The 106243-nt window shown below is 52.5% G+C and overlaps 1 protein-coding gene and 1 long non-coding RNA gene across 5 annotated transcripts; one reads left to right on the top strand and one right to left on the bottom strand.

The window, feature by feature from the left end:
• Positions 1–5469: 5469 nt before the first annotated feature.
• Positions 5470–104736, bottom strand: SCN5A (sodium voltage-gated channel alpha subunit 5). Of its 4 annotated transcripts, none has more exons than XM_023619740.2 (28): positions 104561–104736; positions 88505–88829; positions 85903–86021; positions 78117–78206; positions 76630–76758; positions 69610–69701; positions 66101–66331; positions 64444–64507; positions 62927–63068; positions 62252–62449; positions 61048–61227; positions 60036–60407; positions 54946–55078; positions 53758–53996; positions 41622–41795; positions 40161–40517; positions 35570–36010; positions 33947–34111; positions 31252–31372; positions 30309–30463; positions 23252–23425; positions 19255–19377; positions 17177–17458; positions 14934–14987; positions 14149–14290; positions 13394–13494; positions 12154–12424; positions 5470–9085 (listed from the first exon to the last, which is right to left on the bottom strand). In XM_023619740.2, exons 2-28 carry the CDS (start codon positions 88775–88777, stop codon positions 7845–7847), a joined length of 6063 nt encoding a protein of 2020 aa, XP_023475508.1. In that variant the 5' UTR covers positions 88778–88829; positions 104561–104736; the 3' UTR covers positions 5470–7844.
• On the top strand, positions 31251–33723 carry LOC138918238 (uncharacterized). Its single transcript, XR_011427318.1, has 2 exons — positions 31251–32929; positions 33037–33723. It is a non-coding gene; the product is annotated as an uncharacterized lncRNA (long non-coding RNA).
• Positions 104737–106243: the final 1507 nt, after the last annotated feature.

Genomic DNA, 106243 nt, shown 5'->3' with positions numbered 1-106243 from the left:
GGGGAAGAGTGTGGCAGGCCAAGGGAACAGCTGCAGAAGTCCTAGGGCGAGGTGTGCTCAGCCTGAGCAGGGACCAGCAAGGAGCCAGTGTGGCTGAAGTGGAGTAAGAGACGAGGTTGTGGAGCGGCTCAGACAGGCACTGGGGACTAGGGCAGATCGTGGGGGCCGCATAGGGCTCAGGCTGTTCTCCAAGTGAAAAGGGGCCACTTGGGGGGTGGTTCTGAGCAGGGCAGTGGCATGCTCCAACTTCCCTTTTAATAGACCCCACTGGCTGCTGAGTTGACAGCAGTTAGGAGGACTTTGCAAGAATCCAGGCAAGAGATGATGGTGGCTCAGACCAGCATGGTGGCAGTGGAGGTGTTGAGAAGTGGTTGGACTTGGGATATATTTCGAAGGCAGAACCAACAGGATTTCCTGCCGGATTGGATGTGGGGTGAGAGAGAGAGAGGAGGCAGGGATGATGCCAAGGTTTTTGGACTGAGCAGCTGGAAATCCAGCTGGGCACCGCTGTGGGGCTGTTGACGGTTTTAACGTCTGCAGGGGCCTGTGGCCGAAGTCAAGACAGAGATAGAAGGGAGGGGCTCAGCCCTGCTCCTGGCTCTGGGGCTCAGGAGATAGACTGCACATGCTGGCTGTTCCATTGCTCTTTATTTTTATTGGCCTTATTGGCTTTTGTCATTTCCTCGTTGTCTCCTGTCTGGAGAGAAGGCTATAAATGTGATGGATTGATACAGGATACAGGAGGCCCAATGATCTCTGTTCAGCCGGCCTTGCTTCTTGCAGCTTCTCCCACAGTCTTGCACGCAGAAACAGCCTGGCCTTCCAGGAAGAAGGGGTGCAGTCTGAGAGGGTGAGTGGCAGAGAGATGGTCCCCCAGGAGACAGGGCTCCAAGGACTAATACTGGAGGCAAGCTCAGCCCCCTGGCCAGTCGCACCTTAAATCCCAGCACCCGCTCCCCCAGGGCTGTGTCCACAGAGGCCAGGCACGGAGCAGGGCGGGAGGACAGGACGTACCACCTGCCGGTCAGCCCGCATCCGGGCAGCGGGGCTCTGCTTTGACTTGCATGCCTTTCTGGAGCGCAAGCTGGCCTGTCTCTCCACAAGCTGAGATGATGGGGTTTCTCTCTCCGGCAGCAGGTGCCTGGCAGCTGCCCGGGGATGCCAGCCCCGTGAGCTGGCATGCGAGGAGGTGCTTGTCAGGGTGGTCATTACACGTGCTGAGCTCAGGCTGGACCAGCCTCCACCCCTGCCATTCAGGCTGACTTGGGACACCCGCAAGAGAGTGGTGCCCCTGGCAGGGCACCCAGGGTCCCCCTGGAATCCCCCCAGACAGAGCTTGGCAGCTGCTAGTCTTTGAATGTTATTTCTGAATGAAGTCCCTCAGCCACCCCCTCTGGCCTGTCTGACTGCCCCTGTCCCTAGGAATGTCCTGAGGCCCCTGATCCAAGGGAGGTTGGACAGGAAGCCTAAGGTTCATTCCTGGGATTTCAGGCATCTCCCAGTGGTCATGTCCCACCCCCCTCCCCGACATGGACCCTGGTTACTGTGCCTTGAGCGTGCACTTGTGTGAATCTGTAGTGTCTCTCCACGTAGGTGAGAATCTCAGATGGTCGTGTGTCTGACCTTCTTCCAGGAGAGTGAGGAATGGAAGGTGGGACCGCTGGTGAGAAAAGGGGCAGGGGACCTCAGAGGACAGGAGGATTCAAATGGAGGAGAGGATCCTGGTGAATTCAGCAGACTGAACTGCTTGATTGATTGGTTGCCTCTTCAGCAAAAATTCCCTGGCTCCTAATCTGTGCCAGGCATGGAGGTGGGGGCTGGAGAACGTGGTGTGAATGGACCGGCCTGGCCTGGCCTTGCCCAGCTCTCAGACTCATGGGCCGGCTACACAATACAGTGTGCTCAGAATCCTGGGAGGGGTCTGCAGGCGCTGCACCAGCATAAATGCCCCGAGAAGCAGCCCAGGGGGCAGGAGACACCAGTCCTGAGGCTTCCCTGAGCCCATCAGCGGCTGCCTTCAGTGTCTCCTTGCTCGCGGTTGCTGCCCGTTCAGTCACTGCCTGTGGGAGTGCCTGTGCTGTCTCCCCTGCCCCTCCCAACCTCTGGGCACCGAGTCTCGTGGCTGTCAGGGCTGAGGGTGGAGGAGCTGCTGGCACAGGCGCAGGGGAGCTGCCAATGCCATGGCCTCAGGGTGAGAGCTGACGTCTGTCCTGGAGCATCTCTATCCTTGCCAAGGGTTGAGATCCCTGGGCTGCATGCCTTCCCTCTGACACAGGAGCCGGCATCCGTCCCTCACAGAGCCGGCCGCTGCCTGGACCCCAGCCTCACCCCAGAGTGGCCTGGCGACAGTTGCAGCGTTGTGGCGAGCACAAGGCCCCACTTGTGCCTCCCTCCAGATCCCAGGCCAGGTGAATGCCCACCTCAGGGAAGACCCGATACAAGGGGCCCAAGAACCCCACGCTCCAAGTCTTGGCTTTGAAAACAATGGGGAAGCCACCCCACTGGCCCAGACCTAGTGGTGGTGTCCTGGACCTGGTAAGAGTGGAGGCCTGACTCCATCACAGCTCATGGTGGGTGTCACAGCCTCCTTCCCTCCTCCCCTCATGCACCCCACAAACAGTTATTCAGTTACTGCCATATGCCAGCTTCTGAGCTGGGTCCTGCCTGCAGTGGTGAGTAAAACAGACACAGACCCTGTCCTCATGTTGCTTTCACTCTTTTCACTGGAATTTCCAGTAAGAAATATATTTTCCATCACTACCCAGGGTCTCTATATATCTGAAATAATAGTTTCACAAAACAACACTCATCCTTACCACCTGGGAGACACTGCTATTTTAAATTCTAATATTATTTTTTAAAAAGCTGGTCATGGCACAGTACACTGGGATGTGACCTGCCTTTGAAAGCCCTGGTCTAATTGGGGAAAGATGATTAAGCAAGTGTCACAGAAGTGTCCCTGCTCCAGTTTTGACCAAGGGACCAAATACCAAGGGTTTCAGGATTCCAAACCATGTGTCTCTCACATGCAGATGGTTTACAAGGGAAATGTGGACACTGAAGCCTGCAATCACGTGAAGGATATAAAAAGGGGTACAAGAGAGCGGAGGGCTGAGGGAGCCTGTGAGCGGGTTTCTTTGGAGAGAACTGTGTATGTTGTTTCTAGGACCTGTGGCCTTCCCTTGGGGGAGGGTTGTGTGTGTGGTGTGCCATCTTCTAACCCAGGCCTGCTGAGGGGGCTTCCAGGGCCTTCTTGGAGAGCTTTGAGATGTTGGAGGCTCAAGTGGATGGGTCACAGGACTCCTGACTCCTGCCCTGGGACCTGGAGGGAGGGTGGCGGCTGCTGCTTGAGTGGTGGCTGTGGAGCACGCTCCTGCCAGGGCATGGCTGTACCCAGAGTGGGTGGGGCAAGTGCTCTGAGTGCTTCCCGAGGACCAGAGGTGGCAGGAGGAGAGAGGGCAGGTGTGTGCCACCACGACAGGGCCACCTGGAGAGTCACAGGGCTTGGCAGGAAGTGACTAGGGGTGGAACCATAGGTGCCCATGGGCAAAGGAAGGGATCACAGGGCCACCCGGAAGGAAGTTCATCTCCTGGGCTGAGGAAACTGCAGGGAGAAGGCCCAGCAGGGAGTCTCCAAAAGCCCACAGATAAGCATCTGAGAGTCCCTGCTGGTCGCCTGCCTGGCGCGGGGAGGAGGAGCCACTCAGCCACCCCATCTCCGCGTGTTCTTGGGACTGGACACTCTCAGGACGAGGCCGAGACCGTTTACAGTCTAGAGGGACTGTAGGCTGCTGTTTCACCCAGGACTGAGCTGAAAAGCCACAGGAGGAGCCCGGTTTTCATCCAGGGCCAGGGAAGATGACCTCCACTGAATAAAGCTGTGAGGGCCGGGGAGAGACAAAAATAAAGGTTGGATTCGATGACACTGGGCGTCATGTTTGTTCACATACCAGCTTTGCAGGTATTTGCAATGAGGAGCGTTAAGTGCTGTGACAAGGGAAGTACCAAGAGTGGGGACAAGTGACGGAGAAGGGGGTTGGGCGGTGGTCAGGGAGGGCTCCCAGAAGAGGTGACATGAAGGCCTGAAGGCTGAGTGGAAAGAAGAATAGTGTTCTGGGTGTCGAGAACAGCAGTTGGCAAGGCTGAGAGGAGGAAGAGCCTGGGACCTTTGAGGGGTTAGAGAGATGTGGTTACAGAAGTTGGCATGCTGGAGGCCCTGGGAGGGGTTTGCCTTGATCCTGAGACAACAGGAAGCCATTGAAAGGTTTTATCCAGGAGGCAATGATCATGGGTTAAAATACTCAGGTAGCTGAGTAGTTTGGAATGCATGAGGTTAGAGGAAGGGAAGCCAGTGAGGAGCTGCTCTGGTGCTTTCCATGAGGCAAGATGCTGGCCTCAACCAAGGAAGCAGCAGCAAGATGGAACCAGGTGGTGGGGCTTGAAAGATGCTGAGAAGGTAGCATCAACAGGGCGTGGACTGGGCACACGGGTGAAGGAAAGCCTGCGGTTGAAGATGGCATCTGTGGGGGTACCTTCACCAATAGGTTTGAGAGCATGACAGATCAGCTCAGTGTTGGGCAGGTTGGGCTTGAAAGCTTTCGAGATGTCCCAAGTAGACAGCTCTATGTGCTGGCCTGGGGCCCAGGGGTCTGGGCTCCAGATAAAGACTCAAGACTCTTCTTTAGAGCATGGCAGGGTATGAGAGGGTGTTTCCCACTTTTTTCCTGGGAGAGGGCCCTGGGCCTAAAGAGCTTGATCATTCAGTCCGACACTGGAGGATGTGCCCCCGAGGGTGGTGGTCCCAGAGACTGGAGGAAACCCTGGAGAGGGTGATACCACAGAAGCCTGAGGAAGAGAGGATTTCCAGAAGACGCTGTTGTCCACTGAGTTAAATGCTATAGAGGGGACCTGCAAGACGAGGACAAAGAAGGCTCTGCTGGGTCCAGCCACAAGGAAGCCCCTGCTGGCCAGCAGAGCACTTTTGGTGGGGTGGTGGGGCAGCAGTGAGGTGCACTGGACTGAGGGGTGAGGGAAGGTGAGGGTGAGGGAGCCAGTGTCAGGTCACAGGTCCAAGCCTGGCTTGACACACAGGTGCCACCACCTGGCTGTTTTCCATGGCAGTTGCCCCTTCCTGCTTCCACCTTTCCAAACCCTTCCCATCGTGTGAGCCCCAAATTGCGGTCCTCCCCTCCGCAGTGCCCCAGACTGGGAGTCCTGGAAGGCAGGGCCTGGGTATCCTCTTGTGGAGGACAGAGTGGTCTGCCCACACCCACTTTTCCTGGATCAGCCCACACTCCTGGCTGTCGTTCTGGGAAGACAACTGGAAGTCCCGTGTGGTTCTTGGGATGTCATCCCATGCCCCCGCATTGTCGTTCTCCAGGTTTGCTCAGGGTGAGGCCTCCTCACAGGCTCCTTGGGCCTGCCACCACCCTTGTCAAATCTCGGCACAAGAACAGAGCCCAGGCCAGCTCATGTAAGCCATTTATTGGTTTGTTTTAAAAATATGTATCTTATTTATACACGAAGTTTGGTGAGAAGTGCTCCATTAGTTCAGACAGCAGCTGGCACTTGATGCTTGTCCTTCCTTCCTTTTTCCTACCTTCTGCTGGTCACTGTACAGTTCTGGGGAAAAAAAAAAAAGAGAGAGCGAGCGAGCCACGCTAAAAGCTAAGAAGTCGGCTCTAACTCATCTCTGCCCTTGGCCACATGTTCTGCAGCCCCTGGCCAGCCCTGGGCACCTGTCTCGAGGCTCCTGGGCTCTCCACATACACAAAACCACAGTCTCCTTCCGGCCAGTTGGGCTGGCAGCCCGGCCTACCTCCCAAGCCGCATTCCTGCCCGTGCAGCAGGCGCTGAGTGCCAGGGAGGGGGCACCTCTCCAAGCCTTGAGAGCAAAGCACAGAGACCTACAAAAATAAGATTTCCACTCAGAGAAGTGTTGCTGGGACAGTTAAAACCACGTCCCACACTGGACTCAAAAGGAACAAGGAGAAGAGAAATCACTGGGGGTGGGTGGGTTGGGGGCTGGGGTTGTCACCAAGGGAACTCAGGGTGACAAGAAGAAACGTAATACTTTACTCGCCACCAATGCCCCCTTAGCAGTGCCACGAGCTCGCGAATGTCCAGCCCTCTGACAGCTCGGCGAGGTAGGTTAGGAGCAGCCAGTTTCCAGCTTCCCGGGCTGCCCCGAGAGGTGGCCTGTGAGGTGGACGCTTGATAGAGGGCGGCTTTGCTGGAGAGCTGGAATTGGGCAGCCGAGCCCCTGCCTGCTCAGGCTCCTCCAGCCAGCACTGCCACTTTCAGGGTGACAGTTCTATGCATTAAAAGATTTGCATATGCTAAATAGGATTGTCAGCAGCTGAAGAGGCCCTGGGGGTAACTGGACTAGAAAAAGTATTTTTCCCTGAAAAGGCCTTCTCACAAGACCCATGGGACAGCCTGGACCCTGCCCCAGGAGGTCCTGCATGAAGGTGTCACTAGGACCCTGGGCTGAGCCGGAGGGGCTGGTCCAGGGCCACACTACTCCCTTTCCCAAGGGGGCCTCTCAGGGCACAGGAACCGGGCCAGGTGGTCCCGAGGCCCCTTCCCTGCACAGGGCCCAAGCTGCCCTCCACATGCCCATGACGCTGCATCTGGAGAGGAGCTAGGGATCATATGGGAATCCCCTTCCTGTCACGGTCAGAGGCAGAAATGTCCAGAGAGAGAACCCTGGCAATGACGACAGGGTCCCTTCTTCAGATAGGCTGGGGGCCACCGCGGCTGAGACCTGTCGAGCTTCCTAGCCCTAACCCCACAGGACTTCTCTTCCCGGCCTGTGGCACAGGACCTGCCAGGTTTGGGAGTGAGGACCAGCTGGGTGCCAGGCCGTGAGTGGGGCTGGCTCCCTCATGCCCTTCAGTTTAACGTTAATACTCTGACAGAAGGTCAAGCTCTCCTGGGAGGAAAAGGCAACATCAGTGCCTAGGACCAGCCCTGGGACCCAGGTCACTCTCTTCTGGAAGCTTTTTAATTTTGTAGAACCAACCCAAGTATGGCCTAAAACACAGAGGAAAAACAGGACTTTGGGGACAAGGGAAGGCCAGAGTGAGCCCCTGCTGACAAGAACCCCACCCGTGGGGGCCGGGAAGAAAGGCCTGTCTCCCTTAGGCTGGGCAGAGGTGGCTGCCTGACACTCGCCTGAGAGGAGCCTGGGCCACATGTGGCCTGTGTCTGGCCTGTGTGTGTGTGAGAGTGTGTGCACACGTGTGTGTGTGTGTGAGGGAAGGGGTCCAGCTCTCCTGGCACCTCAGCCCAAGCGGCAGGGGAACCCCACTCTGCCCCTGGGCAGTGAAGGCCTGTGGGAGCCAATGGATTTCACTTTTGCTTTGAGAACAGAGTTCCAGCAGCTCCACAGACACTCTTTTCAGAGTTAAGAAGAGGCAGCATGAATTGCTGCCGACGTCCTGGAAACGTCAGTTCTTTGCTCAAGTAAAAAAATATCAAATATAATAAATTTATGAAAGCCCATTCACAACATATACAGTCTCAGTTTTATATTTTGCCTCAGCAGCTGGGATGGAGTTGCTTTTCAGAGCCCCAGGGCATTGCCTGACCAGACCAGGCCACTGGTGTGTGTGAGGCCTCCAGGGAAAGGCCACCCTGAATGGTTGGCTCAGCCAACTGCTTCTGGCTGTCAACATGGGTGCCACAGAACTCTGCCTTGTCGCTGCATGGGGCTGAGGCTCATCTCACACTCCCGAAGCCCAGAGCAAGGAAGACCCAGCGGAAGCTGGTTTGTGGCAGTGTTCAGGTTTGCCACGATGCAACAGCCTGCCTTTCGGCGTCCTGGCCAGCCCGAGTGAGGCTCACACGATAGACTCACGGTCTCTGTCTGGGGACGGGGGGAAGTCTGCGAGATCTTCACTGCGGCTGTAGTCAGACACCCTCGCCTGGAGGTTATCGCTGGTGGCCCTGGTCACACTGTCATAGGAGGGTGGGAAGGACGTGGAGGAGATGGAGGAGCTGGAGGGTGGGCCGTGGCGTCGGGAGAAGTTCTCATTCATCATGTAGGCAATGAGGCCCTCTTGCTCAGGGGCATCCTCTTCGGAGAGGCCGCTGCTGCCCGCCTGCTGGCGGAAGAGAAAGGAGGCATGCTTCATGGAGCGCTGCAGCAGGTGCCTCCGGAAAGCCCGCTGGATGATTGTGGCCGACACCTCCTCATGCTTGCGCCGCAGTGTGGTGGTGATGGGCTCATAGGAGATCTTGGATGGGTTGGCCGCCATAAACTTCTCCTCCATCTGGATCTTCAGAGCATCCATCTCCCCAGACTCACCCAGAACCCTCTTGGTGAAGGCAAAGAGTATGTCCATGCAATGGATACGGTCCCCGCTCACCATGGGCAGGTCCATATTGATGAGGCTTATCTGGTTGGGCTTGGCGATACGGAGTGGCTCAGACAGGGCATCAGCAAAGTCGGACAGGGCCGAATACTCAATGAACTGGGTGGCCTCTGGGTCAAACTTCTCCCAGATCTCATAGAACATGTCAAAGTCATCCTCACTCAGGGGCTCGGTACTCTCTTCCGTGGCCACGCTGAAGTTCTCCAGGATGATGGCAATGTACATGTTGACCACGATGAGGAAGGAGATGATGATGTAGGTGGTGAAGAAGAGGATGCCCACAGCTGGGCTCCCACAGTTCCCCCGGGAGCCATTGCTGTTGGGCAGATTGGGGTCACAAGAGGGGGGTCCCGTGTTGAGGATGGGGCTGAGGAGACCATCCCAGCCAGCCGATGTGGTGATCTGGAAGAGGCACAGCATGCTGTTGGCAAAGGTCTGGAAGTTGAACATGTCATCGATGCCAGCCTCCCACTTGACATAAGCAAAGTTGGCCATGCCAAAGATGGAGTAGATGAACATGACGAGGAAGAGCAGCAGGCCAATGTTGAAGAGGGCAGGCAGGGACATCATGAGGGCAAAGAGCAGCGTGCGGATCCCCTTGGCCCCTCGGATCAGCCTGAGGATGCGGCCAATTCGTGCCAGGCGGATGACTCGGAAGAGTGTTGGGGAGAAGAAGTACTTCTGGATGATGTCTGAGAGCACAGTGCCTGTGGGAAACAACAGAGACTGTGGCCACCAAAGGCATCTCTGTCCTCCTTCTAGCCCAGCATCACTGGTGGGGTCTCTGTACAGTAAGGAGCCAAAGAGAGGAGGTCCTTCCAGGAGGATTGGGCATGAAAGGTCCCTGCTTCTCCCCTCTCTCTGTTTCCATTTCTGCATCTATGATCCAGAAAATGAGGACCACAGTACCCCCATCCTTTGCAAAGTGCCTTCTCAGCCCCTTTGTTCCTTAGTCTTCTGAGAATACTTGCACAATAGAGCTGTACTAGGCCCATCTTCTAGATCATGGGTCTGACGCCTGAGCGGATTTGCTCAGCATCTTGGTGGCCTAGTTTGGACCAGAACTTGGGCATTTTAGCTCCTCACTACTCAAAACATGGTCCAAGGTCAGAAGCCTTGGGATCTCCTGGGTGCTTATCAGAAATGCAGAATCTCAGTTCCACCCCGAGATCCACTGTATTTTAACATGCCCAGATGATTCATATACACACTGAAGTGCAAGAAGCACTAGCCCAGAAGTCAGCGCTCTCCCCTACGCCATACCACACCTGTCACAACCCAGCCTCTCTGAGATGGTTCCTATCACTCTCCCGACTCTGCTGGCTTCCAGGGCTTCCCCACTCCTTGGTCTCTTTAACTACCCTGGGTTTGGAGTTTTAAAGAGCAGGGATATATGTTATGGTAGAGAGAGTGAAATAAACTTGCCTCGTATTGGCCCAAGTGACCTCTCCAGACTCTTCATATAATAACAATGTCACTGGCTGACAGGAGTCCAGTGTTTACTGTCAACAAGGCACTGGGCTGAGCACTTTATATCCATCCATGAAGCCCTTCCAGTCACCCTAGGAGGTAAGCTGATACCATCATCCTCATTTTCCGGAAGAGGAAGCTGAGAAGTGAGGTAATTTACCCAAGTTGCCACCTAGTCAGTGAGAAGCTGGGATTTGGCTCAGACACTCTGGCTCCAAGTTGACCTGTTAACCACGCCTCCCCGGTACGGCCAAGCACCGGGACCAGGAGGTGTCCCCGAGGTATATGCCGCACCTTCTAAGCCTCTGAGACTGTCCCTCAATGGCTCCATTTCTGCTGCTGACCTCCTACATTCTCTAAGGCCTCTCTCCAGTGCCACTGGGCACACTCTCGCCCTCACCCCTGCCTGGGACTTCCCAGAGCATTTCTTCACCCTACCTCCAGCTGCTAACCATCTCCCATCACTGAAGCCACAGCAGCCCCTGCCTTAGCCCCTGTACTTTCCTCTGAGTTCAATGAAGGCAGGGAATGTACATGTGGAAAGATGACAGTCACCCCAAGGCAGAGTTCCATGGGGACAGGGTCAAGAGTTTGGGCTCCGAGCATCAGTGACAAAAGAAAAAAATACTGATAAACTAGATTTAATCAAAATTAAAAACTTTCTGCTTCAAGAGACAACCAAGAAAGTGAAAATACAACCCACTGAATGGGAGAAAATATTTGCAAATCACATGTCTGAGAAGGGACTGGTATTGTATAAAGAACTCTTACAACTCAAAAATAAAAACATAAATAAGCCAATTAAAAAATGAGCAAAGGACTTGAATAGACATTTCTCCAAGACATTTCTCTTCTTATATATCAAGGAAAATTACCAATGAGCACATGAAAAGATGTTCAGCATCATTAGTCATCAGGAAAATGCAAACCAAAACCTCAGTGAGAGATCACGTCCCACCCACTAGGGTGACTATAATAAAAATACAGACAGTAACAAGTGTTGGCGAAGATGTGGAGTAATTGGAACCCTCATATATTGATGATGGGAATGTAAAATGTTGCAGCCACTTTGGAAAACAGTTGGGCAGTCCTCAAATTTTTAGATTAATAGTTTCCAGGGGCTGGGGAGAGGGAAAATGACTGCTAAATGGGTACAGAGTTTCTTTTGGGGGTGAGGAAAGGTTCTAAAATTAGATAGTGGTGATGGTTGCACAACTCTGTAAATATACAAAAGACTATTGAATTGTATACTTTAAAGGGTGAATTTTATGATATGTGAATTATATCTCAATAAAACTGTTATTAAAAAAAGAATTTGGGCTCTGAGGTAAAACAGGCATGGGTGTGTGCCATGGTCTGAATGTCTGTGTCTCCCCCAAATTCATATGTTGAAATGCCAACCCCAAAAATGATGGTATTAGGAGGTGGGAACTTTGGGAGATACTTAAGTTGTGAGGGTGGAGCCCTCATGAATGGGATAAGTGCCTTATAACAGAGGCTCCAGAGAGCTCCCTAGCCCCTTCTACTTTGTGAGGACACAGCAAGAATGTGCTGGCTATGAATGAGGAAAAGGACCCTCACCAGAAAACATGACCATGCTAGTGCCTTAATCCTGAAATTCCAGCATCCAGAACTCTGAGAAATACATTTCTCTTGTTTATAAGTTACCCAGTCTGGCAATTTGTCCAAACGGACGAGGCGTGAATCCTATCTCTGCTCCTCTCTAGTTGTATCATCTCCCTGTCTCTGTGCTGACTATATAATGTGAATTGCATGAGGTGGGTGATGTCTGAAGGAGCCTGGCACACCCCTCGGTGGCTGGACTTCAAAATTTTCCATATCCAGGGAAAACTTCTACCCTGGAGGGCCACCTGCCTCCCAACCCTGGAGACTCAGCTCACCCTGAGTGAGCCTCTTCCTCCTTCAACCTAAGGTGCAGGCTTTCCCTTGGAGGGCAGCGAAGCCCCCACAGCCCCAACTCCCTTTCCCAGGCTCATCCTTGAAGCTCTCCAAGCAGAGAGCTCTGTTCTAGGATTCCACAGAGGGTAGAGCCAGGAAGGGGTGCTGGGTCTTGGCCAGGTTGGTCCCCTTGGCCTATGTGGACCCTCACAAAGTTCTCTCTGGAGGGGTATGTGTGCATGTATTTGTGTGTGTGTATGCACGTGTGTGACAGAAGGACAAGTGAGGAATGCAGAGAGAGAAGAATGTAGGAGCCTAGTGTACTTGGCATTAAGTATGGACCCAGGGCTGGAGGAGAGGCCTGGCCTGGAGAAGGCTTCTCTGTTCAGCCGACTTGCATACCCACCCACGATGGAGAGGATGACAACCACGAAGTCGAAGATGTTCCAGCTGTTGGTGAAGTAGTAGTGGCGCAGGGCAGTCATCTTGATGATACACTCGCCTGTGAAGATGGCTACAAAGAGCAGGTTGATCTTGGCCAAGATGTTGACCTTCTCAGGGCTCTGGTCATCTGTCTCCACCATCATGGTCACCATGTTCAAGCAGATGAGAAACATGATGGTGACATCGAAGGCCTGCTTGGTTACAATGTCGAATAAGAAGCCCTGGTACTTGTTCTGAAAGGAAGGGTAAAGGATAGACTCAGTAGGGACCTAAGACAGGCTAGCAGACCCCCTGTTGCTGCCTCTCGGCTCAGACCACCAATCCTCCTACTCCACCCTCTGTGGCCAACACACCAGCTAGACTGTCATGGTGAGAGGAAGAAGTCAGGAGGCTGAAGCAGCCTGACTTTCCTGCTTAAACCTCCCTGGGCTTCGAGGCCCAGCCCTGAGGCTCCTTCTTCCCTGAGGCCTTCTCTGATGGATCTTCAGGAAGGGATTTCTCCTACCCTCAGTTTTGTTAGCACATCATACATTGTGCTTCTCTTTTTGTTCCCACTGTCTGAAGGCTCAAGGCCAAATTTAAAGTTTAATCCTAGTAATTGTACCAGCCCTCAGGTTCTCCACCCCTTTTATGGAATTGATTTTATTTATTCCACTAACTACATTTATATTTGTCTTCAATTGTACACCACTCCAGATTATTTTAGGGAAAAGAGAAGATTATAAATAAGTGAAAACACACACACACACACACATTTTTTTTGGAGAACGGCTTGATGGGGCCAAGGGAATCAGCCTAGCAAAGAATCCAGCACCCCTCCTGGTCCCACCCATCAGGTGACTCTACTGCTCAGGGGGTTCAAGGATGAGGTTATGAAGGGGGAAAGGGGCTGTGAAGACTGCCCTGCTCTCCTGGGGAAAGCCTGCACCCTTGCAGGGGAGGAGGGGGCTCACTCAGAGGCAGATGGGTTCCTGATTGAGGGGAATATCCCCCGGTTGCCACAGCTGTCTCCTGCCTTCCTCACTATCTCCATGAGACTGAGACTGTGTGTCAGAAGTCCCTCCTTCCCTGGACTGGCTGAGGGCCCCAGGCTTGGCTTAAGACTGTGAAGAGGCCCCAACAGCTGATTGTGTGGCATGGGGACATCCCAGGGACCCCCAGAAAATCCTCCTCACTCCTGGTGAATAGCAAGCCTGGCTCACCAGGGGCCTTGGGATGGGCTTCTGGGGCTTCTTGGAGCCCAGCTTCTTCATGGCGTTGTAGTACTTCTTCTGCTCCTCTGTCATGAAGATGTCCTGGCCCCCTAAGTGCAGAGAGACAGGCACCAGCCTCATTTTAGGGTTCTCAGGGGCTCCAGCAGGGAGGGCAAGGGATCTTGCCTCCTTGATGAGGGTGCCAGGGTTGGCGGCTTCCTCTCCCCGTGGAGAAAAGTATGTCCCTATTCTGCACCAGAGATTCCTCCTCAAATGTGCTTTACCAGGGTCCCTGTCCCCATTCACCTTGAGATCTTTCTGGCTTTGGGACCTGCAAATCCAGTCCACACGCACCATGCTCTCTCCTGCCCAGTTCAGCCAGGCTGGAGATTCTCTCTTCCCACTTGGTTTGCCTGCAACCCAATCATGGCCCATCTGATGGAGCTCTGGGAAGACCCTAGCCTCTACACAGGACCCCCTCATTGTCCCTGATCATGGACTAGGTCAACAGTCCCAATCCTCACCCCTGCTTCTCAGGAGCCTCATCTCTCAGGTAGACTAGGGCAGGTGTGGGGCCCCTTGTTACACTCTCACAGACCAAGGCATGTGACATCATGGACACACCCCTCTCCACTCTATTCCAGCAGAAGCGAGAAGAGGACCATGCCCAACAGGAAGACAAAATGGGGCCAGGAGCCAGAATGACTCCTCAGTCCCCTGCACCCTGCCACGCCATGCCAGCCCAGGGGGAGGCTGTGATCTACGTATCTTTTTCTTCTGCTGGTTGAAGTTGTCAATGATGACACCGATGAAAAGGTTCAGGGTGAAGAAAGACCCGAAGATGATGAAGATGACGAAGTAGATGTACATGTAGAGGTTGTATTCCCACTGGGGCTGCTCTTCAAACTGCGGGGGAGAAATCAGACAGGGACATCAGACAGGCAGGATTGGGGGGGAGGGGCGGGCTGGGGGGCCCACTCTGTGGGAGAGAGGGTGTGTCCAGAGGAAGGTCACTAATACAGGGGTGTGTGTCTGTGAGCACAGAGCAGGGCCAGGGATGGGTGGGAATGGAGTTGAGAAGAGTGCATGATGACAGTTGAGGAGAGGAGGCATGCTGGGCTCAGGGCTGGCATAGTGTCACTGTACGGCTTCTGCCCCGGGCCATTGGGAGGTTTGAGTATATTGGGCATCTCCCAATCTTCAATGAACTGTCAGTGTGACTGGGTGGCATACAAGGACAAAGAAGAAACTTGACTTGCGTCTCTGTTGCTTCCACCCCATCCTCCTGGTGTAAGACTTTAAGATTCAAGTAAATTATAGTGAATTTAATTTGAAAGATATTAGAGAATTTTGGGATTCCTTGGGAGACCACACAGTCTTGCCCCAGGGCCAGGCCTGGGCATTCCAGAGAGGCTCAACTCCAGGTTGACACAAGGGATCTGGCCCCTATGGGGTGGGCTTTCAGACGTGGACACTGATTCCCTGGCGGCCCAGCAGCCGGGAGCCTCAGGTGCTTGACTTGGTGGGAGAAACCAGTGAGGCAACGTACCCCCCTGGAGTCCACAGCTGCATACATAATGTCCATCCAGCCTTTAAATGTTGCCTGGAAAGAAAAGACAGGAGTAAGAAAATTATTTAACTCGGCACCTATCGAGCTCCTTAGGGTTCCTGTCTGCACAGATGAGGCCAGGAAATAGCCTCCTACAAGAAGCAAGCAGCCCACCCCACCCCTTCAGCCGTGTCCGAATAGCTGGGAGTCAGGGAAAGGCCTTCTTGTTCAGGGCAAGGGGTGGAGGGGAAGCCAGCAGAGCAGATACCCCAAGAAGGCCACACAGTGGGGGAATAAGCTTCTTGATGTTGGCCAAGAGACTGATGAGGTCTGCCCTTCAGATCCACATTCATTTCAGATTCTAAAATGATGAGAATCCTATAAGCAGGTGTCAGAGCCAGAGAGGTGGGGTTTGAGCTCTCTGTTCTGGCTTAAGGTGGATCCCAGGCTGACCTGGTCCCCTCTGTCATGCACCTCAGAGAACCTTGTAGCTTCTGCTCCATGGCCTTTTAAAGGAAATCCCTGAAGAATTCCAACCGTCCCTGTACTTAAGGGGGTCCTTTGGCCAGTGGTGTGTTGGTAAATAGCTAACAAATGGCATTCCAGAAGAGAAAAAGCCCTGATTGTTGTGTCTGCCAACTTCTCTGAGTAAACAGTCCCACCCTGGCTGGTTTTAGGTGGCCAGTTTGTCGTCACTGAACACAGAGTTGGGAAGAGACGCCTCGGAGCATGGCATTGCAGTATTTCCACTGTATGGGTACAATAAATGTAAACAACCTCAAGAGCACAGATAGTAATAAACGGGAATGATGAGTTGTGATTTTGTTGTAATATTATTTAGTTAATTTTAAGTTTATAAAATCTAATTTTTAATAATGGCTTGCAAAATATCTGAAAATGTAAGAATCAGCTCTTGTGAGCCCACACAAGCTGGCTCTAGCACACCACACCAAGGCAGGAGAGAGGGAGGTGGAATGCGATGGTGCTGGCTGCACTGTCTGCCCGTCTGGGCTGCTGTGAAGACTCAGAAAGAGCCTGAGAGTCATGCTTGGTGGTGAGACCGACTGTCCAGTGGGTCCCACTTGTGTCCTTGGCAAAATCCAATCCTGCCCCGAGCCTCCTTTCAGGGCACAAGCTCGTCCACACAAACTTTCCATGTCTGAGAGTTTTAGGAGGCAGGCAGGGCACATGGGGAAACAGAAGCTGCTCCAGAGAGCGCAAGCTACTTCAGCTCCCTGTGCCACGGGGCCCTCACCTGTAAAGAGAGGCCTGGAAGTGCTTTGGAAACTGCTGGGGAGCCCCAATGTCACGAGGTATTCGTGACTGAAATCTTTCCAGCCACTGTGCGGTTCTCAGCCTACGAAGGGGCCTTTCCTTCCAAGTTCTGACATTCAGAGGGACGGTCACAGGGATGGCAGGCTCTCTCGGTTTGGCTCTAATCCTGTTCTCCACGAGGCATTTCAGGGAAGTCTCTGGAGAAAGCTACTACTGGGATTTAAGGGGCAGGTGGAAGTGGAGTGGATCCACATTAAGTTTTCAGGGAAGAGTCCACTGAGTTTTCCTTTGTTTTGGGGACTAGCGACAGACGCCTGGGCTTAAGATTGGGAATGCAAGAAAAGCAAACTGCAGCTTTGTGCGTTATGGTTCTGTTTGCATTTCTGTTGTCAGGGATATTTGTTGGTTAATTTTATGGCATGTGTTATAATCACTGAAGCCACCATGCTAACAAATCAATGGAAACTCTAAAAAGACTAGGTAGGGCTGTGTGAGTTTAAAGATCACGCATCTTGCACATCAGAGTTGGAAGTAAATATATTCTTTTAAACAACGCAGGAGGTATCACAACCTTTTATAAAAGAGGGGTGGCCAGAGTCACAATTTGCTACTAGTTCAGTCTCTGGGTGGCTATGGTCGTTCATTTTTAACCTGTGTCATTACACTGCCAAACTGAGAGCGTGAGGAGGTCAGCCTGACTCCTGGCTGCGGAGCTGGTTCTGCCACAGTGCTGACCCCCATGCCAGACATCCTGGAGAATGTGGCATCAGCTCTAGAACGGAAGATCTGGGGACATCCCAAGCAGCCAAGAAGCGTCTGGAAAATTCTTAGCCTCCTTTGGGCAGTGTGACTCTGTTGTGAGGATTCAGAGTGGCCTCACTGTCCCCCTCCTGCCCACACCACGAGGGAAGGCGCCTGTTGCTGGAGAGCCAATGGGAGGAAGCAAGTCCCTCCTCTCCAGGACTTACCACCTGCAGAAGGGCCAGGTACCCGGCCCCCACGTTGTCAAAGTTGACTTTCACCTTGGTCCAGTACAATTCGCCAGTCACGTTGAAAGACTCACAGTCGCTCTTATTGTTCACGATGGTGTAGTTCAAAGGCAGGTCTCCCTCAGTCTGGTTGATGCACCTCCCAAACTTCCCTGCGAATAGGTTCACGCCCATGATGCTGAAGATGAGCCAGAAGATGAGGCAGACGAGGAGGACGTTCATGATGGACGGGATGGCGCCCACCAGGGCATTGACCACAACCTCAAGTGGACGGAGAAGAGGCTCAGTTCTTGGGGGTGCCCAGAGCATATGCCCTTTGTAAGAACCCCCTCCAGCTGCTGAACTCCCTGGCTGCAGGTCCCTGTGGGGGCAGGGGTATAGAATACTTCCTGTCCCCAGAGAAGGGCAACCCATGGCTGGAAGCCGTGGTGGGGAGTGAGGGGAGTCAGGGAGAACACACAGCTTTTTCTTTGCACCCTAAAGTCTGACGCAACTCCAGAACATCTGCCTTTCCCTTCTTGGGCCTGCCCTGAATGCATGACATTCAAATTTAATTTTCAACTGGGTCTCTGCTGCTTGAGTATGCCAGAAACTGATGGGAATGCCTCTGGAGACACATTCTCTGAGCTAAGTCTCTGGTTTATTTTGGGGCTGCTGCTACCAGGATGGATGAGCTTTTTTCCCCTAAAGTATGCCCAGGGGACCTCATGTGTATGTCTGGAGGGTGCTGACAGTTCTTCAACGCTGTGGTGAGAGCAGAGCTGGGAGAGCATGTGCTGTGGGTGCCCCCCTGTGCCTCTGCCCTCCCAGGGAGTGGCTCTCCGACCCCACAGAGCCACAGCCTCATGCTCTGCATCTAAACTCACAGCACCCAGGAGAAGCTTCCTTGGCAAAGGCATATAGGGCGCTCTACTCCACTGAGGAACCAAATCCCCAGGTGTCCAGGAGCCAGGAACATGTTTGCCATGCAGACTGGAAGTGAAGCTGGTGTAGTCTGCGTGGTAGGCATGGTGCCAGGACGGGTAATGCCGACACAGGCAAACAAGAGGGGTTCCTGGTTCCCTGGCAAGCACGATGAACCCAGAAACGAAGTGGGAAACCCAACTCTCAAGTTTGCCCTTGGCTGGCTCTGTAGCCGAAAGCCATGGCAGAGGCATTCCTGGCAATGAGCATCTCCCCCATGTCCTTCTGGAATCAAATATCCTTGCTCCCAAAGATACATTTAACTTGGGTCAGACTGTTCACTTGTGAATGATTTTCTATGAGGAGTGAGTGATTCGTTTCTCCATGAATTGGGGGTGCGGGCAAAGTTCACAGCCATCAACCAAATGGGGGCTGCTGAAGACACAAGAGAACTGTGGACATTTTGCAAAAACAAAAATAAAAAATGCACGCACACAAACACACACACGTTTGTTTTCTTGCTATAATTATGAGTAATGTTTTTTCTTGGTGGGCTTTTAAATTTGCTTTATATGTGCACATTCTTTGGTAAAATTTGGTGACATGAAAAATACATAGGGCTCTGCACTTAGAAAGTAGTGAAGAAGAGTTTCCTAAGCAAATGCAAACTGGTATCTGACGGTGAGAATATAGCTTGCTCCTTCCTTGCTCCCTTTGCCCTCACTATCACTCCTGCATCGCAGACAACAGGAAAGTGGCCTGGAGGGCACACGGAGCTGGGCACACACAAAGACGAGGCCCTGCAGGAGAGCAAAATCAGAGGGGCCTGGGGCCAGTGGGGCTGGGCTGCAGCTGAGACACCTGCACCCAGCGCCTCACTTCCTCTCTTTGATCCACCACTCTCCTGGCCTCATGGAGCCCCTGGGGCTGGAGATGACAGGCCTTGGGGGAGGGTTCTCATAGCTCTCCAGCCTCTCAGTGCCTCCAAACTCACCTGTGCCTCTCCAGCAGATGCTGTACCATGTTCCTATCAAGTCATGGGGGCCCCAGACCCAGCTCCAGGCTGGGCCGCTTGCTCAGCAAGCTGAGACCGGGGGTCCCCTCAGTGGAGTCACCTCCTGCTGCCCCTGCAGGAAGGCAGCTACTCCTCTTACCCTCATGCCCTCAAAGCGGGACAAGGCTCGCAGGGGTCGGAGCGCACGCAACGTCCGCAGCGACTTGATGGGGCCCATCTCAGCAAAGCCCAGGGTGTTGGCCACCAGGCTGATCAATGAGACCTGTGGGAGGCAAAGTGGGGTGAGGACATCAACATAGCTCCCGAGACAGGTAGTGGGGCTTGCGTGAGAGAGCCAGCAGGCCTTCCCCATGTCCAATCTTTACCATGCCTGGCTGCATCGTCTTCACAGGCCATCATGCACTGGGCAAGCTTCCTGGGGCCCAAGAGGCTGGGGGTGAGCCAGTGCATCCTGGCTGTCAGACATTTACCGAGAGCTTGCTATGTGCACTTCACATGCTTGTCTGCAATAGCCCCACTACCCCCAGGACTAGGAATGCATCAAACCTTTTCCACAGGTGAGCAAACTGAGTTCCGAAGCCACCCACTGGTGGGGAGGGGCAGGGACACAAAGTCTGGGTTTCTGGTCCCCACGTGCTTCCTTTCAAGTCAAATTCTTGTGCCTTTCCCTTCCCTCCCCACAAAAAGCCTCTTTTTGGAAGAAAAGATCATCTTGGTTGAGTATGAGCAGACAATTTCCCCAAAGCTGGACTTCGCCACATTCCAACATGGTCAAAGAAGGGAGACACAGGGGAAGATGCTGTTGGTAACGGGAGCCTCAGCTCTTGTTCCCTCTGTCCCATCCCCACTGGGGCATTTCCACCCCGTGAACTTTATCCTTCTAAAGCTCTGCGGGCATCCAGTCCCCGCTTCCTTCACTGCTGGCCTGTGATCAGAGGCTGGAAATGGCCTCCTGCCTGACCTCCCCTGCAACTGCTGTTAACACTACCCTGGCACTCAGGGCAGCCTGGGGGTGGAGAGGGCGGGCAGGGACCTGACTCCCACAGCCTCCTCCCAGGCTTAAGCTTGGAAGCACTGCGTTGGGAGAGGGCTGGGCAGAGGGGCTCAGAGGAAGACTCCCAGGATCAACTTCTGTGCTGCCCCCACTCACCCCTCGAGGATGCTGGGTTGGTGGTCCCCATTCCTAGAGAGGCAGACGGACATCTCTCAGAGACCTCTTCCTGAGGGCAGGGCCCCAGAGACCAGGTCCGGACAGTCAGCCTGCCTAGTTCCCAGCAGGCCAACCTTGTCATCTCCATTCTTTCCAGAGCTTCCCCCACCTGCTCCACCCACGGTCCCCCCATCTCGGTCGATGGCAACTCCATCCTTCCAGCTGCTCAGGCCACAAGCCTTGGCGTCATCCCTGCCTCCTCTCTGTCTCTCACACCCTACATCCAACCCATCAGGATTTCCTGTTGGCTCTGCCTTCAAAATACATCAGAAGTCCAAAAATTTCTCACCACTTCCACTGCCACCATGCTGGCCAGGCCAGCGTCATCGTTCCCTGGATCACTGCCACAGCCTCCCAACTCTTCTCCCTGCTTCTGCTCGAGTCCCCGCCCCCACCTCCCACCCCCACCAAGGATTAAAAGGTCACCCTTTAATAACAGGAGTCAGTTGATGTCACTCTTCTGTTCAAAGCCCTCCAAGGGCCCCCCATTTCATGCTCAATAAAGGCCCATGTTTTCCAAAGGCTGCACCCTTCTGCCCCAGGCAGGCCGGCCTCATTGCCTGCACTTCCCTTCCTCATTCACTCTGGCCTCCTTGCAGCTCCTCAAGTATGCCAGGCAGGCTCCCACCACTGGGCCTTTGCACTGCTGTTCCAACTTCTGCTTGGAATGTTCTGCAGGCATCTGCCTGGCTAACTCCAACTTCCTTCAAATCTGCTCAAATGTGGCCTCAGCAGGCCCACCCTGGCCAGTCTATTTAAAGTCGTAATGGATACCTTCCCTTCCCCTGAGTCTGGGCCCTCCTAATCCCTTCCCTTCTCCAATTCCTGTTGCTCCACAGTTCACATCACCTTCTGACTTAATAGAAGACTAGCTTATGACGATCTGACCGTTCGCAGTCGCCTTCCTCCGTGCAGGCAGGGGCTTTGTCTATTTTGCTCCCCAACACCCCCGGCACCGACAGCAGCGCTTGCACACAGTAGATGCTCAATAGTATTTATTGAAAAAGTGCCTGAATGGATCCTGGAAACACCCTTCTCCAGTCCGGAGGCCTGGAGTCCACCTTTCCCACCAAGTGTAGGGTGGAGGGGGGGGGAGCGTGGCCAGCATCAGGAAAGCTGGATTCCAGCACCTACTTCCTTCTGCTTGACCCTGGGCAAGACCCTTCCCTACTGTGGGCCTCAGTTTCCCTCTCCACAGCCTCGTTCTCTGAGATTGGGACTGGGTAGGACGCACTGACCATCTCCTTTGCCCAGCCTCAGCTCTGAGTTCCGCAAGGTGGCAGGTGGTGGGGTGTTGGTGGGCTTCCCCCGAAATCTTTGCAAACTCCCTCTGGCCTGCCTGGGGGAGTCCCTCCGCAGGCCCAACTTCCAAAGAAGCTGCAGGAACAGCTGGGTGAGGGGGCATTGGGGCGGAGATGCCAGGATCCCAGGCCTCCCTGCAGTCCCTCAGCAGGGAGGCCTCAGGGGGCCCTCCTTCATCTCAGGGAGACTGGAGGGCTCCAGGCTGTCAGGGCATCTAGAGCTCCCTCCCTCCCTCCCTGCCACCCAGCACCCCTCCCCCCAGCATTAGCATCCTCTCAGCCATTTGGAGTGATAGAAGGAAGCCTGGACTGGAGACCCAATGATCTGGATCTGTGTCTCCATGCCCACTCTAGCCCAAGGAGCCTCTCCTGCCACAGCCACTGATGGTTGACCTCCCACCCAGGCCTAGACCCTGGCCGGGGCTCCTGGGGGCTGAGCTCCTCCCTTTGGCCTCTGAGTGGGGTGTCGGGACTGAGCACAGGCCTGAGCCTGTTATATAACCACAGGAAGGACAGCCCCTGCTGGTGGGCAGAGCCTGATGCCAAGCCTAGAAGCCATGGGCGCCTTCTGGAAAGCTCTTCCCAGTCTGCAGATCCTGACCCACATTCTGTTCTACAGGACCCACCACAACCTGATGGTGAGCCCTCACCTGAGCCTTTGCCCTCGCTGTGCTCCCTCTGCCCTCCGTGAGTGCGCACCTGAGGCTGCTCCCCATCTGGAGTCTCACTTCTTCCCTCTCTGGCTGCTCTCCCACTTGACCGTGTTCAGGAACCCCGCTGGACCCTACACTCACCCTGCTTTGGCACCCAGCAGTGTCCTGGGGTCCAGGAAGCTGTGGGGCAGGGCCCTCCCACTCCATCTGCCAACTGGTAAAGAGAGGACATGCCAGCCTCCTCCCCAGGCCCTCCCCGGACACACCCCGGGCAGGCAAGCCTTGCCAGCTACCTGGTTGTCCAGGGCAGCAATCCAGAACCCCTCAGCCAGTGTTCATGGCTTTCCTCCTTCCCTCCATCCCCTGGCTCATCCTCCCTAAGTGATATCTTCCACCTGAGCCAGGAGGCTCTCCCCTGCCCGCCCAGCATCCCCTCACCAACCCTGTCCCCTCTGGCCTCGGGCTGTACAGACAGCCCCCTCCTGGGTGTGGGCATGGAAGCTCTTAACTGGCCATCTGTCTAGTGGGCCTGGCAGACACTTCACAGCACGCCGTGGTGAGTGCTGCAGCACAGGCTTGTCTGCTCCCCGCTCTTCTGGCCACCCCGAGACGGTGAGCACCCACTCCTGCCCCGGCTCACACGCCTGCCTGGACTGCTCTTCACTGTCCCCCATGGTGGGTCTAGTCTCCCCCAGAAGCCTGGGGGCTCCTGAGGCAGGGCCCAGGTGACCCCTGCTCCTCCATCTCCCCAAATTGGGGTCTTGATGGCAGGGCCCAGGCCTCTCCTCTGTGATCCCAGACTCCAGGCTCCTGTCCTTCTGCCTGCCCCACGACACAGTTGAGCGCCTCCACTCCAGCCTGCTGACTCCTGCCGCCCCGTCATTCTGTCCTTCTGTCCTTCTGCCTCAGCTCCCTCTCGCACTGGCAACGGGTCTCCCCGCTCCTCTCTTCCCTTCAGGGCCCCCCACTCACATCCACGATGAGGAAATCGAGCCAGCACCAGGCGTTGGTGAAGTACTTCTTAAAGCCGTAGGCCACCCACTTGAGCAGCATCTCGAGCACGAAGACGTAAGTGAACATCTTGTCGGCATACTCGAGCAGGACTTTGATGGTCTTCCTCTCCTCCAGGTAGATGTCCTCAAAGGCCTGCAGACCAGGTCGGACAAGGCGGACATGACACCCTGACCACTGCCAACCCCACCCTGCACCAGCTTCATGTCTAACAGTAAGTGCCACCCAGGAGGGTGGGGAGCAGAGGCGAGACGGGTAGTGGAGGGGGTCCCTCCACGGTCAGCACTGGACCACCTCAGCCTGCTCTCCAAGGAGCGTGTGCACATGTGGGCCGTGAACACATCTTACGCGGGATGTGGACAACAAGGCAGAATGCCAGTGAGACTGGATCTTCCTTCACATAAAGAGCAAGTCTCAGCTCTGGGTTAGAGCATCTTTAAGACCTTTCTAAAACTTGCTCATCTCCCGCTTTAACAAGGAGTGAGGTCGCGCAGGCTCGGCTTGTAGCCTGCTGCTAGGAACAATACAAAACATTTTTTTGTTTTCTCTCCACTTCGTTTTTACTCTATTTACTTTATACAGTTACCTACTTTTCATGGGAAACTATATTCGCTTGCCATTATAAGAATCATTAAAAGTTTCCCTTTACGACAAATTTATTTAAACAAACAAAAAACCAATGAGAGCTGATCTAAAGCTAAATTTTAAATAAACGATGGTATAGGCAGTCTGTAGACAGGAAGTTCAGGAAACACAGGACTAAATAAAGTCAAACCTCCTGCATGCTCAGAATCTAGGGGTGGACGTTTCTAAAATGCCAGTTGTCTTTCTCCAGCTCGTTGTTCCTGCCTCAACCCAAATTCCTGAGCCTACAGAGAAACTGATGGCTGCCAGCTGCCCTCTGCCACCCCAGTCTTCTGATCTGTACCTGCTTCTCCTGAGTTACTTCTCCCTGTCAGAGCGTGCTCTGAGGCTCCCAGTCTAGGCAACTGAACACGTCACAGAGGGCCCTGGGGGGCTGCCTCCACCTGTCGCTCTGGGCCTCCCTCTCTGACTGCAGGGCCTCTGTGAGCTGCAGGGGTCCAGGCGGCCCTCGCTGTACGCACTGCTGAGGCAGACATATGCTAATCTGGTCAGTGTAGACGGGACAACAGGATAATTCAGGTCCCCAATGGACTTTGGGAGTTATTCAAGCTAAAAAGTAGGTGTGTTTTTTCTGATTATAAAAATGTGTGTTTCTTATTAAAAAAATTAAATAATATAGAAATTATAAAAAAGAGAATAAGGGGCTCCTCCAATTTCATGACACTAGAGTAGCCACTGCTAACATTTAGATGCATATTCTTTCAACACTCATGTGTGTGTGTGAGCACAAATTTTATAACATATACTAAATATTTTGCTTTGAAATTTCTTTTTCCACTAAACAATCTTTTGTGAACATTTTTTCTACTCAATGATGTGACTACACACAATGTCATTCTTTTTAAAGGCTACATAGTATTTCATTATTTGCATATACTACTGTTTATTTAGCCCAATAATCCGATTAATGAACATTTCTGGTTGTTTCCAATTTATCCCTCGTAGTAACAACATTGCAATGAATAATGTGTCTGATTATCTGTTGAAGACAAATTTCTAGAACTGAGAGGCCAGGTCAAAGGTATGCTTTTGGTACAGATTGGGAACAGGACCTCCAGAAGGGGACACCAACTGACATTCCCCCAACAGTGCACGAAGGTGGCTCTTTCCCCACCACTCTACCCACACCGGTGGGTGTTTCTCCTTTGTCACTTTTCCCAGCCTAATGAACAAAAATTGTTTGTTTACATTTTTATGTATTTTATGACTAGCAATGCTGACTTGGATACTTGTGGCATTCCTTTTGTGACTTGCCTGTTCACCTCCTTTGCCTATATTTTTACTTGAGTGTCTGGTTTATTTGGGGACATTAACTCTTTATTTGATACACTTTATCCTAGCCGCATGCCTTTAAATCCTGTTTACCATACTGAAGTTCTACACTTCATTTTCATTTATTGTTTTTCATATATTCATTATACGAATTCATTGTATTTCATTTATTTATTATATCATTTACTATAATGTCATTATATAGTTTATTATGATTTTCATTTAGTAAAACATTTGGCATCATGTTAAGAAAGTCTTTGCCTATTCCAAAGCTAGAAAAAAATGACCCTTCTTTTCTTTTCACTTTCTGGTTTCATTGTTTTATGTTACAATTTAAAAAATCTAAATATATTTTGGTAAAGAACAAATGTCACCTTGACTTTTTTTTTTTTTGGTGAGGAAGATTGTCCCTGAGCTAACATCTGTGCTCATCTTCCTCTCCTTTGTATGTGGGACACTGCCACAGCATGGCTTGATGAGTGGTGTGTACGTAGGTCCGCACCCAGGATCCGAACCTGCAGACCTCAGGCCTCCGAAGCAGAGCACCCAATCTTAACCACTACACCACCAGGCCAGCCCCTTGACTATTTTTTTCAGAGTAACTTGTTAATTGTCCCAACACTTTATTAAAGAATCCACTTCAAATCCACAATTTGAAGTCAACATTATCATATACCATATTTCCATATTTACTTAAATCTATTTCAGACCTCTCTATGTGGTTCCACTGTTCTCTCTCTCTTTCTGAATTAGTATCATATGAATTTTCCTGGCCATGTTTAATAATATTCAAGATAATCTTTAGCAATGCTTTTCAAGTTCCCTCAAAAACGGAAATTTACTGTTATTGCATGGAATATATTAACTATTTTGGGAACTAATCGTGTTCCTACCTAAGATCAAAGTATCTTTATTGTATGTTTACCTATTTGTCTTCTTTTACATTCCTGAGCAAAGTTTTTAGTCTTCATGTACCTTTCACACATTTCATGTTATATTTATTCTCAGTTATTTTATGTTCACAATGCCTGGCATGTAAGGAATATTCAAGAAATGTTACCTGTGACTAAACGGCTTCTGTTAGTATAAAACAAGAAGAAGAGCAACGATTACCTGTACATTTATTATATAACTGGCCATGTCACATTTTTAATAGGTTTTAAAATTTTTCTAGGCAATCATTATCTACAAGTAATGATATATTTCTATTATTTTTTAACTCTTGTTTTACACTTGGGTATACTGACTTCAATTCTTCTATTTTCCAATTTTCATACTGTATGTTTAATTTTCTTGATTAACTGCACTGGCTAGTACTTCCAAATTATTATTAAATAATGAACAATAGCTAAAAAGTAGTTAAATCATCCTTTTTCTTATTCCTGACTTTAATAAAAATGTTTCAAGTGTTTTACTACTAATGATGAGGATGGAAGTTAATTTGAGAGTAAGTTTTTCACTAAATTAAGGAAATGGATTTATTTCTATTCTTAACAAAGTTTTAAAAATTAAGCATTCATTGAGATAATTGTATGGTTTTTCATCTTTGTCCTATTCATATAAATAGACTTCCTAATATGGCACCATTCCGACTTTTTAGAATATACTCAGCTATGACTTATTTCATGTTTTAAATATATTGCTGGATCCTATTAAGATTTTTGCATCACTGTTCATAAGTATGGAGTATGAAAACTGGTCCATGGTTTTCCTTTTGGTATATTTAAGGTTTCAAAAATCAGCATTATTTAGCTTTCAAAAAAAGAATCTGTACACTTTCCACCTTTTTTCATACACTAGAATATTTTAAATAGGATTGGAATTATCTTCTTCCTTGAGAACATGAAAGAATCCACTCTTGGAGATGTGAGAAATTAGATTAGTTAGTGGCTTATCTATTTGATTGTTTTAATTTTTCAAGGAATCAGCTTTGGAATTTTATCAGTTTCACTATTTATTTCCTAATTTATTAATGTTTTTATTTTATTAATTACTTCCTTTGCTTTCCTGAAGATTTTGTTGTTATATTTCTAATTTCTTGAGTGAATTTCTTAATTACTTTACATTCTTTCTATTTAATAATAAAAGTATTTAAGTCTATGAATTTTACTCTTATCACAGTTTTGGCCGCATCCCACATGCAATCTTCTCAATATTGTTATTTTCTAGTTTTTTCCCCCTAGTCACAGTTTTTTCTCTACTTCTATTTTTCATCTCTTATTTTTCTAGGTTTCAGGTGGATAGAACTGATTGAATCATAATCTTTGACTTATGACACACTGTCATCTTTGGTCCATGAATAGACCATTTTATTTACTTGCTTACTTATTAATATAATAAACACCCATGAACCTACTACAAACTACTTTCTGTTTGATTTAAGGTTTAAGAATGACTTTTATATTTCTAAAGGTTTGTTTTTAATTTTCCTATTTTTGCTAGATCTAGCAGTTTCCTTATCTGTAAAATAGGCTTAATAATAATACCTATCTCATAGGGTAACTGTGAGAATTAAACGAATTAATGTTTGTAAGATATTTAAACATGGTCTGGCACATAGCAAGTGCTATTAAAGTGTTAGCTATTATTTTTATTATTATTAACTTAGATAAAATTTATTAATTCTATGTATGTTTTAGATTTTTCATTGTCTTGTTCTTTCTATTTGATTTGCCAAGAAATAATGTAAGTGTGGTAAAATCTCCCTGTACTATTACACGGTTGCCACTTTTTAATGTTTTTTCCCCCAATGGTTCTTGCTTTATATAAGTGCTATGCAATCCCAAGCCAATATGCTCATAATAGTTATATTTTTATTATAGGTTCGACCCTCTTTGTATTATCTGAAGCATTTTACCTTGAATTTAATGTTGTTTAATATTAACAGACAAAAACACTATGATTTTTGTTGCCATTGTTTGCATTTGTCTGGTATATCTTATTATTTCACCTTTTTTTTGAGGAGGAGGATTAGCCCTGAGCTAACAGCTGCGGCCAATCCTCCTCTTTTTGCTGAGGAAGACTGTACCTGTCTCCCTCTACTTTATATGTGGGATGCCTGCCACAGCATGGTTTGACAAGTGGTGCGCAGATCTGCACCCGGGATCTGAACTGGTGAACCTTGAGCTGCTGAAGCAGAAAGTGAACTTAACCACTGTGCCATTGGGCTGGCCCCTTATTATTTTACTTTTAATATTTCTGAGTCACACTGTTTCAGAGAGCACATGGCTGAGGTGTTTTTTTTTTAATCTATTGAGTCCTTTTCTTTTAAAAGATGAATTTTATCCAATTACATTTATTATTAAGACACCTGTTTGATCTTGCCTCTGCCATATTGTTTTTTGTTTCCTGATTTAATGTTTCCTTGTTGCTTCTTTTTTTCTCCTATCTTTTGCGGTAAGATCTCTGTTTTCTTTAAAAACTTTCCCTTCAGCAATTTGGAAGAGATATATAATCTGCTTTCTGTTAAACAAGTTTATAACTTTAAATAACACACTCAGACTTCTTTTTCTCAATATATCATTGACATGGTTTTTTTTTTTTTTTTTTAACAGTGCTTGGCTGTCTATCCTGATTAGATTCACCACTTGCTTGCCAAAACTCCTCCTCACTTATGCCAGGCTGAGCTTTTCCTCTGCAGCCCAGACTAAATGGCTCTGGCTGCCCTTGTTTGTGGCTGTTTAAAAACAAAACTCGTTAACATATTGTCAAATCATCCTTCTCTGAAGCCTACGGAGATTTGGCTCTAGCTGCCGATGGTAAAACAGCATGCAGCCTGCAAATCATGGCTCCGGGCCCACTCTGGAATAGGGGTGAGGCAGCACAGGGTGGGTGGGAGGCCCAGAGCTTTAGAAGTGACGGCCACAGTGCCTCCCCATGGCCTGCCCCTACAGGAGGCAGCACAGACTGGAGGCACATAGCCTCGGATCAAAATGACCCTCTCCCACTCTGTAGTCCAAAGCATTCCCTATTACTTGCTTATCCATGGCGTTCTCACCTCCCCAGAAATATCAGGTGCTTACTTCTCCTGGGCCAGAAAAGTTTGTTTATTCTGCCTTCTTGATCACCCCTCTCCTGCTCACTAGCACCTTCCAGAACCCTCTCCAGGGTTATTCCATCTCTTCTGAGAAGGGCTCTGAGAGGTCACAGAAGGGTGCTTGGGAGCCAGATAGGGATCCCTAGAGGGGCTCACTGCTCCTCCTGGCCTCAACAAACCTCCCTGTTCTCCACAGTGCAGCTCCATCTGCTTCCTCCAGAGAGTCTTCCTGGTTGCTCCAGTTCCCCCTGATCTCCCAAAATCCTGAGTCATCTCCGTTCTTGCTCAACTCTCTTGAGCTGATCTCTGACTATCTCAAACCTGCTGAACCTGGCGTTCCCAACTAGACTGGGAGCTCAAGGCCAGTCTGGGGTCTCCTCCTCCTATTGCTTCCCTGTGGCTCACAGGACTAGATACAAGAAGAGCTTAGAAACGACCTATTGAACAAAGGGAGGGTCAAGACAAAGGACTCTGGAATTCAACTGTCTGGGTTCAAAGGCCACATCTGCTGCTTGTGAGTGGTGGGGCCTTGGGTAAGTTACTTAATATTTCTACAAAGGGTTGTTGTGGGGATTAAATGTGATAATGCATGAACTACATAGCTTGGCCTCTAGCTCTAGAAGACATGGGATAAGTGGAGCTACCACTGTAGTATCAGCCAGCATTGTCAATTGCATTGAAACGGTCTGATGGAGCGCCTGAGGCTGTGTGCAGGTGGGTGTGTCACCAGAGCTCAGGCATGGGAGGTTGTTGACCTGCAGCCTATGCCAGCTGTGCACTGTGATCTGGGGTAAATCATTTTCCTTTCGTGGAACAAGGGAGCCTGGACAGATGACCTCTGTGAGCCCTTCCCTGCCTCCCTATTTGACCTTATCTGACCTCCCTACCTGCTGTGGGTGTTGAGAGTTTGTGAGCTGATCCCTGATCTGGGGCCCTGGGGAGTGCATTTTCAGCAGAGGCTCTGCCCCAGTCTCTGGCCTGGCTTTCCAGCTGGAGACCTCCTTTCCCCACTCTCCCCGGCTCCTCCATCCCTCCCTGCCCAACCCTGCATCCCCAGGAGGGTACCAGTGCTCCACTGCTGAGCAGGATCATGAAGATGATGAATGTCTCAAACCAGCTGTGCTCCACAATGCGGTAGCAGGTCTTGCGCAGCTGCCACCAGACCTTCCCTGGGCCCTGCGTGGTGTCCACAGTGCAGCAGGGACAGCGTCGGACACAGCCTATGAGGGATGGTGAGGGGTCAGGCCCAGATCAGGGCCTGTGAATGCCCATGTCTGATGGTTGAAGGAATGACTAAGAGGAAGAGGTTACAATGATGGGATAATGAACAGGGCAACATGGTGGGCGGGGCCATGGCAGGGGTGGGGGCGAGGAAGACTGTGGGTGCTGTGCACTTGGGCCCACACTCAGCAGGGACTCTGTGGAGAGGCTGGATGGACTAGGCACCCAGTGAGTGGGTGAGGGGCCTGGCAGGTCTGAGCAGGGGCAAGGCTGGGGTTGTGATGGGCTCCAGTTTGTCCTCTGCTCATCTGGGAAACCCTCCCCACCCCAGAGAAACCTTCCAACTGTCTTCTGAATATACCACCAATTCATAAAAGCTACAGATGCCAATCACCAACATGGCCACATGCTACACCCACGAGTATTTACAGAGGGCCTACTATATGCCAGGCACTATGCCAGGGCCTGGGTGAACAGGGGTGACTAGGATGCAGTCCCTGCTGCTGTGGGGGCACAGAGTTCTGTTACCACCCCACAAATGCAGAATCATGAGTCCTCAGTGCAGCTGATCCATAGCTGTCCAATCCAGCACACTGTGGGCAGACTCGCCATGATTCATGTCACGGGCAGATGGAGGAGCTCCCAGGGTGATGAGGAATTGGGGAGGGAGGGCAGGCATTGTGGTCAGGGTAGGGTGCAATATGGCTGTGTGCCCCATGGACCTGCTGGTCCTCCTGCCCCTCTGGGCAGGGCTGAGGCTGGGGCAAAGGGCCATCCAGGGCAGTACCTTCGGTGAAGCAGTCCTCCGGATCCTTGACGTCCTCACCGAGGTCAGGGATCTGCTCCATAAGGTCAGCAGTGTTGGTCATGTCTGCTGTGCTCCCTTCAGAGTAACTGTCCTCTTGGGTCTGTGTGCAGGGGTGTGGGGACAGGGTGGGCAAGGGTGTGAGTCTGGGCCATGTAGCCTCCAGCCTCGAGCCCAGAGGCTTGGGAGCACACCCTGGGAATCTGAGCTTGGGGTGGGTGGGTGGGAACTGCCGTGGAGCCCACAGAGGGCCAGTCAGGGCCGAATTGAGGCTGGACCTCAGGGCTCCTGGGTCTGTGGTTCTGATCTGCTGGAGTCTACAGCAGGGGTGCAGGGGGTGTGATGGGGTTCTGGGAAAACAATGGGGATGGGGACTACATCCAGGAGGAAATAAAACAGACACAGGGCAGCACCATGGACACACACTGGGACATAGACACATACGGTAGCTTGGCACATGCAGAGGAAACAGGCATGCCACACCCAGAACAGTCTGAACCAGATTCACAGGCACACATAGGTGCAAGGTCAGACATGCAGAGAACAGGCCAGCGACCCAGCCTACACTTCTCGCTCAGTTCATACGGCTGCTGCTGTGATGCGCAGAGCCGGGAGTAAGAGCAAGAAAGTGCCGGAAACTTCCCTGCCTGGCCATGCAGGGTTCTGCTACCCTGATGTCACATAACCTGATTATAAAGAGGCATGCGCGTGTGGCGTGCCCTTGTGAGTGTCTGTGTGTGTCACGTGTGGGGCTAGTATCGAGGGTGCTGTAGTGACCACAGCTGGTGCTCTGCCCAGTTCCCCTGTAATAGGCCAGGGCACCTGTTTCCAGCCACTGTGAACACTGGCTGCTTAGCCAGCCCCTTCTCCAGAAAATCATCTTCAGACAGGCAGCCACCATCCTGGAAATGGCTTGGAGGTTACAATCCAAGCCAGGGATGACTGACACCCAGTGATGCACTGAAACGGGAACATAAAAGGCCAGCCCCTGCCTTGGGTGGGGACAACGCCATGGTCAGTTCATGCTCCAGAGCTCCCCACGGGACCAGGCTGTGGCTAGAACGTGGCTGCCACGTCTGCAGGACCTTCTTCCTCTGCCTCATCCCACTTCTTTCACTCCTTATCGCTTTCCCAGGAGAGCCCTCCCTCAATACAGCAGTGGCACAGGAAGCCTGTCTCCAGCTCTGCCTCTAGAAACCCACCTGAAGACAGGTGTGGCAGGGGGTTCTCCGAAGGAAGGGAAGCCTTTGTGGGATTCAGGTCACACCTAAACCCCTCAGCTCAGCTGGCCCCCTTCCCACCGCGCGGGCTCAGGCTCCATTTAGAGACGGCTGGTTTGAATTCTTAGGCATCCCTCTGCTCCTAAACTCGCCTTCTTTTCTTTTCCTTCCATGATTTGCTCCATCGGTATCTCAAGTCTTCTTTAACTTTGAGGTTTGCGATGGGGAAGGCTGGATCCCAGTGGGAAAGCAGAGAGGGCCCCTCCGGGCCCGGTGGAGCCATGGCCGAGGGGTGAAGCTCTGCCTTTCAGGGTCCCCAGTGGCCTTGAGGGTCCCTCCCTTCTCCTCCTGGCTTTGCCGTGAGGCACTGAGCTGGGAAAGGCACAAGCTGGAGGAGGTCTTCACGCTGCTTTTCTTACCAGACACTGGAGCTGCCTAAGGTATGCGGGGCCATCCTGCGGGAGGACCCGTTCTCAGGATCCCACTGCAGGAGAGATGAAGGCTCCTTCTCCTAGGAAAGGCTCACCCACCTTGCTCTCCCTTCTAGGTCCCGCCGTGAACTGATTTGAATGGAGGAAGGAGTTTCAACATTCCAGCAGGGGAGCCCCTTCTCCCTGTGACTTCCTGCCCCTCCTGTGTCTTCCTGTTCCCATGTGCCTTCACGTGTCAGACCCTCCAGGGGGAGAAAGGTGATCTGCGCAGTCAGGACGATGATTCCACTGGGCCCTGCTCCAAAGCTGGCCGTGATCACAAAGCCTTCCATGAACCCATCCCACGAAAGGGAGAAGGCAAAAGAGAAATGTTCCTTTGGAGCAAGTCACCACGGCTGGACTGAGGGCCGAGGTCAGGCTGCAGGACAATGGCACCCCGGCACCATCTCTGAACACGTGACCTCCACCTTCCACGGTGCCCGGTGTGAGCCGGTGTAGGGGTGTGGGCTGGAGGTGTAGTCAGCAGTGCTCTCATCCGTTAGGTTGGGTGTTGCAAACTCAAACGCTTATGGGGGCCAGGCAGGTAATGAATGGAATGAAGTCAGGCAGGTGGGGTCTGTTGCAACTGGACAGCTCAGCCGGCGTCAAGGGGGCGGTCACCACCTGGCTCCAGTAGGGTGGCTTCTCTAACTTCTTTTCAAGAGAAGCCAGAATGCAGACTTTTTGTATAAAATCTCCTGGGTTTTAAAGGTTGGTAGCTAATTCAAATTAAAAGCCTTTTGTTGCTGGAACAAAACCCTACAGTAGGCCCCCTGTTCACTACTTCTGCTTTAGTCCAGGTAAGAAGCAGCTGGAGGCCAATGTGCCAAGAACTTGTTCTTAGAGCTCCCCCAAGTCCCCCGGGATGGGGTGATCTACAGGACAAACGTGTGCCAAACAGGACTGAAGCACAGGAACCGAGTGAGGAGGCGTGCTCCAGCCCAAGCGGCAGTGCCTACTGGCTTCAGGGATGAAGGTGTGCGTTACCTCACTGCACCCTGGGGCCGGGGGCTCCGCTTGCCGCTGCTGCCGCCTTTCTGCCGGAGCAGCACTGGCCTCATAGGCCTCGGAGGAGGTGGTCTCTGACACCTGGCTCCAGGCCCTGGGCTCTGGGAGGGCCTCTTGGCCGCCAGACACAGGATGGGATTCCTGCTGAAGAGACCCCCCTGCCCATGAGCTACCTGGCCAGAGCGTTTCCAGAGCCTTGGCTCTGCTTTGGGCCCTGCCCATGCACTGCAGCCTTGTCTCCCGCCCTCTTCACGGGGCCTCATCTCACCGAAGACCCCTCCCTCGGGGGCCCTGAGTGGGTGGATGGGAGGCTCCTGGTAGGTCCAGGCAAAGGCCCTGTAGCCAGACAAAGCACCTGACCAGCCTGCCATATATCTCCCCCTCTTCCTACTCCATGGAAAGGTGCAGCTGGGTTGCAATGCCCACCTCCCAGTGCTGGCAACTCCACTTAGGAAGGACATGCTGACTTCCCCCATGAGTTCCCATGGCACCCCCCCAGCTTGCACACACACACACACACACACACACACACGCGCGCACAGGTCCCAGGAAGCCAGAGCCACCAGGCTCAAGGGAAGAAAAGGAGAAGAAAAAGGAGGGGCAGCTGGAATCCCACTCCTGTGCTGGGCATGTCCTGAGATAACTGGAAGCCACGGTCCTGGCAATGCCAACACTCCCCTCCCCCAACACACACTGCCACTGTCCCACAGCCTGACTAAAAGGGCCGAAGCTGGCCTCTAGGACCATAGCGAAGCAGAAGGATGTGGAACCAAGCCTGGAGCCTCAGATCAAATTCCATGCATGGGGAGCAGCTGCTCTTCATAGCCAGACCCACTCGGTGCTGCCCAGAGGAGGTGGCCAGGACGGGCCCAGCTAAACGGAGAGAACCAGTCCTCATTGTTTGACCTAAAGACCTAAGGAGAAGCCATTCGAGCCTGGCTCAGGCCATGGGGAACGGAGGGAGCAGGGATGGGAGTGTGGGGGTGGGGGGCAAAATCTCTTTTGTCCAGACTCTGGTTCTAAGTGTTAAAAATAACAGGTTGGGAGATAAGATAGTGCTGTCTCTGACACCTGCCACCACCTTAGGAGAGCTTATTTTTAAATCTCAGAATCAGCCTGGGCCTGGGAGGAAGGGAAGTCCCCCTGGCAGTCAGGAGGTCAGGGGACTGCACTCCTCCCTCACCAAGACAGCCCACCTTGGTAGTCCTGGAGGGGGACAACGGTCCGAATGGAGACTGGGGACCAGGGGTCCTGGGTCTGTCCTAGATGCACAAGGAACTCCTAGCAAGTCTCTCTTTCTGTGCCTCAGTTTCCCTTTCTGTACAAATAGCTGCCCATGACCAGCCAGGGGATGAATGATGGACAACAGCCCCTCCCAAGATGCCCTCCTGGGCTGGGTTCAGGAGAAACGGTTGAGAGCTCGTCTCAGCACCCTTCTTAGGCTGGCTGTTGGGGGACGGCCTGTCATTGGCCTCCACCCCACCCCTGCTGTGGTAGTTTGTCAGGAGCAGCTGCTCTGAGTGAGGCCAGGTCCCCTGGACAGCAGAGCCCTGGGCCTCGGACAAGGAGATGCTGCATACACGTGAAGGGTAAGGGGCTCACCTGCTTGCTGGACTCTTCCTCTGTGCCCAGGCTATTCTCCTCTTCCTCCTCTTGGTCATCCGTGTCTGATTCAGCCATGGCAATGGGCACACACACAGGCTCCGGATCCCCAGGGGTGCCCTGGCCTGGCCGATTGCCTTCCTCAAACCGTGTCTCCTTGCGGGCTGGAGGTGCCTTCTCTGTCTCTGGAGGCTGTGGCGAGCCGGAGGTGGCAATGCAGCTGGGCAGCTGGTCACGGGTGGCAAGGGCTGCAGGCTTCTGAGGCCGCTGCTGCAGGAGTCCACAGCAGAAGTCCCAGGTGGTCCGCTTGACAAAGCGCAGGCCCCGCTGGATGCGCGCCAAGGCCAGCTGGAGGTTGTTCATCTCCCCGTCCTCGTCAGGGGCTGTGAGGTTGTCTGCACTGAAGGAGCTGAGCAGCAAAGCCAGGAAGAGGTTCAGGACCTGTGGAGGTAACAGATCAGGCTCACCAAGGCAGGCACCATGCCATGGGCACTCAGCCTTGGGTCCATGATGGGGAAACTGAGGCCCAGGGACCTTAAGGACTGCCAAAGGCAAACAACTCTAGGTTGAACTCTGGGCCCTGGCCCCTCATCCTAACTCTCCACTCTGTTGAATATAGAGAGTTTGGCTATAAAAGGAAAGACAGATTCTTATCCCTCCTCCCAAGGGCTCAGACACAGTCTGAGTTGAGGGTGGTCAGACCCAGGTCTCTTGTGTCTTGGCCCATGTTCAATGAGAGAACAGTGGGTTCATCCAGTGAGCAAGCCTACAGATGGGGCCTGCTGCCTTGGGAGTAACGGGGGGCAGTGGGGAAAGGATGAGCACAGGGCCTCTCCCTGGGAAGTGGGGTCCAATCTGCGATCACCAGGCACAAGACAGGATGCCACCTAGAAGCAACCCAGAGCTCTTGGGGCTTTCCTGGAAAGGGCCTTCTGTGTCTGTTGGTGAAGGAGGGGTAGTGATGGGCCTCTGAGCTCCCCACTAAAGCTGGCTCACCACTCGAAAATCTGGGGCTCCTGCTGTGGAGCACACTCGATCTGTGTCCCCATATCTGACTATGCTTTCCAGGTGAGTGACATGGGGGACTGAGCAGAGAAGGGGGCAATGGCAGGAAAAGAGGCCAGGTGGCATTTGAGACTAACTGCAGGGTCAGGCCACGGAGAGGTGGCTGCATCGGGGTTGGGGGGGCAGTGCTTGTATGGGTGCTGTGTACAGGACTAGACAACTGGGATGGGGTGGAGGGACCTGGGCCTGGAACCAGGGCTGGCCCATTAGGCTCCAGGGAGTCAGGAGAGGGGCTGAGGTTTCAGAGGTACCAGAAGGCACAGTACTTTCCATAAGTTATTCATCAGGAGTTAGGGACTTGGGACCTCATAAGTGGGGGTTGCATAATCCTTCTGTCTTTGGATGGTTCTGGGCTACCACTTGTTAAGCCATCGCGTGAGTGTGAAGTTTTAGCTTTTGTTAAAAAAGAGGACTTTAGCTGAGTGGCAAGGGGCTGGGCTTGGGTCCACTTCCCAGGCTCACGGAGCAAAATGAAGATGGCCATGCATTCATGCTCACATGGGTCAGCCAGATGCATGAGCATCACCAGGCCGACAGGACAGAGACACACCTCCCTACCCTCGGTTTGGTGTCTCCTCCCAGCCACCCCGGGAAGGTAGTTTGGTTGAATGGGGGCCCCTATGGCAGGGTGGTGTGTGAAAGTGGGTGCACCGTTCTCACTGGAAACCAACTCTGAGCCCCTGTTCTGTCTTCTCACAAGCCCCCAAGACATGCTTGTCAGAAAGCTGGGAACAAGAATTATGATGAAAGCAGTGGGTAAGGTTAGAGTGCCAGGCCTCAGAAACATGCCTTTGATTTAGAAAGCAATGCACATTCACGCAGGCAGCATGGAAAGGTTAAGAAGTAGGAGCTCCCACACTATCTCTATGGAGAGAGGGTCACTGTGACACCTGGCAGCATTTTTTATGTCGTCACTGGGGGGTGAGGCACGTGATGTGATTCAGAGCTGCTGTCTACATTGACCTCTGGCCTGGCCCCTGGCCTCTGTCTACACTGCCCCAGGCCTGGCATGCCTCTGTTCCTGGTTGCCCAGCCTGGGTCCTCCCAACAGCCCTCAGCACGCCTAACCCCACATCCCCTGACCTCCAGGCGTCTGGGGCCCAGGCTAGGGGCAGGGCAGGGGGGCGCCTGGGCAGCCCTGTCCACCCACACAGGACCTAGGGCCTCCCTTGTCGCTGGCTTCAGAAGATCGGCTTCTTCCAGTGCTTTCCCCGTCAATCATACTGCTGCTCCCCAGCCCCTGCCTGATCATCACTTCCCATTTCAATGGCAATCTTGCTTCCACCCACGCCCGGCAGCGGCCCAATTCCTGAGGCCGCCAGGGAGGGGGCTGCGTGGGCTGCGTTAGCTTCCCTCCTCCAGCAGCCTCTAATCTTCTCATCCCCAGGCAGATCTGCTCGGAAATCACAGGGCTGCGTGTGTGAGCGCAGCTCAGCCTGGCCCTGGGCTGAGAGCTTGGTGTACTCACATCCTCCTTGGAACACAGAGTCTGGCGGCTCCCGGGCTGGGCCAGGGGCTGAGGGAGGCTCCACCCCAAGGGGCAGCCAGTTTGAGGGATGGAAGGGGGGCTGTGGGGGCAGCCAAAGAGCTGGGTTCTATTGGCACTGTGCACTGATCCCTTGCTTCCTCTCTGGGCTCCACCTGTGAGGCCCGAGGGAGACTGACCCCAACCTAGCCTGGTTAAGGCACACGGAAGGAGAAAGCAGGCAGGGTTGAGGAAGGGATCTGGCATCCGCGGCCCACAGTACTGGCGCCACCTAAAATCCCTCTATGAGCTGATGTGAGCCTTGCTGCCTACTCCAGCAGGAGCCAGACCATGCAGGTGCCATATCTGAGCATGTGTGGGCTACCTGTGTACCCAGGAAGACGGCTCCACGGTGGACACTGACTTCTTCCTGGACCACTGACTTGCCTCAGCCTTGCCTCTTTCCAAGGCCCCTTCTCTGGCATTTAGATTTTGATCTCTCTCAATTCCAGAATTCCCTACATTGTAAAGACACAAGGCAAGATGCACCTTCCCTAGGACAGAGAGGTGGCCCTGGGAGCAAAGGCCTGGGCCCCTCATGACAGAACAGCAGGGACTTCCACCACAGCTACCCAGGGTGACATACAAGGCTCTCCCGGGCCCTGCCTCACCTGTACCACCACCTGCCTGCACCTGTGCTCTGCTCACCTTGCTCCTTCCCTCTCTAGCATCACCTGTCAATCAGGTCAGCTCCAAACCCTCCTCCATGAAGCCTTCCTTGATTTCCACAGTTGGAAGGGATCAGCACCCCTGGGCTTGCCCTTAATGGCTCTGATCATTCTGACCAGCTTAAGAGTTGTTCCATGCCTGTTTGAACTGTCCACCTCTCTGCTCTCTCAAGTTGGTGAGCAATGTCAGGGCCACATTCACCTCTGTATCCCCAACAACATCTGGCACAACAATTTGCATACAATAGGGGCTCAGCAAATGTCTGTTAAGCTGAACTGGAAAACCGTGCGATAAATCATTGAAGTGAATGTCTAATAAAATAATGGGTAGATGAGTAAATAAATAAATCATTGAATATAAAAATGAGTAAATAATGAATAAACAGGTAAATAAGTGGGTGAATGAATAAATGAGCAAATGAAGAGTGATGTGAATGAATGGAGGGGTCAATGAGTAAGGGAGTAGATAGGTGGATGGATGAGTAGATGAATGGGACTGGTAAATGAGTGACTGGATGAGTGGGCTGATATATGGATGTGGGGGTGGATGAATGAGTGGAGGGATAGTTGAATGACTGGAAAAATGGGTAATGGATAAATGGATAGATGGATGGGTGGGAAAGTGAATGGATGGGTACACAGATGGATGGGCAAATGGATGAATGAATAGGGGTGTGTGTGTGTGTGTGTGTATGAATGAACGGGGGATGATGGATGGGTGGCTGGCGGACAGATGAATGGATAGGTGATAAAGCGATGGATTGGAAAGTGAACAGGTAGATAGGGGTTGATGAATGGATGAATGGGTGAATGAGTAGATAAATGGATAGGAGGATTGGTAACTGAGTAGAAAGACTGATGGAGATGGACAGATGATGGATGGGTGAGTTGCTGGGTGAGTGATTGATGATGGATAGATGGCTGGATAGGTAGATGTATGGATGAATAGAGGGATGGAAGAATGAATGGGTAAGTGAACAGATGGATTGATGATAAGTGCATAGATGAATGGGTAAGTGGGTGCACAGGTGGGTGAATGGGTTAGTAGATAGATGGAAGGATGGGTAAATGAGTAGACGGATGGATAGATGGGTAAATAGATGGATGGAAGGATGGGTAAATGAGTAGATGGACGGATAGATTGGTAAACAGATGGATAGGTGAGAGACTGATAGGTAGACAGATGGTTTGATAGATAGATGGCTGAGTGAATGAACAGATGGATGGAAGGAAGGGTAAGCTAACAGACAGACAGACGATTGGATGGGTGGGTAGATGGGTGGATGAATGGATGGGTAGGTGAGTGTGTATGTGAGGCCACTGGCCAACTTACCACAAGGTTACCAATGACCATAACAAGTAAGAAGACCAGCAGGCACAGCGACTGCCCAGACACCTCCATGCAGTCCCACATAGTCTCGATCCACTCGCCACAGAGGATGCGGAAGATGATGAGAAAGGCATGGAAGAAGTCCATCATGTGCCAGCGGGGCAGCAGGCCTGAGTCACTGATGCGGTACCTGAGCTCCGAGTAGTTTTTGCCAAAGAGCTGCATGCCCACCACGGCAAAGATGAACACGATGATGGCCAGCACCAGTGTCAGGTTTCCCAGCGCCCCCACTGAGTTCCCGATGATCTTGATGAGTGTGTTCAGGGTGGGCCATGATTTGGCCAGCTTGAAGACACGCAGCTGTGGAGGCAGGAATCCTTGTGAGGGGCTCTGGCTCCTGCTGCCTATGGACACCCTCACCCCGTAGCTCCTGCCTGAAAACCCGGGGGCCCTAGGAGGTCACTGACACCTGTTCCTCCAAGAGGAACTATTTCTCTCCACAGCCTGAGGGCAGCTTCCTTGGGCTCTCCTCTGGGAGTGAGGACAACAGCTCCAGCATCCTCTCCCCAACTCAGCTCTTCTCTTTGTCCCCACACTAGCCTCCTATCCACCTTGGTCTCACTTCTAGGAACTTCCCCATAGAATCCCCCAACATGGAATGTTCTTTCTCTTTCAGATTCATCTTCATCAGACATCCTTCTGGGCTGGCTCAAACCATCTCTGACTTGTCCAGTCACCTCCTTATTTCTCTCCTCTCAGTTATCATAGAGAAAGGGAGCCAGCATTTACTGAACACCTACTCTGCCTTCCTAGATCCCAGTGAAGCCACCAACAGAGCTCGGCCCTTCTCCAGGAAGCCTTCCCTGGCCTACCTCCAGCCCCTTCTCTGGACCTCCCGGGCATTTTGAAATGCCTTAAAGCATGGGCCACGGACCGGAGCTTTGGCATCACCTGAGACCTACTGAATCAGCATCTGCAGTTTAACAAGATCCCCAGGAGATCTGTGTGTGCATTAAAGTTTCCAAAATGCTGATTCCAAAACCAGCAGGCAGAGCCCCAGATGGGCTGTCAGTAGACCTGGCTCCACCTGTTACTTGCCATGTGGCTTTGGGGAATTGTTTCGCCTCTCTGAGTCTTTGTCTCCTCATCTGTGAAATGGTGATGTGATAACACCAGCCCCACTCCAGGGATCCTGAGAGGACTGGAGGAGTCATGGTGAACCATAAAGGGCTTGGCCACCCCAACTGCTCTTCTGGAGGGATTTCTCTTTGTCTTGCCCACCTCTGAGCCTCCACATCACCAGCCGTGGGCCTGGCACCCAGGGGTACCTAGCAAACAGCAGTTGGGTGAAGGCACGACGGATCAAAGTTGGGGTGACTAAGTGGTGATCTCAGAGAGGGTGTGCTCAGTGCCCTGGCCCACCCCCCACACCCTGCCGCCCCTGCGGTGGGCCCAGCCGGGTACCAGGCGGAAGGAACGCAGCACCGACAGGTTGCCCATGCGGGACAGGCCCAGCTCCATGAGGCTGAGGATGACGATGATGCTGTCGAAGATGTTCCAGCCCTGCTGGAAATAGTAGTAGGGGTCGAGAGCAATGATCTTGAAGGTCATCTCTGCTGTGAAGATCCCTGTGAAGACCTGAGGAGGGAGTGGGAATCAGGGGTTCCTGACGTTTGAGCTGGAAAGACCCGCTGGCCAGGAGGGGCACCCTGCCTCCTGACTCTTGCTCTAGCAGGGGCCCCCTCCTGGGCTGACAGCTTTGACTGTACCCAGGCTCCCAGTGGGTGCTTGCTGGGCCATGGCCCAGTCCCTTGGGGATACCTCTGACCTGATGTCCCCAGTCCTCTCTACTGCTCACCAAGCATGACCCGCCGGCCTGGCCCTCAGAAACAACTGGGCCCATCGCAGGCTCTGCAGAGACTCACAGTCTAGGAGCCACCCGGGGTCAGGGGAGGCTGAGGTGGGAGGTGACACAACCCAGCCCCAGACTCCTTCAAGCCCATGTCACCACAGGAAGTGCCCTCGCTCCACATGTGCCAAATACACGCATTTCCACCAACACCCATGGCTCTCACGGCTCAGGGCCTTTGCCCACGCTGTTTGGCTCCCTCCTTGTCCACATGCTGAACTCTTCTCCCATTGTTTCTTGAGGGCCTAACCAGTGCCAAGAGCTGGGCTTGGCATGTGTTGTTTCTTTTAATATGTCCAACAACCTGATGAGGAAAGTGTCATTAATCCCATTTCACAGGTAAGGAAACTGAGGCACTGAGAGGTTAAGTAACCTGCCCTGGGTGAAGTAGCCAGTAAGTGTGAGAACCAGGAGATGAACTCACTGCTGTCCTTCAAGATTTAGAGCAATGACCTCTCCCTTCCGGAAACATTCCTGAGGTAGGCAGAGGCTGGGCTTCACCTGGTTCACTGACTTGAGTCCTAAGCTGCCCAGCCTGGGCCAACAGAGCCGTGGGCCAGAAGCCCGTTGTCTGGCAGGCCAGGAAGCTGTGACCACGGTTGACTGCTCCGGGTTGTGCCACTGCTGTGACGGGAGCATGGTTCTGAGAGGAGGGGATACCCGGGGAAGGGTTGGCTGGGGGAGGCTGGGGGCTATATACAAGGCCTTCTTGGAGCTGGGGGCTTATCCTGAGGGCAGTGAGGAGGCCCTGAGGTCTTCTGCAGGGGAGGGCTGAGGTCAGAGCGCCAGGTTACCCCTGGGGCAGTGCTTGGGCTGCAGTGGCTGTTGGGGAGGTGGAGGTGAGAAACAGCGGCCTGCCTGAGATGCAGCACGGCTGAGATATCTCGCCAGGGTCAGCAGTCAGGAGGGGAGGGCACCCACCCTGAGAGGACCCTGTGAGGAAAGGAGAGGAGGAAAGGCCTCTGCCTCTGTTGGTGGCCACAGCACCAGCCCTTCCCCACTCTGCTCAGATGAGGCCCCGTGGGGGTGGGCTGGGTGCAGGGGATTGCTGTTGGCCCTGGGGGCGGGGTAAGGAGGGGTGGCACGTGGATGGCACCTCTGCAGTGCCATCCCAGGCACCAACCATCAGCCTGGCCCTCAGGACTTCAGTGGTCCCTCTAGTGATTGTGCCCAGAAGGAGCTGTTCCTCTATCATCTGGGGTCTTGGGGAAGGGTGAAGCCCCCGAAATTCTCCAGTCTCAGCTCAAATTCCTGGGCTGCCTTCACATGTGGAGAGGCATCCTCGGGTTCTGCCCTTTTCTCCAGCACCCAAGCCTGTTGCCGGGTTACGTACCCATGACTTTCGCACCCTCTGACCCTATCTCCTACTACTCTTCCAGCCCTGCTTGCCTCCTTGCTGTTCCTGCCTCAGGGCCTTTGCACCTGCTGCTCCCTTTTCCTGGATCATCCCCATTCCCTGATCCACAGGACTCACTCCCTCCAGGTCTCTGCTTAAAAGCCACCTAGTCGATGAAGAAGCTTCTTGACACCTAAACTCCTGGCCCCTCCCACCAAACTCCTTATCCCTCTTCTTTGCTTTACTTTTCTTTCCCTCATATACCACCATCTGACATACTATATACGTAGCTATATGTGAGATACTATATGTACTGTGCCTTGTGTGCCCTGCTAGGAGCGGGTCCACCAATATTTGTTGAATAAACGTACAAATGGTTGGGCCTTTGACCTTCAGTGCCTGGTGTCCTGCAGCACCCAGTTCCACTTCCCCATCCTCTGGGAGGCCTTCCTGATGCAGACAGAGCCCTCATGTGGCTGCACTCCCTGCACCGGGCTTCCCCGAGAGCCCCGAGGGGTGGGGCCTGGGTCGCCCTTTCCTTTGACCCCAGCCTCTGGTCTCCCCTGGCCCCTGCCCGAGCAGGCCAGGGTGGGCGTGTTCTTAAGGCCTGTTTGACAGACCCACGAGTGCCAGCACTCATTTCTGGAGAAAGGAGCTCAGGAAAGATCCCCGGCCTCACTTTGCCCGGGATCGCAGGCGGTGCTGGAAGTCTGGGAGAAAAGACAGCACAGGCTCTTGGGGCCTTTGGGGAAGTGATGAGCAAAAGAACCGACAGCCTCACCTGGAAGCTCTTTAGAAATGCAGACAGAATCTCAAAGACCCCAGACCCGCTGAATTAGAATCTGGTTTTTGACTAGATTCCCCAGGCGATCTTAAGTTTGAGGAGTGCGATTTTTGAGCACTGGTTCTCAAACTTGGTGCACTTTGGAATCACTTAAGGAGCTTTAAAAATACTGATGCCTGGGTCCCACTCCTAGAGATTCGGTTAAATTGGACTGAAGTGCCCAAGCATCGAGATTTTTAAAAACGTTCCCAGGTGATTCTAACATGCAGCTAAGCTTGAGAACCACCGCTGTAGAAGTCTGTGAATTTTGGTGCGACTTCTCCTTGCATCTCTGGCTTTTTACCGCCATCTGATCAAAGCTGGATGGTTTAAGATGTGCAGAGAACGGCAGCCAGACCTGGTTTCCAAAGTAGCGTCTGCCACAGTGTGATCTTGGGCCAGTTTCCTCATCTCTCCGACCTTAAGTGTCTCCATCCATAAAATGGGGATAATAATAACTCCATAGGAGGTTTCTAAGAATCAGAGCTAACGGATGTCAAGTGGACGCTCAGTGTGAGAGGGCGATTATTGCTATCATCAGCAGCATTTATTACGAATGCTGACAGCGGCCGAGAGCTCCAGGCCCGGGCAGGGGCTGCCTTCAGATATAAACAACATTGTACATTTTACACACTCACTTGGATCTAGCACACAGAGGCCATGAACATGCAGAAACACGTCCCAGGAGGTCCACTGAGCCATCAGGGCAATGGTGGCTTCTCGGAAGTGGGGGGACTTTTGGGAAACCCCAAACTCTCCTGACCTTGGCATTTGTCTTTAATGGAATCATACTGTTTATACTGTAAGCTTGCTTTTAAAACATAATACCAGTGAACATCCTTCCATGCCAATCGAACATGATCTACAGCATCATTTTCTTTCTTTTTTTTTAAATAGTCGTGGGATATTCTATTGGACAGATGTGCCATAAGGTTACATTTGCCTATGATGGGAATTCTTTTGTCTCTTAAAAACATTGCCATAGTAAATATCCTTTCACATACATGTTTTAAAATAATCTGCCCCATTCTTTTCTTCGGATAAATATCTGGAAATGGAAATGGATAGTCATTGAGCATTTTTACAGATTCTGATATACACTGCTAAACGATCCTTAGATAGGTTTTAACCAAGTGCACGAGCTCCTGTGAGTAACTGTCTCCCCACAACCATGCTCAGATTGGGTACTCGCGTCCCATTAACCTTTCCAATCCAACAAGACAAAGGCCATAGCTTACTGTTGTTTTATTGGACATTTCTTTGATTTTTGTATTTCTTCTTCTGTGAAATTGCCTGTTCATATCTTTTGCTTATTTTTTTATTAGAGTGTTTGCCTTTTTCTGCATGTTGTTTATAAATACACTTTATACATTAAGGCTATTATCCCTTTATCTACATATTGCAATGATTTTCCTGGTTTGTCATTGTATTTTTAAAAATTATTAAATATTTTAAGCATGTAGAATAGTATAGAATAATATAATGAGTGCCTTTGTACCCACCACCAAACTCTGCCAAATATTAACATTTTGCCATATTTGTTTCAAACCTTGTTTTATTTTTCCTTACAAAATAATGGCAATGACGTAAAGAGCATTTACCATATGCCAGGCACTGTTCTACTATTTTACATACATTAAATCATTTAATCCTCACAAGAATCCTAGGAGATACGTATAGTTGTCATCCTCAGTTACAGACAAACTGAGATACAGGCAGGTTAAGCCACTGGCCCACATGATGGAGCCTGACGTTAAACCTAAGCTGCTGGCTTCCACCACGAAGTCTTAACCACCATGTGTTGTCACAGGTAAAACTGAAGCCGCATGGTACTACATTCACTCCAAGGTATTCACTGTCCTGAATTTGATGCTTATCGTTCCCACGCACATTTTTACAATTTTAATGTATATTAACAATATATAGTATTTTTGCATTGTTTAAGGTTTATATAAATGCACCATGCTGTATGTATTCTTTTTTGCAAGTTCCTTTTATCTTAACTTCAAGTTTTTGAGATTCACCCATTTTGATGTGGTTGTATTTATGCTAATTGTGCACAGCAGTTCATTGTATGAATGCACCACAATTTATTTATGCATTTCTTTAATGTGTGGACGGACAGTTACATTGATTCCAATTTTCCCTATGACTAACAGTGCTGCAAAGAACTTTCTTGTACGTGTCTCCTTGTACAGGCATGTGGGACCTTCTCAAGAATATATATCTCTGAAATTGTTGTTATAGGGTAAACACATCTGTGATTTACCAGATAACTGTACAATTGCTCCCCAAAATGGTCATACCAAATCCACACTTGCTACAAAGTGTGAGTTCCCACTGTTTCACATCCATGCCAACACAGAGAGGTTTATTTTTGATTCTCTTACAGGTGAGAAAGAATATCCCAGTGTTGCTTTAATTTGCATTGCTCTGTTTCTTTTCATTTGTTTATAACCATCTGAATTTCCTCTTCTGTGATTTTCCTGTCATTTCCTTTGTCCGTTGTTGTGGTCATGTTTTTGCCACGGGGTTGTCCTTCTTTCCCTGATTGATGTGTCAGCACTCAATATATATTCTGGATTCCAATACTTCTCATAACATCGATTTCCAGTTTGTTGTAGTGATTTACTTTGCTCATCATATCCTCTGTTATACAGATATTACAAATTTTAACATAGGCAAATTGATCAATCTTTTCTTTCATGGTATAAACTTTTTGTATTGTTGAAGAAAGCCTTCCCAACCCCAAGGTCTTAGATATTTTTTCCTATTTTGATTCTAAAAGATTTAAAATTTTGCTTTATCCAATTTAGGTATTAAACCCAGCTCTCCTGCAATGAATTAGTGAGTATGGTGTGGGGAGGGGTCTAAATTTATTTTCTTCTGTAAACACATAGCCATTCTTTCCAGTATTGTTTATTGAATAGTCTACGCTTTTCTGCTGATTTGTAACGCCATCTCTGCTTTTTAACAAGACTCTGCATGTGCATTTCCTATTTCTGAGTTCTCAATTCTGTAGTACTGGTCCATTTTGCTATCTTTGCACCAATACTATGTTTTAAATTACTACAGCTTTGTAATATATCTTAATACATGGTAGGGTAAGTTCCCCATTTTAGTACTTAATTTATCTTGACAGATTCTGCTTTTCCATATGAAGTTGAGGATTACTGTGTCAAGTCCCAAGGGAAAAAAATGTGTTGAGATTCTGATTAGAATTACATTCAATTTAAGGTAATTAAAGTTAATTTGGGAAGAACTGATATTTCTACAATATTGGGACTTTCATCCATGAACCTGGCATATCTCTTCACTAATTTAGGTCTTCTTTTATGTTTTTCAATAGTTTTATAATTTTTTTCATATAAAATTTACAATCTTCTGGTACCTTTATTACTAGATTCCTCACAGTTTTTTATTGCTCTTTTAAGTGTTTTTAAAAATTACTCTCTCCAAATGATCACTGATGGTGGCTAGGAGCAGAATTAATTTTGGTATATTGGCCCAGTGCCTACCAACATTGTTGAACTCTCTTATTAGTTTTATTAGTCTTTGTGTAGATTTTCTTGGATTATTTATACAGATAACAATATATCTGGAAAATAATGTTAGATCTGCTTTCCTCCTTCTTCTCTTACCATGCTGACAAAGACCTCCAGGATAATTTGGAAGCAGGGAGATGGCACAAAGCTGGTGCCACCCAACTTCAGTGGTGATCCCAGGAGCTCCTTTCAGAGTGTGGTGGGCTCTTTGCCAGGCTTGTCCTAGGATCCCCTGGAGAAGGGCTGACTCTGTGTTTACCTGGATGGAGCCACCAAGGCCTGTCTCTCAGAGTAGGGAGACCGTAGCTACATTCCCAGCTCTGCCACCATTATGTCACATGGCACATAGCTGGAGCTGTAGCATAGCAGTGTAGCGCACGGGGTAGAGCATGGGCTCTAGATACAAACTGCTTGGATTTGAATCTCGACTCTACCATTTCCTGGCTGTGTGACCTTGGCTAAATTATTTGACCACTCTGTGCCTCTGTTCCCTTATCAGTAGAACAGGGATAATAATAATAGCATCTCCATTACTGGTTGTTATCAGAAATTAAGCGATTAAGAAGTACTAGCTATGATTACCACCAGTTTCATCATCACCATCTGTGTTTGTTCCCGACCAACAGGAAGGCCGCTAACATTTCAAAGTTAAGGATGATATTCACTGTCAATTTTTGTAGATATTTTTGTTAGATTATTTTAATTTGCCAAGAGTTCATATCACAAAGCATTTAATTTTATTAAATAATTTTCCCACATGTAAGAAAAGATCATATGTACCTGGCATAAACCCACCTTGATCATGAAGAGCTTTTTCTTTCTTCCTTTCTTTTTTTTTTTTTTTGTGAGGAAGATTGTCCCTGAGCTAACATCTGTGCCAGTCTTCCTCTACTTTGTACGTGGGACACCACCACAGCATGGCTTGGTGAGCAGTGTGTAGGTCCATGCCCAGGATCCGAACCTGTCAACCCCAGGCCACTGAAGTGGAGCACATGAACTCAACCACTACACCACCAAGCCGGCCCTGAGTTTTTTCTTTCTTTATTTGATTTTTCTTAATTATACACTGCTGGATTTGGCTTGGTTAATTTTTTTCTCTTTTCTTTATGGTCTTAAATCTCTTCTTGGTGATCTATATTTTTCTAGGAAAATTTTCACTTAGTCTGTTTAAAATTTGCTGGCATTAAGTTTTTTATAATGTCCTTTTCCCATGTTTTAATCTCTGCTGTTTGTGTAGTTATGCCTCCTTGTCCATTCTTAACAGGATTTACTTGTGCCTTCTTTTTTTCCTCTATTTTAATCTTGCTGAAAGTTTGTCTATTAGTCTTTTCAAAAAATGTTTTGCTAAAAAAACTTCTCCCTGATGAATCTTTATTATTTTATTAATTTCCTGCTCTTCAATTTTCTTTGATGTTTATACTTATTCTAACTATTTGAATCAAATGCCTGGCTCATTCATTTTCAACTTTTCTTTTCTAATATATATACTTTAGGCTATAAATTTCCCTCTAACTACTGCATTTGCTGCAACTCAAAAGTATTTTCATTCTCTTTACATTATAAGCTTTTATGCTTTCCATTATAACATTTTCTTTGACCATGAGTTATCTGGAAGTATACTCTTAAAAATTTAACTTGTCTTCTTAAAAAGTTACTAATTTAATTGTACAATGCGCAGAGAATGAAAGATACATGATACCCTGTCTTTGCTTAGACTTACTTTGAGATATAAAATGCATTCATTTTGTAAGTGTTCCATGTGTATTTTCTTTAATTGTTAGGTGCTTGGCTCGGCACATTCATAAACTCAAGCTTTTCATTTCTGTTATTCAAATCCTGTATATTCTTGCTAAACTTCTGTCAGCCTGACCCATCAATTATTGAAGGTGGTCTCTCACTAAGATTGTGGACTTGTTAAATTTGCCTTACTGTCTGCTTTACATATTTAGAAGCTATGTAACTTGGGACATACAAGTTTAGAGTTCTTATATATTCCTAGTGAATCGTTCCTTTTATCTGTGCATTTTGGACCTCTTATCCCTCAGTAATACTTTCTGCTTTAAACTTTATTTTGTTTGATAGTAATACAGCTCCATCAATTTTCTTTATAGTATTTTCTGGGATATTGTTTTCTGTCTCTTTTTCTTCAACCCCTTTTGGGGATTTGGGTCCTCATATTTTGGGTATTTTTTTGTAAAAAACACATAGCAGAGTTTTATTTCTTTATCAAAGTGACACTCTGTCTTTTAAGTAGTGACTTTAACCCACCTCTATTTATTGTGATTTCTGATATATTTGTATTTACGTCTACATCTTATTTTATGTCTTCTATTTTTTGGTTTCTTTTATTTTCTCCTTTCCTTCCTTCTATTGGATTGAATTTTTAAAATTCTCCACTTTCTTCTCTACTGGTTGGGCAATTAGGACCCTCCACTTCTATCCTCTTAGTGGTTTTAGTGGTTACCTAAAAAATTTTAACACAAGGCTCTAAGTTAATTAATTTTTCATAGCGTATATGAACTTTAGACTTCATTACCTTCAATCCCTGCTCCATGCCTACCTTACATGCTACTGTTGTCCAATATTTTAGTTCCTACTTTTTATACCCTCAAATCAGTCATCATCATTATTATTGTTGTACACAGTCAATGCTTGCTTATCTTTACCCACGTTCATTTCACTGCTTGCTCCATTCGCAGAATCTTACTTCTGCAATCATTTTACTTCTTTTAGAAGTACAAATTTTTGTTGTTGTTTCAGAGAGAACTCTCAGTGTTTGTTTAGTATCCTTTAAGTGGTAAGATGACTGGGTATAGAATTCTAGGTTGTCCAGTATGTTCTCCCAGCACTTTGGAATTATTATTCTACTGTCTTCTGGGTTCTATTGAAGATATTGGGGAGTCTGCCATCCATCTGACTATTGCTCCCTAGTAGGCAATATTTCTTCTTTTGGTTGCTTTATTTTGGTTGCTTTATGATGTCTTTGCTTTGATGTTCAGCAGTTTCATCTCATGACATGTCTAGAAATATTTATTTTTATTTATCCTACACAGGATGTATTATGATTCCTGAATTTAAGGTTCATTTATTTCATCAATTCTCAGTCATTCTTTCTTGGAATATTCTTTTGCTCTCGTTTTCTCCTTCTCCCTATTTCTCCTTCTGGAACTCCTCTCATTTGTATGCTTGGTCTTCTGAATCTGACTACATGTCTTTAAAGCTTTATTTCATATTTTCTGCATCTTTATCTCTCTGTTCTACATTGTGGGCATCTTTCTTAGATCTAAATTTATACTCATTTAATTCTCTCCCAGCTGTATCAATGTGTTATTTTATTTGTACATTGAGATTTTAATCTCAATAACTATGTTTTCCATTTCTAGAGATTTTATTTAGTTCTTTTCCAAAGCTGTCTTATTCCTTTATTATGTTTCTAATTCCTTCTTTTATGTCTTTAGTTATTACAAACATTCTTATTTTATCATCTCTATCCAACAGTTCTATTATGTGGCATTCTTAAGGGGATAAGTGTGCATGCGTGCATGTGTGTGTGTCTGCTGACTCTTGCTCATGGTGGAGTATTTCCTTGTGTGTTTTGTAATTTGGAGAATCAAACTTAGCTTGGGTTAAAGGCGGGTCCTTCCAGAGAAATTTGTGTTTGCTTCTTTCAGGGACCCCAAGATATCATCCCAGGATCACTTTATGTGTCAAGTTTTTAGGCATAGATTCTAGGAACACTCAGGTATAAATCTGAACTCCAAATGTGTATGAAGCCTAATTCATAGTGACAAGTTTCCAGAGGTTACTTTTTTTCTTTTTTCCTTCTGCAGCCCTGGCTGGGACTAACAAGCTTCCTTCTTTATCATTTCCCAGAGTAGATGTGTGGATTTTTTCTGGTTCACCATTTTACTGAAGGTAGGGTCATATTCTTATGGGGCAACTCAGTTCCAACCCCTATTCGCACTGCCCCAAAAACATGTCTTGTCTCTACATGTTCACTGAGATCCAAGCTCCCAGATTACCCAAATCAGCAACTCACCCTTCCCAGGGCAGCTACAGAACCATTTCAGATGTTTATCAATACAGTTTTTAAGTTACTCTTTGTTCTTGACGCTTTGAGATTTTTCTTACTTTCTCAGGAACTATCCCTGCATGTCAAAGGATGTTTGCTAAATTTTTAATTGTTTAATTGTTGAAGACTTTTCAGGTTTTCTCGTCCACAATATTACTAGGAACAGAAGTTTCATTTACTTTTGTTTATATGATGGGCTAAAAGTTAGTTAAATCTATCGATCTTCTCCTTTATGGAATTTGTCTTTAGTGACATGCTTAGAAAGGCTTTTCCCTTACCAAGATTATTTATCCATGCTTATTTTTGTGGTTTTGTTTCTTTACAGTTAATATTTAAACCACCTAGAATATATTAACTGCAAGACAATAAAAACCTTACATACTAGCAATAAAGCCATCCAAACAGAACAGAATATAGCTATAGTCCAACAACGTGACCTATTACTAATAACTGAACCGTAAGTTTAAAACAACTGCAACCCAATCACAACTCAAGGATCCAGTGAAGCCACCAGGGCTCTTCATCACCTTGACTTGCTGCTCAGCCCAACCCAGTGGCCACATTCCAATAAAACTGCATTCAACTGAAACCCTAATAACGACCATCTGAAGACCACCCAACACAAGGCAGGCACAATTTGCCAAAACACTGCTACAGACAGATATACCTTTCCCTTCTGTTTGCATATAGAAAAAAGAAATAAAAATAGAATTACAGCAAAATGGACTTACATTTGTAAAAAAAATTTGAATAGATCCTATAGAGAACTGTCTAGAGTCCTAGATAGGGAATGTAATAAGGGAAGAAAATCTCCACACTCCACAGCGTGGGGGACCCGCCTGCCTCTAGGGGCTAAGACAGGGCTGGGTCTGCAGTAAGACAGAGCTTGGGCCAAATGAGCCCCTCCCCCCACCCAACCTCAGTGGTGATCCCAGGAGCTCCTTTCAGAGGTTGGTGGGCTCTTTGCCAGGCTTGTCCTAGGATCCCTTGGAGAAGGGATGACTCTGTGTTTATCTGGATGGAGCCACTACAGCCTGTCTCTCAGAGTAGGGAGACCGTAGCTACATTCCCAGCTCTGCCACCATTATGCCACCTCTCAGGCCTCAGTTTCCCATCTTTAGAGTGAAGAGGCAGGATTTGAATTTGGTTTCAAGAAAAAAATCAGAATTAGAAACTAGACATTCTGGCTTCCAGAGACAGTCTCTTTAATAACAACAACAATGATAATAACCACCGTGATCATTCATTTTGAGTGCTTATTGTTTATCAAACTCTGAGCCAAGCGCATTACACACATTATCTCATTCAATCTTCATCAGCTCCCTATGAGGTTGATATTGTCATACTAATTTTACGTTTATTAAATTCAACAAATACTTATTGTGCCAATTACTGAGACTAAGTAATTTGCTTGAGGTCACAGACTTAGTAAGAGCTGAATCAGAATTCAGATCTGGCCCTGCCTGATTTACTCACTGCATCCAGCTATCCATCCATCCATCCATCCATTCATCCATCCTTCCCCATCCAACAAACACTGATGCTCACGTACTCCAGCTCTTCCTGTAAGAGAACTGCCTCTTTCTGCATACGCTCCCCTCCTCCATCTACTAACTGCCAAATCTCACATCCCCACGCATTTCAGGCTCACCTTCAATTCACTTTTGTTTTCTAGCCTCTGAGCATCTTCATTAACCTTTGTCTCCAACCTCTCACTTCCAACTACATCTCTCAGTTACTTCAAAGCTGATCCTGAGACTCCCTCCTCCAAGATGTCTTCCATGATGACTCTCACCCTCAGAAGATCTTTTGTGCTCTGAATCCCTCCACCCTTACCCATGAAGGCTGTGACAGCTGGCCGAGAGCCCTTCACACCAGGATGCCCATTTGAGAGTCAGCTACCAGCGGCCCTTACCAGGTTTCCGACCTGCAGCATCTCCTCGAATTCAGTTGTCATGTTGTAGTGCTCCAGCGCCATGAAGAGCGTGTTAATCACGATGCACAGGGTGATGGTGAGATCAGCAAATGGGTCCATGACCATGAACTTCACTCTCTGCTTGATGGACATCCACAGGGGGCAGCACTCCCAGATCAGGTAGCGCTGGGCGAAGCGGGTCCAGCATGGTGGACACTTGCGGTGAGACTCCTCCAGCTCTGGGGGGACAGCCAGTGAGCTGGTTTATTTTTGCTGACTCACTCCTGTATAACTCATGATATTCCAGAGAAGACGTATGACTTACCTGTGGAGACGACACGGCTGCCACAAGGCAGGGGACGGTTAGAGGGGCAGGGAAGGCTAAGGGAAGGGGTGGCCTGTGTCCTGACTCTTTGCCCGGGAAATATGAGAGAAAAGGGCCACAGGGACAGGAGGCCAGGATGGATGTAGGGAAAACCCGGACAGGACAGATCAGGACAGAAGTGGGCTCTCTTGAGACAACAGTCCCACACAGATCTGGGGACACTCAGGGAAGGATAGACTTAAAAGGATGAGACAACATCTCAGATTTGCAAGTTCACGTATAAGGACACCCAGGACAGAACAGGTGGGAATAGATATGGATACGTGGGACATGTTAGGACAGGCGGAGGGTGGCTGGGACAGGCTGGAAGGATGTGAATCCATATGGGACAGGAGGGAACAAGATGGGGGGGTGCCAAATTCAGACTGGAATGGATGCGGGGTTGCCTACCGTGGGACTGGCTGGGACAGATGTGGGAGGCCTGGAATAGCCTGTAGTAGATACAGGAATGGCTGGGAATAGGCTAGAACAGGCACGCTTGGGACAGGATGGTCCCAGGCAGATATGGCGATACTTGGGAGAGGACAGTATGAGGCTGATAAGCACCTGGGACAGGCCAGCACAGCTGTAGGAATGTTTGGAAGAAACACAAACATGGCTCCTGAGGATGCCCAGGAAAGCACAAGCTGAAACAAATGAAAAGACCCCTAGGACAGGCGACACAGACCAAAAAGCGTGGGACAGCTGTGGAGATGTCCAGGGCAGGCCAAGCAGATGGGGTATGCCTGGCTCAGGGCGGTATAATGGTGAGCGTGCCTAGACCAGACGTGGGGAATGTTTGGAGGGCACCGGGTGATGCTGACCTTCCAGGACGCTGGTGAGGACACTGACAGCGCTGAGGGCCCGTTGCCGCTCTCCTGGCTCCTCGAAGCCATCCGCACACGGAGCCTGGGGGCTCAGCATCTGGGGCCTGCCTGGCTCCTCCGACGGTGTGGTCTGGGTGCAACCAGGAGATAGTGTCAGCCTGGGGACGGGGTTCCTACTGGACGTGGGGCAGCTGTTGGACCTGGGACAGCTGGCCCACGCTCAGGTCAGGGGGGTCAAAGGGGGACAGGATGAGAGTCTTGATGGGACACTGGGGGCTGGGCTTCTCTGCTCTCAACTCCCTCTCAGTTAGTGACTCCCCTCACCCTTCCTACCAGTCATGATCTCCTTGTTCTCTTTTCTTCTTCACCGTCTCCCAGCAGTGGTGATTCTTGAGGGTGGACAGGAAACTCCATGTATCAAGTTCTATTACCCAGATTCTTTCATATACATTAGTACATGCAAAAACGATCTGGGAGTCTAAATTGACCACAAGCTCCCTAGAGTCAAGAGCATAAAGAAGCTAAAAAACATCTCCCATGCTCTAAGGTGACATTAATAGAAGAAGAAAGCACGATGCTTAGACATAGCTGGTGGGAGCTTTTGTGGGGCAGTTTGGCTATATCTACCAAGAAAATTTTAAATTGGCCCTGCAAGTCCTCATCTAGTAATGTAACTTCATAAATAATTATACACGTGCACCAAAAATAGACACACAATAATGTTCATTGCAGCATTGTTCCTAATACCATAAAAAAGAAACAGCTAATCAATAGGAAGAATATTAAAATCAATTATGGACACAATCCAACTCTGGACTCTGATGCAGACAATAAAGAGAACGAGACAGTTCCACGTGTGTTCTCAGGAGTGCACTTCCAAGACAAACTGTTTGATGAAAACATAAGGAAAAGACCCGGAAGCTCTACCCTGAACTGTTCACGTGGATGTATCTGGGGAGTGGGCTTGTGAGGGAGGGGAAGGAGAGGGAGAAGCTCCTTTTGCCTGGTTGGATTTGTTTCCAATGTGCTTGCATCATTTTTGTAAGTAAGAGACCCAGGCCTGCGAATGGAGACGTGGCGTGCCCTGATGGAGGGAGGTGGCACAGGTATTCTCTAGGCTTACTGAGAGGCCCCGCGGAACCAAGGAGGGCCCACAAAGGCTTCAGGTCAGCACGGCCCTGAATGACCCCAGTCCGTGAACCGGAGCCGGAGCTGCTGAAGACAGCACGCACGCTCGGTGTGCAAGAGCAAGGCTCTATAATCTCTGTAGGTCAGAGGGGAGACGGACCCAGGCTACCCCGGGTGGCAGAGCCAAGGCCTGTGGTGAGCACCAAATCAATCTGGGCTCAAGTTAAGCTCAACCTTTGCAATTGGTGAGAATGCCCCCAAAATGCTGCGTGGGGATGCAGTGAGCTCCCAGTCATGGAAGTATTCAAGCAGAGGCGCCTGAGGTGGCTGGTCTAACAGCAGTACGCTAGATCCAATGCAACCACAAATCTGGCCAGCTTAACTCACAAGCATGTCTTAAATTCTCCCACCTTCTCTCCTTCACCATCTGTGATCGTTCAGGTTATCATTTAGCCAATATTTACTCTTTCCTCTCCCACTGTGAGTGAAGAAAACCTCCCTGTGCTATCGATGACCCACTTGCTTTGGCCAATGGAACGTTAGTGGACGTGATGTGAACAGAAGCCTTAAATGTGCTTGTGCTATTTGTCCTGCTCTTGTACTTCAGTGATTGGCCATGAAAAGAGCTTCCCCAGCTAGCTGCCATCCTTTCAGACTGGGCCTCAGAACAAAGACAAGTGAGGCAGCCCTGAGCCTAACCCACAGGGTGGAGCCAAGCCAATGTGCAGTCTGAAGCACAGCTGCCCAGCCCACCCAACCGAGACCAGCCAAACCATGGTCAACCTGCAGAGAAGTGGATGTGAGAATAAAGGCTTGCTGTTAGCCATTGGCTTTGGGGGTAGTTTTTTACACAGCCTTATTGTGGCACTAGCTGACTGATACACCATCCCAGTGCAAGCCATCGTCATCTCTTTCCTAAAACTACTGCCACAGCCCCCTCACTGGCCTCTTCTTCTTTTCCCTCTATTCTCTACACAGCCGAAAGGGATTCCCTTAAAAAGTAAATCAGGTCACGATACACCTCTGATCAACAACTCCCCTACCCCACAGCTCCCCATCTTACTCAAAGTAAATCCAAACTTTTCTATCGCCTACAAGGCCCTGCAGAGTCCAAATCCTAACTCATCAACCTCATTTCATATATCTTTCTACTGTTTCCACCATATCAGGCCTGCCCTGCCCCTTCATCCCTTGAAAGTCTCGTGCCTGTTCCTCTTCGGGGCCTCTGCACTTGATGTTCCCTCTGCCTAAAACACTATTCTTTCAGATCTTCGTGGATGGCTCCCTAAAATCATTTGTCTGTCAATTTTAACGTTACTTCTGCAGGAAGGACTTCCCCGACGATTCTAACAGCCCCCATTCCCAACCCCACCCCTAGCAATTTTCTACCATGTGACCCTATTGCTACCTGGAATATTGACCCGTTTACTATCCATCTTCCTGACTACACTGTAGGCTGCATGAGGGCAGAGCTCCTGTCCATTCTCTTCACGGCTATAACCCTGGAGCCTCAAACACTGCCCGGCACTCGATGCAGCTGGCTGGTGCTGGGTAAATATCCGCTGGATGGAGAAATACTCAGGAGTCAGGAGGCTTGGGTGATGAGTTCCAGCTCTGCCCCCTAACTTGCTGGATGACCAGGGGAAGGAGGACAAAAGTCGAACACGTGGAGGGAGAAGGGCAGTTTAGTGGGCCTCCCTGCCCCCATCCGGCCCTCGGGGTCGGCGCTCACACAGACAGCCGGCAAAGAAAGTCTTCACCCTCCACGCTCAAACTTGATAAAGGAGATGTGAGCTGTCAGTCGGGTTGGCCCTTCCTGCCCCCACCACCACGGTGTTAAGCCCCAGCTTTGCGCCAACACTGAGCTTTGTTTTCAGAGGAGAACTGGGCAGAAATGTCTCACTGGGGACCCAGTGGAGGCAGAAAAGGCATTCCCGGGGCGACAGTCTGCTCATCTCTTCAACTTTTCAAATGTCTCCATCTTGGTTGCTAATTCCTTTAACTTTGCAAATGACCCCCTCGACCTGCTAATCCCTTTAAGGTTACAAATGGGCCCCACAGAAGTGCGAATGAGTGAAGTCAGAGTTCCCAGTAATGAAGTGTTTGGACTTGGATTCCTCCTGACATGTGCAGCACAATGAGATGATTTTCACCCTAATGAGATTAGGAAATTCTATTAGTGCTCTGTGGCTGACCTGATTCCACCAGACTGGGGCTCCAGGGCTGGATCTGTAGGGGGTTCTGCAGGCACCGGCATTCGGGGTTCCTGGCAAGCCAGACACCCACCCTCCCAGTGATGGCCAGGGGCCCTCCCCAGACCCCCGGGAAGCTGCGCTCTGCCCCAGATGGATTCCCAGGACCCTTCCCTTGACTCCCTGCTCCAGAGGGGCGTGAGGGCCCCAGGAGCTCTGCCCCAGGAGTCTTTACTCCTTCCTGCTCCATAATAACAATAATAAATAATAATAGCAATTACTTGAACATGAGGCCAGTACTGGTCTAAGCACCAGACAGGTCAGAACTCTTTTAGTCCTCACCACAACCAGCTGATGTGGATGTTAATTTTATTTCCACCTGACAGATGAGGAAATTGAGGCACAGAGAGATTAATTAACCTCTGCAGTCCCAAAGCTAGAGCAAGTGTCTGAGCTGGAGCAAAGGAGGCCTTTCGGCTGTGAGCCCCCCTCCACCTTCCTGCCCAAGTCTCCCTGGCCTGGCCCAGCTCCCTCAGGAAGTCTGCCCCCCTCCATCTTCCTGCAGGCCTTGGGGTCTGAGCCCCACGTTGGCACTTTCTGGGCACTGTGTTGGGAGGCAGGGGTCAGCAAGGACACCTGATGGCTAATTGGGCAGTCACCAGTCTGTCATCATGGGATCAGCAGACTGAGTGATCAAAACTGTGACTGGCCTTTCACTATCTGGCCGTTCCCTGCCACCTTTCTGAGAATAACTCCAACTCCTCTCCCCTTTGCTCCCTGGTTTCCAGCCATAGTGACCTGATAGCATTTCCTCCCATAGGCTAGGCATGCTTCTGCCTCAGGGCCTTTGCACTTGCTCTTCTCTAAGCCTGGAACATGCTTCCCCCAGATCACATAATGACGGTATATTGTCATGACATCATCACAACATCAACATAGTCATGCAATTCCTGATTGCTTTACCCATATCAGCCCATTAATCCCCGCAACAATCCTGAGGTGGGTAGTTTAAATCCACTTTACAGATGAGAGACCAAGGCACAGAGAAATAAAGTAACTTGCCTACAGCCATCCAGTTGGTAAGCTATGAGGCAGGATTCGAACCTAGTTTGTCTCCATAATCTGGGTGCTAAGCTGTGCCATACCACCCTCACAGTTTCAGAAGGCAGCCTGGCTCCCACCCTCGCCTCCTCCAGGTCTTTGTTTAAATGCCCCCTAACGAGTGGGGTTCCCTCTCCCCCTCCCTGTTTTGTCCTCCCACAGCACCTGTTACTTAGGCTCATATTGAGTTACCAGTCTATAAAGTACTGAAATATTTCCAACTGGATGAATAATTGATGCCCAAAACCCCATAAACATCCCCTTGTCACTCTGGCCCTTCTCCTGGGACCCCCTGGATTGTCCAGATCCAGTGACTCTACAGGGCTAACACCTGACACACACAGGACCTCTAGGACAGGTCCTGAGCCACCACAGCATCTCTGTGCCCATGCCTTACCAGTTGCTAAGTATTTAGCTATCATTCTCATTCCTCACCATTACACACCATGCATACATATTCTCCCTTCTTTCCCTGATTTGGTCTGTCTGCCCCCACTAGCATGGAAGCTCTTTGAAGGCAGAGATTTTCTGGTAGGTTTATTCACCCCCTGAGCCCAGCCCACAATTGGTGCTCAGTAAACACTTGGTGAGTATTTTTGGACCTGGCGCTGGGGACCAGTTTTGGAGTCCAGATCTGCCTAGTGCTACATCGCAGGGCTGGCTCACCGTGTCTGGGGGGCGCTCCAGCATTATAGGGCGGAGGAGGCGGCTTCCTGGGGAGGTGGCCTCAGGGTCGCCTGCCCCCAGCAAGGAGACCACCCCGTTGCAGTCCACGGTGCTGTTCCTTTTGCCATTGAGGGCGTGGCTGGGAGCTGAGGTCCCGGGACTGGGTTGTCCCAGGGCACTAGGCCGGCGCAGGGGCCAGGGCACCAGCAGCGATGTGCGGTGGCTCTCGCTGTCCCCTGCTGTGCTGTTTTCATCATCTGCAAAATCAGTTTCGGAGCCCAGGTCTCGCCGGCGAAAGGTGAAAATGCTCCCGCGGCTGGAGCGTTGCTTCATGGAGGTCCTGCTGAGCCCGTGGGAGATGCTGAGACGATTCTGAGGGCGTGCAGAGAGGGGATATGACCAAGACAGCTCTTCACATACCCCCTGCCTACCTCTTGTGGCATCGGCCCCCGTTCAACTTCTTGGAGCACTGAGGGCTTATTGCCTGCCACACGGGAACTGGATGGGTGCACCAGGGGGTGTTCAGGGAAGAGGTGTGGTGTTAGAGGAAGTCTTGCATCTTCTGGGATCTCTGCTCACCTGAAGCCTGTGCCTCTGAGGCTTTGAGATTGAAGCTTACCTGGGCCTGAAGGTGGGGCTAAGGCTGGGCACGGGGGCAAGGAGGCCGGAAGGCTCCTGGTGGTGCAGGCAGGCCTGGCCCAAGCAGGACCTGGGGCAGTCAGCCATGCCCCTCACTCCTTAGGCTCCTGCCAATCCACACCACGGGGTGTCCCCCAGCCCCAGTGCTGGGGACTTAGCTGAGCTTGGGGATATTATAACACTCAAACCTACTGTGTCCCTCTGCCCAGGGCTCTGCCACTCCAAGAATGGCCATGGGAAACAGGAAGGGCTAGGAAGGGGCTTGGAAGGGGCTCAAGGATGCTGTCGTTGGGGAGCACCCAAGGGGCTGTGACTGCCCCAGGGGCCTAGCATGGTGGCTGTGGTGGATGCCAGAGCCAAGGCCAGGGATTACCATTGCTCTGGGACCATCCTCCGAGTCGGACTTGGGGAACCTGTCATCCCCACACTCCTCCGTCCCTGAAGACATTCGTTTTCTCCTCTTGCTCCTTCTCTCACAGGTGGTTACTGGGGCCAAAGGGGACATCTCCAAGGAGCTGCGAGACACAGTGTCCACACCCCTTATGGTGAGAGCCTGGAAAAGGGTGGAAGAAGGGATGTCTTGGTTATGGAGACTGTGCAACCTCAGGCTAGGGCAGGCCAGGCAACTCTCAGCGTCTTGGTTTTCCCCATCAGTATGCGGACTTGCACACCTACCCCCAAATGGGCATCACAGAGAGATGAGCTCAGACAGACCCAGAATGTTCTGAGAAAGATCAAGATCCAGGGAGGAAGAGAGGAGTGGCTGAAGTGAAGAGGAACTTGTGGGAGAGAGGAGGGAGGGGGGTGCTGATGAGTAGAGGAAGTGACAGAACTAGAGGGCAGGGAATCTTCTAGAAGGTTCAGTTGGCCAAAACAGGTGCTGGGGGAGGTGGCACAGGACAGTGAGAAGAAAGTGGATGTGCACAGCCTGGCTTCTAACAGGCTTACTCTTAGTTAGCCTCCAGCACCTGCTGTGTGTGGAACTGCTAGTAGCCAGGGCAGCATCGTCAGTGTTTATTCTCTGAGTTAGGTCAGGCCTCCGACCCTGGACCTTTCTCACTACCCCACCAGAAGGCATCCCTGGAGTAGGGAAACTATGTCCATGAACACAAAGATCTCTTTGATCCAGCATGCACTATGTTCACAGGGCCACCTTTACCCAGCAGGCACCACCTGCACCTGGCGGACACCACGATCCTAGGGAACAGCTTTCCCCCGCAGGTACCACATTCACAGGGCCCACCTTTACCCAGCAGGCACCACTTCTCCCCAGCAGGCATCTCACAAACAGGCACTGTCTTCACCTAGCAAGTACCGAATTTTTACCCAGCAGACACCACATTCAGGTGAAATGTCTGTACCCAGCTGACACCAGCTTTACCCAGCAGGCACTGCCTTTTACCCAGCAGGTGCCACATTTACAGGTACCAGCTTTACTCAGTAGGCACTAGCTTTACCCAGCATGCATCATCATGTCTCCAGGCACCCGCTTTACCCAGCATGCACCATTCTCCAGGCACCCACAGTCAGGTGAAGGCTGGGTCTGGAGGCTCCTTGGCTGCGTCCTGCTCACCCACCTCATGCTCTTTCTTGAGCATCTCCATGGCTTCCTGGAAGCGCTTTTCCTTCTCCTCAGTCTCAGCGATGGTGGCTTGGTTTTGCTCCTCGTAGGCCATGGCAACCACAGCCAGGATCAAGTTCACCAGGTAGAAGGAGCCCAGGAAGATGACAAGCATGAAGAAGATCATGTAGATCTTCCCTGCGGACCTCAGGGTCTGGGGGAGCAAGGGGGCAGAGGTCATTCTCACTGGGGCCCCTTCTGGGTCACGGTCATGGCGTTTCTAAGCTGTCCAGTCTGGCTGTGCCAGGGTTTCAGAGGACCACAGCCGGGGGAGGGGGTAGAGCAAGTCCCACCGACAGAGGGAGGTAGGAGGTCTCAGCCAGCTGGGGGAAGTGTTGCACCCACAGAGGGACTATTCCCTCACAGAGGGTGGAGGAGTGTCTCCTCACAGAGCATGGGGTGTCCTATATAAAGGGAGAGGTAGTAGGTCACCAGCAAAAAGAAAGGTTCTTTGCTTGCTGAGCCCCTATCCCTCAGATACAAGGATCCCTGACCCCTGCCCCTCCTGAGCTCTCACCAGTGGAGAAGCTCCTGGGGCCACCTCTAGCTTAGTCACTCGTGCAGCCTTGGCCCTTGAGGGGCCCTGAGTCCCATCCTGGTGTCCCTCTGCTGGCCTCACGCACCCACCTACCTGCTGGTAGAGACGCTCCCAGCAGTCCTGCGTCATCAGACGGAAGAGTGCAAGGAAGGCCCAGGCGAAGGAGTCGAAGCTGGTGTAGCCGTGGTCAGGGTTCTCGCCTGCCTTGAGGCACCGGTAGCCCTCGGGACACGTCCTGTGGCCAGACACGCAGACTCTGGCTCACGCTGTAAGGGATCCTCTGCCCCTGAGACCCTGGCTGAGACTGACTCATCTCTGGGCAGCCCAGCATAGTCCCCACTGCTTCATGAGGCTGTGCGTCAGGAACCTAGTGCCGCACTGCTGGGTCCCGCCTCCATGACTTTTCATGCTGTGTCTCCCACCTGGGACATCATCTTCTCCTTTTCTTTACCCTTCTGATTCTGCTAGGCCTAAATGCAGCTCCCTTCTGCCCACATGACACACCATTCCAGCTGCTGACTGAGTTGCCTCTCCCCTCATGGAGGAAGCACCGAGGGCCTGGCTTGCATCTCTTCCTCTGCCTGCCTACCCCACGGGGAGTTGAGCAGAGTGCAGGCATGCAAGGGGAGCAGTGAGGCTTGGCTGAGCTGAACAGGATGCAGCCCAGGGCAAAGGGTGGGCCAAAGGGTTGATGGATGATTCCGGGGTAAACGGGCTGGGGCTTGGCCATTGCTGGAGAATGTGCCCATTTGCAGGACTGCACACACAGGCACAGGGAGGCAGACCCACAGCTCACTGAGTTTGAGGGGATAGCCTTGTTCTCAAAAAGGAAGCAGTGGGCTTGATTCATGCATGCGTGTGTGTGTGTGTGTGTGTTTGTGTGACAGAGGTTGAGGGAAGGGGGACTTAGTCAGTGGGAGGATGCAGCCAAAGGCCTCTGTGCATTGCTAACGTCCTAAGACCTTCTAGACAATCTCTTTAGCGACAGGAAGGGCTCTGGAACTTCATACTCAGAGATGTGGGCCTCAGAGCACCTCCCCTACCAGGTGAGCTTGTGGGCTCCCTGCCCCTAACAACCTATGGCACAGTAACACTGACCCAGACACTGCTGTGCACAGAGCCCTAGAAGCTGCACATGGTTACTGGGCATCTCTGGGCACCACACTCAGGCTGCAGGTACAGGCCCTGCTTGTCCCGGAGGAAATCTCAGAGGCTGTTGGGGGAACCACGTTCACTCTGGACCCGACGCACAAATTGGCAGGGAGGAAGGAAAGACTGGAGTAGGACAAAACCACCTGGGGGGCTTCTGGAAGGAAATGCAGCCAGGGTTGGGCTGTGGGGAGCCCTGCAGGGCCTCCTGAGCTGCCCCCAGTCCCTCCCTCCAGATCTGTGTCCCCATCCCTTTCTTACCCCCTCTGCAGCTGTCACCCCTGTGGTGGGGGGGAGGGGGGGAAGCTGCCAGGGGCCTGGAAGGGCCTGGAAATGAGGCAGGGGGAGGCCTCAGTGTCCCTGGGGTCAAGGGCATAAACTAAAAGCACAGTCAGTTGAGAAAGCACTGGGAGACTCCTCTGGCTGAGTGAGGTGGCTCTGGGTGGGGGGGCGCCACATACCCAGCATCAGAGCTGTTCCCACACAGTAACACGTCAGAAGTGCCATTCTTGAGCAGGTAATTTTCTGGAAAAGAAACACCCAACGGTGAGGGGCACGTGTGGCCGACTCCTGGGGTTCCCTCTTTGTACCCAGGGCTTTGGGGCGGTAGAGACATCTCTGGCGGTCTTCCCTCCTCTTCTCTGTCCCTGTCTGACCCCTACCCTCTGCCTGGTCAGGCCTGAGAAAACTCCAGCTGCTTCTCTGGCCTTCCTCCTGCTCCTCTTCAGATGTTCAGCTGCCACTGTCCCCTATACTCTCAGAAGAAACAGGAAGCCCTGTGGAGGCCCTCAGCTGTCCCCACAGGGAGCTTGTGCACCTTGCCCTAAACCACTCAGGGGGCCAACCAGGGCCAAGAGAGGAGGCAGGGGTCTGAGCAGAGTTCCAGCTTGGCTGCTGATTCACGTGTGGCCTTGGCAGCTACTGCCCAGTTCTGGAACCACTTCCTTGTGTATAAGGTGGTGGGCGAGGCCTGCCACACTGATGGTGCCGATGCTGGGGCCTGTCCAGATGGGGCTGGGGCTGGACCAGATGAGAAAAGAGACACCCAGTCCTGTCCTCTCCTCTCTGTGGCCATCCATCAGCCCCCAGCACTCACCACCACCTGCCTTGGTCTTAGGCAGCAGTTCTCGAAGTGCGGACAGCAGTATCAAGCAACAACTGGGACTGGTTAGAAATGTAACTTCCTGAGTGCCACCCCAGGTCTCCCAACTCAGAATCTCTGAGGGTGGGGCCCAGCACCTGCATTTTTTGGAGGCTTCCAGGTGACTCTGGTGCACATTGAAGTTTTAGAACCACTGCTATATGGTCACAGCTGAACCGTAAGCAAATTTACTCACTGAATTTCTGTTTCTTTTTCCAAAGTGGATTGCTGGTGTATGTAAGTGGCCCTAACTTCCAAATGGCCCTCGGGATTCTTGTGGCCCAGAACATGGCCTTGCACCAGTGTCTACCTTTGGTCCAGGCCGACGGCACTAGTTAAGAGAGCTGCTGGCCCTCAGCCTGGAGACTGGAAGTGTACACCATGGGGCAGGGAAACAACAAGAGGGGCTCACGTGACCTTGTACACTCACCAAGCTTGTTCTGACCCTCTGGCAGGGTTCTGGGGTGCAGGTGTATGGAACGAACATCTTGGCAAAGAACGATGAAGTCAACTGAAAAATCTCATGCCAAGCAGATGGGACCTGTGAGCCTCACAAACTACTCCAACTCCATGGCTCACCCTTTCCCAAGCTAACACTTCTCTCTCTGCAGACAGGCCCGCCTCCTCACCATTCCTGACACTCTAGGGTCAGTCCTACCTCCAAACGTCGCAGCTGCTCTTCCCTTGTCTGCCTCTCCATCTAACTCCATCATCCCTGTTCTTCAAATGTCGTCTCCCCATCTAGCCTGAGAATTCACGAGGGCAGGCCCTAAGTCTGTCCCCTTCTGTCCTCTCTTGTGGAACCCCCCAAAGGGCAGGGGCAGGGATACGTGAGCACACAGCAGGGTCTCTAGGGGATCGGGTAGGGCTTAAACGGCCCTCGAGCGAGGCTTGTCCTCTGGCGAGGCCTGTGTGGGAGGTGCCCCAGTCCTGGTAGCCTCACAAAGCCCTGCTAGGGCCACAGAAACAGTCCGCACCTGGGTCGTTGAGGTAGAGGTCCAGCGATTCCCAGACCAGGCCATCAGCCTCCACAGAGCCGTTGGTATCGTTGAGCGCCGTGAAGTTGCGCACACACTTGTGCCTCAGGTTACCCATGAAGAGCTGCAGGCCAATGAGGGCAAAGACGCTGAGGCAGAAGACTGTGAGGACCATCACGTCGGCCAGCTTCTTCACAGACTGGATCAGGGCCCCCACAATGGTCTTGAGGCCTGGGGAAGGCGAGACGGAGCACAGGTCACCCACGGGCACCACGCTCCCTGTTCCAGTGGGCGGGGGCCGGGCCTGAGCGGGTGCTGGGCCAGGTGGGCAATCACGAGGTGGGGCAGAGCGAAGGAGGCCTCTCTTGGGCTTTTTAGACCAAAGCCCCCCTTTCTTCCGCTGCCGAGATTCCGTCCTCACTCCCTTGGGGCAGGAGTCCAGTCCGGCCATGTATTTTCAGAGGGGCCAAGTCCTCTGCTCGCCACTAGCCAAATACATGAAATGGGTGCGGGAACTGCTGTTTTCTTGAGGACGCAAATGCTCAAAGCCTGTCCCTGCTGGCTGGTCCCGAGGTATGCCAGGCCGACCCCTTTAGATGTAGCCCATGGAGAAGAGCCTGGGGTTAGGCCCATTCCAGGGCGATGGAGGGGCCTCAGCCTTGATCCTGAGATGGGGAGAGACACAGCCATTCCTGGTGGGGGAATGTGGTGCGTGCACTGGGGGGCCGCAGGGGAGGTCTGGGAAGGCCATGGCAGGTAATGTCCCAAGGGGCCTGTTCTGGCTTGGGCCTCACTTTTAGGAAAGGTTCAGGGGTAGGGGAGGGGTTGACTTATTTTGCATTTTCCTCCTCTGCCCTGTCCCTCTGGGACCCATGCCCATCCACTCCATTCCCCAAAGCTGAGAGGCCGTGATCTGTTAGTGGCACAGCCCAGCTCCCTGCAGAAGCCAGCACCACACAGCGAAGTAACAGAAAAGCACGTGTAGATGCATTCAGTCTGACACTAGCTACTGTCCTACAAGTTCGAGCAGAGCAGGGCAGCGAGGGGCTTCTCTGCCAACAGCAGGGCCCTGCCCCCACCCACACCGCGCTCCCATCGAAGCGGCCAGATCTCAGATTAAGCTCCATCCATCCACTGTCCAGCCGGTTAATGTGTTAGGAGCACCTGTGGCTACTGTGCCCAAGGCTGCTGTGCCCGTGACCCAGAGACAGGGAGGCAGCGATGGGCAAGCGCGTGGGGAAGTCATCCCCACAGACCTGCTAATGCTGCTGCCCGCCCAAGGCTCAGAGGCACTCCGTGGTCTATGTGGAAATCATCCTGGCAGATGTTGGCAACTGCCTGGGCAGTGAGGGGACCTTGCAGGGGTCTGGGCCCGGAGTGGTAGTGGCGGGATTCATGAGCCCCTCCTAGTCTAGAACTCCTCATCTCCAGCGGAGGTTCTAGGACCCCTCAGTGGGCACACTCTGGTTCTGCACACCAGGCCTGGAGACCCTGCCCAGACTGTGGGGGATGGAGGGATAAAGCGAAGGGTGGTGGGCAGCAACCCGCATACCCAAACTAGACTCTGCCTCAACCGTTAGGCTAAAGTATCTTTGGCCTAAGCATCCAGCTCAAGGCCCAGCAAAGCACTTCCTGGTCTGTGGAGACAGCGTCTGTGGGGACAATCAGTTGGTGAGCACAGACCCATTCCTTTAGAAGTTTTTCATATTGATGACAGAGTTCTCTTCTGGCAAGAATGATCCCGGGAAAGTAACAAGATTCTTTCTGAAAAGACCCAGGAAGCAATGAGTCCTGTGGGGTCAACTGGGAAATTCTCCAGCTGCTAAGTTCTAACAGGCTAGGTGAGGAGCCCTTGGAAACCAACCATTCTGATTTCATTCCCATTTTACGGGAAAGGAGACTGAGGTATAGAGAGGGCCAAGGCTATTAAGACTCAGCTCGGGACACCTCCTCCAGGGAGCCTTCCATAATGCTGACCATAATAGCATTTTTCTCATGTCCAATTTCAGGGTCTGCTGTCTGCTGCTTCACTGGGTTGCTGGCAGCTTGAAGAGACCGAGTAGGGCTGGGTTGAGGTTGGTGAGCTTCCTCCTTTTCCCCAGGACTGAGAAATATTTTCCTTTGTCAACCTTTCTTATAAAACAGACTGGAAGGTGCCTTTTCTTAACTGCTGTGGTCAGTGTGCTTATCTGCTCCCGTGAGGTGTATGCTGAGAGGTTGTCCCTGGGCCCCTGGAGGACAGACCCTGAGGCTTCGAAGCACGTATGTGTTGGCCAAGGCCAACGACGTCTGTCTCAAGGGGGGTGGCTCCATGGGAGCGGCTGGGGGTGTACTGTCCCACCAGCTACTGGCTCTCAGCAGGGGTTTGGGCCACTTGTGGGGGCAATGGCCCTGTGCACATCCTATGGGGGGTTCAGATGCCTGGGGAATATTCTGGCTCAGTGTGAACACAGCATAAGTGGGGGCTCTTCTATAAGATAATTTAACCCCACCGGGGGGAGTCTGAACTCCTCCAGGGAGCTCAGACAAGGCCCCTACCTCCTTGGGGGCAGCAACAGCTAAAAGCAGGCCAAAGGCCCAGGACCCACCAGCTTTCCAACTCAGCAGTGGATACAACCATCTGGTTCACCTAATTCTTCCCTCAGCCTTGACACCTCCCCAGATGGGTGGCACACAACCTGGCTCCAGCTGCCTTTTTGAAAACAGTGCCTTCTCCAGCTCTGAGTGTGGCTGCATTCAGAAAAGGCTCTCGAGGGAGCCTCTGGGCACTGCCGTCTGGGCCCTGAAATCATCACAAGCCTTTGGAGAGCTTTCCTGGATGGACGGGGTAGACCGGCTTTCTAGAGAGGCTGTCTGGGCTTAGAAGATTTCCCGGGCACAGTTGCCAACATCTGTGAAGGAGGATTTCTTCCTGAGGCTACCATGCATGGTTTGCTAAACCTCTACAGCACCATGCAGCAAGGACTGTTAGACGCCAAGGCCCGATGCCACCTGTCCACAGAGTACGCGCCGTTTCACAAAATGGGGTGTGGCTCCGGCTGTGCAGACGTCACGAGAGCGGGCACAAGGCCGGGGCTGGGCACTCAGTCTCGAAAGACCGAGCCACAGTTGTCCTTTTTCGTTTTGGGTGTGTGTGTGGATGATGCTTCAGGCTGAAGCAATTCACACACAAGCTTTTAGTTAGTCAAATAGCTGAGCTCAGTTTAAGAAAGAAATCACTCTCTTGGGAAGATGTTGGGTTCAATCCAGGGCCTGCCATGGGGTGCTCTGAGCCCCCCTGGTGTCTGTGAGAGGGGGCTTTGCTGGGGTGGGCAGCCGGAAGCCCATTCTGAGGCTTCCAGGGGACAGCCGTGTCCTCTGCCTGACAGACCCCACACCCGGAGCTCTGGGAAAGGTATTCTGGTGACAGGCACATTCGAAGGGGCCTTCCCGAGGCTCGCCTCGGCTCCCCGGTGGCTGGAAAGGCCGGAGCATATCCTGGCAGCCTTGGCGTTTAACCTGATTTTCACCTGAAATGACTGATATAGTTTTCAGGGCCCGGAGGACTCGGAAGGTGCGTAAAGCTGAGACATTGCCCAGGTCCACAAATTCAGTGGTGTATCTGTAATAAGGGAAATTCACACACGAGACAGTGACAACACGCCAGGAGGAGACACACGGTTGGGGGTGGGGAGGGGGAGACAGAGAGAGAGTCACTTGTAGCTGAGATCTGAGAGGCAAGCTGGCATCTTACCTGGGATAACTGAAATAGTTTTTAGAGCTCTCAGGACTCTGAAAGTTCGAAGAGCCGACAAATTGCCTAGTTTTATATTTTCTGATACATACCTGCAGAATCAAACCACAGTTATTGGGAATTACAAAGCGGCACCTCAGCCTGCCCTCCCCGACCAGCCCTCTCCCTTCTCCCCCTCCCACAGGGAGGCTCTGGATGGCCTGGGATCTCTGCCAGGTCTCCTTCCTGATCTCAACCCTCCTGACACAGGGACCTCAGTGTGGGTGCCTTAAGGATGTCCACACTGGTTCTCCCAGTGATGGCCCCGTGAACAACCTGTGCCAGGATGTGCCGCGTTCTCCATGCCACTGGGACGGTGGCACAAAACCATGTGGCAGGGTCTGAGGCTGGGGACACAGCAGGGTGATAGTTTTCCAGGAGGCTCAGGCCGGGTGATAGAGGAAGCAAGTGGGTTTCTGGTCCTAGTTTTGCTCTTTCTTCTGCAGACTGTGGTCGACTCGTGTCTGGCTGCTCTGATCTGGGGGACCCTCAGCCTTGGCTGCTATCACCACGGAGGCGTGGCTGGGTCTGCGAGGGCTGCCCTCTTGCTCCTTCCAACCAGAAATCTCTGTGCAAAGAGTGGTTCAGGAGTCCCTGAAGTCATGAGGTGGAGGCGACCTGAATCCTCCACGGGAGAAGCAGAGTTCGCTAGACGATGCTTTGGGAGATGGGAAGGGAGGCTGCCTGAATACTCAGCTCTTCGACTACTCACGGGCAGCGGCCAAAAGAAGAAGAGAAAAGAGCAGGATGAGGGGGTCCTAGAGAGATGCTGGCCCCTACCCCATGAGTCTACTGCAGTACCCTCTGTGTCCCCCAAGGATGGCCCTGGGTCTCCACAGGAGGAGTGACCTCTGGACGTGAGCAGCCCTCCTTGGGGTCTGTCCTGCTTGGGTCTGAATGGTGCTCAGCAGGGTTGAATGGCCGTGGGGCTCCAACCTAGAACTTGGACAGTCATCCATCTGTGGCCTTCACAGCCATAAGAGGAAGGAGTCGGTCTCTGGTGGGTAGAGACCTGCCCAAGCAAAGCGTGAGGACATGCATGGTTGGGCCACATGACCAGGATGTCTGAGAGGAGGATCAACAGTGTGTGACCAGGACCACTGGGACAGTGGCAATGACCTGTGATATTTAACCAAAGGCTCCGCATCCAGGGTGTCTGACATTTAACTGAAGGTGTCTGATGTTTAATAAAGGACAGCGGACTCAGGATGTCTGATGTTTAACCAAGTGTGTGTGACCTGGTGTCTGAGTGACATCAGACCTAGCACATCAGCCCAGTGACACCGGCTGAGTGCCAAGGGTATGCTTAGAGTCCACTGGACTCATTCTGTGGTCAGTCTGGACCTCCAGGCCCCTCCACTCTGCTCAGAGCTTCTGAATCTGCCTTCAAGCTGGGGGTGTCTACAGGGAAGGACTTGGCGGGCTGTGTCAAGGGACTCAACGTCCTGGGATCAGCTGGGCCCAGCCTGGTCCAGCTCTAACTGACGCTTGACTGACACCAGCTTCCTCTACGTCCACTCATGGGGCCCTTCCATCTTCATAGGGCCCTGTGGACCATGCCTGCTCCCTCCTTACTCACCACATCCCTTCAGAGGTGGGAAGTCAGCAAACACATTCTCAGAGCTTTCCTTCTGGCTATACCAAATCCTTTCTGTGGTGTAGTTTCCATTCCATCCCCCAGATTCACTTCAGCTAGCAGATTTTTCTCTGGTACAGCAATCAGATGCAGCCCCATCTTCCAGTGGGGAGCAGAAGTCACCTCCCTTGTTCTGGCTCATATACACCTATTAATTTGGTCCAAGCTCCCTCTCAACTTTTGATGACTACTCCATTCTCTGTTATGGCTCAGACCCTCAGGCCTCTGTCTCACATTCTTCTCTCCGGCTTGGACTCTCCATCCAGACATGGTGCTGCCACGGGCCTCTCAGGTGGAGCCTGGCCCATTGCCAATGTTGCCATCACACGAAAGCCATGATTCCAGCCTGCTGGTGGCTCTGGGTCCCATTTCCTGCTGCTGGTCTAGCAGATGTGGCCTGGGACAACAGCTTTTCTTGTTCAGGACACTGATTTCAAGACTGCCTCTTCTGGTAACAGAGTGTGAGTGGAGCACTGTACAGATCAGAGAGGGAACCAACTGTCCTTGCTTTTCTCCTCCTGTCCCTTACAGACCCTGTGTGTCTCCTGGCATCTCCAGTGAAGACCTGCCTGTCTCTAGCTCGAATTCAGCTTGTGTCTGCCCGTCCCAGTGTAGAACCTGCCACACCTCGCCCTTGCACAGACAGTACCCACCCTCCATTCCTCGTCCGCCTCCTCAGCTGCTGGTGCCGGGCACAGAGAAGTCAAAACCCCAAGGCGCGTGCTCCCGACAGGCTTGCAAAGTCAGCTGAGTGGCTGAGAACAGGATTGGGGCTGGTGGTTGCGTGTCTGTGAAGTCAGGACACGCGTGGGAGCGCAATCCTTAGGGGAAGGAAGTCTCAAAGGTGGGGTGCAGGGCTGCGTGAGGGCACGGTGTGTCTGTGACCATGTCTGTGACATGCGAGCTGTTGCCTCTTACTCGGTCCAGAGCCTGGTGCCTGCCTGCTTCCCGTGCTGGGGCCCGAGACCCCATCAAGCCCTCTCTTGGGGCCCTGGAGTGTGGCAAGCAGGCAAAGGGCCAGCTTCCGCGGTAGCAGGGGTACAGGTAAGGCTCCGCCCCTGTAAGGTTGGCACAACTCTCCTCCAAGCCATTCTTCTCCTTCTGCTGTGGCCAAGCTGCTGGGCAAGGGCAGACAGCTGTGGCGGGTGGTGCCACGGGCCCCCCCACAGGAAGAGCAGAGGGTGGTGGGTGAGAATCCCTTCCCTATCACACCAGCAGCAGCACAGCAAGGAGCCTTTTGGGAGGCTGAGGAACCAAGAGGAAGGGCAGACCCTGGCGTTCTTCCTGCTCCAGCCCTACGCTGCTGTGCAGCCCTCCCCTTCGATGTAGACGGCCCCTCATGGGGCTGCTGGCAGAAGGTATAGCCAGCACCACAGCCACCGCACTGAATGCCACCCTCTCCTCTCTGCCCTCCCTCCCTTCCCCTCCAGGTTTGGTTTCCATAACAACCCCAGAAGGTGGGAGGGAGGCTGTGCTAACTAGCAGGTAATGCCCAGCTGGGAGGGGGCCCCACGAAGAGCTCCGGCTGGAGGGTTGCCTGGCAGGCTTCCTGGCACACCCCCCTGACCCTCCCACAGCCCCTAAATTGGGGGTGGGGAATCAGAAGCATCAGACTGCGGGTGCCTCTCCTGGTTACAAGTTAGGAGACTTGGTTTTAGTCCCAGTGTTGCTGCTAACTCATTCTATAACTTTGGGCAAGTGGTAGGCTCTCTCTGAGCCTCAGTTTCTCCATCTGTAAAACCAAGGGTGGGATGGGGAATTTCATCGAATAGAACTTTTCTGCCACTCAAGGCTCCTCTGATTATCCTAGGCGTCCCATGTTATTGAACTGTTTTGGCTGTAGGATGATGTGTTTCACTGCATTACCATAGCACTAATTCATTGTGTTCATAACGCGGAATCTCTGTCAATCGGAGCTGCCGGGCGAGTCCAGTCCAGAGCACAAACCTACATTTCAATGGGTCCATGCGGCCCCCGGGGAACTGAGTGTGACATTTCTGTGAGATGCTCAGAGACGTGGAAACAGTCTGGTGGCCTCTGAGGCCCTGTTCTGCTTTGTCACCCCTGGTTCTGGTTCAGAGCGAAGGTAGGCAGGCCAGCCGTGGTGAGGATTACACACCTGCTCTGTGATGCTGAGCAGAAGGAGCGGGTCCCCAAGGGATCTCATGGGGACTGAGACTGGGATTCTCTCCCCAAGCAGGACAGGAGGACGTGCTAAGGGCCTGAGGTCATGCAGAGCATCTCCCAGAGACATGGGCTGAAGACGGGCCGAAGCCTGGCCCCTGCTGTCAGACAAGGGGCCCCGTGCGACCCCTTTCCTGGGGTCTGGGAGTGTCACTGCCGTGACACAGTCCTGCTGAGGCTCCAGGATGGGAAGGTAGGGATGGATCAGGCAGACGCTGTGTCCTTTCCTGTGGAAGCTCCCTTCCTGTGACACTAGGCCCTCAGGGGTCCAGGGATCACTGACCCCCTCCTCGAGGGCCCGGCCAGCAATCCTACTCCATTTCCAAGTCAGTGCAATAGCTCATGGCTCCGACATGAGAGTGCTCCCTCTCTCCTCAAACCTCAGACATGCCTCCCTACTCTGTGTTCTCGGCTGATGACCCTGCTTCTTATCACTGAGAAAATAGAAGCAATCAGAAGAGAAATTCCTTCTCTCATCATCTACTCTATCCAACACCACCTGAAATTCTGCCTGCCCTGCTCTTAAGGTCAAGGTTCCCCCCAGGCCCTGGATTCCCACCCCTCGGGACAGCTCAAGGGCTTTGCTCTGCAATTTGCCCCTCCTCCATCATCAGACTTCCCTTCTCTACTGGATCCTTTCCATCAGCCCGCAAAGATAACTCCAGATGTCTACACTTGCTCCACCTCGCCTCCTTCCACTCTCTCCAGCCCTGTCTAATCAGACGTATGTCCCTCAACCCACTGGAACCTGTCTTGTCAAGGTCATCAATGATCTTCACGTTGTCCACTCCAATGGCTGGTCCATTCTTGGTTCTCTCCTTCCTCGGTCTCCTTGTCGTACCTTTCCAGTTGAATCACTCTGCTCTCTCCTGGTTTCCCTCCACCCTCCCTGGCAGTTCCCTCCAGTTTTCTTCACTCAATCCTCCTTCTTTCCTGACCTCGAGACCCTAGAGCATCCTTCAGTATAGTCCCCAGGCAGCTTCCCTTCTCTGGCTACACTCACTCCTAGGTGATGTCTTTCCAGTCTCCTGGCTTTAAATGCCATCTACATCCTGAGGGCTTCTAAATTTCTATTTCCACCTCGGACCACTTTCCTGAACTCCAGACTAGAATATCCAGACACCTACTCAATCTCTCACACCAGGTGCTTTCAAATTTAATACATTCCAAACTGGACTTTTGATTCTCTTCCTCCCTCAGCCAGCTCCTCCCACCTTTCTCCGTTTCAATGGGTGGTAACACCATTCACCCAGCTACTCAAGCCAAGAACCACCTGGGGGTCTCCTGCCTGACCCACCTTCAAAATACATCCAGAATCTGACCATGTCGTTCACCTTCTCCACTTGGACGCTGGTCCCAGCCACTGTCACCTCCCTCCTGGCTACTAAAACAGGCTCCTAACTGCTCTGCTTCCACCGTCACCTTCTACAGTCTCTTGTCCACACAGTAGCCAGGGCGAACTTCAGAGAATGTAAATCAGAGCACGTCACTCCCTGCTCTTAACCCCCACCTGGCTTTTACCTCCACCTCTAAGGCCGCACAACCTACCCCACCACTTTGCATCCTCATCTCCCACTGCTCTCTCCCTTGTTCACTTGGCTTTGCTTGGGCCTAAATCTACACTGGATTGGGGGCAAGTGGCAGCCTCTCTCTGAGCCTCAGTTTCCCCAGCTGTAAAGTGGTGGGCTGGAGTCAGCTCACAGGGTACCTAGAAACAGGTTCTGATGCATTTTCTAGCCACCAGGTTCACTAGCTAGTTTGAAAGCATCCCATGAGCAGGGCCCAGTTTCCCCCTCTGCTCTCTCCCTCACAGCAAGGCTGAGCTCACAGCAGGGCTGCTCATGTCTGGGTTAAATAAAGTCTTTGTCATGAATGGGTGGATTCAGTGAATCTGAGAGTCCTAGAAAGGAAGAGCTGAACTGAACCTCTTATACCACCTGGCCCAGCACCATCCTTTCACAAGCGGGGAAACTGAGGCTCTGCAAGGGCAGGGAATATAACCCTCACCATCTCTGCCTCTTGCCAAGGTGTGGAGCCCAGTCCTGCACACACTGGGTTCTCCACACACATCAGGCTTCCAGAAAGAGTTTGATGGCTCAGCCCTGACCACGAGTCCTGCACAGGAGACCCTCCCTGAGCAGCTGTCCCCACTAGAACACAGCAGCCACTGCCCGAGACAGCCAGAGTGCAACGCCTCAACCCAACCCCCCTGCAAGGGACTCCTAGGCAAGGGAGTGAGGTCTCAACCTGCACAGACCAGGCTGCGATGATGTTCACCTTCTGGAGGACTCAGTGTGTGTCCTTGGCCTCAGTTTGCTCATTTGGAAAATAGGGATCAAGAATCCCTATCCAGCCTACCTCCTCTGCTGGTGTGAGGACCCAATGGATCATGTCAGTGATCAGGTGCCATAAAATGTGCCAAACATGGAGTCTATGAGCAGAGAGAGCAGACATGCTGGTGTGCCCGGCATGAGTTCCCAGGGAGGCCTGGTCACTTCTCCAGGCCCCTTCTCTTCCCTGCAGTTTCATCCTTAATCACCTTGGAGTCTGGTTACTGTTTCACAGTGGTCCAGAGATTTCAGGCCATAATACTGATTTCCCTTGTCAGAAAGGGCAGAGGATGCTAAACCAGAATCTTAATGATGTCCCTTGAGCACAGGGCTGCTGGAAAGCCATAGATGAGCCAGTGGACCTGACCACCGTGACCCACCTGAGCCACTTTGGACCCATCTTTCCCACTAGGATGAGCTGAGGGCCTCCATCCTGTCTCCTCCTGCTACAGCAGTCAGGAGGGCTGCCCTACAGCCCCGAGCAGAGCTGCACGTGGACTGCCCCAGGGAGCTGAGAGGGCTTGGCAGCCCGGGGCCGAGAGTGGCACACACGCCCCTCAGGGTGGCCTGGGGTGGCACAGCATGGTGCAGCGAGCAAGGTACTTACGCCATGACAATCACGCTGAAGTCCAGCCAGTTCCACGGGTCCCGAAGAAAGGTGAATGCATGCAGGCAGAAGCCTCGAGCCAGAATCTTGACCAGAGACTCAAAGGTGTAAATGGCAGTGAAGGTGTACCTGGGGAGGAGAGACCGGCGGGGTTTCTCAGGAGGCCGAAGCCTACAGGCCAGGTTCGCCAGGTTCCCCACACGGCATGAGCCCCATGCAGCTCCTCTCTCAAGAGGCCCTCAGACCCCCGGAGGCTCTCTGCAACATCGCCATTGGCAGAGCTGGAGTTGGGGGCTGGAGCTTTATTCCAAACATCCGGCTAACTAATGCATCTTCCCCCTTGGTGATTTAGCATTGTTGAGTGCCTGCCATGAGCCCATCTGAACCCTCCACCTTCTCTCTCCTGGCTGTGTTGGTGTAAGAAGACGTTCCATCTACCCCCTCACCCCAGCCCTGGGGGTCCATGTACATAGGCATCTGGTGGCCACCGTGGAACAGTAAGGACACTCAGAGTCACGGCCCCTCACCCTTGTTTGTGGGTCCTCAGGCAGCTAGTGATGGGAGCATGGTCTGTCCTCAACCACCTATAGGTAGGTGTGGGCACAGCTGTCTGCCTTGGGCTTGGAAAGGGGGTTAATGTTCTAACACTGACGGCTGGCTGGGGGCCTTTTCTCTCTGCCCGGGATGGGCTGAAGAATCCCAAATGCCTGGATGCCGGGACTGTGGCCCAGAGGGCTGGAATGGGAGAGGGCCACACCCACACTGCTTCCCAGGTCTCAGCTGCTGGCTGTGGGCCCTGGTTTTGGTAAGAGAGGCTGTCCCTAACATTCTGTCGGTCCTCTCAAGACAGGAGCCAACTGCACCAAGGGCCTCTCAGCTCTGCTTAGAACCTGGGGGTGAGGTACTTTCATTTGGGAAGAGAGGACCAGAAATAGTTCTCTAAAACTGCACAAATGGTTTGAGGCGGGACTTGGGGACAAAAAGGCAGCAGAGTGTGGTAAAAGTGGGGAGATCTCTGGGCCTTTCTCAGTGGCCACACCTCCTGGCTGCATGGTTTTGGGCAAGTAACTTCTCCAGTTCTCAGTCTCTTCATCTGTCACATGGGGAGAGTGGCTGTGCCTTCCCGGTGGAGCTGCCCTGAGGGTTAAAGGAGATGCTGCCTATTGTTCTATGATCGCGCTGGCATGCACTAAGGGCTCAATAAATTACTATTATTTCAGAGCCTTCTCCAAGGTCATCAACACTCTTTAGAGTGCGACAGGGAGACATCCCCACTTTGCCAACCTGGAGAGCTTCCTCCCCCGAGGGCACAGCTCAAAGCCAGAAGTTGGCAGGCCTGGGAGTAGAGAAGGAGGGTAGGGGCTTGGCCAAGGGACCCCAGGTGGGTGACTCCCTGGGCCTCTTTTGGGGTGACTTTAGGGGCTACAGTATGGAATGGAAAAGGGAGGACAGAAGGGGCCAGCTGGAGAGGCCCTAAAGATACTCACTCGACATACTTGGTCCAGGGTGGAGGGTCGTGCTGGGCCATGAACACGCAGTTGGTCAGGATGGTGCACATGATGAGCATGCTGAAGAGCGTGGCGAGGGTCAAGGAAAGCTGCGTGCAGGGGGCCAGCTGGCCACTGCTGCCAGAGGGGCCTGGCCCTGGGGTTGTCACTGCCAGGCCAGTGCTGCCAGATCAATGCAACAGGGGCTCCAAGGAGACACACTTGGGCTGTGCCAACCTCTCCCCACCGAGGCTGGCCTCTGTCCCCTCCCTGGCACTTGCAGCTGGACAGCTGCTCTGCTCCACAGCCCCTGGCAGGGACCAGATACCTGAATTCGCCCCTTTGGCAGGGTCCCCTGGAGGGTCCATCCTGGAGGGAAGGGAGGAAGGGCCGACCCCCAGACCTCAGAGATTTAATCCTGGAGCCACACAGGAGTGCTGTCCTCAGCCACAATGGAGGGAGAGGCATTTATAAACTGTTCCTCAGGGGCCAGTGTGGGAGAGGAAGGCCATGGGGCAGGGCTCCGAGTCCCCTCCCCACTTCTTTAGGAGCCACTCAGGCTGAACTCTGGCTTAGGACTTCTCTGAAAAGCTGTTCTGCTGCCAAAACTTAGACATCTTGTGAGAACACACTGCCCCTGGGGGAGGCAGGTGCTGCTTCCTGACTTTGCGCATGTTCCTCACGCCTGTCCTCTGCTCCACCTGATGTACTCCTTGTCTTCCTCCAAGAAACCCCTCAGCAGAAGCACCCCTCAGCAGGAGCACCCGTCAGCAGGAGCACCCCTCAGCAGAAGCTCCCCCTCAGCAGGAGCACCCCAGCAGGAAGATCCCCTCCCCGAGCAACCTGCCCTGACCTCGGTTGCTGCAGCCCCTGCACCCCCAGGGCACGGGGCATCCCCTTCTCATTGCAAGGTTGCTCACTGAATGGCAATGTCCACCTGTCCCTCACCAGCAGGGGAGCTCTTCAAATGCTGGGACTGTCTTGGGCATCCTTCTGGGCCTTTGACCTTGAATTGAACTACCCGAGGCCTTGTCTGACCCCTGACTCTTTGGCTACAAGTCCTAGCTGCTGCTTTTGGCTGGACGAAGCTCTGATCTTCACAGCCTCCTTCACCTCTGCAAGGCCTGCTGAGAAGCAAGGGACAGACGCTCAGTCTCTTGTGGGCTGGGATCCCCCAAGGGCTTGGCTGAGAACAGGGACACTCTGTTGCCCTCACAAATCCCCTCCCCAGCCAGAGAGGAGAGGCTGGGCCTCCCACGCCCTGCCTGCGGCTGCCCCCAGGCTCACCACACCACCCCAGCCTCAACCCCAAGCGCAGCAGCAGCCGCCAGCTCTGCGATCCCTCAGGCTGCCCGGGAGCTGCAATAATTGAGCTCCAGGGGCCTGCCTCTTTCCTCTCTACCAGAGCTCCACCCTCTTCCATCGCCTGGCTCAAACTCAGGCCCGAGGGGAGGCCAAGGCAGTCAGCCTGGAGACTGGGCTGAACTCAAGTACTGACTTCTAAGTAGGGGGTGCCCCAGCTGGGGAGAGACGTGAGGCCTCTCAAGGAATCCAGGTGGATGCCCTCCATACCTCCAGGCCTACTTCTAGGCAACCAGGCAATAGCAGACCAAACCCAGCCCCCAGTTTATAATAAATTCTCATCTGACATTGGGCTTTGGGAACCCCTCTTAGTCAAACCAGAGTTGCTCAGCTCAGAAACCATGGCCCCAGGAAGCCTTGATTTCTCCCTGGCCAGAGAGACCTCTCCTGGCATCGCGGTCCCTCCCTCAGCTTGGCATCTGCCCATCCCTCTGGGGGTCTCCAAGGCAGGTCTCTCTCCTTCTCCAGCTTTCAAGGGCAGGATCAGATACACATCTCAGTATCCCTTCTCCCTTACACACACACACGTTCCCCACACCCGGGCTCTGTGCCAAGGCTTTCCTTGCTGGGCAGACAGTTAACGAACCCCTCAACCAGCCTTTATTCATCCCCACAGATCCATTGCTAAACCATCTACTGAGGATGCCAGATGATTCCTGAAATATGAAAGTAATGATGCTAAGAGCAAATATTTACTGAGCCCTTCCCAGGTGCAAGGCTCTGCTCTCCATATCCACTAACTAATTCAATTCTCCCAACAACCCATGAGGGGGGACTTCGTCTCCATTTCACAGACAAGGAGATGGAGGCACCGTGAGGTTAAGTTAAAGGATACTATATTAAGAAGAATAACAGCCCCCCAAAGACGACCACATCCTAACCCCTGGAAACTGTGAGTGTTACTTTACACGGCAAAAGGCACTCTGCAGATGTGATTAAATTAAGGATCTTGAGATGTGGAGATTATCCGGGATTATCTGGGGGGGCCCAATGTCATCACAGGGTCCTCAGAAGTGAAAGAGGGTGGCAGGAGAGTCAGCGTCAGAGGGACGCACGTGAGAAAGACTCCGCCAGCTGTTGCTGGCTTTGCAGACAGAAGGGGACCATAAGCCATGTAGATTCCAGAAACTGGAAAAGCCTAGAAAACAGTTTCTTCCCTGGAGCCTCCAGGAAGGAAGGCCTGCAGACACCTTAACTTTAGCCCAGGGAGACCTTTTTGGATTCTGACCTCCGGAACCGTGAGATGCTAAATTTGTGTTGTTTAGAGCCACTAAATTTGTGGTCATTTGTGACAGCTGCCACAGAAAACCACTCCAGGTACAAAGCTGGCCCATGGCAGAGCCCGCTCTGAGCCCTGGATGACCCAGCGCAAGCCTCCACTCTGAGCCCTGCTGTGGCACTGTCTGCACGATGACACCCAAGGTCGTTGGTCCATTCCCCTGCCTCCAGACTGAAGGGCCTGCGTGAGTCGCACTGCGCAGGCTCCCATCTGCCAAGTGGGAATGCGATCTCACACCTGGACTCTGCCACCCACGGGACAGTATGAAAACCAAATGAGTGAAGGGCTCCGTAAAGTGTGAGCAGACTGCCACCCAGGAGGAGGAATGGAACTGTCATTTTGCAGAACAAACCTCACCTGAGCATGTGTGCCTGGCCCTGTGTGAGAGACAGGGAGGCATCTGAGCCACTGAACTGCTCCCAGATGGGATGTTATGAGAATCCAGACCCGCCTCTGGCTGGACTGGGCAGGAAGGCTTCCCAGAGGAGGCATTTAGACAGGCACTGAAGGCCAGCTAGGGTTCCTCCAGCAATCAGTCAGCCCAGCTGGTCATGGCGAAGCAGGCTGGGCTGAGGACTGGGGAGACCCCCTCCCTGTGGAGCCAAGCCTCTCTGGGCTGTAGGCAGAGTGCTCACAGCTCTCATTAGAGTGGAGAAAAGGCCCCTCGGCAGAAAGCAGTGGTGTGGGCAGGCTGCCTGGGACCAGAGGACTTGGCTGGACACAGACAAGGTGAGCTGAACTCTAACACAGAGACTTAGGGAAGAGACATAGCAGACAGCCCTTCTGAGTCCTGAAAGACAGGGCCTGGGTTGAATGGTGGGAAATAACAGGAGCCACTTGTCTGGGTTTTGGCTTTCCAGACATAGCAATGGCTTAGGGTGAGATGCGGCAGACTCTAGTCTCTGCCACTTGGTGTCCAAAGCCCTGCCTGGCTCTCCTGGCCTTGAGGACAGCCCTTCACTATTCCCAGTCACTCCTGTGTATGTGTGTGTGCCCGTGTATATGCATGTGTGTCATCTCTTCCTCCCTAGACTGAACCTCTAGTCCTTGTGACTCTCCCCAAAGCGTCCCCAGGTGCCCCATGGAGCCAAGCACACAGCCAATACCAGAGAGATGAGCCAAGTGCACTCCTGGCCAGGGCACACCTGTTTGCCCTGCCTGGTAGTTTCAGACTGATGACTGAGCGGGTCCCATGTGTAGGCAGAGGCAAAGGCCAGCTCTCCAGGCCTGAGCTCAGCTGAACATCTTCGATCTTGTCGTGTCATTGTCCCCAACACCCACTCCCAGCCTCATAATTAAAATGCCAGCAAGGACTGCCTGCATGGTTTGTGGGGAATGACTGAAACTTGGCCTGCCTGTCTTCACTCCCCAAGAAGTGAAAAAACTCCCAAAGAGAAGGGAATTAACTGTGGGGGGTACTTTCAGATATTTGTGCTATTAAATGAACATGCACACATACACACACACACACACACACAAACATGTGGTTTGATTGCCCATTTGAATCTGCTAGAGGAACGTGGGAGGATTTTGTGAACAGATCCTGCGCACCCAGGAAGGCACAATGCTTCTCGGCGTGAGCGTGAGGCCTCTGGATGTGACTACAGCGGAATGGGGAGTTCAGTTGGTTCCTTCTATTTAATCCTGGCAGGAACACGTTCTGCAGGATTCTAACAAAAATATACAGGAAAAAATAATTCTGCATGCCCATATTTACTTTTTAGGCAACTTCCCAGGGATGCATTGCAAGCGTGGAGCACAGAGCAAAGCCAACTGAATTATCCTGCACTTGCTGGCATGTCACTGTGAACGTGTGGATGGTGGCAAGTGAGCAGGTTCTCTTTCTGCCTGGTGGCAGATTTCTTGAGAGCAGGGACTGCATTCCTGCCCCTTTTAAGGTTGTCTTCGCCCCTCCGGCCCTTTTGAAAGGGCCTGGCACAGAACTGTGCATGTGTGGGAACTCAGATGTTTGAGTGGATATAAAAATGTAAGCCAACAATGAGTATAGACTTTTGGATTTGGAAGATGAAAAAGTTCTAGAGATCTATTGCACAACGAGCATGTGGTTAACACGACTGTACTACACACATAAAAATGGTTAAGATGGCTGGGGGCTGGCTCCATGGCTGAGTAGTTAAAGTTCTGCACGTTCCACTTCGGCGGCCTGGGTTTGCAGGTTCGGATCCTGGGCGCGGACCTGCTCCACTCATCAGCCATGCTGTGGTGGTGTCCCACATACAACATAGAGGAAGACTGGCACAGGTGTTAGTTCAGGGCTAATCTTCCTCAAGCAAACAAAGAGGAAGGTTGGCAATGGATGTTAGCTCAGAGTGAATCTTCCTCACCAAAAAAAGAAAAAAAATTGGTGAAGATGGCAAATTTTATGTTACGTGCTTTTTATTACAGTAAGAAAAACATGTAAGCAGAGTGAAAGTTCACAATTCACGACTCAAAAAAGTTCATAATGCAACATGAAATCTGTGTGTGTTAGCAAGGCATAGTGACTACTTATGGGCATGGAATTTCTTTTTGGGGTAACGAAAATGTTCTGGAATTAGATAGCAGTGATGTTCGTGCAACTATATAAATACACTCAACTCCACTGAATTGTAACTTTAAAATGGTAAATTTTATGATATGTGAATTATATCTCCATTACAAAAGAGAGAAATGCATGGAGAGCGTGTAGATTCCTACACTGATGATTCTGGTCTGGACAGGGCTAAGAGTCTGCATTTTTAACAAACTTCCCAGGTGAGTCTAAGGTGGCCTTCACAGATGACACTTGGAAACAACTGCCCTAGGGCAGTGTGCGCACAAATCATGGGGACCTTGCTGAAACCACGTCCTGGGGTGGGGTCGGAGATTCGGCAGTTCCTACAAGATCCTTGTGATGCTGATGCTTCTGGTCTGTGTACCACACTTTGAATGGCAGGTTCAAGGGCACACAGGAGGCTCCCAAACCCCACAGATCTTGACCCTTCCTCTCCCCCAGTGCCCCCTGAACCCACTAAGGGGCGCTGTTGAGGGCCCACAGTGTGCTCCCACCCCCAGGCAGTGGAGTGTCAAGGCAGCTGCAGGCAGCCCAGCACAGGGCCTCACTGAGGCAGAGCCACTTCCCTGGGGCAGCTGCCCTGGGGGACATAGGCTGGCTCAGAGTCCTCAGGGACTGTGGGTGAAGCCAGCACCTCACAGCCTCAGAGCCACTGCTTAATGGACCCCCTGGCCAGGCTGGGGACTCCAGTGCCCCCACCGCCTCCCTCGACCACCTGCCTCGTGGCCTCATCCGCCCCACGGCGCAGTCCAGGGTCTTGCAGGAACCCTGGGGCTGCTGCTGCATCCCTGGGGGCCGCTGTGGCTGCCAAACAGTGCTGGGTTGGTTAGATACGGGGAGGAGAAGCCCCAGGTGGGAGCTGGAGCATGCTTTCACGGAGGCCATGCCCCTGGAGTGCTGCTGGAGACAGGCTCAGAGTGAGAAAGGAGGCTGGCCTTTCCTCCTCCCGCTGCACAGCTCTCACCAGGCTGTGCCCACCCGCTGGCAGGAATGACAACTACTCATGTGGCTGTCTCATCACTCTTAGGGAACTGTAAAATTCCCAAAGGGGTAAGGACAGGCTCTTATTCAGCTCGATACCCCCAAGGTGCCCAGTAAAGTGCCTGGCACTTACAGGGAGCTCGGAAACAGTGTCAGAATGGCTCAAAATTAAATATAGAACCACTGTTGCTTCACAAAGTAAGATGCGGCTGTGAATGGCAGGCTGCCCCCTCAATGGAGCCCCTCCCTAAGGTATCTGCCACCCTAGAAACCACTCTGCTGATGCCACAGCCACGAGCTGTGGGGGGTTTTCCCGGACACACATGTTTCTCAGGAGCCCCTGAGAAAAGCAGCAGTGAGCTGGAAGAGGGAAGAGAGCATCTGCATGCAGAGAACACATGCAGCACCGAATGCCTCCAATTAACCCCTGGGGTGAGGATCAGGCCCTGGGGCCCAGGGGGCAGAAAGTGGAACCAGGAAGAAGCCTCCCTCATCCCTGCCTGGACAGAAAACTTCCTGAGCATCAGCACCGGTCTCGGTTCCTCAGTCCCTTGCTGGGCAGCCGTTTTCCTGAAGCCTTCTTCCCTGCCCAGAGGTTGATGGCTGAGGTCTCTACCTTGGCCTCTGAAAAGGTTGGTCCAGAGTAGGCAATTGAGGGGTGACCCCGGGAAGCCCTATCGGGCCAGCCACACACACACAACCAATCACACGGCTGAGCCCAGCAGCACTGATTTGATTAACAGCAGAGCCAGCTGCCAGCCAGAGGAAGGGCTGCCCAGGCCGTCACAATAACACACAGATGCCTGACCCTACAGCTGGACACCAGCCCGCCCTGAGAGGCTCCATCTGTGGGGCCCCTTTCCTGAAGTTGGGAGGACAGCTGTGATTGGGTCGTGGCACCCCGTCGCACACACGACCTGAATGAGGCCCTCTAAGGCCCAAAGACCAGGACTGTCCCTTATTACACTGCTGCACCTCAACTGCTCTCCTCCGCAGCCTGCAGCTTTTTTAGCTGTGATTTATATAATTTAATGCTAACCAAAGTTCTCTGAGATACTCTGAAACTGCAAACATTTTGTCAACACTTAATCAAAAAGCAAGTGTTTCCACCCGTGAGAGATGCCCATGTCTGAATAAGCTGAGGTCTTCTTTATTGGGAGGTGGTTTCTCCTTGGCTGAGCCCCCGTGACCTGCTTGAGGTCCCCCAAAGTGGGCAGGGAGATGCAGGGCCAAGCCGGCGCAGTGGGAGGGGACATCTGGAGCCAATATCAGAGCCAGGGGACACTGATAGGCTTCATTTCTTCTGGAGTCCTCAGTAGCTTAACCTCCATGACTTTCTCTCCTGAAGAAGCAGAGCAGGGTTTCCCAAACTTGCATGTGCCCAAGAAGCCCTGGGATCACGTTAAAATGCAGATGCTGATTCGGTAGGTCTGGGGTGGGGTCTGAAAGTCTGCATTTCTAAGCAGCTCCCTGGTGATGACTGTGCTGCTTGTCTGAGGACCAGCCTGGAACTGGCACCACCCTTAGCCCTAAACACCCTGCCCATCCCCACCCCAAACCCCATGTGAGGCTAGAGGGTCCACACAGCATGGACTCACTGCAAAGGATATGAATGGACCAGAATCTTCACGGCCGCTCTCCGGATGGGGTGGAAGGGACTGAGGATATACAAGGCATTGGTGGCACTGAACCGGAAGATGGTCTTGCCTTTATTCAGCACGATGAAGGTCTGTGGACAGAGGCCTGCTTTAGCGGGGTGGCAGCCCCAGGGCCCTGATGGGGAGAGGATTCTAGGGGACAGCTGTTGGCTCAGAGCCCTAGAATCCTAGTCAGAGTTCCCTGGCTAAGGTGTGGGATGGAAGGAAGTGAGAGACTGAGGGAGCGGTAGGGGTGGGGGGGGGGCAGCCAGCACATTCAGCAGGTCAGTGGACCCTCGATGGGTGGCCCATGGCTGGGGTGGGATGAGGTCAAGTTTAGGGGAATGTCAGGTTGGATGGAATTTAGTTTAGTTTTAAAATTACAGTCCCAACAAGAAGGGGCCTTTCGTGATTGTCACAGCAGAGGCCAGGACCCAGCTGATGCCCCCTTCTTCCCCTTCTCCCTTCTGACCGCTCCCCACCCTGCGTAGCTTCCCCACCAGGCCCTGTGGGGAGTGAGGGAGCTGGGTAAGCCAGGAAAACTAATGGGTAAGGAGCAGAGAACAAAAAAATGTAGACCCAAGCCCAGGAGAAGCTTTCTCTGGGACCTCATCTCTTGGAGGGTGGGACAGATGTCAGGTGCATACCACCTGAGAGTAGACAACCTAGTATCTCCCCCTGGAGGGATCATGAGCAGCCCAAGGTAGACCCCGTTCCCAAGCTTCCAGATGACACTGCCTACAGAGCACGAGGGGGCATGGGAATGGACAATGAGCGCTGGAGGCTGAGCCACGTGCCCATCAAGTGGGCCATGTTTGGGCCAGATGCAGCCCCTGAGGACAGCAGTTGGTCCTCCTCTGCCCAGGCTAGGGTGCGCACAGCCGAGGTGGCACAGCTCTGGGGTCTGGCTTCTCCGAGGGTTGGGCTGGTGAGACAAGGTTCTATTTATTCTGGGCTGGGGAGACAAGCTGACCAGACCTATCAGGACCAGAAGTTCTGCTGTGGTGCTTGCATCACCCGGGGGGACTGCAGACAGTGCGGCCCGGTGCCAGTAAGGAGAGACAGGTTAGAGACAGAATCATACCTGGGCCATGGTTCAAGTACTCTCAGACCCAGGGACAAGGGAGAGTCTCCTTGACTCCTTCCATGCTCAACTACCACCAGCCCCCAAAAGCTGAGCCCAGCCCTGACCTCACCCTCAACTGGGTCCCCCTGCCTGGCCCAGTTAACTCCAATCTAATTACCACTTTGACTGGCCGCTGAAACCTTGACTTACCACCAGCTGTAGCTCTAACTCCAACCCTAATTCTTACTTCCAGCTCTGACCAACCATGACCTAGGCCTACCCATCCTGACTAATCCCAACTTCCAGCCTAACTCTGACCCCAACTGTGGCCTCAGCTGCCGACCCTGACCCCACCTGAGTCATGTGAACCAGGGGTAGGAAGCAGGACCAAGTTCAAGGTCTCCTCTCCCAGCTGTGCAGAGAGACTGGGTGGGCTTTCCCTTCCCCCACTCACCCACGTATGTGCACATACACACAGAGACAATCGTGCACCACGCCCACTGTCAGACTCTTGGTCTCCTAAATGCACAGTCACACACACACTCAGGGGCCTGGTGACACAGACACACAGCACTCCCACCTGCCATATTCTCACACGTGCCCTGTGCACACCGAATCCGCCTGCCCTCCAGTGTGTCCTCAGCCCTGGTACTGACAGCAGTAAGGTGAGCAGCCACAACCTCCTGAGTCTTCTGGGGAAAGGCCTCGTCCAAATCAAACCCCCTTCCTCCAACAGCGAGGCCTGACATGTGGGCAGCTGGGTTGGGGACCAGGCCTCTGCAGGAGCCCTGTGTGCCTATGGTCTGGCAGCAGGTGGGGCAGGGCACACAGTCCTGAGAGGTGAGGCCAGGGCAGGGGACCCAGATGGGGGAATTACCTCCGGGGTAGAAATCCACGCTAGGAGGAAACCTGAGTCACCCTGCTCGAGTGGACAAAAGCCACTTCATCTCCCTACACTCAGGAGGGACAATGGCAGAACAGCCTCCCTCCCCACCCATCTCAGATTTCCCATCGCCAGCCTGCAAGGCCCAGGGAGCTGCCGCCGTGGCCCCTAGCCTGAGCCAGCCTGGCACAGCCAAGGCCCAGCAAGTTCTCTGGGGCGGGGGCGGGGGCTACACGCTGTCTCTGGTTAGGAGAGGGGATCACATGCTGTGCTCTGGGGCCCAAACTCCTCTCAGGAGAGGACTCAGGGCCTGACTCCGATTCACACACACCATGGGACACAGGAGTCCTCCAGAGGTGAAGCCTAACCACAGATGATTCCCCAAGGAGGTACTCCACAAGGAGGCAGGAGATCAACCACGGCTGCCCTCTTTCTTTCCTCATACCAAACCTCAGGCTGCACAGTTCTGGCCTTTTATTCTGGAGCTCTAAAATCAAGGTGACTGGAATCTAGAGCACCAGTGACTCACTTCCCGAAGCCCGGAGAGCCCACCCCAAACAGAGCCCCACGTGGAGGCAAAGCCCTCTCCCCGTCTGCTGTGTTGACAGGGGGTGGGTGGCAGTCACCTTTTGGGTGCTATAGAAGGGGTCCAGGTCCTCCAGGGGCTCCCCGATGAGTTCTCGGGGCGGGTTGCCATAGAGATCGGGCAGCTTTTTGGAGGCCTGCAGGTCCAGCTGGGGCCGGGGAGCCTCCTCCTCGGGCAGTCCCTCACGGCTCTCCTGTGAGGCGGCCAAGCCCCGGGCTTGCTTCTCTGCCATGCGCTTCTCGATGGCTGCCAGGGACTCCCGGGTGAACCTTCGGAAGCTGCTGGTGCCCCGAGGTAACAGGAAGTCTGCCATCTTCTCATCCTGCTTCTGGGGCACAGGCTGTCCTCACGCTGCCTGTGGGAAGCTGGAAGACACAGACACCCAGCCTCATGCTACTCCCAGGGCCAGAGTGCAGGGTGGCCAGACCTGCTGGGGAGGGGCTGTGCTGGTAGAGGGAAGGACACGGCTCGCAAAGATGCTCTGGGACCACAGGTTCCCAACCTCTCCGCAGGCAGACCTGGCCGATGGTGGCCTGGGTAAACCCAGACCCCTCTGACTGCTGTGTATGCACGGGGACCCGCAGGAGGGTCACTGCTCCCTTTCCCATCCCAACGAACATGTCTAAATTCGAGTAGGCAGGAGTGACTGTGTCATCAAGGCCCCTTCATTCTGTCCCCCTCAATGCAAAAGGGAACACTTGCACCTGTTGGTTCCTTAACCAAGCCCACTCTGACACTTGAGGCACTTCTTGAGATGGGTGCCGACACACTCTGGACTGAGAAGGACTCTCTGTGGGGCAGGGATGGGACCTGCCATCTTTTTATCCCAGATCCATGGCATGGCTGGTTCTGAACAAATGAACGATGGAGTGAATGATAAAGAATATGCGGGTGAGGGGCAGGGCATTGGAAGGGACCTCGTGCCGCCCCCTCTCAAGCTTGTCCCTTCTCTAGGAAACCCCCGGGCGCTAGGGAGGGTGGTCAGAGGCCTCCTGGGCCAATGAGGAATTCTGGGCTTCTTTTCTGAGCAGATCCCCAGTCTGGGTGGTGGGGCTCCCCTCAGCGCCATGCGCCTGCATGGGGGAGGGTACCTAGACTTCACATGCAAGTGCCAACATCTGGCAACTGATGGGGCATGTGTGTCTGCCAAGCAAGACCCAGGAAAATCCTGTAGGGTTTTGGAAACAGCCGGGCAACAACTTTGGAACTGTCATCTAGATGTTGGCACCTGGGTGTACAGAGCTGCAGTGGAGCCCTGCTGAGAGGATCTCAAAGAAATCCCCAGGGTGAGGCATCCTTCCCAAGACGGGAAACACGGACGGACGGAGCATCTCAGGCTCCTCACACCTCCACTCACTCGCCTCCGCTCCAATCTGAACAAACGACAGCCGATTCCAAGTGACAGCAGCACCGGAAAACAGTGATCGCTCATCCACCAGGACGTCCAGCCGGCACAGGCGTGTGACATCAAACCGGGAGAATGCGGCCCCCAGTGGCCTCAAATGATCTAGGACCTGGTGCGAACACGCTCTGCCTATGACATGGAGGCTGAAGAATGTGCTCCTGACTGCCCCACCAAAACAGGATGTGGCCGGCACAGCTCCTGATGGGGACACCACCAGGACGGGGAGGCCGTGTCACCAGTTACCACATCAAACCCGGGAATGGCCGGGCACCAGCTCAAGGGGGCAGGGTGGACACCTGTTAGAGATCTCTGCCAGGACAGAATCCCTTTCCATCAACCAAGGGTCAGCTTTGCCTTGATTTTACTCCTATGAAACATGTCATCAATGACCCACTGAGCTGCTGCCACACCAACCCTTGCACACAGGCTGCAAAGGGCTGAGCCCCAAGCACCACGGATTGCTGTGAAGGAGGCACTTGGCCAGGTGACAGGTAAACAGTGAGCAAACACAACACAGCCAGGCCTCAAAAGGGCGCCTCTGGTCCCTGGAGATGTGCATCATGGAATGTGCGAAGGAGGCTGGAGGAGAGAGGTCCTAGGACCCATGCTTTTAGGAACCACCCCTTCCTTCAGCATCTTGCTCCTCTCTTTCATTCAAGTAAAGTGAAAGGACTACCTTTGTTAAAAATAGCAGATGAGGGAGTAGGTTCCCATTTTATAAACGCATGTCCTTGTCTACCTTCCATCTTTGAGTGAACAAAGAAAGGTGTCTGTAATACTCATCACCAAATGCGAATGGTGATTTTTTTTTCCTTAGCTCGTGGATATTTGGGTAATTTTAAACTTTCGTCTTTGTACTTTTCTTCATTGCTTGAATTATTTATGATGATCTTGTATTATTTTTACAAAAACAATAAAATCACTGTTCTTTTTAATTAAAAAAAAAAAAAGCCAGCCTGGATGACAGCAGCCTTGCAGGGCAATCCTCTCCACACGAGCAATCGCGAGTTCCGTAAATCAAGAAGCCTCCTCTTTTGCTTGGAATTATTTCCTAAAAATAGTGTTCTCTGTCTCACTGTATCCATCTGTGTCCACACGCCTGCAAGGGTTCTGGAGACACGTGTACGCCCATGGACCTGCAGAGGCTCACCAGTAGAGACCGACGTGTGTGTGTGTGTGTGTGTGTGCGCGCGTGTGTGTGTGCGTGCCCGTGCCCGCAAACTGACCCTACAGATACATCTGTTCTAGTAAAGGTGTTTTTAAAATTTGTATTGAAATCAATAATTCATGCAGATTGGTGCACATACCCTAAATGCACAAGTGGATGAATTTCCACAAACTGAACGTACCTGGGAACCAGCACCCAGGTCAAGAAATAAATTGTTCCTAGTCCCTCAGACCTGGGTTCCCCTCCAGTCACTAACCACCAGGGATAACCACTCTCCTGACTGCTAACAGCATAGATTAGCTTTGATCATCCATATCATGCAGGGGTTCCTAACAGGCCTTTTGGAGGGATGGGGAAAGAATTCAGGGGGAAATTGCGTCTCACTCTCATGAACTCTAACTGAAATTTAGCATTTCCTTCAATTATGAATGTAGGCAGCAAAATGGAAGTGTCAGCAGTACCCTATCCCACCACAGGTGCTGCAGGGTCCCTCCATGGCCAAGTGGTTAAAGTCCCATGTGCTCCGCTTCGGGGCCCAGTTTCCCAGGTCCAGATCCTGGGTGGGGACCTACTCCACTCACCAGCCATGCTGTGGAGGCATCCCACATACAAAGTGGAGGAAGATTGGTGCAGACGTTAGCTCAGGGCTAATCTTCCTCAAGCAAGGAAAAAAAAGAGGAGGATTGGTAATGGATGTTAGCTCAGGGTGAACCTTCCTCACCAAAAAAAAAAAAATTACAATACTCCTTAGACCCACTGCTAGATTGTATTATTTAATACATTAATAAAGAAGCCCTGACAATGGGGCCCTGGGTCCTCAGAAGCTTCTGTCCCAGCTGGACTCCAGCAGATCACCCAAACCCTTGGGGCTTGGTGGTTTCTGAAACCAGATTCCAGATGATGTTCCCTGCTCCCCAGCAGCCAGGCAGCCTCAGGTTCCAAAATACACCGGCCAAGAGTGTCCTTTGTCTCTGGGTCCCACAGGCGGCTCACGGTGGGCGGGCAGGATCCTTTCCTCCCTTGTTCTCTGTCTCCCGCTGCCTGCACCTGGCTCTGGCCCTGCCCTTCCTTCAGCAGCTCAAGGCCCACGCCCTGCTGTGGTGGAGACTGGCTGAGCTCTGGCTGCAAGGTTTCCGGGGATGCCAGGGAAGGAGGGGTTGGGGGTGGTCTAAGGATGCTCTAGGCTCAGGCCCAGCCATACCCTAAGGCCTAGGAGGTCAAGTCCCCAGCTTTCCAGGGAGGACCCACCCCTAGCTGGGGAAGAGCAGGGGGCCTCTGCCTTGCACAGCTCCATCATGCGGGGGAGACTGGACTTGATCTGATTGAAAGAGCACAGCTCCTCTTCTAGACGCCAGCATTCCGTGACTCTCTCCTCTCACCCAGGACAGCTTCTCCATCTGCACCAGCCCTGCTGCCGCTCCCTGGGCTAGGACAGCTTCTTCCAGCTGACCACTCTCCCTGGGCCAGTTTCCCCTATCCTGTCAGCTTCACTCGAGCTCTAGGGACCCGCTACTCCATCCTGTCCCAAGTTCATCAGCTTCTGCTTACTGGGTGCATCTCTCCCTACATTCTGGTGGTTCCTGAGAGTTAATGGGAACAAACTATGAATGCTCCTTTTCAAACTGGTTCCTCCTTACGTCCCTTCCTCTGACACTGGCTACAACCCCACACCCCCACCAAACTTCACAGCCCCCATCCCCAATGCCACTGCCCTGGGACAGGCATCCTCGTCCCAGCTGGGACCATGCTGATCCCACTACCACTGGCCTCCTCCCTTTTACCTTCCATCCTCCACGTGCAGCTCCCACCACTCCCTGGCCTAGACATTCCCAAACACTTCCCCAGCCCTGTGCGAGGGCAGAGTGACCTCAGGCTCTCCTCACTACCCCATCTCCTCCAGGACACTTCCTCTGACTGCCCACCCACACTGACCTCACTCCTCTGGGCCAGGAGGCTGAGCCCCACCCCCAGTCCTTGCCCCCTTCAGGCCTCAGCTGCTCTCTGACAGGCCATGGGGGCAATTCTGGTCTCCCCAAACAGCCTGAAAGCTTCTCGCGCCCTCCTCTGAGTCATTGGCCTGTATGTATGGATGTCCACATCAGGGCAGAGATATTGTAGGGAAGAATATTGACTGTTCACACCAGACTGGACTGTCCTGGACGGTCTCCTCTTTTTGTCTCTTCAATAGGCCTGCTGGGCGGAAGATTTCCTGAATGCACAGGGCAGAGAGCTGGTTCTCAATCAATGGTGGTTACAAAGCTATGACACAGAGCATGACAGGCTGGCAGCCCAGAGTGCAACTGTGGGTACTGTCTGGGATGGGGCGGTGATATTCAGGATTTCCCCTGTTTTAGCAGTAGAATTCCTGTGTCTGAGATACCTTCAGTCCCAGACAAACCAGGACGGTTGTTCATCTGAGGGGTGAAGAGGGACTCCACTCCGGCCTAACCCCTCCTTGCAGCCCCTTCCTGCCCATTGCCCTCCTGGATCCCGAGGGCAGGCACACTCCAGCGTCCTGAGTCACGTCTGGCATTTTGGTCGCCTTGGAATCAGGAGCCTCTGGAACACAACATGCAAAGAATATTCTTTGCCATGTAAATTTATGCAAAACGCTCGGTGGAAGTGGTTCCTAGGCTTCCTAGAAAATCTCTGCTGGCTTCCTCTGCTCTGGGCTCCTCTCTCTCGCCCTGCAGGCCGGGGTGACCTGGGGCTGGAGCACCCACCACCCTGGGCACTCGTTCCACCTGTGCCCCGGCCCCATGGCACTGCCTCCCGCTGCCCCTCCATCCTAAAGCAAGAGGCTCAGGGAGAGGGTGTGGGTGCCCTTGAAGCAGGGGCTCACTCCCCACAGGTGGAGGGGAGGCACCAGGAGTGACTTCATTTCTTCCTTGAGGAGAACACGTTAAAACTAATTAACACAACTCATGGGCTCATTTTATTAACTGAATGATTCAGTGAACATTTAATCAGCACCCACTGTGTACATAGTCCCACAAATGACATCATAGCATATTTTTCTTCCCAAGGCAATGGATCCCAAATCAACAGGTGATGAAGGGGGAAATGAGGAACAGTCATCAGCAAAGAGACTCCGTGGTGGCTTTTAAGGAAATTTCCACTCAGTCTTGCTGAGACTGGCAATGAGGAAATGCCCTGGGCCAGAGAACCCAGCCCCTGTGTCCAGCTCCGCTTCCCCTCTGCCCTCTTCCTCTCTCCCCCTCTGGAACATTTCCTGTTCCTACGTGGAATAGGGAAGGGGTTAGGGCTGTGGCTTGGAAGCCAGATTGCCCGTGTGAACCTGGGTCCCTGCTACCTGCAGTGTGTTCTTGGGAAAGTTAATTGATGTTTCTCTACCTCAGTTTTCCCATTTGTAGAATGGAGCTAATAACAGTGCCTATTTCACAGGGCTGTTTGAAGCATAAATGTATTAATACTTGTACCTGCTCGGCACATGGAAAGTACTCAATGAATGTCAGCTGCTATTATCATTGTTCTCATTATTTTCCTCCTAAGAGACCCAGCTCAGAGGACCCTCTTCTGACACCCTCCTCGCTGCCCACACCAGCCCTCCCTGACCGGCTGGCCCTTCCCTTCTCTGACTTCCTGACACCCTTGTATGCCTACATTAGCTTTATCACAGGGTAGAATAATTTACTTCCACATCTGCCTCTCCCTTTGGCTGTGTCCTGAGCTCCCAAGGTATGGTCTGGCCCCACACAGGTGCCTAGAAGGGCCTGGTGAATGAATGAATGAATGAATGAATGCCAGATTAACCTTCCTATTGTCCAGCCACTAACCCACACTGTAACCCTGGACAACGTCATATCCCCCCCCTTTCTACACCTCAGTTTCCTCAACTCTGAGCTGGGGCGGGTCATCCCAGCTGTATCATGGGCCCATTATGCACCCAGGACTGCATAAGCACTGTTTGTGATCACCTTATTGTACCCTTGCAACAATCCTAGGAGAGGGGTTGGTGGTTTATCCTCATTTTACAAATGAGAAATCTGATGCTCGGAGATTAAGTCAGCAAGACAGTCTGTCTGAAGCCGGCCTGTGAGCCTAACTACTGCACTACATTGCCTCCGACCTCTGAGGTCACAGAGAGCTGGGAGGAAGGGTCATGGTCTATCTGTGGCCCACCCACCTGGACTGAGTGTGTCTGTGATCCCCACTCCAAAGCTGTGAGTTGGCTCCGTCCGCCTCCTCTGAGGCTGGTCCTCCCTCTCTGCAGCCTGGCAGGGCAGGCTCGCCCAGGCCCACGTGTGGGCAGATGCTCCCAGGGAGACCCGGCTCATTTCTGCCCTTGCCAAAGACTCAGCAGTTTCCCTGACAGAAACGACTCCCCAGCAGTTCTTCGCTCCAGCTCAGGCACCTTAGAGCTGCCTCAGCCAACAGGGTAGCCGGCCACTGGGCACACAAGGCTCGGGAGCACTTGGAACCTGGTGAGTGCCGATTGAGATGTGCTCTTGCAAAATCCGCACTGACTCTGAAGGCTTAGTACGATCAAGAACGTCAACCATTTCATTTTTAACTTTTGAATATTGATTACAATTTAAACTGGTAATATTCTGGATATACAGGGTTAAATAAAACATGTTAAAATTAATTTCACCTGTTTCTTACTGCTTTTTAAAATATGGCTACTAGAAAATTTAAAATTGCATATGTGACTCGCATTTGTAGTGCACATTATATCTCTATTGGATGGCACTGCCCTAAATTCCAGCCACCAGGCCCTAAACTCTGACTGAGCGCCACTCCTCAGAGGCTGGGCGTCAGGCCCGCCTGGGGGTGGGGGAGGGGAGGAGCAAGAAATGGACGGGGAGGAGGGGTGGGATGGTTGAAGAGTTGTCCTCACCAGATCAGAAAGTGGCCACCCCAGTTTCTGGCAGTGGCTGTGGGTGGTTCTGCAGGCTTAAGCCACAGGTTGGGATGGTGGGGGGGAGGGGCAAGGGGGCGGGTCGACAGCATGTTTCAGGCCATCCCTCCCGCCCAGGCAATTATCTGCAGAGTCCTGGCTCTCCCGGGGTAACGGCTTGGACAAAGGCTCGGCGGGGGTGCCAGCTGGTGCTCGTGGCCTGTGCATTCAGGTCCTTGCTCCCAGACCAAAGGCACATTGGCACGTCCTTGTGCGGGGCCTCTGCTAACCGGCTCCCTGCAGGCTCCACTCCTTTGAGGTTGCACAGGCATTAACCCTGTCCGGTCTAGAGCCTGGTCCTGGGGAAGGGGGATCCTGAGGGGTTCCCTTCTCTAGTCCCTACCCCAGCCCCCAGCAATCTGGGGAAGTCCTGCAGAATCATCCTCATCCCTCCCAGAGGCGAACACGCCCACCCCAGAAGCCGGGGATGCCCTCATTTACATACATTTGCATCTCATTTATTCCGACGCTCAGGCTGGAGCCGCGGCTAATTTAGCTGACAGGAAAACTCCACCCGCGGGCTCTGCCGAAGTAATTCCCCAGGCAGGGATGAAACCGGGGGCCCTGAGACCACGCTGCCCTCCGGAGTGGGAGCTGAGGGGAGAGCCGGTATGGGGGGAGGCGCATCTATGGCCTGAGCCCTGGATTCAGCCCAAGCCCCCTGCCTTCTCGTCGGTCTCCCCCACAGTAAAGACAGGGGTCGGGGGCTTGGAAGCTGCCCATTCATTTCATCGAATGTTCGGTGGTGTTTCGGTGCCAGGCCACAGGAACTGCAAACTCCCCAGCTCGTTCAGGGCCCCCTCCACAGGGCACACGGCATCCCATTCCCCTCAAACCTGAGCTTTCCTTCTCACCCCCTTTACTGCTTCATGCATAGGAGATCTATTATACCGTGCTGAGCGGCACTGAGCTGTCAGTCAAGGCCTAGAACCGCCCCGCCCTGGGGTCTCCAGGAGGGAGCCCGGAAGATCTACTCCTGGGACCCCACAGTCACCTAGGCTCACTTGCGCCCCAGACCCCGACCATCTACACCCTCACAATACACACAATGGGGCCAGAAAAGTGCCCACCTGGGGCCAGGAAATGCCTTCATAGCAAACAGTTGCCCACAAGACAGCAATCAGCATCCTGTCTCTCTCCAGCCCAGTTTCTTCCAACTCATTTTTCTCAATACCTGGGCTGAAAAAAGGCTTCACAGGGGAACTGTGCACCGATGCCATGGCAACCAAGGCATTTATGGGGCACCTACTGTGTGCACTGAGGGTGACAAAAATGCCCCCAGAGAAACCTGGGAGGCCCAGGCTATAGGGCCTCTTCGTCCTCAGAGGGAGAAAAGCCAATCCACCAATACACAAAATCTACGCCACAAGAGTGTCCATGCCACAGGACAGCCAAATGTGCAACCCTTTTTCCTTAATACTCTTTTAAATTGAGGTATAATATATATACAAGAAAATACAGTTTTTAGGTGTACAGTTGAACGCCTTTTAACAAATGTATAAACCATACCTGTTTAACTACTACCCCAATTAAGATAGTAAACATTCTGATCGTCCCCAAAAGTTCCCCACTGCCTCTTTTCAGTCAACTCTTCTGATTTCTATCACTGTAGATTAGTTTTGCCTGTTCTGGAACTTCACATACACGGAACCATACGGTACGGGCTCTCGTGTGTCAACTGTTCCTGCTCAACATAATGCTTTCGAGATTTTTACTTTGTTTTTGTTGGTGAGTGGCATCTAATTACCTGTGCAATGCACTGAGAACACAAGTGACCCATCTGGGGACAAGGCCTTAATTCAATCATAAAAGGCGAGGGCTGGAGGGGACCTGAAGTCCAGCTATCTTCGGGGATGGTCAGCCCCAGGGGATCCTTCAGGAGTGTTTTTCTCTCCCTCTCTCAGACATTTCCTGAAATGGAAGCTCAGCAATTATACCTCTAATAGGCACCCAGGCAGGCAAGCGCGGAGTGGGGGCTTTCCCTGGGTTTGCAGTTTTGTTAGCAACTAGCTGTCGCTTTGTTTAACTGGCAGTCTATGCCGCATCTGATGCAGCACGGTGGCAGGGCTGGTGCTGCAAATGGCCAGCTGAGCTCCGGTGCCTTCTTCCGCTCAAGTCTGCCTGTGGTGAGCGAGCCTCTGACCCTCGGCCTCCCTGCACCCCAACACCAGCTGGGTGTCCCTTGGGTGGGGCCCTGGGCCCAGCAGGGAATGGACTGAGGGCTGCGATTCTTCCTGGGAGTAGGCCCAGAGGGCGGGCACTTTGGCTCTGAGGGGTTCCTCGGGACCACTGTCCTGCCATCCACCCGGGGCTGGGGCTTTGATGGCCAAGCAGGAAGTAGTGATTGGGCTGGGCTGGTCCCTCCTGTGTTCTGATTTTTTCCCCCCATCTTAGATTGTCCAGGGCACCTCCCAGCCCGGCCTGGGGGAGATGGCTAATGCAGCCTGAGAATGGATTTGGTGCCTCAAGCCAGATTACCTCTCCCTGCCTTGCCATCCCTTTGAAAACTGCCTCTTGAGCCAGGCTCTTCCCTCACACAGAACTTCGAGGAATCAATACTCGCCAGAAAGACGTTTACCACCCTCCTGATGCCAGGAAGAGCCTTTCTACTGTTCAAATCCATTCCCAGAAAGCACAGGGACTGCCTGGGCAAGGCCTGGGTGGGGCCAGGGAGACACGGCCCTGCGCTTATCATCATCACCTGCATCCTGTGTGACCTTGAGCCTATGGGGTGACCAGCACCGGCCCATGGCCTCCCATGGTTGTAAGGAAGGGAGTGAAAGCCCTTGGAGATGACAACAGCAGGATCTCGAGCGGGTGAGGGACCTCCCTGAGCCCACACAGACGCCATAAGAACAGCTCCATCCTTCCCCTCGGTTAATACCCCTGCAGGGACTCAACTTTCCACTGCCTCCCTGGGAGACTTAATCAGGAGAGAAATTGAAGAGGAGAGAAAGAGAAAGTCCAGCCTCAGAGCATAAACATTCTCTTCCCACAAAAGGCCCACAAACATGATCTGATCCCTTTCACCTCTCCAAATTCTGCGCATCTTCCATGGCTAGGCTCCAATCCTACCTCCTCCAGGCAGCCTCCCCTGGCTGCTCTGGGCCACAGTGACCTCCCACCAGGGAGGCTCAGCTCCTGCCTCCAACCTTGCATTTTCTCTGTCCTGGGCAGATCTCTCTCTGGCCCAGGGGGTGAACCTGGGAGGCGCTGAGGGTCCTAGATACCCCCTTCTGCCCATCCAGCGTAGTAAATAGAGTGAGGAATGGAAAGGAGAGATTGATGAACTGTCCCACTGGACTCTGGCTTCAACAATCACAACTAAAACTTCTGTTGGGCTTCGGTACACTGGATGCCCGTCCAGGAAACGAAGTTAGAGGTGGGGAGGCTGTGGACACCCAGCTCCCCAGCCCATGGCTGTGACTGCATGGATGGGGCGAGGGCAGGCCCAGCAGGGGAGGTGATACAAGTTTCAAAGTGTCCATGAGTCAGACGGTTCCAGTGCGGTGCCAGCCTCAGTACCTGGCCCACAAAGCCTGGTCCTTACCTCCCGCCTCCATTTGAGGGTCCCAGACCCCAGGAATTGATGTGGAGTCCCATAAATAGCACCCATTCCATATTGATCATCTTAAAAAGACACGGTATGTTCTAGGTCCACAGAGAGGAGAGTTGTGTCTAAATATAGTCTCATCCCCAGGATCTGCTGCCAGCCTGAGGAGAGTGGTGTAAGCCGTGCACAACCAAAGGGGCAGTCTGAAGGCGCAGACAACGGAAAGGGTTGGGGGTGGAAATAGAGGCTGGGAATCTCTCCATCCCCACCCTACTCCCTCTGCTCCAGCCACAGCAGCCAACCCTGCCTCAGGGCCTTTGCACTTGCAGCTCTCTCTTTATATGATATTTTTCTCCCAGATCTCCTCAGGATTGGTTCTTTCTTATTACTCAGGTCTCAGTTCAGTTTCTCCTTCAAGAGGCCTTCCCTGACCAGCCAGTCTAGTCAATCCCATCTCTCCATCACATCGTCCTGTTTTATTTCCTTCATAGCACTGCTCACTATCAAAAATTATCTTTCTTATCTATTTGTTTAGTAGTATCCAATCGATCTTTCCCCAATAGTATGTAAACCATGTTCATGAGAGCAGTTATTGTATCTGAATTGTACACCTTCTAGAATCTTCCATGGCACAGAGTAGGTGCTATACATCCTGTCCAGGCTCTCCTCCACCACCGCAGGCTGAACTCTGCCTCAGAGAGTTCACTCACTCCTCAGGCCAGTCTGGGCTGGCAGAGGGCAGTGGGCATCCAGTCCGTGGTTCACTGCGGGACCCGCCTCCCTGTGACTGCTCTGCTCCCTGCGGCGTCCGCGTCCAGCCTCTGTCCACAGGCTGCCCCCTGGCTTCACCTTCTCTCTCTGCCACCTTCGTGGATTCTGCCACAGGCCTCTTACCCAAGCCCCTCTACTCCTGCATACCTGCTCTAGATGACCTCATCTTGTCTCCAGACACCGCTTTCTGGAACACTTTCTCTCCTCAGAGCAAGATCTCCCTCCCTTCCAGCTCCCGGCCCCCAGCAGGAATCACGGTTCCTGCCATCAAAATCTCCCTCTCAGAGATTCACAGGAAGAATCATTTCACCCCGGGTCTTCCTGGCTGGCCCACTGGACAAACCAGAGCAACTGAGACCCCATGGGCACAATTTTAACTCACAGACCTCCCGCCCTCACTGCAAGGGAGAGGCATTTTCCCACAAGCAGCCACACGTGGACGCACTGCATGGACACGCACGCCTCCAGTGTCCACTCCAGGCTCTCCCTACAACTCTCCGCTGACCCCACCCCTCACCAGCACCCCTCTATCTCTCTCCTCCCTCTTAAATCATCAAACTCTTTGAAAGAGCTGTCTACACATGCTGTCTCCACGTCCTCACCTTCTGCTCACTCCTCAATTTACTCTGAACTGGCTTCCATTCTCACCAATTCATTCATTCATTCATTCATTCATTCATCAATGACCCCTCTGTGCCGGGCATGCATTAAAAAGGAAATTTCTGTTGCCAAGGCCACCAGCACCCTTACTCTTGTTCAATCTAGTGGACACTCGTTTTTGAATGATGCATTCTTTTTTATCTATCCATGAACTTCTCAGAACGTATTTTTTCTCTCAGCAGAAAGACATGGATGACTCTCCTTCCTCCTGGGATGTGTGTCCTCCTTGCTTCCTGTGACACCTCCTGCTCCTGGCTCTTCTCCCACCTCTCTGACTGCTCCTCCCCAGCCTCCTTTGCAGAATTCTCCTGCCTCAATTGTTGGAGTGCCTCGGGTCTCCGGATTCAACCCTCCTCTCTCTCACCCTCTTCACCACATTAGGATCACCCGGGTGCTTTTAAAACTACTGATGCCCAGGCCTTACCCCAGAGTCAAATGAATTAGAATCTCTGGGCGTGGAGCCGGGACATAGGGTTTCTTTCTTTTTTAAGCTTTCCAAGTGATGCTAATGTCGCCAGCGTTGAGAACCACTGGTCTGCGCTCTTGCTGGACAATCTAATTCACTGCCATGGCTCCAATGACGAGCTTTCACAGACGATTCCAAGTTCCCACCTCCAGCCCACATCTCCTTCCTGAACGCTGGACCCCTCCCTCAACTGACTGCTGGATGTTGGCCTCTCTCCCGGCAAGCCCTACAGGTTCAAATCAGAACCTGAAAGAGCCATCGCTTCTCCTTTGTTCTCCACCAAGCTCGCCAACGCAGCTTCCCCTGCCCATTTACCCCTCACAGTGTGATCCGGCGCTGTGAACATCACTCAGTGAGCAATCGAAGTTAGGGATGGGAGAGTGGCATGGCCCTTAACAGAGAAGAAAGCTGGGACGCCACAGGTTCTATTCCCTGTGGCAACCTGTCTGTCCCTCTCCTTCAACGGAAAGACCTTGGACGGCACCCATGGTCTGCCCTGGAGAGGTAGTACAGTGAAGAGCGGATGTTCGGACCCCCGCGCTCAAACTCAAGTCCTGCTACTTAGCAGACGTGTGACGGTGAGCAAGTTACCTAACCTTTCTGAGACTTCAGTTTCTCCATCTGCCAAACGGTCATTATTATGGTCCCTACCTCCAGGACTGATGCAAGGATTCAGTGAGATGAGACTTATAAAGTACTTAGTGGCCAGCAGAAAGCACTCAGTGAATGTTAGCTATTTTTAGTACCATTACTGAGGATAAATTCCCAATTCCTGAGCAGAGCTCACAAGGGCTTCCGTGACTGTGATCTTGGCTTTATCTTCTGCTCTTTCCTCCCTCAAACCATGGGACCCAATGGGTCACTAAACTAACAATTATGCTGTTTCACATCTCTGTGCTTTTGTACATGCTGATCCTGAGGGCTGCACCGAAACTTCGCCATCCAGAAAACTCCTATTCATCCTTCAAAACCTGGGTGGAAGGTCATTTTTGTTAGACAGATACCCTTGATTCTCCTGGCCCAAGGTAATCACTCCTCCTTCGAGTGGACTATGGGGACACATTTCTATCATCGCACACCTTTCCAATAAGCTTCCCAAGGGTCAGCAGGAACTAGCTTCCTGTGAACAAAACAGAGACTGCCAATTCCCACTATCTCAGGCTGCCCCCATGACTCCCTTCTCCTTGGATTGCCCAAGCACCAGCCTCCCCTGCTCCCCAACTCCCAGCTGTCTCGGGTGTCCCAGCTTCCCACCACTCCTCCAAGCTCAGTCTTCATGCTGAGTGAGTCAATATTGGAATTTTTCCAGAGGAGCTTCAATCACCACACAGAGACAGGGCCAAGCACCCCAGAGGCACAGCAGCTGCCCATGCCACATTGGGCTGGATGCTGGTTCTTGGTATGCCAGGGCCAATCCCTCTTCTGCTCAGATCCTCTTGGGTCAGTGCTAGACCAGTTTGGCTCCCAAGAAGTAGATCTCAAGGAATCTTCACCCTAAGTGGTGCCTCAAATTCACTCTCTCTCTAGGTGACCTTGGAGAAGTCCTTGACCCACTCTCAGCCTCAGTTTCCTCCTGTACAATGTGGTGATGATAGGGTTAGACTAAAAGTTCAGTGAGGCTTATTTCAGCATAGGGCTGGCCATTCTAGCATGAAATTTGTATTCTTTGCCCTGGCTGTCCCCTGACCCTGCTTTCCCCACGCTCCTGTGACAGCAGCATGGCATAAGCGATCAGCCTGTGCCACCCTCATTCCACCTTCCAGCTCCATGACCACCTGCTCACGTGCACCTGCCCAATTCTAACTGGGAGGATTTGAGGGCAGCAGCAAGGGCCTGGGCTCCTGGTCGCCTGGGCCTCTGCTGCTCCGTGTCCCTCTGGATCCTGGGGGACAGTGGGAATCAGGGAGAGGGCTGAGGTGCTGAGCATGGTGGGGTCATTTGGTGTGCCTGTCTCCACCGTGCTGTCTAGGCCCACTGTGGGAGGTGCTTGGGGTCTCAGCAGGAGGCGAGGAGACAGCTGGGGAAATGGAATGCCAGCCCAAGCCCCCAAGAGGAGACTGATCCCACCACCCAAGGCTGCTCTCAAGGCACTAAGGAGAGAAGATCAATTCCTTCCTTACACAACCTCAGTCATGGTGTCTTGATTCGCGGTGCACTGGCCTCCAACAGGTGTTTGCAAGGCGGGCCTATGGCCAGGGCCTTGTCGCCAGCAGCCCCCCCACCACTACCACTCTCCACACCTCGGCCCCCACAAGGATAGGCACCTCCACTTCTTCCCTGGGCGCCACCAAAGACCGTCAAATAACAGAGGACAAGAGCTGCCTCCCCGCAGGGCGTGTGAGTCTGCCCGGGTCAGAGGGGTCAGAGCAAGGAGGGCAGAGAACTCTTCCCAAACCCAGCGCACAGGCATCTCCGCTTTTGAGAGCACACGAAGATCTCTCCGCCTTCCCGGCGCACAGAGACGAAATGAGGCCCCATTAGGGCGTCAGAGGGCACAGAGATCTCTGTGGTCGGAGCGCGCAGAGAGAGGACACACACACACACAGATCTCTACCCTCTCAGGGCGCACAGAGATCTGTTCCCGGTCAGGACAGGCAGAGATCTCGTCCCAAAGAGGACACCCCCAGCGGACGGCTCCGCCGGCCCGGAGAAACGGGGTGTTTGGCCCCCTCCCCCATTCCCAGCCCTGCTCGGTCAGCTTCCCCACTCTCTGGAACCACACTCACTGCGCGCCTAGTCGCCGCTCTGACCTTGGGGTCTCCGGCCTCGGGAATCCGGGTCCCAATCCCAGACCCTCCCCGAGCGTGCGCCAGGGTCGGCCGGGAAGCCGGGGCCGCAGCTCCCCCCTCCCCCGGCCCTCGACAGCGCACTGGGAAACCCGGAAGGAAAGGGAAGGGGAGGGGGCGTACGGCGGTTAGAGACGCCCTCCCCCCGGGGGACCCCCTCCAGCCAGGCTGATCTGCGCCCCTTCTTCTCCCTCTCCCACCCTCAGTGGGGAGTGACGGGGGAGGGAGCTGCCGGGCGGACCCGGAGCAGGGGAGGGGGCGCGCAGGGGCTGGAGGCTCCGACCCTCGGGGAGGAAAGTTGGGCGGCGGCGGGCGGAGGGGGCTCCGGCCCGGCAGGGGCTGCGGGGCGCGGGGGCGCTCGCTCACCTGCTGGTCCCCCGGCCCGGGCCCCGGGATGGGCGGCTGCGGCTCGGCGCGGACTCGGCTCGGCGCGGGGCTCGGGGCACTGGACGCAGGCTCAGGGGCCCCGGGGGTGCGATCCCCGCATCCCACGGGCGCCGCCGCCGTCTCGGCTCCGCCGCTCGGCTCGGGCTCCGGGGCTCGGCGGGCGGCGCGGGCTCGGGCTGGGGGCGGGGTCGGGGGCGGGCCCCGCCTGGGCTCGGCCTGGGGCTTGGGGCCCCGGGCTGGCTCCGCCTCAGAGCGACGCGCCCGGCCCGGCACGTGGCGCTCCGCCCGCTCGGAGGGTGAACCCCTCGGCACCCGCCGGGGCGCACACCCCCACGCGGACCCGGGGGCGCCCCGCCGCCGACAGCCGCCCACGCGGGCACGGACAGACACACGCAGACACGGGCACACTCTGGGGTACACGCGCAGCGACCCAGGGACGCTTCGCCACACATAGCCACCCACGCGGGCACAGATAGGCACACACTGACAAACATTGGCACACACCACGGCACACGCCGGAGTATACACGCACACATCCTCACTGACTTGGAGACCCTACACCAGACACCCACCCCGTGGACACGGACATACCCTGACACTTGCACACTGACACGCAGACACCCGTGCTGAGACAGACATACCAACATATGCACACCTGCACCGACACAGACACACACCTGCACACTGAGACAGATACACGCAGACACACACACAAACACCCACATGGACACAGGCAGACACATCATTGACAAACACTGGCACTGAGGCAGACACACTGACAAACTAAGTGACACCCACATGATTCAGAGACACACATCCAGTGACAGACACACACACACACACACACAGAACCATATTATCCTAGAGACATACACACGGACAGCACACAAGTCTGCACAAAGGTAGACACCTATACTGACACATGCACTGACAGAAACACACCCCGAGACCAGAAACAAGGACACAACCGACAATCACAGAGACACCCTCGCTGAAACAGACACACACTCACATTCACCCTGTTGAGCTACATTCAACCTACACCTTGACGCACAAGGAGACACATGCTGACACTGAGGTGGACGGATAGACACTGTCTCTCACTCACAGACACACAGATATGTACACTGACAAACACAGTCGCTCACACACCCAGGCTGACCCACAGGGAAACATACCCAGGAACACACCTCTTTGTTTAAACAAACAGGCCACCAGCTTTTGCCCGTAGGCCAGTAACATCACTGGAAGAAACAGAATGCTTCACCCTGCACGGTGGCCACGGCCCAGAGTGTCACAGGAGCACACGTAAGTACACACACAGACACACACACACAGCCTTTGTCTTCTTTCCTAGCAGCATTGTACTCTCTCCTGACACATTTTCAAGGCTCCCAGAAGTAAGAATCACTCTTGGAGGGCAAAACGGCTGCTGAGGTGTCAGAAGGCACCAACGTGCTGTGCTTGGGAGCTCAGGGCTGCGACCTACCCCTCCATTATTGGGATCTTGGAGAGGTCACCAGGGGACTATTGTCCCTTTGAGACCTGGCTCTGGAGCTCCAGGGGTCTCTGGGTGCCTTACACATATACTGAGAAGCTACCCATGCTTTCGGGAGGGGCCTGGACGGCCAGCCCAGGATGGGGGAATCAGTAAGAAAATCA

The sequence above is a fragment of the Equus caballus genome, chromosome 16, assembly GCF_041296265.1.
Source record: "Equus caballus isolate H_3958 breed thoroughbred chromosome 16, TB-T2T, whole genome shotgun sequence".
In the NCBI taxonomy this organism is placed as follows: Eukaryota; Metazoa; Chordata; class Mammalia; order Perissodactyla; family Equidae; genus Equus; species Equus caballus.
Note: the sequence above shows the minus strand (reverse complement) of the source record. Positions and strands in the feature narration are given on the sequence as shown.

What these genes read in the sequence shown, in the direction of transcription:
- SCN5A (XM_023619740.2), bottom strand. Translation starts at nt 88,777, where the DNA reads ATGGCAGACTTCCTGTTACCTCGGGGCACCAGCAGCTTCCGAAGGTTC. An exon ending in TGGAGCGCCCCCCAGACACG is followed by an intron (nt 55,079 to 60,035) that starts GTGAGCCAGCCC and finishes GGTTGCACCCAG; the next exon opens with ACCACACCGTCGGAGGAGCC. An exon ending in TGCTGCGTTCCTTCCGCCTG is followed by an intron (nt 40,518 to 41,621) that starts GTACCCGGCTGG and finishes CTGCCTCCACAG; the next exon opens with CTGCGTGTCTTCAAGCTGGC.